Below are 143,108 nucleotides of genomic sequence, written 5' to 3' on the forward strand. Positions count from 1 at the left end.
ATGCCTCTGACACGTTTCTGGCATGTCGTTGGCATGTTTCTGGCATGTCTCTGGCATGTCTCTGGCATGTCTTTGGCATGTTTCTGGCATGTCTCTGGCAAGACTTCTAGTATGTTTCGCTCGTACGTCTCTCATTTGCTGGGTCTTCAGAAGCAGAAATGGCGACTAACCAAGAAACAGGACCGAGTTTTATTTAAACCTATACTTGATCATTGATTGTCTTGTTTCATCTATTTATTCGTTATTTGCCTACAAACCCTTTGTTCACCTACATCGGGAATTGCAGGAAAAGTGAGTTTTTATTGTGTCGGCTGCTTTTGATCTTTCATAGAGATAACTCATTCCAGATGTTTCTATTTCAGACCTTTACTCTACTGACGATGTTAATGACATTGAATGAGAAAAGGAAAATAATGAGAGGGTTCGGGGATCTGCATTGACCGTCTTTCACATCAGCAGAGCGGCACTTATTAATTTAATCAACTCAACCGTCAAACACAACCCGTTCTTAATAAATTCTCGAAACCAACCCAACCCAAGCCAACCTTTCAAGTATTCAATCGAAATTATGTCACCTTGTAGAGTAGGTTCTAGAATCGTCGATGCCACAGACTAAGCTCAAGACAGGAAGTACTCTCTCCCCTGCGATTGTGCAAATATTGACCGCAAGAGGGCGCTGCTTATACCTGTGATGACCACCGATGACGGGCAACATCCTGGTTCATCATCACAAAGTCGACACGGAGATCGTCCGCGCTCACTCCCTGTATCAATTATTTCAACAACAAAGAGCTTACCCCGGGTATCGGCAGGCCCAGAGCGTTATAATCTTCTTAAGCAACGTGGCATTTAGATTGAAAGGGAAAGCCGACTTAAGTGCCTCCATCTGATGGCAAAATGTAATCCTTTAAAAATAATTATGATGATATTCTTGTAGACGTCGCATGCACACATATAGTCAGTCAAGTCTTTGTTGTTGTTGTTGTTGTTGTTGTTGTTATTGTTGTTGTTGTTGCCTTCATTTGAAGAAGACAGTGCGAGTCTGGTCCGGTATGAGTTAAATGACTACAAGATTATAAAAAAATATTAATTTTTATCATCTTCCAGTCATCTTCTGTTCCTTCACATTCTCATTCGTCAGGTCTTCCTTGGAAACGTTCATCAGCGGAAGAGGCGCAGGTGGTGGTTGTCGTACACAGGATAACTAGGATGTCTACAGGATAGCTAGGATAGCACAGACGACATCCTCAGGCACGAGCTCGAGGTCTCTGATTACTGTTAACTCTGATTTCTTTAGGTTTTAGTTTATTTTATAATTCATCCCAGCTCCAAGCAGCTCTAGAAATAAGACTTTGTCCCAGGTAAGAGTAATAATATTATATATATGTAACGGTGCTAGCATTGCCTGTTCGCATACCTGCCAGAGGCAGCTTAAAAATGAACATAAGCTCAAGATAGGACATGAATCGGCTTTTCTCTTGATGAAAATAGATTTTTACCTTCCACAAAGGCGATGTTATTAGTGAATTGTCCTTAGGGATTACAGTTATTAGCTCACAGTGAAACGACTTTTTTCATCGTGAAACGCATCAGAGCTGTTTCTGAATAGTCCAGAATTGGCTTTCCTACTATTTTTTTTATTCCAAGCTGCTTAACGGTATCTCTTGTCTCCATTCTCACCCCTTTAATCTCTCTTTCTCTCTTTCTCTCACTCATGCATGCTCCGAAGTACGCGCGCGCACTCACACACAAACACACTCACATTTTATCATACATACACTTTCTTTTCATCCTATCATAATATTCTCATGTTTTTTGTGTGCGTTTACCTTCCATCCTTTACTGTTCTGCTTTCACCTTCATCACCTCCATTCACGCCGATCCAGGGAAGTTTATTTAAACAGAAAGTCGTTTAACCTTTGCTCTGTCATTCACCCTTATCAGATGTCGCTGGTGGGTAATGTGATTGACGCACTTCCTCTTTCGATTGTGGCGTGGGTATCATTAACAAAATTCTAGAGTTAATTACAGATATATCTTTACAAAGAATTTTTAGTAAATTTTTAAAGAAATAAATATATGCTTTAGGAAAATGCGAGTATTTATCGCCAGATCTCATTAGGTACGTATATAAAAAATACATGAGGTCGGGAGGGGGATAATTGGTGTTTTCCGCCGAACCAGCAACTGTTTATATCACGACAAGATAGCTAGGCCTGTAAACAGATTTCCCATGCACAGAAAGAACTGCCTGAGAGGAGAGCTGAACCCAGGACAGTAAGTAACCCTTCATTGTATTGATGACCGTTGCCCTACCAGACCGTCAAAGCCCATTGGCTTCCGTAATTATAATTATTAATTGTATTTGTTTACCGAGAATGCACAAATTTTAACGGTAATGTCTACCTGTTCCTTAAAGTGTTAATAACCAGGGTTGTCCATGGGACATATTTTTCTATCCCGTCCCATCCCGTCCCATGGCAATTTATGCCTGTCCCATCCCGTCCCATCCCACGGGATGTTTCCCATGGGATTCCCATGGTATTAACAATCCTATGGACAACACTGAAAACCACTTTTCGGCTTTTGTTCTATAATTCCTGCTACTTCACATACAATAGATGATTCAGAGGAAAGATTTAAATTCTTGATGAATGAAATAACAGTAAATTTATTTTGCAATATCAAGTATCGACTACCATGGGAAATACAAATGTGTGCTGTCCCATCCCATCCCATCCCATCCCATGGGACGTTTCCCATGGGATTCCCATGGGATTCCCATTCCTATGGACAACACTGTTAATAACCTTGTCAAAGATATATATTTTTGAATTTATGACTAAGGCAACTGGTTATTTTATGGACGTCATGTACAATTTTACAAAACATTGTCACATATTTGGTGTCGTGTCCGCTTTAGAAAGTCTGTTTAACAGAAACAACTGCCCACGCTGGTTAGCCCTCACCTTGCCTGTTCCTCCAACAGTTACCCACAATGCTCGTGTACCCTAACCTTGCTGCCAGCGTGTCCTGCTCTACAAACTCGGTGTCAGAGAAATTGTTGCTGAGTGGACAGCATCCAAACCCAGTGCTGCTGATAACCAACCTCACAACAGCAGCAACGCTGCAGCACCGTTGCAGCCACGCAGCCTCGTTCTCGCCGTGCGAGCGTGTGCCAGCCCCCAATCTTGGCGGCGCGTTCAAATTATCGGTCCTGCACAGCATCCTGTTGCCTCCCCTTGCGTGTGACGACACCAGTCCTCGCGTGCACGGCGGCGCGCTCAAAACGGGCGCGTGCAGCATGCGCGCGTGCACACACACACACGGAGAGCGGGATAGCAATAAAACCTTCCCCTCCTCTCTCCCTCCCACTACCAGCCCCACCTCCCTACACTTGCTCACGTCGGAGGCACAGAACAGCGAGCCAGTTACTTCCCCTGCACAATCTCCGTTCGTCAGCGCGCGCCAGCACGCGACATGAAAAGAGAAGAGAGTGTCACAGCCCGCAGAGCACAAGCAGCGTAGCGCCTGCCGTTAACCACCGTTGCGTCGCGTCGGAACTGCTGCTGTTGCTGCGGGTGTTGCTGGCATGGTTTCTGCTACGGCAGCGGCAAGGGCCGCGTCCACGACGGCGACGACTCCGTGAGGCAGCACGTCACGCGTCACGCGCGGACGCCTGTTGACTGCGACTGTTATTGTTGTTGCTGCTGCTGGTGGTGGCGGTGGTTGAGGAGACAGAAGCTAGCAGCGTCCCGCTTGCACTGCAGCATACTTCAGGCTGCAGCTCGCCGCGCTGGAGACAAGAGAGAGTAGGAAAGAAAGGGAAAGAGAGAGAGAGGGAAGACAAGTGGCTGGCGTCCAAGGGGGCAACCGGAAGTCGGTGCGTGCTTGCGTCACTGACGACCGCCCTCACGTCGCTGGCGTCGCGCCGTCAGATCTTTTCCCACCCCTTCCCCTACCATCCTCCTCACCCCACCCCAGGTTTCCAGAGCGCCATCATCCTCCAGCACCGACCCCACCACGGCCACCATCACCGCCACCAACGCTGTTGCATGCGAGCCGCGCTACAAGCTGCTTGGCTGGGCCTGAAGAATTCGTGTTCACGTGTGTGTTTGTGTGTACTCGCCGAGAACTGCGAAGGCCTCTCCTGAAGTGCGGCGCCACTTGTAGAAACATTAGTGCCGGAGCGAGTCACGCGCTCCTGACTGCATGGCACGACGAGATTCTTCCTCCCTCGACAACTACACTTCCCGGTTTGTTGTTGTGCTCAGTTCTTCACCTTAAAAAAAAAAGACAACAGAAAGAAAAGCAGGAGAGGGAGAGAGAAGGAGAGACAGCACAAGGGGAGATTACAAGAGTGGAAAAACCAAGGTGCTGGTCCTAGGATGGAGGGAGGATATAGTGCGGGGCACGACGTTTGAGATCGCGTAAGTACACAACTTTTTTTTATTTATTTTTTTTTTTTTTTTGTCGTTAGCTTTGTTGGGACTGTGTGCTGACTACAGAGACAAGAACAGTCGCACGAGGCCGCGTGCTGATGGCGTTGCGGAAGCAGATCACGGGAGGGGCGTTGTCGTCTCGAGAGGCTTGTACGGGCGCGGGCATCGATCTCTCGCCCAGCTTTTGTCAAGCATGGCCGCCGTTCCCTTGTTGTGTGGCTGTGGGAACTGGTGATACCGACTGCAGTTCCAACATCAAGAAGAGAAAAGAAGAAGAAGTAAATGAAGAAAAAGATCTGGAGAAGGAAGAAAGAAAAATGTCGGGAGGGTCCTAAATGCTGTGGACTCGTCGTTGAGAACAGAGCTCGATGTCCTCTGACCATCCATTTCTGACCAACATTCGGTGACATTGGGGGGGATGGATGGTCAGAACGGATTTCAGGCGGGGAGGGTCAGTGTTCCACTGCAATGACTTCTGTTTTTGGGTAGATGATGTAATTGTCCTCTCGGGAGGTAAGCGAGAAGTGATCCGGTTGGGTTTGTGTTGGTATGTCTTTATACTGTAAACATTCCATACATACACAATTCTGAATATAAAAATGTCCGTGGGGTTATGAAGGTGGACAGTACAGCAAAGTAGGTTATTAGGTCAGTTCCTGGACGTTTGGAGGTTGTTTTGACACAACACCCAGTGGTAGAGCACGTGACACACATCGCTACAATGATGGCGGATAAGCCGACTCTCTGCTCGTCAACACGTTCGCTGCAGCTCGCTCGTCATCATCCATCATCTCCCGAAGAGAACAGCACTTCAGTAGCGGCCATTCTGAAACACCCATAAGCTGCAGTACTTGCAGGAGAGGGAGGCGAGGGAAGAGGAGGAGGGGTACGAGACAGGGTAGGAGGGGTGTGGATGGGATGCTGAAGATGAGGAAGGTGGTCGCAGATCGCACGGTGTACATACGCAACAGCTGTTGGCGCCGTGCTCAAGGCCTCGCAGGTGAATGTTGTTTTTCACTCGTCTTGAAGGAAGGCACCTCCAGTTACAAAATAAATTCAAGATGTTGGGGATAAAAATATTCTTCGGCAACACATTTAGAATAGTTAATTTTTAAAAAATATTTACAGCTTAAAAAAATGGCGACCAAAATGACAATAATAATCAAACTCAATGTATCTTCCCGACATCCTCTTTCACAATGGTAGAATGATAAAAGTATGGTGGAATATAAATAAACATAATCTACAAAATTCTGTATTAAATATCCCCCGGGCTATGAAGTCCTTGCAGAAAGCCCCTCTGACAGGATCTCTTCCTGAAAGTGGTAATCGTAGTGTGAGATGTTGAACAACATGAGTAACTCCGTACATGAAAGAAGAAATGAAGGAACGAGCTAAAAACATTCTACTAATGCTAAGAAAAGATTTGGTTGCTAAATCCATTGTGACGTCAGATCATTGACCTCCTGGAGATACGGAAAGTTCACCGGAGAATTGATGGCAGAAAATCTTTTTTCTCTGGAACCGGAACCCTTTTACCCGTTAGCAACATAAAAGGAAGCAGTTTTGAATATTTTTTCCGGTGTCCCTACGGGGGGAAAGCCTCCGTGCTCCCAGTCCCTCTGGAAGAACCTCCCCTCAACTTTAAAGCAGAGCCTGACATTACCAACCAGTCGGGTGGACGGTGCGTGGCGTTGTATTTCGTCCTTTCGTCCATCAACCGACGCACCCGGAACTCACCGGAGATGTGTTCTGATCTCACCACGCCATGATGAAATGTGAATCCACCAGAGATGTATTCTGATCTCACTACACGGCGACTTGATGGCGAATCCATGAGAGATGTATTCTGCGGTTAGTCACTCCTCTCCTCCTCCTCCTTCTCTCCATTCCCCATCCCTGCCCTGGATGTTGCGATTCGCCTGCACGTGCAGTCGGAAGCAGAAAGTAAACTCCCGAAGTCGTCTGCAACTGCCGGCAGGAGAGAATTATTGAAGACCTGGGAGGAAGAAGCCTGACGCGGTCGGCTAATGAGGGGGAGATAATTAAACCCGTCGGAAAATTTGCTGAAAGGAGCCGAAGTGGCTGTGGCTGCCGAGCTGCGGGGAGCGAGGGAGTGTGGGTAAATCCATAACTTTCTAGGCCATCACAACCTGGACACGCGTGTGATGGAGGGGGAGGAGAGGGGAAGAACTGGGGAGAGGGTCACATGCATCATCAGAGTGTAGCTGTGAGTAGGTTGTGTTGAAATGCGGGCTCACCATAAGTATGAGGGTGAGGTGGGAATGTACTCTCGTCGGCTTTGTTGTAAGAATGAAGGAATGTTGAGATCAGCGTGCTGGGATTTGTAACAGAAATGTGGACATGACAGCTGTAGAAGCGCGCATACACACACAAGCAAGCATAGTGAGAGAGATGGACACACACATACACACAAGCCAGTATAATGAGAGAGATGGACACACACACTCACACACAAGCAAGAATAATGAGAGATATGGACACACACACACAAGCAAGCATAGTGAGAGAGATGGACACACCCACACACACACAAGGTCCTGGTGGCCACCCGCCATCATTTGACAATCATATTGTCAGCACCTTCCAAACCACGTGGTTCTGGGTGAAGCTGGTCATCATACTATGAATGTGTGAACAATTATAAATTACTTAGTCATGACCACAATGGTATATATATCTTTACCTACTGTCTCGTGCACAAACGAAGCAGTGACATGCTAGTCAGAGGACGCACCGTCCACGTCACCATAGGATACCGCGGAGGCTCTCATTTCTCACCTGTCGAAGCCCGCGGTTCTAATTAGTTCCAGGCGCCGTCGATGCTGTAAAATTCGTGCAACAAGAACGAGACGGGAAGGGGAGACTTCTTTCCGACCTCGATTTCCTCACCTTGATTCTCAGGTAAACGTCAACCATAAAAGATTTTCAAGTCTACAGTTCTTTTGCCATCTACAGTACAGTAAAGATTCTCCATCAGCTACAAAAGTTATGAGATTCTGTGAAGAAGTTTTGTAACTCGTACAGAGTTTAAAATTCTGGTGCAATGTTCCTGTAAAGGACTCAAATGTTCCTTTGACCAGTACGACCATCCTTGTTGGTCACCTCGACCTCCAGTATACAGGTTAAGTTATTCGGTGCAAAGGTTCTTGAGCCTGGGGAACAGGTAGACTTAGCAAACCCCTGACACAGAGAAAAGTCTGTGGACGCCAGAAGTAGTCTGTGGGCTCAGAAGACAGGTAAATATTTTAGCGCGAAGGAAAGTAGTTCTTTCTGATCCTGGATTAGAATTCTTCCACCCCGACACAGAATAAATATTTCACTCCCAAAGACGTCCCTCAAGACCCTGGGAGTTAGCCATTTGACAGTGATGGAAAGTATTCCCTGAGCACGGTGAGCTGTAAACATTTGACTGAGCAGAAGAGTTGTCTTTGGTGGCCACGGCGCACAGATTAAGCTTGACACTGACGGAGAGTAGCCTCCCGTGGTTTGCAGCAGACGTAAACATTTGACTGCTAAGAGGCGTTATCCTTCTTTCAAGTAAACATCATTCTGTCCCACCATGTTTATTAATTTTTTTCCATTCACCCGCGAGTATATTGTACACTACTTTTTGAGAAACTGGTTAAATATACTGAGTAAAAACAGATTTGTAAGGCAAGACAAATGTTCAATCGGTCTGTCAGGCAATTAATCTGGAAATTAATAAATTTTGAAGAGAGAAACGTGTGGGAAGGGGGAAAAAGAGGAAAGAAAGAGAATGTAAAAATAACAAACAGATATCTAAACAAAAGTTGCATCTTCAAAGTCTGTCGCTCCTTCTCCATCGTCCATTGTAAGTCATATCTCACATGCAGTAAGCTAAAACAAAATATTAATTTATTTTTTAAACGTGCTTAGTAGTTGAACCTAGTCCTCTAATGAGTATACCAGAAAGCTTTCACAAGTAAATACTCAATGAGATTTATTTTAGGAAATCGGGAATATTTCTGAACTCGTTAGACACATGATAATTTTAAAACACTATAACCTTTAAATTAAAAACATTAATTAAAGAAACGGAACCTGTCCTGTAGTGGTGCGATGTAATACTATTAGTCTCCGACAAATATTCTTACTCTCAGATTTTTCATGGACATATTCCACGTTTACAGGAGATGCTGTGCACTAGAAGCAAGTGGGAGAAAGTTGCAAAAGCTGGGATGGAGAGAGGGAGGTAGGGTGTCTGGGTATTGTGTTTACACTCGTGTGAGAGGGGAGTAGTGGCAAAATGTGTCGAGGCAAGACCATTGTGAGTTTGAGGCCAGGGGTAGGCTCGGTGGCAATTTTCTGGCAGAAATTGGGCCAGCGCTGGCTGTCGTTGACTCATTCGTAATCGTAAATATTTTCTGTTCTCCTCGCCATGTCGTACACAGTGTAAATGTCAGAGTGGCAAAGGTTATGGATCTCCCATGTGCTGTGCATTGCCATTTAACATGAAACACGATCGTCAGACCAGATGACTTTTCGTGTGTACATCCGACATCTATCCCGCTCCTGATGGCTTTGTCGGTAGCTGGGGGTAGGTCTTACAGAGGTTTGTACCTCCGAGCAACTGTGGCTGTCTCACTGTCATTTTGTCTGATTTGTTTTGCAAGTATATAGCTTTAGATGCCTTTACTGTCTCTTTAAATTATCCTGAGCTCTTAGGCTTTGCTCGTTGCCATCAGTGGTGACCGGCTTGATGATACTAAATTTTCTCCATGCTGTCGCGTCTCTGCGAAAAAAGAGCGAAAAAATGTGTTTTAAAGGCCTGCTATCGTGCAAGACAATGTTTTACAAACGACTGGGTAGCCTTTACTGCTGTTTTATAGAACGTGCGCAAAGATTTTTTTTTTTAAAGGCAAAATACTGCAAAAATCGCCTTCACCCAAGATCGTGACGTCACGAATGAGCATTGAAAATCCTTATCATTGTATTGGCTAACACGTTGTGACGTAACTGTACATCTGTGACGTCAGAGATTGTGGTTTCTTCTTGAGCATGGTGACGTCAGCTCGGCGGAGTCATTTCCACAACTGTGCGCTCTGGTCGCCATTTAATGTGGCAGACAAAAGCAGCCATGAACGAGGATTTCCACCCGTGATGGCTAACGTGTTGAGGACAGGTCGGGTAGGGGTGGACTCATCATAACTAATGTCAGAGCAGAACTTAAATCTCCTTGTATAATACGGGTACATTTGCGAGCATGGTACAGTCATTAACATAAACTCGGGTGCGCTGCTAACGACGAGAAAGGGAGTTAACTTACTAGGATAACTCTGCCATTACATATGTAATAACAGTAAGCAGGCTTTACTGCCTTTCCTGTCTGCTGCTCATTACGAGAGGAGATTATTCCGTGAAGATGTTACGATGTTGATGCTGGTTTGTGAAGAAGAGGTATGGACACACACACATACAGACAAACACGCGCAGGCGCGCACACACACAAACGCACGGGCAATTGTTTTATTAATGTTGACTGAGAAACCAATGCAGGATGACTTTGGCAACGAAACTAACCCCGACCCTGCCTCTGAAGGTCTCCGAGGATTGGTCCGATGCCATTCGTCTTGCCAGAATCATCTGTAGCAAGGAGTGACAGAATGCCATGCAGTGTTACAAAGGAACGAATGCCAAACTTTTAATTAACATACAGATGGCGTGTCATTCCTAGTCACACAGTCTTAGTGGTGGAAATACCAACCAACTCTGTGTATGGGGGGGTCGGGGTTGATGGTCACTCTACTGATGTGATATACATACCGCACAGTTCATTCATTTATTCGTTGGTCTGTTAGGGTGGCTTTAAGCGAAGAAGGTTATCGTGGTTTCCAGGTGAAGACGCTGGACATGGATGGAACCTGTACTCAGAAGCAGGCGCACACCCAAGACACGAACCTCAGAACCAAAACCCGTGAAATTCAGTCAGCAGAAGCTGGCGAACTCAATTTTCCGCCTCACAGGATGTCGTCCATTGATGATGAATGATGTGTACTAAAGAAGAAAATACCTAAATACTATTCCTCGGTAATAGTCAGACTAACACTTACACATGTCAGATCAAAGACATTGCAGATTCTCCGATACTCTTCCTGCTTTTAAATCACATGCCCTCGATGTTTTTATCGCTGTATGATGCAACACAGCCAATACTCTCTTTCTCTCTCTCACACACACAGTGCCAGTGATACCATTAGGCAATGCCAGAACGCAGGCTCACCTATATGTTGTCATGGTAACCATTCCGCACCCCGCATGTTTCTGTCAAGTCAAAGGGAAAGAGAGTGAAAGAGAAAGATCCGATGGTCCAGGGAGACGACCACAATCTTTTCGCATCAAGCCATTACGAGACGATCCTGGGTCAGATCCTATTAACGGGCCTTCCAGCAGTACACTGCGCCTTCTGTCACGTGACCATGTCAGATGACCGCTAGGAGATTGATCCGAGCCCACCTGCACGACACGTACAAGCTTATTTATTTACTTATTATAAATAAGGACTTTACCTTAGGAGTGACTTGCACTGTGTATGAGGGAAAGGGGGAAGGAAAAAAAAACCTGTAGTTGCTGGAGAGGACCTCTGACGGCCATCCCAGTCAACAAGTGTCACGTGCAAAGTGTCCATAGACTGGCTCCGACACAAGATATTACGACCCGCACTGCGCCAGCGCGGCTACCCGCGAGACAGGTCCGACAATCGCTTCCTTCTCCCTCCTCCCTTCCCCCTCTGTCCTCCCGATGGCCGAGAGGTGACGTACTTGGGATGACAGGATAATGGCGGCAAGAAGAGGCAGAACAGCGAGACCGCCATCGACGTGACCGCCAACACTCGTCTGGCCCCTTAAACGCGGCAACATCTACCACCACCACCACTACCACGACCACTACGACCATCACCACCGCCACCACCACCACCACCACCAGCACCACCACCGCCACCACAACCACCACAACCCATCCCTCCCCTCACGGGAAGACTTGAGGATGAAGGGGTCTGGCCGGACCGCCCAGCATCTGACTGCAGCATGCAAATGCAATGCAAAGGAGGGGCACGGCCATCTAGGAAAGAGTTTTCTTTTAAAGATGCAGGACGAATCAATTTTATTTCTCTTGAGAAAAGAAGAATCGACTTTACTGTGCTGGCGCAAACAACCGTTATGCTATGTCTGTGTGAAGTAATCAACTCATGAGGTCGTTTGTACCCTTAACAGTTCACCTGCTCAACAGTAGATGACATATATATATATACAGATATATGTGGACAGATGCGGACTGCATTTTTCAACTAGTTTGTTTTGTTATGATGCACCACTTGCCTGAGCTTGTAATCAGCACTTGTGTTTTTATTTCGTGATAAACACACTTTCCCACGTTCTAATTACCCGTTGGTGATCATGAAAAGGTCATCTGCCATTTGTTGTCGTCACGTTGTCAAGCTGAAAATTGTTCTGTTGTTTACTGGCACACAATCTACCACAGGTGTCACATGCCTCCCCTCCACCCTCGAAAAAAGTAAGTCAGCCGCCATGTTGACAGACAGGACCAGCCATAGAGGGTGGGAAAACCACAAAACATGAGTGAAAATCTGGAAGTTATGGATGCATTGTGGGAGCAGCGTCTTAGTAAGTGAACGAATAACCACAGAACCACAGGATTCAGATTAAGCTAAGACAAACAAAAGTTATCTTGCCTTTATTTTCAGCTGAGCAGACCTCAGCGACCCTCCCCCGCCCCACAAACCACCACCCACTAACACGATGGATGCTGTTAAGTGTAATGCCTGACCTCTGAACTCTTACAGTACTACCGCTATCAGGCTCAACCAGGCGGCCATTAAATGGTGTGTACACGTATACAACTGTCCCTGTGGGCATAATTATGTTGCAAGCAGGGAATTGCACTTTAAGGGATGCCAGCGGACTCCCTAAACCATCCTTGTGTAGATGATTCCTAACTGAGCAACGAGTTCTTTTAATTTTTTCAAAATGAGTTGAAAGGTATCTGATGGGACACGAACCACAGACGGAAGCCACGTCGACACGTTACAGAGGGAATCGCTTTATTTCAACGGACGAATGCTTGTTGACGGAAATTGAGCCGTCAGGTGTTGTCGTACACCTGGCAGTAATCTGCCATTCCGATTTTACACGAAACATGATACACATGGAGATCAGTCTAAGCCCTCGCCCTCCATCAGAGACTTGTAGCTACAAGCAAAGCGCGTTCAATCAGTTAGGACACCGTTAACACCTTTACAGTCTACTACATTCAGTTGAAACAAAAATCATATACCAGGCGGCTACAGACAGGCTGACGTTTAGAAGGTTGAACCTGATGGCAAGTGTTACTTCCCTTGATTTTCGTAACTGTAATGTAGAAGGGAAACAACTCCAGGACAGCAAGCAAACAGAAAGACTTCCAGCACCGAGACAGAACTGGAGCTGCTTTCCAATTTAATAAAATTAACTCTTTAGTCGCCGAGACACGACTAACACGACGAAGTCACAGAAGCAAAACGAGAAGAAAGTCTGCAAATAGCGAATGAAAAACTACAATGCCAAAATGGGCCTGAAAGTGGAAGGAAAATGAAAATTGGTTTAAAGAAATCGAAAAAAAAGATATATTAACAGCAATGTGCTCGAAGAGAAAGGGATGATACAGACGGTGAACGAGAACCGCCAATACTTGAGAATGGTTGTTGTCTGACTGATGAGTGATTTACTTACTGCTGTAATGAAACAAATTCTATGACATATGGACGGACTATTTTTTCCCCATCCCCTTTGTTTCTGCTACTAGTCAGACAAATAATACCATACAGTCGTGTCCTACAGTTTGAAACAGCTCCCAGGTATTCACAGGCTATAGAGCAGGGCTATAAACCTGCTTTTATCTTTTTACTTGTTTACTTTTCATATTCTTGTATGTCAGATTAGGACAATGTACACACAATGTCCTCTAGTGTCTCTTAGATAAGAAAGTTGGACTTTCAAATGAATGTAATATTTGTAGTACAAAGACATCTTGACAGTTCCCCTCATACACACCTTGTTTAAGGCTGTGATCTGTCACTTCCAACTGCTCCTGGCGGTGGTTTTAGGGTTAGGGTATGTTAAATCTCGAAACTTCTGTCAATTTTCTGTGTTTGTTTGACAGTGATATGGCATCTCACAGTGCACCATTTTATTATAAATATAATTTTTCTATACGACAACAGCCAAGTGTTCAAAAGCAGTTTTTACCCTCAAATCCTTGCTGAACCCTATGTTTATTCCTCCCTCTTGAATTAGTGGACAGGGATTAAAAAAGTCTGTTGTTCGGAGGAAGATGAATTCAAAATTAGGGATCCGGTGAGCAAGCGGGAGATGGGCGACTGTCAAATTCTTCGTTCCGAAAGACATTTATACAAGAGGAATTCTTCCAAGAGAGCTTATTATTGTACACCATATCCTGGAGAAATCGACGGTTATCGTGTTAAGCAGGATACCTGCAGGGAGGTGAATCGTTTTCAGCAAGACATTGATTGGCAACTGAAAACTTTTCTTGTTTGGCCGCCATAAATCTCTGCATTGTAGCAGGATCGCGCGGTGTAAAAATATTTGTGCCAAAATGTCTCCGGAATAGAAATTTGTCGGTGCGATGGACATCTTCAACATAGGAGATCGTCGTTGTGCCAGGCCTGGCTAATGTACAAGAAAAAAAAAAACAACACACACACACAAAAAACAAAAACAAACAAAAAAACAACCAAAAATGCTGTATCAACAAGCATGCGCACTTGAGACCATTCTGTTCTTTCGCGCATGCGCACAAGCAAAAAACAAATAAAAAACAAAAGAAAAATGCTGCGTGGCGCAGAAGGCAAATGCAACAAAACATTTCAAAGTATTTCATTCAGTAAGAGCCAGTAAGAAAGTAGACTAAAGGTATGTGAGGAACCAGCAAGATGCTGATGACATTGATGCGGGTGCAGCTATAAAAAGATCAGACATCACGTGACTTACAATGAATGCTTACCAATTACGCAAGCACAAGAGTTTTTGGGGATTTTTTTTTTTTGCTCAACCCACTCCAGCTTCCGGCGCCTCGGTTAATTTGCACGTGGCTTATCTTCGTGGATAATTTGCATTGTGGATGGTGTCAAGCCGGGAAGGGAGCAGACCAGACTACAATATCAGCTTTGGCTTCATTTCGCCAGGACTTGGTCCACCATCCGCTGCCTGCCTCTCTTATCTGTGAAATACTTGTGTGCTCAGTGGTTACAGCAGCTGTTCAGCCGTGACAGGCAACATTGTTGACTGCCATTACACGTGGAGTCGGACAACATCGCTTTGTTTGTGTGGGAAGGTCACCAATCGCATATTTTCAGTTTGAATATGAAGGCTTGGGGAGTCTGTACTCATGCGATTTCTAACATTTTTCTATTTCCAAGAGCCAATTGCTTTGTACATTGAATTCACTTTGTATTCACTTTTTTAAAGGCAGTATATAACTTTACATTAATCCTAGTTCACAAACTTCTGTGAGTCGCCATGAGTCAGAATGTTGGTGTCGTATACCGGAATTCAATAGATTTGTTTTAAAATACTGATAACATCGAAAAAACAATGAAGTACAATAGAAATAAAAATATCACCAGGTCAAAGGCTAGACTTTGTTCCAATCTGGAATTTGATTATTTTGCTCTGACACAGGGACTATTGTCGTGAGGAAGAGGTACGATACCCCGGGGTTAGTCTGAAAATATAAATGAACTCATTGCTGCTGCCGATCTTGTCCTTGTTGTTGTTGTTGATGTTGTTGTTGTTGTTGTTGATGATGATGATGATGATGATGATGATGCCATTTTCGTCGTTGGCTTACCTGGTGGTAATAACAAAGGCAGAAATAACTCTTAGAAGGAAAACGGAAGTTTTCTTCAATATTGTTGCTATTGAAGTGTTCGAGTCAATGATAAAATTTGAACCTACATCAGGTCCGACTCTGAAATTCAAGACCTGGAGATAACTGCCTGTTCCTTGTATCTACATTAGTTTAATTAAAAAAAACTCTGCTCTGTTTGTCGTGTAATATTCGGTGCCGATACCACACATCACCCCTCAGGAAGGTCCTGTGTACACTTTCTTAATGAGACATCGACTGCACATGCGCGAGAATGCTTTATAACATCATCGGAACTATTTTTTCCTCCAAACCCGTCAGATAAACCCCGCTCATTAATTTCTTCTCACCTAATCGTCACCTGTCCATCACCAGGATGTTGTGGCTATAAGGATGTCAGCGATGATGAGCCTATAGATGACCGACTTTTTTTCCCAAGATATCTTCATGCGCGTGCTATCATTTCCTGCGAGAGGCTGGAACTACACAGCAGTAATTTGGTCGGATGCTGTGAGATCGAAAGTACCAAAGTAAGGGTATGTATGGCTTCGTCACCAGCCTGACGAGGATGTGACATTTTCAGGTCAGGCCTGATGGCGGAGTGTTTGCGGCCATAACAGTGTGTTGCTACAGGCAGATATCAATAGCTAGTTATTCTCTGCGATGCTGCTTCCTCTCTTGTGATGTCATGTTTGTTTTCTTTTTTTTTTTTTTTCTCTCTCTCCTTTCTTTTCTCGTTCTTGCTGTCATGTTTAGAGGCCGTGAGGAAAAATGGCTTTCTTCCGCAGCGCACGTCTCAGCATCTTCACGTGCAAGCTCACATATTCCTATAATTATACACTCGCACACAATGAGATAGACACACACACACACACACATGTTCACACACACACATACACAGTTTTTACACACACTACATACAGACGGGTGTGCCTGAAAACAGATGAACGAGAGAATGAATGAAGAAGGGATGAGGGGAAAGGAAAGCAGGAAGAAAGAAAGAAACAAAAAGGTGAAGAAATTTGAGAACCACGTGAGAATATTTTTGTCGGGAATCGAAGCCGGGTACCTGCTGGAGTGTTCGCGTCTTTGCTCTAGCATTCGATTGCCTCAGGTGTTGAGTTTACCTTCCAGAGAGTTCGACTTCTTGAGTATCATAATCATCTTCTTCCCTCTCACCCTTTGCCGTGATGTAGTTCCAGCATCGTGTATCTTTTATCTCACAAACATACTTTTTTTAATACAGTATGAAGGACATTTTTTAACAAATATTGGACTAATGTTTGACACAGTGTGGCACATTTATATAACCATCATACACACACTTTTTTAAAAGTACGTCCAGTTTTTTCTGGTTAAACCATTGCCTCAATCACCACAAAGAAAGATCTGTGTGTGTGGTGTGTAATTATGTGTGTTTGTTATTACTGTTTTCGTATTTTCCTAAAAGGAAACAATGAGTCAAGCAAGCTTTGTGAAGTGTGTATGTGTGTTTTATTTATTAATCTTGTATTACCAAACTCTTAAAACGACTATTTGCATGACCTTCCATCACCAAAGACAGATGGAAGGACTGAGGTGGATGTTCTCGTTGGTCTCGTTAGTCTCGTGCGACATGCTGCGTTGTGCTGTGCTGCACGTTTCGTTGGCGACTCCACCACGCAGCTCGTACACACACCACATCAATAACTTCCATAAAAGAAAAAAAAAAAACATCAGCAGATCGACATCGCCAGTCCTGAAATGCCAGCTTTGTTTCGGGAAGAAAACGCGCACGCCGGATCTCTCACGTGAGCGAACAAAGCGCCATCTATGGCGACAAATCGAAGGCCCCTCCCTCTCCACCAAGCGTGGAGGGCTCCCCTCTTCTTCCCAACACCATCCTCCCTCTAGTCAGTCATCTCCTCCAGGCGCTGCATCCACAGTGATGACTGGGCGTGTTCAGGGTCGTAGACACCCCGGGTGTTTCAGTTTCGTCGCACGGAAAATCCTGTATCAATCCGCGGAAACGTATAAATCCGGGTTTTTTTTTCTCTCTGAAGGGCTTTGTGCATCGAGAAGCGCAAACCTTTATCTTCTGTATTGAAGACCGTTCTTAACGGTTGGTCAAACGTTTGTCCATATTGAAAACGATCTTAACTAGGTGCCTCATGCATTCTGGATGATATTTGTGAAAGCGAATAGAAAAATTGATGATTGTTTGTCTGGCTCTGCTTTCTTCCACACTGTCACTTCCGCTTCTTTCACCAACACGCACAGCTTCCAGACTCAAATTATCAGTGGCTTTTCAAGGCATTGAATCTTTGGTCAAAATGCTAAGTTCAAAAGTAATTGCCACTACAGTCAGACTTTGGTCAACATGCTAAGTCCAAACATAATCTTCAGTCCAGTGAGCACTTTGACACTTTACCCGGTTGTCAAAAACGATCTTTACAAAACCTCATCACTAATGAAAACGTTCCAAGCTGATTCTCCAGATGGCTTGACCCTGCAAGACTCCGCTCGTCTTCTCTCACCACAGGAAGGAGAAGCAGACTATTGATCACGTGGTAACAGGACTCGTCTTACCTTCACTAGGACGTGTAAAGACAACCTTTCCGGTAGACTACAGCAAATGAGAGAAGGAAAAAGATTGAAAGAGTGGGTGGATAAGATTGTACGGTTACATCAAAGGTTAACGGGGATGATGACGATGATGATGATGATTCAAAGTATCCTGTTCTTCATCACTGTCTTGAAATAACAAAGTTTCAAAGGTCATCTCTGTACCTATTTTCTGACCGCACTTTACCAAATGTCTTGGTATGAGTTTTGCACGTTTCATCCACAATAAAAAAAACCTGCGTGTTCTTTTTTATTTATTTATTTTTTATTCGCCATGCACTCTTTGCTGCATGTCCCTGTGCTCGCCAAGAAACGGTCTGAAGTAACTCTTCCACGACATGCCTGCCACCTCTCATTATTTATAACTTTGTGCTTCTGTTATTTGTTATTGTTCCAGTGCATGTATCTGTTATCTAACTTCCCGCTGAAAAATTTCCCTTGGGGAGAAAATGTAACAGAAGCTTACTCATCCCCTCTGTCCTGCAATCAAATCAAGTTGGGTATTGCCTTCCAAAAAACTATTTCTTCATGCATTGCGGCACTAGGTCTTGTCTATCAAGTGCTTCAAGATCAGATTTTATTCGATTCTGCGTCCTCCAGAGGCTGATGATAGAACCTTGCCATTATGTTTGGTGCAAAAATTCATACAAACTGCTTATTCTCATACACAAAATTTATCAGACACATTACACGAGATGTTTTTTTACGGAATTTACAGAAATGTGAAACAGATGTCTTGAGTTGTAACATCATGTTGTCTAATTAACATATGTTACCAGTTCTCCTTGGCTGAGCCTTTATAACGTGAGCGTATCTATGTACTATGCTGACGTCAGCGTTGAGCTATTCCTGTCATGGTGATGTTTGTAGGGGTGTATCTCGAGAACGGAAGGGTGGGTGGAAATGACATCTTTCACTCAGCTCTACCTCATCGTTAAGAAAACCAAATTGCATCCTGCTACTACTTTAGCGACTGAGAGATGCGATGCTAGAGATGGAGGTTAAAATCTATAAGCTCCCTGCTATACACGGTGAAGTCATCTCTCGTAGAGTCGTTGAACTTTAACGAAGGAATTACCTCCCTTCCCTTTGGACCGCAACTTATGGAAATCTTCCCTTTGTTATAGCCTGGAACGGAGATGGCATTTTTATTATCAAAAACTGGAAGTTTCCATCGATTGAGGTCAGTTTTCTTGTGTACAGCCTCAGCTGAGGCGAGTGAAACAAGAACACGATGTGTGTTTTCGATTTTAATATTTTCATCTTATTTTCTCTTTGTTATTTAAAGCAGGTAATACCGAGGTGTGTCAGAGAATCGATTGAAATCATAAACCGTTTTTTTTTTTAATTTACGAGACTCTTGTAAAGCTGAGAACAATATGAGAGCTTGCAGGCGCCATGGTTCATATTCCACCTCATCGTGTCACGGAGAGCCGAAAGGCAGAAACCCATTCGTTGTCTTGGCAACACGAAAAGCTCAGATGAGTTTTGCTGGAACCAGGCTGCACAGACTGAGCGCCGATGTCAGCAGCGACCCTCACGGAAGTCGTCGTAATGGCGGACTACCTGCCATCCGGTGACGTCACGGTTGCTCACGAAGCCCTTGTCACGTGAGTAGAGGTTATGGTCCTAAAATATAAACAGATTAGTGTCTTGTACCTGTTCACCTTCCTGCTATAGCACGAAGTCACCACTAGACTGAATTTTTTTCCCCATCATCATCATCATCATCATCATCATCATCATCAGTACCCGCCAGCCAACGAGCGACACATTGGGTACCTGGCCTCAGGACACGAGCTGGTGCAGGAGTGACGTCAGACACATGGCTATTTCCCCCACCCCGACCCTCCCCATCATCCTTTGCGGCGGCTGAGGTCTGGACGGTATGCAAGCAGACGGGCCTGGCAATAGCTCTGCCGCATCGATAACAATATTCTCTGTCCCAGCAACACAGCTGACGGCGTAGATATAATAGCAATGTTCCTGGAGTGCCTGCTCCATCAACGCAGCTGAAGGCATAGATATGAGCCTCTCGCTCCTACCTCCTACCCCACAACTCCAGCACCATCCACCCCACACCACACACCCCCTCCAACAAGCGAGGGATGTATTGAACACCATCAGCGACAGCCCGACAAAGTAAACGTGTCGGAAGTTAGGATGAGGCGGCGGATAAATGTGAGTGTTCGATGACAAAAAGTAGGACTGGCATCATTTATGTCTCCAGACAGGAAAAGATGGGAGGACACCGGCTGTTGTGTAACGAGCGTGTAATTTGGTTCACACACCTTTCTTGTTCATTAGCTTATAAGCTGGGTTTGCAACACTCCTTATTTCTTCATCTTTCAAAACAGAAATACGAGGTTGCCGAGTTTCTTTATCGAAATGCTGATTGGATGGCGCGAGGACGAGAGACGATCTGACGAGGACCGAGAGGAGGCAGCCAATAAGATTCTCCATCGTGATTTGTTTCCTAAAGAAATAATCATATAAGTATTGTCCACAATATTAGAGAAGTAATCTATCAGTCGATTAATCAGTCAATCGTAGTTTGAAGACACGAACTTGCACGAAATAAATAAACATCGCGCAGTCTTTTGTTACACTTTCACTGGAACTATCTGATGACAGTCCAAGGATGGTCATGAAGGACCCAGCCAAGAGGAATGATTGCATGATTCTGTGGTAGCTCGGGGACCTGCAGTAAACAAAGTGCACGACCTTTGCTGATCTTCAGAGAGCATCCTGTGCACTCGCTGTGATTTGTTGTCAGAAGTAATGGCTTATGAAACGGATGCCACCTAAGCCAGATGGACCCCCGAGCTCGTAAACTTTGCGACCTGTAGTTTGTTGGGAGACAACCAGCAGGTTATAACCAAGATTGAATAGAAATGTAAAGGTTGAAAATAGAAACAAACCAGAGTTATCTCCATCATAAACCCATCTTCCCTTCTGATACAGATGATCTCATCCGCAGTTAGACAATCTGCTTTTGTTCGCTAAGGACAGACGACGATGATGACTTGGATGTGAATAAAGAACAGTTAGAAAGGTAAATAAAAATACATTCGTTTCTTTAAGAACGGAAGCAGCAACAACTACAACTTAGCGAAAACAAAACTTGCTGATCTCATCAGAAACACAAAAATTAAAAACTTTCCAATCCAGAAACAGAAACCGAAATATTTGAAACTAGTTGCTGTGGTTTTTGTTGGTAAATAATAAAAGGTGAAAACATGTAAGTAAAAGCTGTAAAAACAAAATAGCCTCTTCCACTAATGTTAATATTTTAATAATAAATAAATAGATAATAAACAAAGAAATAAGTATAAGGAATTTCGTTCATATTTTATGATGTTGGCGTGCTAGTTGTTTCACGTAGATACGTCACTGACAGTTTAAACGGTTTTTTATGGAGGTTTAGGGCTTTCTTAACATCTTTCAGCCCAGCTTCAAGTCAATAAAATTTGCATATCACAAACACATCATTAAGGTCTTAAAGTCCTAAGCTCAGAATTTCTACAGAACTAGGAAATGGAGAAGAAGAAGCAAGTCCCTGGCTGGTGTGTCGCATCCTGTCTGCCAGTCTCTTTGTACAGTCGGGTGGACGTGGAGGGTCGTTGAGGATTTCTCAAGCCAACCAACAATTTGTCCGTTCATGTGTATGTCTGTCTAACGGTTGATTAGTTGATTACAAAGTGCGTCCACCTCGCGGTGATTTTTTCTCGACAGGAAGGAGGTAATGAAGATGGCTGCGGGAAACACGTGATTACCCTGATTAAACCTCCGGCCAGTGTAGCCGGGTGTCACATCCAGAGCGCATGCTCCTAGTCATCCTAGGGTGGTCGGTCTGTCGATGACAAGAGTGAACTTTAAAATATCGAGGTGAGACACACACACGCAGACAAAAGATCCATGTGACCTTTGACCCGAGAATTCTCGTTATTACTGTAGCTAATCAAAACACCGGAACTGGAAAGTTTAAACAAGCAGACGTCAGTGTGTTCGTGTGTGTGTACGTCAGTGCTTGCCGGCGCATTACGTGGCCATTACATGATATGTTCGTGTTGATGATTTTGGTCGTCCAATTTATATATTTATATGTAGATTGAGGAGTTCATTGATCATTAATACTTTGTATTAACATAATATTTGGAAAATAGATATACACGTGTGTGTGTGTGTGAGACAACGAGAGTATTTTCCAATGTATTTTAGTTCCGGTCACCGTGACCAAGGCTGCATTTCTGTCCAATGAAAAATGAGAATAGATTTTCTGTCATGTCATGGCATGTCGTCAATAGAGTCCTATCTACAGGATAAGAAAAGAGATAATTTCAACTGCGTTTACAAACCATCAATATGCGTGCTATACCGGGGTTTATTGTTATTTTTCTTGCAAAGTTTTTTTAGAACTTTTATTCCTTCAACTCTCAGTCAAGATATTTTGCTAAACCCGTTTCGTCGTCAAAAAACAAACACTCGCTTTACCAAGCCCTCATCACAGAATCGTATTATCGTCAAAACGTTCATCATCTTGGACTCCGGGAGTAAACATTACATCGTGTGACAAAAATAGATGTTGACAAATGCCAGACCACACTTTGCCCAGGGTGCATCCTGAGGTCAGAGAATGTTAGGGCACTTTTCTCGATGTCGTTATTCTCATCGTGCATCGTGTATCGACGACCTCCGGAAATGCCCGAGCATCACACTGGTGGGACATGTTGCTGGCGTTGTCGTCGTCGTCGTCGCTGCGTGAAAGTAGTCAGGTCGATTTCCTGCAGGAATCTTTGGCAAACCCTTGCACTTTGTCAAAAGGGCAGAAGAGTTGTTGTAGATGAAATCACTAAAAGGAGTGAATTGTGTGTCTGAGATAAACTGGAGGATACAAGTTTCTCAGATTTCGTCGATGTGTTTACTTCCGTTGGATAAAGGAGATCGTCTTGACGACAGTGTTTGTCTATCATTAGATGTATCTATATTTATCTCGTTCACACGCACATACACATCTGTATTCACTCCACACCTATCTCCCCTAACCACACTTAACCCTTCAGACCTACATAGATATACACAAATATACATATAGATACATAGACACGCGCCCCCACGAAAGCACACACACACACACACTATCTTTTTGTTGTTGTTTTCTGGAGGTAAATTGTTTGGAAGCAGCAAGAAATACGCAGTTGTGAAGAGCAAACAAACAAGCACCAGGTATGAGAATGTCCTGGTCATGGTTCACCGAATTTCCGTCAGAATTCCTTGCCAACAATCGAAAACAAAAACATGCTTTCAGAAAACTCAATTGGAATGACAGTCCACAAATAGAACAAAGAAAAACAAATTTTCTTCTCTTACCAAACAGAACTTCTCCTGCTTTTATTTATCAAAATGTTGACATCCGCAGACTGCGCTTTACAGGAAACGGAGACTTAAAGATGTCTCCAAACCGCAGAAGCAAGTGGTTAATAAATTACGGGGTTCCAGACAAAAACAATAAGGATCAGATCCAGCCAAGGGTAAATAAACTGATGAATCTGGAGATGAATAAATATTGCATGAACCTATCTGAAAATCAATGGATGGGTCAGCCTTGTGTTGAGGACACTGGTGTGGCGGCAGCCGACCACTGGAAGAATCCTGCAGAGTAACAATGGCGGGTAGGTTGTGTTGTAGTCTTACAAGCGAGATGGACATGTATGTATATATAAGTTTGTACAATTACTGGTGAGTGGATCGCCTATTGCTTGTAGAAGACATTTTCTCTTCAAAATAAATCTGGTTTGCATTCGGTGTCTGTCGACACAAGGCTGGTTTCGATGTGACCAGTCGCAGCTATCTGGAGTTTTGACGGGTGCGTGGGTTGTTATGATAAGGTTGCTGTTATTCAGTTGTGGGTATGTTGGAGATAGGTCCTCATACCTCCAGCTGAGTTTTTTTGTAAAACAAGTTTACAATTTCCTTCAAAAGTTTGTCATCTGCGTTGCTGTTTGCACTCTTAATCAACACCTACTGTTAAGTCATATAACGATGACCTATGACCTTGTTTGCTTTTCAGAGAGGCAGTGACTGCGTGGCTGGTCCATCCGCACAAGCAAAAGTTGACAGGATGTTGTTGAAACGTCACTTCCGGTCGCTGCTGCCCCTCCAGTGCCACCTATGGTGTGGGGTGCAGTGCGTGGTACTGCTGCTGATGCTGGTTGACATGGCAACGGCAGCTCAGATGTGCACCAAGTCAGTGCCGTAAGTACCCGTGGAACCTCATTTTAATCAGCGAGTATATAGGTTGGTATAATTAATAACTGCCGCATCAACCAATCAGTGAACGACACGTCATCGAAAACGTACACACAGAAGGCTGTCAGAAAAAAAAAAAAATTTAAAATTGAAGAAAACGGCAGATCACATCGTTTTCTTCAATTTTAAAAAGAATTGTAAGTAACTGTAAGTACCAATGTAAGAGTGGGGAGAAGAGACAGTTACATAATTAAGTCACCACACTGTCATTAACCTCAATGGCCTGTTACTGCAACCTGTTGCCAGCCAAGCAGCCGTTGGCCGTTGCTTGACGAGGGTTTGAGATTACCGAGCAAATTGAGTCTGTGATTTACGCCTCACTTCACCTCCTCACCACTCTAACTACTGCTTCTCCTACCAACTTCTGTTTTTGCCTTTTCCCTTTTTTTTTCGGTGGCTCCATTGTGTCTGATTTACCCTGATGAGTGTCTGCGCTGGAGAAAAAAAAAATCGTCAATCTCCAGAGAAAAAAATTCTTTTTTTAGTCATCGGTTTCTACCGAAGTCTTGAAGCCAAGACTACTCCTGCTTCCATTCAGTTTTCCATTTTCCATCCAGAATTAAACTTTTCAGCTTTACGTCGAGTATTTAACTTTTTATCTCTTCACATTTCGTGCTTCATTCTTCTTTCTCTTTTTTATTCTTCCTTCTCTTCAGTGTTCTAGCATACATTTTTTTTAGTCAGTACCGCAATGTTCATCTTGTTTAGTATTCAATTGTTTATTACTATCATCAACGTTTCATTTTCGTGTTTAATATTCAGCTGACTAATTTTCCTAGTCAATACACTATTGTTCATGGTCTATGTCTTGTTTAGTATCTATTGTTTTTCTAGTTTATACTTATTGGTCTTCCTTACAATATTCTGCTCCCTTATTTTCCTAGTCACCAATTATAATAATACAAGCATTTTTTAGTGTATTTCCATGCCAGCAGCTAGTTTATCGTGCTTTGACATAAGCAATCATCTTAACAATATTTCTGTCTCACACAAACACACAACCCTTCCATCCATTCTTTATTCAGTCTGTTTCTCCCTTCCATTCTACATTTCTCCTGATATTATATGTACTCATTTGAAGTCTGTGGACCACTTATTGTTGATTATACAATTATTGATAAAATCCATCTAGAAGCATTTTCCGCTTGATGCACAGCTTGGTGCAAAGTTCAACTCTCACATTGTGTTTTGTGTTTGCCTGACTCATGACTTTATGTCTGAATTACATACAACTTTACGACTATAGTTTGCATGGGACTTTATGTCTATAGTAATGTTTGACTGTATATCCATTAGTTGTGCATGACTTTACTGATATAGTCACGCACGACTTTATGTCTGTAGTTATTTAGAAGTTTATACTTATCATACTTGTGTCGATGGTTACGTATGACTATACTACTCCAAGGATTTATGTGTAATAGACCTTTATTATTTTTATTTACATCGGGGATCTTTAAAGGTAACCCTGAAGCCTCTCAGAAGAGACAGACGTGTTTGTATTTCAGTACACACAGGTCGACAAGAGCGGTTGAACGGTTCTCACCTCACTTGTCAGTGCTCTGCTCCAATCAGGTCAGGTCAGGTCAGGTCAGGTCAGTCCCATGCTCCAATCACCAAATGAAGTTTATGGGGTATCAACAGTCACTTGGTATAATCCTAAAGCAGGTCTTAACAAAGCTTGTTGTTTTACTGATTGCGATAAATTAAGAAAGATGAGCAGCTGAGAGCAGACCTGACTGTTAAACAATTAAGATGTTTACCACAGGCACGGAAGAGCCAGTCAACCAAATCTTAATTCATTATTTCTACAATTAAGTGAAGGGCTTCTGGCAGCATCTGAGACTGTTGACACTAAACTTGACATTATGGCTCTGGTGTGGACCGTTCAGCGGGTTTTATGGCGCCATCGTGAGCAGATTTCAGTTTCTAACACAAGAGTCTCTCACGCTAGAGAGGGCGTGCCAGGGGGCGTAACCGCGGTAAAGGGCTGTGCGGTAAAAGGAGACTTAGGGAGGGTCAGGGGGGCATCGGAGAATGAGAAACTCGTGTCAACGAAGCTCCATTGGTTCATTTTAATAAGTGGAGGCATCAGGTTAAAGCTGAAGATAATTGTTTAATTAAATTGATAATTGGCTAATTAAGGTTCACGCACAGTAGTTATGGGCTGTGGTTGAAAACAGTTTAGAGCACGTATCATTATTAAGTTTTCTTTGGGTTATATAACAGTGTCTTATATTTACTTTTATTCAAGCTCTCTGTACACGTATTCAAACTTTATATGAGGGAATTATTTGGTTAAGCTGCTAATTGTGTATAATTCAATTTCTTCATTCTCTTCTTATCTCCCCATCCCTGCAAGGGATGAATGAATTAAAATGTCTGCTGTCTGACTGGCGACTGTTTATTTTTTCTCTCACCTCTCTCTGTCTGTACATGTGTACAAGTATGATTGTGTGTGTGTATGCCACTCATATGTTCGTGAACGCGTGTTTGTACGTCTGTAGGAGGGTGCAGAGAGCAAAAGTGTGTTTATGCGTGTGAGCGCGTGTCTCTGTGGGTAAAAGAATATGCATATGGTTGTGTGTGCGTGTGCGTGCGTGTGCAAGTGTGTGACTGCTATTAAGAGTATTCAAAGCCAATCAAGGTTGTTCTTGCCGGTGCACGATGCTATCGTGCGGAACACGTGGCTTTCATGGCGAGCAGCGCGCCGCCACGCAGAAAACACGGGCGACAATCGATGGAGTTTGACGACCGTTGCGTAGCAGAGGGTAGTGCTTGGTCCACCCGAGCGAAAGAAATAGTGCCGAGTAAAAAAAAAAAAAAAGGTGTTTCCTGCAGCTTGCGTGATTCTGTTAAACAAACATGTGCGGCCGTTATGGTGAGCGAAACAGGTGAGATAGTCCGAAGATTGAGCGAAAAAAGCGATGTAAAAAAAAAAAAAAAAAAAAACAGAGATGAAAGAGCGATGTAGAGTTAGATATATGTTAGCCATAAAAACCGTTCTTTATCTAGATAAATATGGCGAATGTTTGATCGGGTTTGGTAACGTTTTTATACCTTGCTAACCTTGGTTTGAGTTTGTTCGGCTAGGAAGTGTTCGTTACGGAAAACTGTTCATTCCTTTTTCTTTTTATTTTATTATCCGTGGACGTGTAGTTTCATTATATTTCCCCCCGGGCCACCATCCCCTATCTTCGTCATCAAACAAACCTACTGTGTCTCTCCCACTCGCTTGTTTGCAATAAAAGTGATTAAAAAGCCGTAGTTATCTACATCTTAGTCTCACGTCGATGAAGTCCACACCTGGCACCTACCCGCCGACAGGTAAGCAGCCCGGGGGACATCAGGGCGATTGTCATCGGTTACAATAACACACAGGGTGCCTTGACCTCTCTCAGACGTGGGGGTCATGCAGGCAGCAGCTGCACCGGCAGCAGGAGGGTGTGAATGGCAGGTATCCTTAGCAACAACGACATGAAGAGAACGAGAGCGAGTTGATGTGTTAGTACGTCACGGCATCACGTGCACGCACGTGCTAGCGTCCCTGGTAGTCTAAACTTGAAACATATCGGTTCTTGTGCAACGGTCGGTGTGCGCGTGTGTAGAATTTATGTGTGTTTGCACGTGTTCGCATGTGTGTATACGTGTATATGCGTGCATGTTGCTTATATCACATTGTAGATTTTTATGTAATATTCTTGCATGTGTGGCGTTCATTTACCTATTTATCTAGTGGTCTGACAAGGGTTAGAGTGACAGGTACCTCTGTGTGCGAAGATTAAGTGATGTGTGTTTATACTTGTACGGGTACTACATATACAGATATGTTCTGTACTCGTTAGAACATGACAGAAGGAGGAACACAACCAGAGTTCGTCGGGTTCCTTCACATGATACAACAAAGTTTATATTTTGTCTTCACCTGTGTGTTGTATGCTGGGTGGAGAGCAGACAAGTCTTCCTGTCTGTAGTCTACCCAGGGTGTGCTGGTACCAGTTGCTTGCGTATGTTTCGAGTAAAGGCAACATCTGTCTTTGAGCGGCACACAGAGTGTTATCACATTTCTGATGTGTGTACCCACGAGTGTGATTTATGACCGTTGCTGTAGCGAGTGTTCGTTGGTGTGTGTACCCAGGGTGCAGAGAGACAAAGAAAGCCGCAAGGTGCACGTGCTACGACGTGTGCCCGCCACGTGCTCCAACTGGGAGAAGGCGTGGTCGTGGATTACCAAAAAAGACTGCGGCACCAAGTACAGGTGAGAGTTCTTTCCATTATCGCCGACTGTATCATTCTAGTCATTTACAGACATGTGAAAACTCGTCTTTTGATCCTTCTGTCTTTTCTTTCTTTTATTTTTCCTTTTAGTTTTGAACTTTTTTTTACTATTATTGAGACTTACAGAACCTTTGTTTTCCTGTAAGACAAGACAGTGGAATTTTGCTGACTGATGAACACAGCATCCCCCTGTGACAGGTTGTTTACTCGTCTTTGTTTTAGAGGTTAAAACATTTTTTTAAGTTCAAAAGGTTTCCCGATCCTTCAGCCTCATATTTTCTTTGGCTTTTTGTGTAATCTACTTTTCAAAGTGCAACGTGTAATTACATCTGTCATCCTGGGAGCATCATCTGAGGGAATAATAATTGTCTTAATGATTGAGCTCAGTCATCTGTACTTTCCCTTGTTGTGAGTTCGTTCAGGTCAACTGCACTTAGCAATGAGCAAAACTCTCCCGATTCGAATTTATCATGGTTCAAAATTTGCTTGTAAATCATACTTTAACTTCTCGTGGACTAGGAGAGTGAAGCATGGTGCACTAAAAGTTGGCCTTACATGTGTAGACAATGAAATTGTCGGGGACGGAGGAGAGGACGGAACTGAGCGATGATCTGGTGTGGACATGTTATACAAGTGGCTGGGATGTTGGTTGGTGTATTAACAAGCTGATGCAGCCATGAAATCTTTGTAATGCTTAGGAGTTGCCAACCAGTCGGCATTTAAGTCACATAAAATAACATTTTCTAGGTATTATTGACTGTACAAAAGCTCTCCCCAACTAACTCCCAAAAGACAACAGTTGGGTGAGCGTTGCGACAAACCGAAAAGCAAGAGTTTACAGTTTATACCACAACGGAGTTTTGAATGTGACCAGAGTTTTGTCCTCTGTGATAGTGAGAACCCGGGATACGAACCTCACTCTCAGCGAGTTACTGTGCAGCCTGGTTTCAAATACCGTTATGACGTCATACTGGTGCGACTCCGCCATCAGTAAACGGATCTGTCTTAATAAAGTCCGTGCATTAATATCCATAACACGAAGAGTTTGTTGTCTAGATGGACCAGAGTTTCTTGCTACATTACCATAATAATAAGAAAATTATAAATTGTAAAGAGAATACCTGGAGATAGCGGGATCATGTTCTCAGGATGTAATTGTGGGAAGAAATAATTCCAACCTGCACTCGGTACCCAAGTGGCAGAGGATACTTACCCACGCTACTCCAGTGTCTGATCCCTTGATGAGGTTAATTAAGGAAGGAAAGCCAGTGCGGGAGGGGGGGGGGAGGGAGTTGGTGTTTTACGCCGATCCAGCAACTACGACTGCATCACGGCAAAGCAGCTAGTCTTGTAAACACATGCCGCATGCAGAGAAAGAACAGCGTGCCCGAGACGAGATTTGAACCCAGGACAGCCAATCCTGTCTTGATGACAGGTGCTAACCGTGGCGCAGGGGAGGAGATGGGAACTGTCTTTACAAACAGCTGGCCCCGAGAAAAGTAAACCTCTAACACCTCGTTCCCCACAAAAACCGAAAGATTAGTGTCTACCTGTTTACAGGTAAGTAACAAGAGATGGCTGCTGCAAAGCAGAATCCCAGCAGACGGCAAACCCTCTGCCTTTGCAGAATTAGTGTGAAAAACAAAACAAAACAGAATTCCTAGCTAACGGAGGATAAGATCAAAGTCTTCCTCTAGTCACCCCCGATCGAAAAAACAAAACTAAAAAAAAAAAAACCACACACACACACAAACAAACCCAACTATTTAAATGCTGAAAATGATCAATCTTAGAGTTTATTAGTGAAAGTAACAGTTAACCTATGTAGCTGTGGACGAGTTGAACGAGGCATCAAATACTTTCTCTCTCTCTCACTCTCACCCACACACAAGGCCCAAAGCCCTGAATGTACGTCTAAACAGTAATTTACATCACGGGTTAAGATCCCAGAGGCAGTCGATGATCTGATCGATGAGATACACGAGCAGCCAGCAGCTCACTGACACCTGTTACACCTGAGCCACGCATATGAACCTACCTGAGCGGTGAGCGGGGTGGCGTGGGGTGGAGTAGGGAATCTTGCCCCCTTGAACACACATTGAAAAATGATCCTCCTCTGCCTTCCTGAAGTTAAACAGGCAGGCTTCGAATTTTTCGTGCACGTGCCTTTTCCCTGGGTAAATAATTTTTTTCTCTGGTGTCGTGTTTCACCTGACTCTGATGACGGAGTTGCGCAAGGTGTGGCGTTGCACCTTTCATGCGCAAGGATCTCGAACAATCGGGATGTTGGGGAGTCGATGTTCGCAGTGTTCAAACCTGTCTGACATTGTTTTCCAGGCAAAATGTCTGTTATTTCGTTCTTTCATGAGGTTAAAAATGAGTAGTGCAGAAAGTTTAACTGTTGGCCATTTCATGAAGCTCGTGATGAACTCGTGGTTTCCTTTGCTGAGGGAAGTTGATATTTATTGAATTATTTTCCCTTCCGTACTCTGATTTTTATTTCTTATTTTTGTTGTTGGTCTCGAGATTTTTTTTATATTATTTTTTATTTTTTAATCCTTAGTTTTACAAATGTTGCATTGAAGGTAACTGCGAGGCGCACGCTAAGTGTGGTTGGGGGAAGAGTCACCGCCCACGCTGGTTGCAGATGACTGTGAAAGTTGTTCACGTACATTGATTGCCCCTACTGGGACTCCCCCTAACATCTGTAATCCATTTTGAGCTGTAAGAGTTTTCTGCGAGCTGTTGATGTGATGCTTTGTTATCACGCTTTCCCACTGCAGACAGAGTTCTCTCCTCTTCCCTCACCTTTCCGCACGTATTTTTTCGAAAAGTCACGTGGTCTACGTTACCTGTAGCGCACGTGTCACGCCCAGAATCTCGTACACCTTTGAGAATGGCAGAGATGGAAGGGTGTGTGTGTGGGGGGTGGATGGGCGGGTGGGATACGGGTAAAAGGGGAGATAAGCCGTACAAGCTAGCAAAATAACATTTTCCTCTTCTTTCGTTGGATAACGAGTACCACATGCCGAGGGAGCATCAGTGTAGGTTGTAATGGGGTACACGACTGGTTAAGACTCCGGGTGGAATCGTGCCTGTCTTGCAAGCTCTCCCTGCTGAGTGTTTGAGAGTGAAATGTCAGAGTTTATATTCTGTTTGGTAATCAGATGTATCTGTATTGTGTAACCCCTCGTGAATACTAGGTCTGTATTCTGTGTTTGTGCGGTAGTTTTGGGTAAAACAGCGACACTTTGCCTTTACTAACCTCTTTTATTGTCCATTATTGTTTACGACTAAGGACTAAGGCGGTAAAATATAATTAAACAATCATGTTCTTTTTTGTGGAGAGCGTCTTCCTACAAACACATAAATAATTCTCCAAGTTTATTTTTAATACATTACATCTTATAAAATTTTTACAGAAAAAAACACAATTCTGCAAAAAAAAAAAAAAAAAAAACAAACAAAAAACAAAACAAAACAAAACAAAACAAAAAAAAAACCAATAAAAACAAAAACAAAACCAAAAAAAGAACAAAAACAAAACAAACAAACAAACAAAAAACCAACAAAACAAAACCTACTGTTTGTGCAATCGAAAACCAAGAGATAGGGAAGTATAGAAAGAAAGGTGGAGGAGGAGGGACATCAGTTGGTGTTTCATGTCAAACATTCAGCAAAGGCTTCACCACTGAGATGTAGTCGGTCTGTAAAAAGAGAGAGAGGTAGGGGATAGAAAAAAAAGTGTGAGAGAAAGAGTGTGAACAAGGTCTGGCTCTAGCCGAACAAATATCGAGGTTTTTCTTCGTTCTACTGGAGACATTGCTTCCTCTCCTTAGGAAAGTTAACTTCGGGACGACACCTCCGGTCATTGCCGGCGATTCGTGGACAAACTTTGCGGAAGACTTTATAGATGTTGATACAAGACGGGGCAGACAGGGCCTGCTGCCATTACTGTATGATGGATCAACACTGCCAGGGACGGGGCCGTCGTGTTGTACAAGTGATTGACAATGCTGCCAGCAAAAATGGACACATGCCTCTAAGACTTCGCAGACGGACAGACTAACAGACAGACACAGAAGCTGACTGACAGACAGACCGTGAAAGACGATGGAAGAGAGGGTTGTATCAACAAGCCGGTGCAGCCACAAAGAGGTTGCATGTAGCAGCAATTGATCGGAGCTGCGGGAGGAACAAGAGATGCGGAAGCTGCTGCTTGGCTGCCTCACCTTCTCCTCGCTCCGACCCTCCACAACCTGCACGTGCTGCTGTCGCCAGTCTTTTGCTGGACATTGTGCACAGAGGTCGTGCAAACACAGCCACTGACAGGAGACACACAGGAGACAAAAGACAGGAGATAACAGTCAAGCGACCAAACCAATGGAGAAAATCAAGAGATAACAACCAGAAACACACACACATATACATATGAGAAAAAATAGACCATAGTCACAGGACCAGAAACCTAACTAGTCTCGGGTTCATCAGTGACACAGGAATCGTTTATTTTAATTTACCAAATCCATTGAAGAAGGCTGCTTCTGCACTCGGTGTGATGGTTCAAACGATCCTATTAATTTCCTTTCATCTTTCGTGTTAAAAGAAAAAAGGCGGTGAAACCCGTTATTACCTCTGTAGACAAGAGCGTGAGATTTTACACTTCCTCGTTCAAAGCCTAGCACTGTATTTATTGTTTGTTTATTTCTCATTATTATCTTAACATTTATCTACACTTTTCTTTGATGTCAACTTTTTTACACCCACAGAGTACGGCTGCACTTGTCAATACTGGCTAAAACATAACTTTTTATCCTCTCTTGACACCCGCAGCCAGTTAGTTCGAATGATTGACTGTCAGACGAAAAAATATCAACAGCTCGTTGTTCCCTCCCAAACATGGCTCAAGATCTGTCTTCCAACTGGATTTCAATGCGGGGTTGTTTCTAGTTGAGAAGAAAAGTGGACTCGACAGTCACTGATCTCGAGTACAGAGATGGGAGCGAGGTGCTCTTTAAATGGCGGCGCTGCAGACCTCTCGTGCTGCGAAGAAAGCGACCGTTGCTCGTGTAACTGGACCGTTTGAGCTCGCGGCACGGAGGAGATGTGGAGGCAGCAGACTAACACCACGAGCCTCATTGATTCCGACACGTCTGACGGTGTGAGACATCCGTGTGCTGTCGGTGGGACTGGCGGCCATGATGGCGCCGGCGTCTGTGGGCGAGATGACCGCGTGCAGCGGGACACCCACTGAGCTGGCGGGGAACCCCTGTATCGTGGGATGCTGATCCCGTTACCTCGGCTGGCGAGCGCTGCATCGGTCGTGCAAGGATGCAGTTCAGTTCTCCACATCTAGTTCATTCAAATGCCGGTACACGTACATGCTATGCGCTAAAGAACGCGCGTGCACACGCGCACGCATCTAAGATTCTCTTGGTCACTTACACCCATGTACAGACGCGCACATAACGCATTCTTACTTCTGCATATATCTCTTATTTGCACTCTCTCTCTCTCTCACACACACACATGCACGACTATTCAAAAAAAAAAAAATTAAACGAAAGTACAGATGCAAGATGGATCATGCAGATTTGGGAAGAAGATGGAAAATATACATGGTTCATATACAGGATAGAAAAAAAAAACACACACAAACCCACCCCACCCCACACACACTCCTACACACTCTCCATCCTTTTCCACTGTTTCCAAGTCACACAGAACAATTTCTTCTTGGAAGAATAATCCGCAAACGATTCCGGTGTCCATGAAACTGTTTGACCCTCCGCTTGTTTCTGAACATAGGATGGTGGTCAAAGGTCAGAACAGGCAGCTGCTAACAGAAATTACACAGAGACAGCTAGAGAGAGGAGGGGGACAGACAGGCGGTAAACCAGAGAAAGCGAGAGAAACACATAAGTTCCTCACTCGGTTACTCCGGGTTGGACAGGGTAAGGGAAGCTGGTGGTGGAGGTACGAGGTGAGAGAGGGGGAGAGAGGGTGAGAGAGGGGGAGAGAGGGGGAGAGCCCCCGTCAGTTGTGTCTGTCGATAATTGTAGTCGCAGACCGCCTCTCGCAGCCGATCGCCGGGGGGATAGTAATTGATTTGTTGGCAAACACATTCTGTAACGGCCCCGTTTTATTCACCGCAAAATTCTCCGTCGTCTTTACGAGGCTTTGTTGCAGGCTGGCGAGGCTAAAAGAGACGAGAAAGGCCCTCCTAATAAGATGGGTATTTGCACTTATTCCAGGGTCCATTTCAATTCCTTCTAGGTTTGTTCTTTCACTCTCTCTCTCTCGTATTCCACAGGGTTGTTTTTTTTTAAAAAAAAAATTGGCTTCTTCTGTCTTTCCCTGGTCTCTTCTTCTTGGCTGCGTGCATCCATTCTTTGGTTTTATCTTCCTTAATTTGGATTCAGTCCTCTTGCAGCGAATGTGAAGAACAAGTCCCACATCTTTGACCTCACATTGTTTACTGCTTGTGAAAATCTTTCTAGAAAGCAGGACTGGTGTTCTTTAAGGAAAATTTCAACAGAATTTTTATGGTGGTAGCTGCAAACTGGAGATGAGATTATATTCTGCAATAGACAGATAGTGAAGTGAGACTGGCTTTGTCCAGACCTGTATAAAAATGAAAAACACGAAGCAGGATATGACATTTCTCGAAGCTCACAAACCTTAACGACACCACAGCTGCCAGATGAATTTCGCAGACTGAGCAAACATGAAGTGAGAGGATGGCAAAGACTACACCATACCTTCGCCATGCTTGAACTTGCAGAAACAGAATGGAACTTACAGGAGGAACGGATTTTTTGAAGGAGAAAAGAGGTGACTAGATCAGGCAGCATATGTGATTCGATATTCCAGACCGAGAAAAAATGGAATTTTCAGAAAAATGATTGGCCTGACAAGCTGTTGATGAAAGCAACCCAAACACAGGCAAAGAATATGCACCTAAACCAGAAAGATGCTATTTTCAAGCGTTTATAAGGTCTCTAACAGCCTCTACTGACGAGAGATGAGGTGAGTTCCCGCACAGTCAGGCAAAAATTGTTCTGATTTTTTTTTAGAGATACATACCATGAAAAAACTCTGGAAAAATTTAGCTTTAAAAAAACTAGAAACACGATGCCATTCAAACTACAAAAAAGAGGATCATTGATGTAACGAACCAAATATTGCTCGAAGGCATGGAGTCCAAAAAAAAAACTAAATGGTGTGAGATTTGTAGATAGCAATAAGAAGACATTTAGACAAACGATAACTAAGCTCGGAGTTTACAAGATTTTTAAATGTTCTTTTCTTTTCCGCACGGCGTGTGGCTGCGCAATAATTTATGGCAAGGCGGACGTGGCTGGAAAAGATGTGAAGAGGACTGTGTTACACATTAGTATGTGTATGCAGCCTGATGGTTCCTTCTTCATCAGCCATAAACTGTTCTCCAGTTTCTTTGTTTTTGTTTTTTGTTTGTTTTTCTGTGTGGGTTTTTTTTTTTTTTTTTTTTTTTTGCGGTTATCTTAGTATCTAGGTATGAGGGTTGTTTTTATATATTGTCTTGCAGAACACCTCATTAACAAATATGTAATTTCAAACAACAAATGTGTTTTGTCATCACAAAATTTTGGCATTTACAAAAAAAAATAAAAAAAATATCCATGTTATTTCCTTTACTAATTGTTGTCCCGTTAACTGATATATATATATCTCAGCTATTTGCTCAAGATAAGATTTTCTGCGTGATAAACCCGCGCTAACCCTTTCCCGCTGGTGAAAATGGCGAATGTGTCCAGAAGCTGGACTGCTATCGCTTAGCAGGCAACTAATATAAAATAAAAAATAAAATAATATTGGGAAAATATAAAATATTAGAGCTTAGTTCATGTCCCACTCGTTCTTCCCTGACTCCGTCCAATATTTCCGGCTGAGGTTATTTTTAGACAATAGAAGATAATGAGGACAGAGTTGAGGGGGGGGGGACAGGAGGACACCAGTGAGAGGGGGAGGAAGGTATGTTTACTATTATGTTTATTATCCTGCACGTCTTCTGTTGCAGACTGGATTTAGTGGACCTACCATCCCACGATGTCATTACCTATAAACTGGCCAAGGTGTGTTGTGATGGAGACACCCAGTGTAAAGAAAGTGAGTCTCTAGCTCGCTACTTTCTTCACTTTTAGCTTAAATGTCAAGTGGAATACATTTTTTTCTGACTCAGTGCCAGACACTATTTCCCAGGCTGTAGCTAAAAATTCCTTTCCCGTTCCTAAGATGCACGCATACAAACAACAGCATCGGACATTGTACATTTATGACGTCAAGTGTTTAGCCGAGGGCACAGAAAGTACTGTATGTTAATTAAGTTATCTGTGTGAAAGAGTTTGACGAGCATGTCGAGAATGGAAGGGATTTTGAGAAAACGGATATTGTACTGAGATTTATTCAGTGATTAGAACAAAATATCTAACCTACCAGACCTTTGAAGTACAAAAACCATCGGGTTAATAAGCAATCTTTTTTTTTCTTCTGGTAGCTGTAGTGGTGGTAGTGGCAAAGTTTCATCTTCTATTTTAACACAATAACATGAACTAATGCCTACCGACGCGAAGCCTGTATCCTTTAGAATCGTGTCTACAAGGGGAAACCACTCTAAGGTCACGTGATTTCTCTTGCAGCGACTCCAGAGCCGGGTGCCAACGTGACTGACGACAAATTTCTGGCCATCGTCCTGGGCTCCACGGCAGCCGCCCTCTTCCTGCTCATCCTCGTCATCGGCGTCAGCCTCTGTCACCGGAAGAGGCAGTGAGTGACTTCCCTTCCTCGCCATACTTTTATTGCACAGCATATGTTTGAAAAAATTAAATCGAGATGCTGCGAATTCCTGTTTGACTCGATTTCAGCGGAACAGAAGACCAAATCATTCCATCTGGAAATACGTTTATTGTTTAGAAAATCGTTATTTCCACGAGACTTGAACGTTAATTCACGAGATTATGTTTCAGTTTTCTTAGATTACAGCAAGTACAACTGAGCATGTCTGCTTAAAACTATTCAACAGTTAAGCTAGTCAACCACAAATAGGGTTCAAGTTAAAGTTAAACACAAGACAAAGCTGAGTGTCCTAACTTGTTTTTCTTTTCTTAAAGGTGCACCTTGCTATGTGAGGAGCAGAGGCATGTCTACGCCAGTGCAGAGGGTAAGGGTGTCTACTCCTCCCTTCCCTTATGCTCTCTCTCTCTCTCCTTCTTTCGTTTATCTGTTTACACACACACACGCTAGCGCGCACACGTCCTTTACTGTTTTCCCGTTACTTAATCCTCCCCAGCCAGACCTGTTTGCTTTTTTAAATGTCCTTTCGATTCAATTTAACCCATGTTGGAGTAAAGACATTATTTCCACATCACCCATTCTTTACAAGTGCATCGATCAATTCGTACTACTTCCCTTTTCTCTCCCCGTCTCCTTCCCCTCCCCCTGTTCCTCGCCCTACCAACACCACTACCCCTCCCACACCTCTACACACACTATGTTCCGCTCTGCGCATGCCCGAACAATTTAATGGAAGAATTAAAGAAAGCTGCTAGGCTTGCGGCGACGATAATTCGATCAAACCGAACGATTGCTGTGACCTTCCGCTCGTTGGGGGGACAGTGAATACTTACAGCTCGGCGGCCCGGAGGAACTCGATGTTGAGACACAAGACCCGCCTGAAGACGTCGACTGGACAGAGCAACAACGGAGCAAAATTTACAAACAAAATAAATAAAGGAATGGTTTTGAGTGCAGTGCATGACGTGGAGGAGACTGACCTTTGTGAAAGGTCAGGTCGCTATGGGGGTGACCCCAAGGTTGCGAATATCGTGGGAGCTCGACAAATCGTGAAGGACAATAAAAATACTTTCCTTCCCCTCTCTTGATGTACTCCTGTCCCCCAAAATCTGTGCTCAATATGATTTTCTATTGAAAAATAACACACAAAAAAAACAAACAAAACAAAACAAAACAAAACAAAAACCCGCAAATATTGGAATCAGGGAAGAACGAACAGGAATTCCCAGCCTTGGGACTAGTGTCGTCCGCCGTGGGTCCATCATCGCCCAACTGTTACATGTTGGTGTGACGTTTTGACATCTGATGGAGACACCGGATCCTCTGTGGCAGATGCTGGAGGGCGGATGGCCTGACTCTGGGAACCTTGCAGTCGTGTTGCAGTCACGATGGTACAGGCACCGGGGGATTGTTTGTCAGAAATCCTCCTCTGGGGACTGTTTTGTGTCAAACAAGCTTTCTATTCTCGATCTCTGACATCTTGTTTTTCTGCGTGCAAACATACTTCTGTCTTGTTCCATTATCCCCTCCCCTGTGTTAATTTAATAGAAACATTGCACCTTTTTATCTCCCTTTATTCCAAGAGACAAGCAATGTTTTTTTAAATGGAACAAAAAACAAATTGAGTGATGAAATAACGGAAAAAAATGTGGAAAAAACTAAATAAAGAAAGAAGGACAAAAAGACAGAAAAGAAGAAACAAAAAAGTTAACACCTAGAAATTGATTAAAACGCCGAGGAGGGGCAAAGAATCCCTGTGGCGGATGGCACGCAGGTCAAGGCGCGGGTCGCCTGATGAACCTTCATACCTTGCCAGCTCCCTCCATGTGGTGTCGCCAGGGAGGCAAACCTTAACGAACTCACGTAAGCATGGCGTGTCGTTTTCTGAAATGAACCAATCGAATTCGATAAAGAGAAACGCCTCGCTGATGCTCTCCAGCACCTCGTGTTGCTGTTCTCCTCTTGCCAACCTTGCCAACCTTGCCTTGCCAGCAGCACGCCGTCTGTGTGCTTGTTTCTTAGCTCAGCAACTCCTTTATCTCTTTTTTCTTTTTTTTTTCCTCTTGCTAGACAAGTTAATTAAGTCTGGGCATTAAGAAAAGATGGGAACGACAGTTGCGAATTAAGCAGTTATTAATAGTAATGTGAATATAGTGCAGACTTTGTAGATATCACTGCGCTGTCACTGATAAGTAGCTGTATCTACCAAGCTCCAAGACTTTCAGACCATTGAACAGATTTTCCCCAGAAAGGTCTTTTGTTCATTAGTAGAAAAAAAGATAAATAGCTTGATGGAAAGATAAATCCGTCTGTGTGTGGGCGTGGGACGGAGGAGAGTGTTCGTTGGGGTGTGTGTGCGTGTGTGGGTGGAGGTATGTAGGCGCAGGGATGTGGTGAGAGAAAAAAGTAAACAAGTGATGAATGGTCTGGATAAAAGGACAGACAGAGAGAGACAAAGATTAAAGGCACCGCCCAACCAACATCACCCCCTGCCTACCCAGAAAACAACATGTTGACTGAAATGTAGAGAGAAACCTCATGGAGACAAGAACCTGGGGAAACAATGGCAACACACGCCACTCGTACATGCTGCCAAGGTTCATGGCTTCGATCCTGGCCACCGTTCGATCGCTGCATTGGGTGGGAATCATTCACATCAAGGATGGAGTTTCGACATCGTCTTTCATCATCGCTCACTGTCATTGTCTACATCGCCATCTTCTGGTCTTCATCTCGCCGACGAATTGATCGCGTGTCTCTATCGCAGGCTTCGAAAATGTTTGCGCTCGTGCAGGGGGAGACAATGCAGGACAAAAATCGTGGAGGAGGCAATAGATGATCAAATTATTTGTGCCCGGTTTTGAAACAAAGCCTGCCATCGGTGCTTACATATTTTATTAAACACACGCCTACAGTGGCGTGTCCATTATTTCGATCCGTCCTTTCCAGGTTTTGAAAGAACCAAAGGACATTTTTGTATCGGAGATAAAAACGAGACGAAAGGAACTTCCGGCGTTCAAAAATCCGGCGGTTGCCACGTGATCAGGACGCTCGGTCGCTGTGCACAATGCGATCACTGGTCCGTAGTCGAGTCGCAAAGTTGTCCTGAAAGACCTCTTGTCGCACGGTCATCATCTGATAACAAAAATGATTTCATTCCTTCCCTCACCACCAACTCCCGATCCCACCCACCCCCACACATATCCTTGTTATTCATGTGATTAATCAGTTTTGGTATCGCGATTGCTTAGCGACTATCTGCATCGTCGTGACACCTGGACTCGACTGGCATCCGTCAGTGCGCATGCGTGTTGTTTAACCGGAAGAGCTGCCGGAGCTTTGTGTTAACGACTATTTTGGTCTTGAATTTGTATACTCATGGATGATGTGTGTTGTTGTGTGTTGAGGTCACGACCCTAGTAGTATTTGCTTACTACATGACTATGACTCTTGAGTAGCCATCCTGGTGTTCATGGCGCTGACGATGTTATCGCCTTGTGTTGCAGAAGCTGATGACTGCTCAGAAGGCGAGGACCACAAGACCTGCCATCCGTCCGATGATGAGACGGAGAACAAGGTGATCGAGTCGGAGTACGCAGAAATCAACGACGCCAGCCTGCCCAGGTACACCGACATCTTCAAAGAGCCGGCGGAAGTGGAAGGGCCCTTCACCCGAGCCTCCGCACCGCCCCTCCCCTCCTACGAGGTCGGACGCGAGCGTCACGTGCACTTCGAAACGCACGAACGAACTAGCGCGCCGCGCGAACTACGACAGAGCTCCGCAGCCGCCGCCGCGCCGCGCGCCGCTTCCAGCCCCGTGGACCCTGACCCCCCAGCAGCAGCAGCGCCGCCAGCGGAAAGCGGCAAAGGGGAGACCACTGTCAAGGACTCGTCCTACTACAACGTGGCCAAGCAGAAGGCGGTGAAGGCGATGGTGCGGGAGGAGGCCAGCTTGGACCGCCAGGCGATGCTGGACGAGCGGGTGATTGTGTTGAACGGACCTCCCGCAGGTTCCTCCGCCGCCTGCACGTGTGGTGCTGCTGCTGCGGCTGCAGCTGCTGCAGGTGGTAGCGGTGGAAGAGCAGCTGCCAGCCGCGGTTCGGTGGCGAGAGAAAGCCAGACTAACTGCACGTACGAACGGTTGGAGGAGAAAGCAGACGTGGACAGACACGAGTACCAACGCTTGAACACCAGCGCCGTTCGCGGCGGTCCGCAGGCGTCACCGGCCGCCTGCAGCTTCCACACCCCCACTATCTCCCCCTTCCCCATCCCCAGCGAAGACGAAGAGGAGGAGAGCGAGGAGGGGGAGGACGGGGTCAAGGTTCTCAGCACCAGTGGCGCCGCCATTCACCTGGCGGCCAACGGCCACGTGGAGGCGGCCACGACATGCTGACGACGAGCGACGTATCCGCGCGGTACCTACGTCTCTACAGTGCAGCTTGCAGGTGAACAGCGATCACGACTGCCGCTCGTGCATCTTCTATCTTGAGCGAGAAAACAATTTGTGGGACGGAGGGTGTGGTGGTTGTAACATGACAAAGACGAGAAGGGTTAGAGGTCAATAAGCATGCATCAGTAAGGTCATAAGGTCAAGGGAGCAGAAATTGTGTCTAAGGGCTTTGTCGGTGGACAACGACTCTAAGCAATGGAGTCATTGTGTGTTTGTGTTTGTGCATGCGTGCTAATGTGTGTGTGTTTGGGGTCAAGAGTACTCGACCAGACGTGCAGAACTCTGTGAAAGAAAACTTTTTAAAGTGACGCAATAATGGATTAACACCCTCGAGTCTCCTTTCACCTATCCCCGTGACTGACGGTCTACCTGTCGGGGTTGTTACCTCCATCTGTGTCAGGTACATTGTTTTCTTGGTCCATGGGTCCTTATTTTTGGCTACGAGCAATCTACCCAAGACTCAGCCTGAAGTATATTTGATGCAGACACAGCACAGAGACTATTTTAACGTGACTTAACCCCTCCTAACCTTTCCCTTGAAGGTAGAGTGTCAATGCAAGACGTCAACTGGATGCGGGATGCAGCTGCTCGATGGAGGCAAAACAAAGCGGTTGATACAGCCAGCCAAGACGATCACCCGCCGGTCTCGTTGAACGTTTGCAACACGTCCAAGTCGACCACCCGTCGCTTCTCGTGTTTGTCAGACACGTCAGCAGTGTGTTGATGCATTTCACGAAGTTTCTGCTCATAATGGCTACAAGTCAGGTCACCTGCTCACTCCGAGAACGTGGTTGCAGGCAGCCAAGGCGATCGTCCACCTGGTTCACCGTTTCTGCCGGCAACAATGGTCAAGCATCCTCCAAAAAGTCTGTGGTGAAGATTGTCTTTGCAATTTCTGCCTGAATGTGATTCACGTGGTCTTCACATAAAAAATTGGCGAGATGTGAAAAACGAGGACACTGAACATGTCATCAGCCTTCAGAGCTGACCAAAATTTGTGATAAACACATACCAGGAGACTTTTTCACCTGGATGTCTGGCTGCAGACCTCGGACTCTCGATTGTCTGATGACATTTTTGATTTCTGGTTTACTCTGTCTCGCACCAAGGCGATAGTTATCGTGTTGACTGATCTCGAAGAGGAACACCTCCCAACACCTCAGTGGGGAAAGGTTGCTTCACGCTTTGTCTGCAGCGTCCCACGATGACGTCAAGCAGGCTCAATAACAGCCTCGTGCACCTGACCTTTGGCCTCTTACTCTGACCTTTGGCTGCTGCATTTGCGCACGCTGTGATGCTCGGCCGATGTTTACATCTGACAGGAATCCTCGCAAAGCTTATCACCGTCGTTAAATAACGGGCTGACAAACACCACGTCACGCGAGTGACGTGAGCTGGCAAATTGTCACGTGACACGCTATCGCAACATGGCGTGTTTATGCAGTAGGCAGGACAAAAACACAGCATCCGATTGTACGCATCGTGCCAGTGATTTTGAATTTTTTGAGGGATTTCTTTTTTTCACTCCCATGTATCACGGACGATTAATTAATTATCCGTGAGTGAGTCTTAAAAATGTCGTGAACTGCTGTGTGAAAATTATTTAAGATATGTGTAAATGTTTGTGTGTTTGACTGTTTGACAGACGTGCAGGAGAAATGTAGGGTACAAAATGGTTCATGAAAGGATGTCAGGAATTTTTAATAGTATTCTTTGGTTCAGACGTCAACGATTCTTTAGGTTCCTTTATTTTTTTTTTCTTCTTTTCTTTTTTTTTTTGCGAGAACCGCGACACTGTTGCCAGGCCTTTTATTCTGACTTCCAAAGATCAGAGTGTCCACATGATTCACACCTGCACCACCGAGCTATACGATAATTGACTTCCATAAACAATCGCTGACAAAAGTTTTGCTTCCTTATTTTAACCTGTTGCCTTTTTGTCCAAAATGTCTCTCACGACCTAGGAACAAATTTTGGTGGGAGGAGGGGGTTGTTGTGGGATAAGGAATTGAGAGGGAGTGCACGGCAGATAGAGAGAGAGAAAGAGAGTGTGGGATAAGGAATTGAGAGGGAGTGCACGGCAGATAGAGAGAGAGAAAGAGAGATACGGCAGGCAGGAAAGTAACTAGAGAACTACACACCTGTAAACCATTATTCATCCCTTCATGGATCTCCCTCAAACACTCCCCCTCACTGCCCCTCCCAACACACAAATGCACAAAAAGAGACAAAAAAAGTTGGAACGATGGAAATGAACAAAGGATAGAAAAATCAAGCAGATAGGGCGGAAAGAGAGGGAAAAAAAAATGATGAGACTGTAGAAAAATTGCGAAATAAGATTGGTGGAGGAGGAAGGGTGAGATGGAGGAGGAGGGGGAGGGCGGAATTTTGATCTCTGCGATCATGTTGCCATCAAGCAAAAGCTAGCACAAGTCTGATACAGTCGGCAGAACCTAATTCTCAGACCTCGACAAATTCTCGGACTTCAAAAGTGTTAACGACGTCCATCGATTGACAATGGAGAGAAAGGAAGTTCTCTCCCTTTGTAATTCTCTTCTCCGTGGAATGTCAGGATTGTCTTCCCTTCCCCTCCCTATCCCGGCATCCACCTCTCTTTCTGAAATAATCAATCCACAATAAATATTTTTTTAAATTTTTAACCGTGAGAATGACCTCTGCCCCCAACCTCACCCGACCCCCATGACCCTTACATCGTCAATAAGCTTACATCGTCCCTTACATCGTCAACACGGCACTAGAGTTATTTCGCCTTAAAGCACTGGACGTTTATTTCCTCACCTGCCCTGCGGTTACCTGCGACACAAGAGCACTATACCTTGAGTGGTTTCGATCACCTGCCCTCAACACCGAGCACGTAATGAAAGGGAGAGAAAGCAAAGATATCATGTGGACGTGCCTACAGACCCTCTGCTGCCTGGATTCGCGTCTAGAAATACTGAATTAATTCGGCTTTACCTTTCCTTTGTAGATGTGTTTAATATTTGATTTTATTTTGTTCTCATGTTAATGGCAATAGATCATAAGACTAATCAACTTTAATGGTGAGAAATGTTTTTTCCCAGAGTCTACAGTACCTCAAGAAAGAAATGTTGCTAAGAAGAGTGGCTCATCTGTTTGCACACGTGTTCACCTCAGTTCGCGCCACGTTTCTGCTGGTCCTACAGTAATAAATGAGAGTAATAAACCCAGGAGCAGTAGTCTTACTCTCGAGTTTGCCTTACCTCAATATTCTCAGTATTTTTTTAGCTTCACAAAACGGAGATATCTAGATACCCGCCCTCCTCACCCAACGGCGCTAATTTTCAGTTTCAGGGTACTTCTGTGCTAATCCTAGTTACCTCAGCTTCATGACTACAGCATCATGGCGAGTTCTTCTTCGAGGGACGAGGGACCTCGATTTAATTACAAATGGAGTAACTAACTTGAAAAGATGATCTGCACACCTCCTACCCATCTGTAAGAAAGGTCAAAACCATTTGCATCTCAGTCGATGCTGAGGAAGCGGACCCAGCTGTGCAGCAAGTCGTTAGGGGCGCTACACCCGGGGTGGTTACCGCCAAACAGTCAATGTTAACTGCTAGTATTTTATGTTCATGCAGCTAACGATCAGTGATGTGCCGTGCACACCATTCTCCCCCGCCACCCTGATTTATCTTTATTTCTTCCTCCCTCTTCTGTTCCCTGCATCGTTCAGATCAGGTTTGCCTTCTCTCTCTCTTTTCCAGGCGTACAAACGCTGGGGTGGTTACACCACAGTGCCACCCGACCTTCGATCCTCGTACGCACCACCCGTTCCTCACCTTTCCAAGTCGCGTTTCCTCACCCACCAGTCCGTCCCCACCCCAGCCCCACCAGACCTCGCGCGCACGGAAATTCAATTCGCCCTCATCCAAATGGTTGGCATTAAGGGACGCTCTGCAGCAGACAGGACGGCGAACAATGGCGCAGCTGCAGTCATCAGATAGACTTCGACCCGTGTCGGTGAGGCTTAAACAGAAAATTGTCCCAGCGATCGATCTGCAGCGCTGGCTTATATACCTACTAACATCATCACCAGCGCCTGGGTGGTTAGCTCACCAGCTTCCCCCTTCACTCCATCTCTCACAAGTTTCACGATCAGTTTCGGTGATGCCAGGTCGACACACGACAATTTTTTTATTTTATTATTTTTTTTTTCCTGTGAGAGAAAAGATAGGATGCGAACCTACACAATATTCTCCAGCACGACTTTGCATCCTATCCTCCATCTTCCTTAATCCCCATTCCCACACCTTCCCCATCCCCATCCGGTTGCCTCATTGCTAGCTTCTTGAAGTGCGAACTATGATCTATACGCTCTCTGCCATGACGAGGCCTCGCCGCCACCGGGTACAAAGACTGAAATCGATCTCCACCCGTAATATGTGATGGCGGAGACAGAGTCACGTGGTGGGGTAGAGGATGGAGAGGGTGGGAAGGAGATGGTTTGAAGCCAGAAACATGCTGGCTGCTTGCTGAAACGCTAGATGGTCACCCCACAGAGGAACTCTCCTTATTATTATTATTCTTAGTTGTAGTTGCTGCTGCTGTATCCATTATTGCTTGGGAGGCTGGACCATCACGGTGTTCTACTCTAATGCGACATTGCTGCGAGCTTGGTTACCACGGTTACGAGACAAGAACAAAAGTTACAACACCTTGGCCTTTCTCCTCCGTTTCATTCATTCAACCAAACCCCTTTTTCACCAAACCAAGCTTCCGATTTAACCCTTTCCCTCCACTCCCATCAGTTTGAGCTTCCAATGCGTGATTTTAGAAGAAACTGTATCTGTTTGCACTCAGACCAAACTCGTTCCCGTTGTCATGACGATTATAGTTCTCTCGAGGGTGGGTGAGAATAGAGGAAAGATGACACCGGCATGATGATATGGACCACACGTGTGGAGGTGTCAAAACCCTCCACTGTCCCCCGCCACATGGGAATCTTATCTGTCGCACAGAAAATATGGAGTAATGCACTTCTCATTTGTTTATTTGTTTTAGAGATGCATTGAAGGATAATAATTTTTTTATCTTCGTGGTGCTGGTCATTTTGTACAAGCCTCTCTCCCATTTGTCTGTCTACCTGATTCAGTGTGTATGTAAGTTGATACATTTACGAGCACCTTTATCAACCCACGTGTTTACGCACGTGCGAGTGCACGCACTCACATTGCTATCGGTCTGGAGACCTTAAAAAAAAAAAATAATAATAATCGTCTGGAACGTGGTGCGTTTCAATCACAAATGATCACGTTGATCATCAGCAATTTCGGATTCTTTAATATCCTGACATTATTATGCCTTAGTTTGCGATTTACGTTTTTATTATAAGTTTGTTATCGTCGCTGGCCACAGCATCTTCCAATATGAACAAGTGATGCAAGGAGGTACCTGCGCGGGATCTTACTAGCAGCACTCTCCGCCGTCAGAAGGCGTCCATTTTGACCTACTTGGCGTCCATTTTGACCTACTTGCGTGACCTGTTCCTGGGCAGGTGTTTGACCCTGTAGACTCGCTGCTACTGGAATACAGAGGACGGCACCGCGCTCGGGAGGTTCGGTCTCGCGTTACCTGTGATGTAAACAACTGTTTTATTCCTCTCACCTGCTGTAAAAAGACTTTGAAGTCGATGCTTCCTATGAATGCCTGGTTGGCCTGAAAGACTGGTTGAATGAATGACGAGATGGTTGAGTTGTCTGGTTGGAGAGACACACATCACCTCTAAGGGACAATAGATATTTTATACACCTCTTGAGGCCATGCAAAATATTTGGGATGAGAAGTAGCCAATGCACGCTCGTTGTTATAGAATATATTTTTCATTTGTTGGATTTTAATGAAACACAAGAGAAGCAGACGAGAAGGAGGCAGAGGCCAGAAGTGGACGTGGGACGGAGGGTCAACTTCCTGTGTTGTTGTCTCCGTGGGTTTCGCACTGCACCAGAAAATTATTTGTGAGAGTGAAATCTGTAATTATCAACTCTGTACGGCGTGTTGTCATGGTTCGCTATACGTTTGGTGTGTAGGTTTACGTGTGATTTACGTCCTTAAGACGGAAGCCAGTCTCGACGACTGTGAAAATGTGGAAGCCGAGACAAGACACTAAAAGCCGGAAATTTTAATTCAACGCTGTTTTGTTTTTGTTTTGTTTGTTTGTTTGTTTTTTTTTTTCCTTCCCCGTAGCTCTCCAAAATAAATATCACCATAGCGACGTTTAATTAATCTCTTACCAGATCGTCGTTTAATTGCAGTGCAGCACAGCTGCTTTAAGTAAGGTTGTTTTTGTCTATTATTATTTTTGCACAAACGTGGAATGTTTGCAGAAAAGATTGCAGGTGAACTGCCTGGCGAATACGAGCGTGGGCAGGCAGACATGTAGGTGGGCAGAGTTAAGGAGGGTGATGATGGAGGAAGAGCGAGAGAAAGAGAGAAAAAAAAAATAGGAGTGGGAGGAGGTGGAAAATGAAAGAGGAAAATGAGACAAAGGAGCTTTGAGCTAACCCTACCAGAGAGACCGGTGGAAGCGAACTGTGACAAACAACGAAACATTTGGAGCAGCGGACGGCGCCGGTGTCTCGACCACCCGGAGACCTCGTAATGGAACTGGGAGGGCGGTCACTGATACTGTGAGATGGCGACCACAGAGTCCGTCCTGTGCTCTGTCTGTCTTGTGCTGACCGTTATATTTCGAGAGAGGGAGGGACACAGAGAGAGTGGGAGTAGTTGCTGACGTCACCCAAGATTTTCTCCCCTTTCCTCCCGCCCAACCACGTGTCCTGAAGTGCGGCAAAGTGATCAAAGGTGGCACTGACTCCATTGATAGTTGAAGGAAGATAGGAGTGACGAAATGCTGGGGATTGTCTTTAAAGAAAAAAACCAGGTGAAAATGCCAACTAAAGTCCAGACTTAATTCCCTTTTCAATTTGCTCTAGGCTGCCCAAAATGGCGGCGCTGTCACCAGTGTCACATGACGTCAGCGGGGGGAAGAAGGGTCTAGCCATTCATTTGCTAACGATATTGTATTCGTGAAAGTAATCCTTCACGACTAAAAGGCCGGATCCTGCCAGCAGACACTCGAGGTAAGCCCCTTGACGGCGCTCGTTTCTCCACTGACTCTCTAGGCTGTCAGTCACAGTCGTAATCCTAACTCCCAACACCACCCGCTCCCTGTATTCTACCACAAGTGGGTAAGGCTAGACATGGTAAGTGAAGATGGAGTTGACAGTGGCTTCCAGATAATTCATTGTGGGCTTGTAGCTCGGAGTCTAGAACCTCTGGCAAAGTCTGCTGCCAAAGGACAATCTGATTATCGGGGTCTACTACAGAGAGATTAAAGAGGAAGAAAACCAAGAATGATTTGAACATGAAGGCAATGGATGTTTCTCCGACGAAGGCTAGCTTTCTCTCGTGTTCTGTTTTGTTTTCATTCAGTTTTCCTTTCTCTCTCTCTCTCCCTCACCGAGTGAATGAGTTTCATGGTACTGACGCATGAAATATATACATATCTTAACTACAGACCATGCATGTTGTTGGACGATGATGAAATCTTTATCTGATAATAGTTTTCATGGCAATTACAATGGTGGAGGTTTTATCTTAAGCTATGGAGGTGAAGATGTACCTAAGGGGGAGGGGTTTGAGAGCACTATAGGGGTCAAAGGTTAGGTGGTGGCGATGTACAGTATAATAGCGCATTTTTTTCCTTTTGTAATGACGAGTAAAGTGTGGGTGTAGAGTGACGTATTGTGCCGTTGACAATATGAGTGATATATAAATATATATACTGACCGTTATATTGCCTTGTCGTTGCTGCTTCAGTAAAACATCTTGGAAACACGATGATTATTTTTTGTGACGTTTGATGTGCGTGTGTAAAAGAGAGAAGGAAAAAACAAAACTATGTGTTTGGGTGCATCTGTCGCGGATGCGAATGTGAGAGAAATAATCGGTCAATTCGAATTTTCGAAAGTGGTGCTCGTCTGGAAAAGTTTGAAAACTGGGGTTTCAATCACCTTGCCGGGTCTCTGCTACAAAACTGCATTGAGGGCGGATCATTATGTCTGTGTGTGAGATGTGTGCGTGTATAAGTGTGAGAGAAATTATTTAAGTTCGTTTGTGTCAATGAGATTTTGTGTTTGTGTTTGTGTGTGTGTGTGTGTGTGTCAGCGATGTTTCTTGTTACTTCTCAATGCAAGCTCAGCTTCCAGCAAAGACGAAGGACTGAACGGGTTTAGACGCCGCAAATCTTGGAAGGAGGTGGGGGCTGTCTGAAAGTCCCATTACCTCGACCGAAAGACAGGGAACACGATCATGTCTGCACCATTGTTGACCGAGGCATGATCTGCCGCCAATATCGGGATCTGCAATGACCAGAGTCAATCAATCACCCCGGGCCACTCCTTGCAGTGAAAGGTCGAAGGTTTGGGAAGAGGCTCAATGGGTTTTTTTATTTGGGGAGGGGTGTACAGCGGGACAAGTATGGAGGGTGGTGGTGGTTGGGGAAGAGGAGGCACCTGATGCTCATCGATATTTTTAAATTCAGTAGTCGGAAATACAATAAAATATAATGAAGTTAAATACAATGAAACGAATGTCACAAAAGAGTATACTCGGGTGATAGCTCTCAAAGCGATAGGGGGCAACAAGTCATCAACAAATAACATTTTTGCTGGCAGAGAAAGGGTGATAAGTTTGCGTGCAACATAAGCTTTTGTGAGCAGGTGACATTTTTTTTTTTTTTTTTTTTTTTTTTAGCTATTGCTATCATTTATGCCAAATGGGACCCAAATATTGCGGAAGCTCGTTAGAACAAATGTTAAAAAAAAAATTAAGAAAATAGTCTCAAGATAATGTAAACTGTGAAAATTATCACCCTTTTCCGCTGCCAAGGAGTGCACAGAGAAAGGTTATTATCACTCACACTGCGGCGAATCTTGAAAGCCAATAGACAAACAAGAGAAAATGGAGTGTGCGGTGAAGAAGTGTTTAACCAACCAACACGCGTCTGTTCATAAACGCTGCTTTGGCTAGTAATCAAGAATCGTCTGACAGCAGTTCCAGACATCAAAGGACAGTAAGCCCGTGTACCCCACCTCGAACACGACTGTAAATACAAGACTAAGATCACACAGACACAGCTGTGACCGGTAGGATATAACTATGACTATAAAGACAACACGTGACAATTATTACTGTAATGACTATTTTTTTTTTCAAGTAACAGTCATTTAAGAGTATGTCTATCTGCCAAGCATGTCGTCCAAAACAATCTCTTATCAGTTTTTGTTCCACACAGAGTTATCTGAAGTATATCACACACTTGTGTTTTTATCTTCTTTTATCTAAAACTGCTCCTACTACCCTTCAACACAATTTTTTTTACAAAGTCACGTGACCTTTTTTTATACCTTGAGAGTGAAACAACATTCATTATGACATGAATGTGAGATTGCATTTATTATGAAGTGCGAGTGAAACACCGTTCATTTATAATCTTTAAGTAACGGCAAAAATTATTATTATGGTTATTATTCAAAATTGATTGATCGAGCGCATTTCCTCGTAAAAGCGAGCTCAGTGCACCGTGCGCAAAAAGACTCTAAACGATCCGATAGTTGACGATGCAACAAAGAAACACAAGCAGCAGCAAATGACAGCAATGAACGACGACGTGTATAGATGAAGATGAGGAAATGAGGAGTGCACTGGATATTTTAATGACAGGTCGACTTTGAAAGCTTGAAACGTAGAAAAAACTCGATGAGAAAAGAGTTGAGAATGGCAGGCACAAATGATTTTGAGCACATGGCTGTCATTACTGAAGCACAGCTGTCCTCTTGGAGGAAAAGATTGTGTTAGTACATCGACGAGATTAGACAAAGGCATAAGCTTGGACAAAGCTGTTGTTAGAAATATATATGTATATTTGACAATTGGGAAACCAGACTCATTATATGCAAGCACCACAACAACTACGCCACCACCACAACAACTACACCACAACAACAACTACACCACCACAACAACAACTACACCACCACAACAACAACTACACCACCACAACAACTACACCACCACCACCACCACAACTTGAGGTACATACAGATGAGTCAGCAACGACTGCCGTGAGAAAAGAAGAGACTGGTGTTGTAGCGCCCTCCCAGACGGCCACTTGGCCGCCCAGTCCGGTGCCCAGGGCCCCTCCCGTATCGACCTCTGGCAGCGCTGAAATGTGTGCTTTAGCAGCGCAAACCATGAACCAGAGAAACAATCTATCAGACACACCGATATAAGACGCCGCTCTTTCCAGCAAAGCCTCCAGACAGGAGAATGAAAAACAGATTCTGCGGGACATCAAATAGGCACTGCTCAGAGTCTTGCCTTCCAGACAACTCTGGGTCTGAAATGGATTTCCCTCCCCTGTGCGAGTAACGAGGGGGGCGAGGACTACTGCCCAAAAGCGGGCTTGTTAGCTGGAAGAAACTTGGCACCTCGTGTTTCTTGGACAGTCGAAAGGTTTTGGGCGAGAAACGTCTCGCAGAAATGTAAGTCTGAGGGTTTATTGGCATAAGACAACCTTTAAAGATAACTGAAAATAAACACGTGATATGTAGGATACTCGCAGGGTCCAGCTTGATACCTCCGGCTCTTTCAGCTGTGATGATTTCGATCTATCGCTTCATTTGAGGCAAACTTATTCATGCGCAGCGTCAGATAAGCAAAATAGTAAAAACACTTCCTCTCTTCCACTTATACATATCTATATATACAAACATACATATAATTTTCATTTAAAAAAAATTATACACCACATAGTACGTCTCACTATCAGGTGCCATGTGAACAGTCGCTTGACGCCGACTGTAGGGCATGACAGTGAACAAACTGCTCATAAAATATCGCCGTTCTAGATGACTGCTCCGCATCATTCCTCTGATTAACGCTTAAATTTCCACGTGGCTGATTTCAGCCTGTCCTGTCCGGAGAAGAATTCGCATACCGCAAGCATTTAACCTTTATTCGGAACCCTACAACATTAGCAGGATTTCATACTACAGGTTTACATACCCATATACAAAAATAGTAGCGCCAATAAAGTGAAAAATGCTCATCCACGCAATTCAAACTGACCTAAATCGACAACTGCTACAAATTCTAAGCGATCTTTTATCTGAGCAAAATCTTGCAGTGCCTCCGATGAACATCATTACAAAATACGACCGTTTACAGGGCTACACGAGTTCGGCGCCTTTAGCCACGCTTTATCCCCTTCCCCTATTATTATTTCCCGCACTCACACAGCCTTCGCCCGGTAAAATGAAGCCAACTTTCATTGGTGAAGATGCTTTCGACGAAGACTTTTTGGCACCAGAATTCGTCCTCGGTCAAAAACCAACAAAATGATGATGATGATGATGATGATGATGATGATGATGATGATGATGATGATGATGATGAGTTTTTATAGCGCGCAAGTATCCGCATCACAAAGATGCGCTCAATGCCACAACAAAACCACCACAAAAAAACTCGTGTTGAGTTAATTACTGCAAAACACGTGACAGCAAAGTGCTGTTTCGCAGATTCATGTGGCGGACAGCTCACTTCGTGCGTAACAACGTCTGCATTGCACGCACGCACCCATCCGAAATATATTTTCTTAATATACGTCACTGCAGGGCAGAGGCTGTCATGGCAGGTAACAGGACGAAAGTTTTAATCTCGCCTCCCACTCTCTCTCTCAGTGTCGTGGGAAGATGCTCGGTTTTTGGGGTTGGGTTCACATTCTTGTCTACATTATCTTTTCCGAGGTGGCGGCTGCCCCCCTTCCTATGCCCGCGTAAATACACAATAGCAGATAAAACAGCAAACAGTTTAAATTACATCAGGTTTTCCTACTGCAATGCCCGATGTGTCTGAGGCTTTTTTTAAGCTCCCATTAATGCCATATATTAATAACAACAATCGTCTACAATCAGTGATGCCCAACCTTTTTTGGCCTGCGGGCCATATCCATTTCGGACAGCCGTGTCGCGGGCCATATCCATTTCGGACAGCTGTGCCGCGGGCCACTTCACCGCAAAAATACAAAAAGGAAAAAAAAATAGAGCAGATACCATTTTTTATTAGAAACAAGTTGTACTTACCTTTAATTATGTAGTAATTAGTGGGATATTTGAAGTTGTTTTCCAAACCAACTTCTGAATGTCCGGCCTCATAGTAGAGACACCAAGTCGGAGCACTGAATCGAAATGTTTGTCCATCGAAAAAAAGATTGGCAAACGCCCCTACGTGGGGATAAATACTTCTTCTTTCCTTTTTTTTCGATTTTTTAAGGTCTTTTATTACTAACATGCCGATTTCCTGCACTGTGGGCAGAAGTTTCGCGGGCCGGATATGGCCCGCGGGCCGTAGGTTGTGCATCCCTGGTCTAAGTTATATAGGGACTTTCTCCAACATCAATCGGATACAAAACAAAATCGTGGAGTTTAAATGGAAATCTCACATTGCAAACAAACAAAAGGTAAACACACAAACACACACAAAAGCAACCAAATTTGTTTGAAAAAGCTATCAGACTTTTTTTATTTTTGCTTTCACGAGAGAACGAACAATAAAGGAGCAGACGATTTCCTTAGGGTGTCGTACTAAGGGAGGTAACAGACTACACAACGTTGGTCTACCGGACACTGGGTTAGTTCCCTTAGTACATATTCTTGCCTCTTTCACTCTTATTTAATACATCAACGATGTTCAGTTTCACCAGCCACTTCTGAATAATATACTTTGAATCAAAATTTCAACTCTGCAAACATCAATGATCTGCAAAATGTCATTTATAAAGTCTAAGAAATTACATGATGCGCTGTACAAAAACAGTCACGTAAAAATGATGATAAATGCTCACCTGATTATGTCATGAGAAAAACACCCGATTATATGATTGAGGTCGGAAAACACCTTACGTTTGGGAAAAACTCTCTCACACACGCACGCACATACACTGTGTAGACTAATCACTCACTACTACAAAGCCCTGTGCACACCCTAGATTAACTGCATCTTTTTCAACTCTCAACGCTGTGCAACACGTTCTTGCTCTTGGAGCCCAGCGACATTTGTCCTACATGATCATGGTTGTCTCCACTTGCTTCCTCCTGACGTCAGCCACGTGTTGCATGAAGCGCCGCAGCCTGTCCGGATCCAGCTCGTTGGACCACAGGCCGTTACGCTTGAAGTGGGAGCCCACCACAACAGCGTGCGCTGCCCGGAACTGGTCGTAGTTGTCCGTTGTGACCCCTGACCCCACCAACACAGGCAGGTCCACGGCATCCAGAACCGCTGTGAGACAGATGACCACGCGCAGTTCACGCCACAACTCTCTTTCAAGGATGATCTGACCTAAGTTGGCGCGTCGCTGGGATAGGGGGTTGTAGAGTTGGGGTACAAAGGACAAATACCAGTCGTAACTCGCCATCTCCCCACCCCGTTGCTTCGCCAACCCCGCCTCTCGTCCCACTTTGTGGCAGAAACGATTTTTCCTAGTTAACCCTAGTTACGGATCACATACCCTCTTCATGTCCAAATACACTGTATGCAGGAATGATGGAGAGATAGGATAACAAGTCTGACTGCTGTACTATCTTATAATGCTATCAACTTACAGCGGTGACATCCGTGTTACAGTGTAACAGATGAGATATTGTACCTTCAGCACAAACGACGAGAGATATAATGCTCCCGGATTTACACGATCGCTCACGAATGCAGCATGAAAGCACGCCACACACACACTCACACACACGCGCATATATTATACCTCTCATCTCTTTAGTACTGGCGGCCTGGCCTGTGGCAGAACCTGTGACAATGACGCCATCAGACAGGAAGAACTGAGCAGCTTTCGCAGTCTCCGCGATATCCACATCCGCAGTGATGGCATGAGCACTGGCAGAGATAAGAACACGACGTGATATGAGCACTGACAGAGACAGACAAGTCTTGCTGACAAGAGCAATGCCATTTATAAGAACAATGGGTGATAGTTGAACAATCTCATCACTGAAGCTGAATGTTGGCAGGAGGGCCTTGTCATTTTCCAGTCAAACCTCGTTCAAATCTCTATGTTATATGCTGACGGCGGTGCCAAAAAAGAGCAAGATAGCTGAACCCTAATATCTGAATGATGATGACTGAATCTGTAAGACTGATAGTGTGTGCTCACGAGACTATATGTATATCGGTGCCTTTAGCCCACCTTCGTTGGTGAGAAAAGGCGCTAAGTAACATTATCATTATTACTTTCCCTGCCCCCTATCTAGCACTATGAGCTCTAGCAAAGAAAAAAAAATCTAGTGATGTTAGTGGCAAACTTCTAAACATCAAGCATTACCCAGTGACCCTAACGCAAAGACCTGGAAGAGTCTTGAAGTGAAGTACGACCTACATGTTTCATGTTAACCGTTGCATCCCGTTTGCGCAGGCCACAAGGTGCTGTGAACTAGACGACATTGTGATGCAAAGTGCACTGTACACTGCTAACCACACTCGTCTGTCACGTGACTTGAGTGTTCACCTGTGCTTCTTCTTGATGTCGGTCAGCACCAGCACGTCCTCGGCGCCGATCTGCCGTCGGTAGCGCAGCAGCTCGCCCGCGCATGCGCTCATCAGTCCCTCATCAGCAACATGCGAAAACACGAAGCCCTCAGCCCGCACGAACTGCAGCCCTGCACGCACATGTAATGGCTTCCACATCTAATCTGTGGCTTACAGCTGGTGCCAGAACAAGATAAAAGACACAGCTTTCTTTCATCGCACTACACGTTTCCTAGGGGAAAAAAAAAAAAAGAAAGGAGAGGTCGGACAAAAAGACAAAGATAGCGAGATAAAGACATGGAGAGACAGCGACAATCTCATCTTGAGTTTCATCGTTCGGTCATCAGAAAGGTGTCTTTGACCAGTCACCGCTATTACAAATATCTAATTGCATCTGCGTCTTATTAAGTAGCGATGTGGATGGTGGTTAGAGCGCCTGTCACCATGACACTGAGAATCGGGTGTCGAGGGTTCGTATCTAGGCTCCAACATAACTGTCTCTGGATAGGACACCTCCTCACAGGGCTGACCGTCGGTGGTTTTCTCTGGGTTTCCTCCATTCTATGTGTGTGCGTACGTGCGTGCGAGGATGTAAAGGCTTTGAACCTGGTGTCACGGCTATACAAATGGTCACAGTTAATGTTATTAATGGCAAAATTGTATGTTGAATACACGAATGAACAAAGAAAGAAAAAGATATACTATAACAAACAGAAAAAAAAAACTTTTAACTTTTGTCATAAAAATCAAAATGACACACACACGAAACACTCTTTGTAAATGTATTCCTACCTGCCGCCAGAGCGACAGCTAGTGCCTGCCTGTTAGCGCCCGCCAGAACCTGCACGCCCACAGGCTTGGGAGCAAAAACCTTCCGCACCTCCGAGCAGACGACACTCATGGCTGCCGTGACTTCCGGTCCGACTGCGTTTGTATGCAGATATGGGATGTCGTGCATGTTCTCCACTAGAACGGCATCCTGCAAATGCAGTCCATTAAGACTTTCTCCATTACTTTCCCATACTTCGCTCCAAGAAATTTTCTGGTCTATTTTTTTTATACATCCATGAAAAGTTAAGATATTTAGGGGGAGAAAAGATGTCGAGGTGTTTGGGGTGATAAATGAAATAAAGAAGGAAAAAGTGGTTATTTTTATATGCATCAAATCAGAAATAGAATATGCTTGTTCAAAGAAAGTCCTTGAGTGTTAATGTATGTGTCTGGGCTCTTATGCATGGTCTTGTGTGCTAACCCTGAGATAGTGTGCCTGCCACTGAAGTCACAGAGCGTGCTGCCTGCCCTTCGTGCGCGGCAAACCCATACATTCATGTTGTGTCTTCGCGTCGATAAATACGATGTACGAACCGCTGCTTGATTTTTACTGTAGAGGTGACAAAGGTCAAAACAGCTAGGTCGGGTGCGACACCCCGAAAAGACTGATGCACACGCACTCCCTTTATCTCGGTACACGCCTATGGGAAGCACTGCACCTGAGGTAGGAAGCGGAACACCCGGATGATAATGGATTATTATTTTTTATTTTTTTTATTTTTTAGACTTCACTAACGCTCTGGTATACTAGACCTCTCCGCTCTGAACAATTTACTACCTGAATTCATAAACCGTTCAAAATATGAACAGATAAAATAAAGAAACAACAACACGCAGAACAGGGTTTACCTACCAGTCTTTGTATCTAGAGGCAGATGTGATGCAGTTAAGGGCAAGAACACATTCAGCTTGTACAGAACAGTATCAGAATACTGATAAGATTGGCAGACAAGATACAGCAAGACAAACACAATAGACACTGGGAACTGACAACGAATATGGGCAACGTGGTGAATTCTTCAGCGCTTAAGACAACAAATGCCTCGCATGATTCGCTCTAATCACTAAACACTCGTGTCCTACAGCTGAGCCCAACGTCACCATCCTTCCCATCGGTCAAACGAAGATAATAAATATACCTCGCCTGGACCGTCCACCACCAGCCCGCGACCTTGAATAGCGATGACCCACATGCCTGCGACCCCTAAAACAGCTGCAAAATATTTATAAATTTCAACCCACTTGATAACATAGGACTGACGGTTCTAACTTTAGAGATAACAGCTTTGTTGTCTTCCACAATGAAAACAAGCGAGATGGGGGAGTGTCCAGAAGAGAAGGAAACTGATGTAGTCATCTTCGATAATACATGGCGGGCCGTGCTACAAGCTGTGAACTTCACATGCTGAAGTACTTCCAAACCACGTTTAGAGAGTTACATCTGTGGACGCCGCAGAGAAATCGTGCATGCACCCGATTGTAGCTGACATTGAACTTCTTCATACCATGCATGTGTATAGGTGGACTGCTGTCTGTCTGCCAAGAACAGCTTAGCCTCTTGCGAAGTTCTCCGCTGGTAGGCTCATCGAGGCAAAACAAAGAATGTGACTAAACCGGAAGCTTTGCAGTAGCATGCCTCGTTTTAGTAGTTAATCTGAAATGTGAATAAACCGGAAGCTTTATAGTAGCACTAGCATGCCTCGGTTTAGTAGTTAACTGGGAAAAAAAGTGTCTGCCAGCAGTCCAGTGATATAAGTTCATGAATGACTTATTTGGTCTCCTGTTAAAGACGGGACAGCAAAACTCGGTTTTGTACACTGGTCCTGTTGAAGCGACTGCTTAAAAACTAAAAGGGCTTGGCGGGGGGGGGGGGGGGGGGTAGCAAGGGAGGGAATAGAGACACAACCTCACAGAAGGCTGCCCATAAGATAAAATAAGGCGGTCTATAACCCCCTACCACCCAATCCCCACTGACCAAAGAGTCACAGGACAACCTTTGCCATTTTCCTCCCACCTTACTGAAATGGCCGCAAGAAGAAAGTAGTTTCAATTAACCACCCACCTAACTTCGCGTCGGTAATTCTGATTTCAGTATCCATGCTGTCCTACAAACTAAGTTCTACGATCTACACATGCAAGTGAAACTCGCCGACAGTGAACTTTCTTGACTGAATTAGGTCTCCTATGCTGGGGTGTACGCAATCCTTGTCGAGGGCGGCGTGGGCGTGCAAAAGTTAATCGTGGCGGACAGCGGTAGAACTATGTATGAACTATGTATGAGTGTACCAGGTGAAGCGGAACTCTGCAGGGTGCTCAGCTTTCGGGGGCGAAAGGCCATGTGGTTTGAGCTGCGAGGGAGTGGTTTCAAAAAGAAGTTAAAGTTGAATGTGGCGGTAACCAGCTGGTCCTTTCATAGGGTAGGGTATGATGAGATGGAGGAAAGATTTAAGTAGATTGTCAGAGATATGTTTGTTGATCTATTTATGTAAATTGATGTGTGCGGTAGTTTTTGTTATGTTTTGTATTTGCATTGTTTGATTAAAAAAAAAAGAAAAAGAAAAGAAAAGATCTAAAGCAAAAAAAGAAAAAAAAGAATGTGGCGGTAATTATTTTTTTTATCCTCACGCGCAAACTTACAGAATGTCACTACGACTGTATTGCTTGTGATTATAACATTTAAATGTTTTGACTACTTTGAATTAACTAACTGTTAAGCTAACCGCTATCAGAGTGCATATAATTATGTATCTATACTCTGTCTTCAGTTTGTTTGTTGCTGACTCGGAGTAAAACACCAGTGCTCTGTGCGTGCGCGCTTCCTTTGGTCTGGCCCACCCAGTGCTGACAGCATGCCAGGCGTAGGGGTATCACCCTGCCAACGCCGGTACCCTTACTAGTGCAAAATAAGAATATAAACGCTTCTGTAACAAGGGCCTGTGATCAGCGCTGGGTTAAAATTGTAGATTTTATATTATCTGTTGGGTATCTGATTAAGCCATCTCTTTACAGCAAGGGAGCACTACCTCGACGGACTCCTCTACTCGCTTCCCTGAGCTATCACACCTCAACACTTCCACATAGGTTGCAGATTCGCATTTCTCTATTGTCCTAATTTTTAAGTACACAAGTCCTCACTGTTTCTTAATTTTCAACTTGTTTCTACTGTTTAATATAGTTGGGGGTTCTTCCTTGACGAGAACTGAGCTCCGATCGAAGCTCTGACTTTATGTATCACCTAACACAATTAATTAATTTTAATTAACTAGTTTATTTGAGTTGCCATAGTAACATACCACCCCAGCCTCCTTGTACAGCTGGGCTTCTTGGCAAGCTTGTTGAATAATGGACTGCATGCTGTGCTCACAACGAGGGGTACCTGTAAGAAAGGTGTTCACTTCCTTAAGTGTTTGCTTAACATGACCAAGGATTACATTGTACCACAGACGTACACCTTCTTGGTAGCTGATAACAAAATGAGAAACTAATTAGTCAATAAAGAAGTTTTCATCCTGGAAAAATCTTTACTTTTCCTATTGATTTAATATGGGTCTGAAAAATACTAGCAAACAAATTTTATTAGTATAGGTGTCACATTCCTTGAAGTGCTGGACTATCAAGGTATCTGATGACTATACAAGACCCTATTAAAATGCATCTAGCTGAAACAAGCCTAAAAAGATTGCATTAAATGATGAATGCTTAAACTGGCTTTTTTTTAGTTTTAGTTCAGATGCTTTATCCCCTATCCCAGACTTGCCATCTCCCACCACCACATCTCTGTCTCCTTTTTACTCTTCTCTTTAGTATAGTGTTAGGAAGCACTGCTGTAAAATTCTACCACCTTTATGATGTCTTGTGGTCCACAGAGGCCAATATATAGATGTGAAACACAAATCTTAGACTTACTGATGGTTATCACTTGAATAGGACACTGATTTTTTTGTGTTAGAAGTGCATTGTGGAGTGCAAAATAAATGTTTCTAGATTTGTCTAGTTTTTGTAGTTATTGAAAGTTTACACAATGATGCTGTGACCACGAACTTCAACTACTCTCAATGTATCTGCCTCTAAATAAAAATTTACTGGAGACCCTGTTGTTCTCCAAATTACCTCTAAATTTACTCTGAGGGAGAATTGCTGCATTACCTTTGTTCCAATACATCTAAAACAAACAAAAATTATCCCAATTCATAAATCAGGTGATCCAGGTGACCCTACAAATTATCACACAGTCTCAATTCTATCACCACTCTCAAAACCCTTAGAAAAACACATCCATAAGCACCTACAGGAGCACCCTAATACAGCATGAGCTTCTCCACACAAACCAGTTGGGATTTAGGCCCACACAGTGCTACTATCAATAGTGGAACAATTCATACTAACATCTACAATTATTTTTCTGCTACCTTACTTGTTGACTTTCCTAAAACTTTTGATATTATAGATCATAATCTGCTCAACAGAAGACTAAAATTATTTAAGCTAATTATTGGAAACACCTCCTTTCTTGTTAATCAAACTCAGCGTCTCTGTTTTGTACATATTCACCTTCCACTTTCTTTTGATATCATGCCTAGTTTATTATTACTTATTTTCTTAGTAATCAGTTAACTACTTAGCTTATTCTTCCCCCATTAAGAATGAGGGCTGGATGAAAAAAAAGCATGTTTTGCTTACTCTACCACCCTCGTTAATAAAAGATTTTCATTCTTACAGGGTTATTATTTTGTCTACGGCAAACAGGGATAAAATATGGATCAGTCGTGATCACTTGTCTGTCCTATTAAACTGATTAGGTGGTCTTGCCTATGCCCATACCAAAGTCTCTACTCTGCTCTGTGATAAGGAAGCCTCTGTCTATGACAAAAGAGAAACTTGACCAATGTACCTCTTTGGTGTTTGCCAGCAATGTCATGACAAGTTGTTCTCTAGTCATATTTACTGTAAAAGATCCTAAGGACCAGGGTCTAAATCTCTTCTTAGACATTCATACTTGTCTTTGGACGTTCACATGGCTGACTGTGTCTCAAGTCTATGTAAGCAGAAGACAGGGAAGTTCTTAATCATTGTGGTGAATGAAGTTTGAAGAAGGCTGCAGGCCAGTGACTGAAGAACTCTATCTACCCACCAAGCATTGACAGGAAGATAATAAAGATGGAAAGGTTAAAAAAGGGTGTGGGTGGGGAAAAGGGCTGAGCTCTGCTTTCCACATACCAAATGTGTGCCAGAAACAGTTCACTGCCCATATGTTCAGTAGGTTTTGGAACCTTTACCTTTAGCATAAGTTTTTAAGATTTACTTCTTCCTTTGGTAAAGTGGGAGATTACAGTGAAGCTTTATTGCAAAAAGTGTGTGGTCTGGAGATGATACTGAAAAAAGGAAAATAATTTATGTGCTAAAAATCTGGATTTGTGTGCTTCTGAAAGGAAGCATTGCACCTGAAGTAAACTGCAAAGTTTGACTGCTTTTAACTTTAAGCAAAAAAGGATGCTGATTTTTTTGTAATATATCACAAGTGCATTGTAGAGTGTAGAATGTTTCTAAACTTTGATACTGCGCAGTATACATATTCTGACTCGGGAAATAATGAAGATTTGTTTGATGAAGTTTTTCCCAACCCCTTTCCTCACCCCAGTACTAAAAACAGTCTCGTTAGGATGTCTGCTCATCTCGTATTCTAAAACTTTGAAACTATTAAAAATATGAAAGCAAAATATACTACAACTCTGCTAAGGCATTTATAGTGAGCTATTAAAATGTGATTTGGAAGTTTCGGTTCTAGTTGGAGTTCTCCCTGCATGCCCTCTTTTAATTTAGCTGAGTCAGTGCTGAAGGCGATACATAACATAGTAAGTTAGTGCAACCCTGTAATTGACACTGTAGCCAGATTGCTTTTGGGGAATAGGATCACCAACTTCACAAATTACAGTTTCAAATTTTGTTGAATAAAATATATTTCTTTTAATGAAATACTCGCATGAGATGCAGTTTCTAATTTTGAATTTGATGTCATGGGAACCTTTTCCCAATGCTGGAAGTAATATAAGTAACTTAACCTTTGCACTATTAATGGGTTAGGAAAAGGGAACTAGCAAGCTAGGCTTAAATGATAAATGCTGACTTTATAAAATACGTCTGCTTATTGAGCTGCAAAGGAATGGCTTACTTACATTAGATACTCAAACAAAGAGTGGGGAAAGTTCATGAAGGCCAGTGTTACTACATTTTTCACAAAGCAAACAAAACTGACCTCACTTCTTTGACTTAGTTGAAACCAGCTGACAGAAAAATGGGATCAGTGATGCTGGCATATTGTACGCAGTTTTGCTGATTGGCCAGCATAACCATGATTTACAGATAGCTAGAAGCATAGAAACCTTGCAGTCTGCAATAATGCATAGCTTAAAATATACTTGAATGATGTTGCGAAACAACTTTGCATTTCACCATCTTCTTACTTTGAGGCAAACTAAAAGGGATCGGCAGTAAAAAGAAACAAACCGCACCATCTGCATATGCAGACATGATACTTTCTCTGCGTTTACTCAGGAGCAGGTGATGTCAAGGGACCTTTTGATGAGAACAAGCAGCTGCTTAGACTTGTTGACTTCTAATGCAATGCTACAAAAATATCATTACTTGATCTTTATGTACATCCAAAGATTTGAAGTCTTTAGCAACCAAGTTTTTCTCACATGTAGTTTCTTCAGATTAAGCTTAGACTGTCGTTCATGTAGTATATATCACACTTTTATTCTCTAACTTAAGGTTTTCATAATTAGATGACACTGTGCTTGAAATTATGGAACAAGAAGTGCCAAACCATTTATTCCTGAAGATCATATTATAAAATATTACGTATACCAAACATCATGATGCCACTGATCTTACTAAAAAGAGGAAATGCCAGTAACTACTGTTTTCCAATTAACAACAGTCATATTAGGATGCTTACCCCTACAACCATTGTTAATATTGCATGTCATCCGGAGAATGAAAAAAAAAGGTGAATTATTTTATTTCATATGACTGCATGAAGAGCAAAGATAAGGTAGAAACACCTACATCAATTAAGCTGTATAGTTTGAGAGCTCAGAGCAATTTCACCCCTCCTGATGTGTTTTGTCATTGCCTATTATATTTGTTCATAATCATTTCTGTTTGCAAAGTAGGGTATGTAGCATTTTAAATTAAGCTCCATGACATCATTTGTGAGCAATGAACAGCACAAAGTAACTGCTCCATCGACTATAACCCTTGTGTCCAACGTATGCCTTGAATTATTTAAAGCGCTTTCCCGCCTCCAATGCACACACACACCTTTGCCGTCTATCGATCGGCTTTCTTTTTGCGTTGTAAGAAGTATGTGCTGCCGATGAATGACATCTTTGAAACCAGCTACGGAAAGTGACAGCTAAACTCAACGTTTGTATGCTCTATTAATACTCGTCACATGCTTGTAATCTAATAAACATGACTTCACGTACCTGTGTAAGCACAAAGTTGTATTACATCTTATACACATCCATGGTGTAAGTTTATGAACTATAGAGATGGGCCTGAAAATCAATAGCTGAAGAAACTACATAAACTGTAGCCTTTAGAAGATATACAAACATGACGTCGAAAAAACATATATTTATGTAGTTCAAATTTACCTGGTAGCGCTCGAAGGTGAATCATACCAATCACAGATCCACTTTTGTGTTTAAATAATTTCACGAAACGTTCTATACTAGCAGACGCCATACTGATGGCCTTTAGCAACCTTTGACCTGTGCCAAAGGGGCGTAAACTAAGGGAACCAATGAGAATACACCGTGTCAACGGTCATGCGCACACAAGCAGTCATGAAAGCTTGATCTTTCGCTTGTATCTGATGTGCATGTTTCTATATTTGCATTTTACTTGAATTATTTGATACCGCGTACAAATATAACATGCTCTGTTAGCTGTAGTCGTTCCTGAACTTTATATCAAGACCAAACTTGCCCATACAATTTAAACTTTTCATTGATAACATCTAAAACATACTGTGTGGAAAGCCAATGTTTACGTTTGGTTTCATCCACGTGTGTCTGAACAAAAGAAGTATGATGCTGAAAATCACAAATGATACCAGCTAAAAACACACTAGGATTAAAGTATGCTGCTAAAAGGTTACATTTACGTTAAATTTTTGTGTTTTTCTCAAGATAATTCGTGTTTCGCGCCGCGACATTTCGGAAGTGCATTATAAGCATATACCAAAGGGAGCAACAACAAAGATATGCAATTTTTAATCACATTTTACTTTCTAATGAATAATTTATGACATTTGTATATATGCCTTAGAAGAACAAAAACATGAGCCTTGGAAATGAATAAGATCAGTTAATTTTTTTTGTTCAAGAACGAGAAACCGGGGCAGGTATAACTCGCCCTGCTTTGAAGCTCACGCGGCAGTTGGCGGGAGAGGCTAGACCATAGAGGATCGCAGCCACAACCGCGTTGACTTCTCCTGACCAAATACTTTCTGAAATCGGGATATGAAATACATAGAGTGAAGATTTCATATCTTTGAGAGGTCATTATTTCATCTAAGTAGCATTTGCTTTACATTGTTTTCATATCCTGCTGATATATGTGACGGTAGATGCAGCAAAAGAAACTCGCATTGATGCAGCATTGCTTTGTGATCTCGGCATCTGCTTGAAATAGAAAAGAGTAATTTGTAATATTCATTGACACGATGGTGCATATAAATTGTCAGCATTGTAAAGTAACTGTTTAAAAGTGTCTAATTTATTTTATAAATCTTTCCGGTTAAAAAAAAATCCTCGTGAAATCACGTTCCAATTCTAACCAGTCAACCATGGATAGGGGCCATGATGGATTTTAAGTCGTCGTCTTTATTTTGCAGCAACAGGTCAGCCAGCGAGCATAATGCTCAGAAGAAGGTAAGATAAGATGCTAATTTCTTCCTTTTCAACTTTTGTGCATGCATATTTGAAAAAATGTGCACGTTTTTTTCATGGAATTTCCGAGTTCATTAACTTGAAGTAAACCCAGTGTTTGACTTTGCAGTTCCCGGCTTCAGTCAAAAGCTGCCGCTAGACGATCTCATAATGTCGATGAACCGCACCCAAAACGGAAAAGAATGGAAGAGGTACTTTTTTCCCCAATATTTTAATGACTTTTCTGTTCTGAAGTTTTCTTTACAAATGTGGCATATTTATTTCTTTGTTGCAAAAGTCGCGGGAGTTACAGTCGTTCAAGCTCAAAATGTCTGGGCTACTCTATAGGTTAAATTTGTTAATTTTTGCAGGTCGAGCACAGAGAAAAGAGGATAATTTGTTGGAGGCAGCAGTTTAGAATACAGGTATGCTGCCTTTTAATAGTGTTGTGCAATAATTGTTCGCGAATCGATGCATCTTCGCGCCACGAAGGCAGCTCGTGCTCGTTGAGCTAAAATTTCTGGGTTCTGGCTATTTATGTTACATTTTTATAAATATTACCCGTGTAACACTTTATTAGCATACGGTTCGCCCTTCTGGTGATATATTTGGGTGTTAAATCGCTCGATATATATTTTTCCATATTTTTTTAAAGTTCTCATTCATTCCTCTTGAGCGGACTCCATTTTGTAAATGCAAATGCCTTGCTCACGTTTCCACCAATCGGGTGGCTGTCGTTTGTGCTATGGACTCCGCATAGCTTCATCTGGAAAAGTCCTCTGTTCACTGCAATATTTGGACGTTTCTTAAATTATTCAATAATAAAAAATAGTAGTAAAAAGAGAAATATTTAATTTTGCATTGAGTAACTGGTGCTCATAAGGTTGAAACAGAATTGTAAAATAATTTTATTTAAATATTAGTGTTGGGTTTTTTTTGTAAGATGAAGGATTTTTAAGAGAAATGTTGAAATGAATAGCCTTTTTAAATTTTTTTAATGCAAAGAATTTCCAGTAACGTTACAGTGAAATTAAATAGTAGCAATAGCATCTTATCACAGATATATGTCTCTGGACTGCTAGCTAACACATTTTTCCCCGTCTTTAACTTCTGAACTGAGGCCAAAGAAAAGATTAGCTTCCAGTGTTGCTATTACAGTCAACCTTCCGTAAGTTGAAATTCTCCTCAACTCAAATTTTAAAAATTTATTGGATGGTTTCCCATTAAAGCAATGCATGTTCAGCTTCTGTAGCTTGAACCGGCCTAGCCAAAAACTTCCACAACTCATTTTAAGCCGGTCAGCATCACCATGGTGAAAATATTTCAAAAGTGTACAACATACTACTCTGCTATAGACCCTGCACTCCCATATTCTACTTTCTGTATAGGAAACTTCTGCAGTAAGCACGATTCTGTCTCCGCAGGATGTGTGAATATCTTTAAAAGAATGATATAAAATAAACGTCTGTTTAAAATTAAACAGGGTCCTTACATTACCTTACGTAGAAAATTTTCACCATAAGGCGTATGCCAGGCGGTCGTTACAATTCCTCACACATGTCCTTACATTTTCTTTGTAACCCTTAGAAGTCCTTATATTGATAAAATATTACCACAGATTTATTTTTCATGCCTCTTATAAATCCACAAATTTATTTTTGAAGTTAACAGACGATTCTTTGCCTCACCACTGTTTTGAGCACACGACTGCCGAGTCTCGTTTGCAATTAGTATTTTACTTAGCTTCGTGAGATTTTAGTCTTTTGTTGCTTTTTTTTTTTTTTTTTTTTTCAGCCTTTTCGGGCTTCACCACTCCTTACTCTTTGACATATTATTTCTTGCGTTGACTTTTTGAAAAAGAATGTTATGGTTATATCGCTCGGGAGGTTTTGTCCCCTAAACTTGATAAGTTAAGATTACCCTTTTGTTATGCTAAGGTTACCTTTTTTGCCGTGAAAATTCTTTGCTTTCTTTGCTCAGGTCCTTCCGATTGGCAGCAGTTTATACATTTTTAAGGAGGATAGGACTATCAGATTTAAGAAATTTTGTGTCCCGATAATTGTTTTCTTTTGGTTTGTTGGTGGCCTTTGTGGGCTTCACCACTCCTTTTTACACTTTACCCACTCTTTTATATATTGTTTACTTGTGTTTACTTTATAAAGAATGTTATGGTTATATCACTCGGGAGGTTTTGTCCCTAAACTTAAGATTACTTTTTGTTGGCATCATATAGCCCTAGTTGCTGGCACAGCGTTAAACACAAACCTGCCTTTATGTTGATTTTTTTGGGTTTCTTAATTTTATTTTTAGAACCAGTTTATGCCAATATCCCACAACTCAGCCATTACATCTTCGTGCCTTGTACCTGCTGGAACTTCTGATCTTTCCTGCTGTGAGACACTTTCTGTTGCTGATCGCACTAGTGGGGCATTCACAAGGGGAATACTCCAATCCAAGACATCTGAATCTGACCAAGATGGGGATGTTTCCCTTGATGAAGAGGAAATTACAGAGATTCAGACAACACCTCCTAGGCAACATACCATTTATCGATTCCAGGTAGATATGTGTTACAAGGTTGAAGAAATGGTACTTAGGTACTTTTTATGTAATCTGTGGGCCGTCTTATGTAATTTGTAAAGTGCCTTTCCCCACATTTATTTAGAAGTTCAGTGCACTGCACATAAGATAAAATCAACAGATAACAAGAAACATAATTTTCATTAGACAGATGATAGCATAGCAGATATGAACCAGATGCGTGGATGGAGAGCTAATGAGGGAGTGGAATAGTTTACAGTAGATATGGGAATAACTATGCAAGATGTTTGCTGAAAAATAGGTTTAGAAGGCTGTGTATGAAGGCTTCAGACAAAAGACAGTTTTTAGAGAAAGGGGCGTAGAATTCCTGGCACTGAAGTCTGAAAAGGAAAGGGATTGCCTGCTGAATTTCTCCCATTTTTGTTGGCTGTATAGGGTGACAGTTGGATTTCAAAGATGATATATTGCTGAATGCTTTGAAAGGCTTGCAAATTCTTGTTTTGTAGGATTTTGGCTCTAGCCAGGGAATGAAATGAGAATTTTATTTTGGACTTGCAGAACCATTTCTTGACGCCCGACTCGCCCGAAAGTTTGGGGAGGAGGGAGGTAAATCCAATGCCTATGCTGGACTGGGCAGACCAAGATATCTTGTGGACCGAAATGCTGAAAAAGGAGGATAAGTACCAACATAGTCCTCACATTATGGAAAACCACAGTAAACTACAACCAGGCATGAGGGCCGTTCTGATGGAGTGGCTTATGGAGGTTAGAAATTTTTTTATTATTATTATTATTTTTAATTCTCTTGTTTTCAGCCTTTTCGCCAACCCAAAATTTCATCCTTGTTTTTCAAACACTTGTTGTCAGATGTCTGAAACAAAAGTTTATATGAGCATTATTTCATTTGTGAATAAGGTGTGTCAGCTGCACACCCTTCAGAAGGAAACATACTACTTGGCAGTTGACTACATTGATCGCTATCTGATGAAGACAGAAGATATTCAGCCATCAGAACTTCAACTAATTGGAATCACAGCTCTTTTCTTAGCATCTAAAGTAGAGGTGAGCATTTTTCATTTGCTGTAAGATATAATTACTGTAGCTCTTTTTCAAGCATTCGATAAAAGTAATATAAAAATACAACATGTCATAAATGAGTGTGTATGGATGATTTTTAATGTTTTTCCTATACGGTTCTCTGTCGCCAGGAAATCTACCCTCCCAAGATGTCTGAGTATGCATTTTTAACAGCAGAGGCATGCACTGAGGAAGATATGAAACAGTGTGAGGTTATCATGCTTAAGGTGAGACATCTTTTGCTGATTATTAATTTATTTTTTTTGAAACGGCGATAGGTTCCTGAAAAGAAGCACCAAGAATGATGCAAATTAAAAGTAACTGTGAACTTGCTTTTTTTTTTTTTTCTTTTTCTTTTCTTTTTTTTTTTTTTTTTTGATAAGGTGAACCCACTTTATTTCTGATGAATAACAACCAGATAATTTTCTTCTGATGGTCTACAAGTTTTGCCCCTGTGTTAACTAGTTTATTGACAATTTTCCTGTACTATCCAGGCATTGAATTGGGACTTGGTACCTGTGACTGTCAACACTTGGCTAACATTGTACCTACAGTTAATGAAAATTCATGAACGTCAGGGCGAGAGGATGAAGACCATACCTCAGAATATCAGCCATCCTTGCTATTCTGTGAATTACTATTTACATGTCGGCCGGGTAAGTCTGTTTCACTTAACATAAACAGTCTGAAATGAATGATCTGTTTAAGTTAAATTTATTATGGCATAAGACAGCTTTTTGTAAACCACACACATAAAAGCTTTCGTCCTCAGCAAAATGGCTGAAATTTGTTGCTTTATTTTGTTGCTTAAGAGACTTCCCTTGTCTGAGCAAAACCATTTTAAAAACTGCCTACAATGTGGCTTTCAATCTTACTAATCAAAGGTTTGGGTTGTAGAAAGGACCTTAGGTTTCATTCATAAAATTCTTAAGGGTGAAAAGCCCTTGGTATCAAAACTATAAATGATGCTGGTATCCTGTTTCAGTTACTGGATCTCAGCATGCTGGATATTGGATGCCTCGCATATAAATATAGCATTTTGGCTGCTTCTGCATTGTATCATGTCACTGCTCGTCTTGATACAGTGCTGACCATCACAGGTGAGCATCATTTAATTGTAACTTCATGAAAATTATGGTGTTTGTTGGCATACCAAGATGTATAATGCATGTTTTAAGTTTAATGATGCTTTAACTCTGATTTTGTTTGACAGGTGTGGACAAGCATGACCTTCATCAGTGTGTTGAGTGGATGACACCATTTGCCACTGTGCTTCAGACAGCTGAGCCTCTAGTCTTGCAGTCATTTCCAGATGTGAAGCTTGGTGATGCCCATCAAATTCAGTGCCACGCCGTTAAGCTGAGGATGCTGGTCAGTAGCACAGAAATAGCTAGCAATATATTAACACCTGTGAGCTTTGTTTACTAATAATGCATGAGATGTCACATGTACCTTTGACACATCACAGTGAAATAGGGGAAGCATCAGTTCGTGTGTTGTGTATAAGAGGGGCATTCAGTACAGCATGAATAATCTGACAATATTAACAATAGTGAAACATAGAACTACTAAAGCACCTCATGTAGCTGTAACAAAGGTAAAGAAGTGGCTTGTGGAAATGCAGTTTTGAGGTGACACAGTACAATTTGAAAATATTATAGTTTGATACTTTGATATATATATATATTGATAATGCATAAGGTTCGTGTATGTTTTTATTTAAAAGTATGTTTTGTTGCTAAATTTAAATCATTTCTCACACCTTTCCCTCACATGGCAGGAGCGGTCCGGTGGCGCAACGGTTAGCGCTGTTAGCGCCTGTCACCAATACAGTGAAGGTTGGCTGCCCTGAGTTCATTTCTCGTCTCAGGCACGCTGATCTTTCTCTGCACGTGGCATCTGTTTACAGGGCTGGCTGCTTGCCGTAATATAGCCTTAGCTGCTGACACGGCGTAAAACACCAATTACCCCCCCCCCCTTTCACATGGCTTTTGTTTAAGCCTTGGTTATGCAACAGCCTGATCCAATTGGTTCATATCACTAGCAGTGAGCACTTGCATCTAAATGGCCAAAATTAGTTCCTTGTCAGTCGTGATTCCAGAGTTTTATGAGTGAAAAAAAAAAGAAATGGTGGGAGTAAATGTTTTCAAAATAAAAATGCAGCAAGGTAGAATTTTTGTTGGGAAGTATCACATAGCCAGATAACATCGACTAATGTACAGGTAACTAGTGTTCCATACATTTAAAATATATATATACAACTGAAAATATCTGTTATCTGTTCTCAGCACTCAACCAGCCTTTTCATAACAAGTTGTGGTCGAGTGCCAAATATCACTGTCTTTCACTCCAAAATTCAGTCTTTGATAGGCAGATTTATAAGGTGCATGAGCACACCAAATATAAGTTTTTCACTTAGTTGAGACATATGCATAGGAGAGGGAGTGCAGACACCTATCTAAACCTATGGATTACACATGGACTAGTTTAGTCTTTTAAGCTGTGAAAAATCTTTTCAAGAGTGGCGAAGAGAGCATTACATCTTTTCAGTCTCATGGGGGAGGAATAAAGGGGTTAGTCCATCGGTCTCATCCTTCTCTCTTTTTTTTCTTTTTTTTTTTTTTTTTTTTTTTGTGTCTCATCTTCATACTTTATATTTCAGGATGATGTTTTGGCAATCAGAGAGCGCAGTCCTGCTGGCGATTCAGCAATATCGCTTACTCCACCAGCCAGTAACAAGAAAAACACCTATACAGATGACTCGGGTAACAGGCAAAGATGATTGTTTCTCTAGCAATAAAATGGAAAACTTTACCTCTCCAGGATATCAAGCTCTTGGCTTCAAAAGAGTCATCCACTCAAAAATAAGCAGTAAATAGCTAACAACTGGTCTAGTAAATATTTACACACATATTTCAAGTACTGTGGTTAAAGGACTGTCAATTTAGCCAGCACTACAAATGGTTTGGAAGGAGTAGCTAAGGAGCCTGTGAGACACTGCACTGTCATTCTGCGCAACAGGTGATGTTTGTTTCAACTCTTGTCAGATTTAATGCTACTTTCATCGCCTAACTAGAAAAACTTGTAACACTTGACAGACATGTTCAGACAATTCAGAGGGTCACTTGACCATATACATGTAATCTCATTTTTGATGCTTGTATTTTGATTGCTGTCCTCAGATCGTTTTGTCCATAAATTGCAACTTTTTATGATTAGTCTAGATGTCTTGGTGTTGTGTCTTCAAGTTTAGGATGGTGGGCTAAAAGGTATATATTGTGTGCAGTGCCTTCTTTCTGAAAATTCTGTTGTCCATCAACAAACTGCATTTTTATGCAAAACACGGAAAGCAGCTGTAAAATTTTTTGAGCAGTATATCCTTTACGTGAATGCCTAGCACTTTTTAAAAAAGTGATGTTCCTGCGGCAGCTGGAATCTGTAATTGTAAGGTGAATTCTGATAATAATTTTAACTTACTGTTTATATACCTTAATTCAGGTGCTTTCATTGACAATTTCGCGTACTGTATACAACTGAGCAACTGTGTTGTGTGGAAGAGATGAACATCTGGCAAAAAAAGAAAGCAATTAATGAAATGAGGCACATTTTATTTTTTATTTGTGTGGTGTTACTAACTTGTGTATCTAGTTCCAATACTGTGTATTATTTGTACAGGCGACATTTTTGCTCATTGCCAAGAAAGTTCCCAAAAAAGTCTTTGTTTGTTTTAATCTTTTGTAACATACAACTTAATGTGAGAGGGGAGAATTTTTTGAGTGGTGCTGGCGAAAGTCATGTATATGTCAATAACAAATGGTGGTATGGAGAACATTTGCTTTAAGTATAGGGCACCTGCAGTGTTTGTGTGATCTGTGCTATGGTTTCTTGCCTAATGTTCACATAATGGTGATAACGTTTGGATTTCTTTTCTATCTTGTTTTTTCCTGGTCTATTTGCCTCCTACAACTGGATTTGTGGTGGGTAGTATTTTACTTGATTTTTTGTTTTGTTTTTTTTTTTTAATGTCATGGCCCAGACCACTGCCTCTTTTACATGTGTTTTCCCTTCAATTTAATGGCTTGGTTTGCTTCAGCATGCTGATGCAAGCCTGGATAAGATGGATTGTTTTTTTTTTGCCCTGGAAGTCACACACAGGGTCTGTAGCTTCTAGTCCTTTTCCTTTCTAGGGAAATTTTTTGTTCTAGCTCCAGTTTATTTTTAGTTTCTGATCCGAACCTGTACAGAGAAAAATTGAGTTTTTGTGAATTTGATTGTTTAATTGTGCAGTCTGTGTGTTGCTGTGTTTACTAGAAGTTTGCAGAGGATAATACAATCCAACTAAATTCAAATACTGTAAAAATCAAATACTTGGTAAAAGTTAGTCCCACAACGAAACTGTTGGTTCTGGACAATTTCAAGTGCATCCCCTTTCCACACATACTCCTAGAATCATTTGAGGTAAGCGCTTATAATGGCTTTTTTTTTTTCTCTTTTTTTGATGGGTAATAATGGATCTTTACACTAAATGACCAATAAAAGTTTGGAAATTATTTCCTTTTTTAAAAAGTGATTAGATTTAAAAGCTTTCTGCAGCTATAGTTTCTGTAAAGCTGGATGATCAAGTTGGCAAAGAAAGAAATTTCTGATGAGAAATACTATTGGAAATGATGTTGCTTTAAGTGACAGCTTAATATGCCTTTCAGTAAAAATGTTTTGCAACATCAAACAGCTTGAATGCTGTGAGGCAGATGTGCCAACTTAAACACAAAGACATTTGTCAAATATTTGCAAGGGAAAGACAGGAGCACTTTTGGCCAGATGCAAAATCAGACAGTATTTAATGTGGGACAATATTTTGCCACGGTCATATGTTGAGCGTCTTTTATGTAAGGAGACAGAAATTTTCTAATTCGTGTCATTCCTGACTTCACAAACTTGCCATTGTCGGCAGCCAACTCTGTGACCAAGACATTTCGACAAGAATTCCTAGACTGCTGTGCCAGAGAAATTCACTTATGGAAGTGTTTTTGCTTCTTTATCATCCCTACAATTATTAACATGTAATTTGCTTCAGAAATGGGTCAACTTCTCTGGCTACAACCTATGTGGATATCAAAGACATCACAAGTGTTTTTTAGTCCACTTCATATTACTTGGGTAACAACTCTAGCTTAATTTCTTTAAGGCCATTTAAAAACTTTCCACACTTGAAATCAATGATTATTGACAGGCCCCGAACATTTTAAGAGTTCTTTTGTTGGATTCAGTGATGTCATGCTGGAGGTGACAGTTGTTTTCCTTGCCCAAAGTATGATTAATATTTTAGTCCTTAAGCATTTCTTAAAAATTGGAATGGGTTGCGTGCTTTGTCAATTTGCTGACTTTTACTTAACCGGTGTTTTCATTCATTTGAATCTAGACCATTGATAATTTTTTTTTAAATTCAGATTTTTATTTTTTGCTCCTTTTCTTCAAATTGGCTTTGCATTTGTTTTCAGTTTTTCCTTTAGTGTCTGATAATAAATTTTTTCTTTCTTTTTTCTTTTTTTATATATATATATAAGCCAGACATGCAATTTACACTGACATATTTGTAAGTAGACACCAGATCAAGGCCCGTGTTTCAGCATTCCTGTACTTTGTGAAAATTCAGTGTTCACCTTTCTCAAGATTTTGTTTGCTGACTGACATTCGTGATTCATTTGTTGTTTGTATAGGCAGAATGCTGCCTTTTTATCAGTCATAATCTATCCTTGAGACCCATGATAACCAACTAGATAATGCTCTGGTGAGTATAAAATCTCATCATTTGTGTGGTTTCATTATTTAAAATTAATTTATTTGTGTACTTTAACTGGTTGCTGGTAATAGTCACAGCTCCATCTGTACGAGAAAAAGGTGAATAATTTATCAAACAGCTACAGTTAAGAGAAATTATTAGTGTGCAATTACTTGCAATGATAATGTTTTTTTTGTGCATACTAATTTGAGCGTATTGTATTAAGACAGCAATATGTAAATATATGTGCTTCTGTGTTCTGGCATTTAGCTTATCTACAATGTTAATATTTTTATCAATTCCACATGAGGTGTTTCAGAGTATCTGCTGTGTAGCCAATGCATTTTGTGCTAGGAAGACTTGTACCATTTTTATTTCGAACACATTGCATTGTGCCTTAATGGCCATTATGTGTTTGGGTATCTGCTTTGTCTTGTTATTCCAGATTGTGTTCAACTTCAACCTCTGCCATGCCTTTGTGTACCAGACTGCATTTAACATGTATGGTACATTAATGTCTGATATTTCTGGCTGGTGTTCCTATTGTCATGTTTGTATTTAAAAGCCAAGTGCAGCTTTTCTATGAAACTGCTTATCCACTTGGGGGAAAAAAAACTGTAATGAATGCTTGTGAGAAATTTGTGTATGACTACTAATACATTTGTCTAATGAACTAATGAAATCAAAAAGGTCATCAATTATGCAGTTGAATGTCAAATTGTTTTAAGAACTCTTTTACGCATTTCAAGACTTGATTAGGGTTGAGTTTGTTTCTGCTGCCAGAGATGATTGAATGAAATACACCAGGTGTGCATGTGTTTCATTAACATTGAATTGGGGATGGTTTTCCTTTGCACCATTCTTAAAATTTCTGTGTTGGGTGCACATTTTTCCTTTGTGGTTCAGTTGTACTGATATTACAGTGACTTTTCTTTTTGGATTGGATGGCCTGATTGCCATAAACTATTTTGAAGGGAAATAATGGCTGGATTAAATAAATTTACTGGGTCTTTCAGCTTCAGCATCTTTCAGAGGTCTGGTTTTTTTTGGTTTTTGTGTTGTTTTTTTAAAAACCAGAAAATCCCATCTTGATAAACTTTATCATGCTATCTTTGCTAATGGTGTTCTTTTTTTGCAGTGTACATATAATTGCATAAAAGCTGAAGTATGAATGTATTTATGATCGAAGTCCATAAACGTATCACTTTTCATGAATGCAAGGGCATCACTGACATCTCAAAGACATAAAGGCATCATTTTTTTAAAAATTAAAGTAATACATTGTCATGTCTCAAGCATCTGGAAGTAGATGCAGGATGTTAAAGGTTTCATAGTGTGCTTCTAGATTTCTTTGAATTGTTCTCTAATAGTAATACCAGCAAAAGCACAGAACACTTTTGTAAGTGCCTTTATTATAGGAAAGAGTAGTTGGGCTGTATATATGCATTTTTGTAAAAACCATTTGAGGTTAAGTGCCAGCTTGAATCAAATGTCAACCTGCTTGGCAGCTAACTTGAAAAGCCAGCATAAAACTTGCAAGAAAGATGAGTCTGCATTTTTGCGTATGGTTTGTTTAAAGGTAATCTTTATTCCATCATTTTGCATTGGTGTACTAGAAGATAAATTGTGAATACTTGTTGGACAGATGGTATTTGTGTACATTATCAATTCACACTTTCTTAGTATGCTTTCAGACCTCATTATTGTCAAACTGTGATCTTTACCTGTAAAGAAATTGTTGCTTACACTCCCAACATCTTTGCTTTGAGGACCATATTAAACTCTCCAAAATATTCTGAATGCGGCATGTATTTCTAGTACCAAGCCATGATGAGCCGTTGTTAGACATGCATAACTATCAACATTTAGTCATAGATAATGACGTTTCAATCATCTTTCCATAGCCAGAATTATACAGTTATCACAACATGTCTTGAATAAAAGAATGCTATTTTATTTGGTGTGTTACTTATTTGAATGTGTAATAACATGGTTCTGGGTTCAGTTTTTTCCAGCTTTCGTTTGCCAAAGAAACATTTGCAAATTGTATCCGTTGATTGTACAAACTTTTAACATGCACTTCAATCCTCACACTAGTCCCCCACCTTCCTGAAAAGTGAGGTCTCACTCCACACGACTTGAAAAGGTATGGGGATGAAAGAGATCACCTGTGTAGTGATGTAGTGAGGTGATTTCATAAGTCTTCAGCGCATGCGCACTCGTCAGTGGTTAAAGCTGAAGCAGGGATTCAGTCTGATAGTCTCTCACTTGGCTTTTTCCCAACATACAAATGGATGGCCGTAAATGATTGTGGAACGAATACTTACAAAAGACACGGAAAGCTGCAGAGTGATATTTCGCCTACTGCATTGATATTTACGGCATGCTTAATCATCAGCAAAAAAAAATATAGATATATATATAAATAAATAAACAGTCAAACTAAACCTCGATTACACCCCAAACTTAGGTACGACCCAAAGTTTCAATAGTGGAACAGGTTATCGTTGCCTGATATTTCAGCGCTGGGTGAAGTCGTGGGTAGGACAGGTGCAGCAGGTATCCCTTGCCTAAGGTGCAATATTCTTAGCACTGGGTCTGGCGACACTAGTAACAACAACGAACTGTTTCTGAAAATAATAATTGGATTAGAAACGTCCAGCTGAAACCCACTTCCATGACATGCAGCTCGCAGATGTTCTGTAAAAGAAAAGAAGACTTATCAACATAAATCTTATTGTCATTTCGTTGGATTTTTCAATTTTGCTTTCTCATAAAAAGAACATCCGTTGTACTCAGAATAAATGCAATAAATTATTTGTTTTTAGACTTTTCTGATCCCTGTTTTAAAAATGTACCCATTCTTCCTTCCCCTGAGTGACATTTTGATGAACTTTAGAGGGTACTTAAAAAAAAAAATAGTGAAATTATATTAGTTGTGCTACAACTGATTCTTGTCATGCTGATTCCATTTACATTATTTACATGCTGTAGTTAGAGGCAGAAATCAAACAGAAAGGAGATGACTGACCCGTTGTCAGGACATCGTGACACCTGGTCGAAGCAATAAGAAGACAGAAGGTTGAAGTACAAGTTGCCAATGGTTTTAGCTATGCTGTCAGTTGAGCGCTTCAAGCAAGCCTTAAACTCGACATCACAATGGCAATGGAGTCTGGAACCACAGGCATATGTGTTAAAAATGTTAGAAGAATATTTTAAATAATTCAGTAAGGATAGCGATGTTTCTTCCCTTTTAAAGTATCGAAGTTCTATAAGAATCACGTCACTTAAATAAGTAGTAATTGATTATAAATATGTGCTATAAATCTGTTTGCGAGAACCCGTTGCCCACCTGGTGAAAGGAGACCAATTAAACAGACGACTAGTTGAGTCGTACGAGAGACCTGCTATGTAAGGAGTGCAAAGGTCATGGTTTCTGCAACAGGAATCGGTGTCGGGGTATTTCCCCAGCTTTGTCGTGTTTCCCTTGGCGGTGTTGCCAGCACCACACCATACTGTATCTGCACAACATGACATCATTTGCACCAACCTGAGTTCTCACTTCTCACCTGTGTAAATGAAATTATTTAGTACCGTTCTGATCTTAATTGCTGCTGATAATGTTTCCCTTAATATTTCTGTTACTTGATATGAGTAAGATTTTGAGATTAACATATTTTTCTGTTTTGACGAAGTCGTTTTTAGAGAACATCTATTGTGTTTCTATTTCATCCTTCAATGATGATCGTGTTATTGTCGCTTGACTGAAAGACGATTGTCCAGAAACAAACAGTGAGCTGTGATAGTTCCTAATAATCGCTGACGTATTTGCCTAAAATTGAGCAGAATAAAAGAAATAAATCAGAGAAAATCTTAAAAATAAGAAATAAAAAGCAAAGACAGCAAGAAATTCCACTTACCTGGATACACAATACTCCTTTTTAAAACATGATGTCCATACACCCGGCCTTGAAGTGACCCTGTCGGGTCATGACACTGCCTGATCACATCAATAAATTCGTCTTTGGAGCAACTCAACGCTGACACGACTTGTGCCACCCTGCCGTTTGTCTTCGATTCCGTCAGTTTGCTAAAATTTGGGGAAAAAATTTTCAAATGAATACCGAAGTTATCAATAAAGAAAAGAAGAGGAACACGGTATAAACAGGATAAGATGATTTTTTTTCTATGAGATAAAATATAAGTATACCACGGGAAAAAATCGTACCTGTCATCATCAATTAGGAGACACACGTAAGATCCCGATCCATCATCTTTTATGATCAGTGACAGTTTCCTCTCGTCGCTAAGAAAAATAAGTTTTCGCCCAGTGAGCTGCGAGAGGGTCCCGCTGCATGAAACGGGGTGGACCGAATCACTGGAGTATTGCTGGTCATGTGACCTGCACTCTCGATAATGCAGAATGTACCCCATTAGGATGACAAGCTGGCAGAGTGGTATGTCCATTGCTGGTGAACCGGTGAACCAGTAACCTAGATCACGATACAGAGACATCACTACTCCACATTTATTTACCTTTACAGATAATAGTTTATTTGAGCTTATAATATAAATATATTATTATTTACATGACTATCGTTTTTTATGGTAAGAGAAGATACAGAGATGGAATTCAGCTGACATTTATCGATGTCATTATATTAGACGATAATCTAAGCTGGTGACACTGTCCTACACAATGTCTACAACATGTCTAGGCTAGTCGACAGCAAAGGATTCAGGAGAGGACGATGAGGGAGAGGGAGGTGGTTCAAACCTGTGGCGCTACTGAGAGAAACCCTCAACACAGGCGTCTAGAGGTCCTCGCCCTAAAAATCAGATCTGTGAAAAAATATGGAGAGAGATTGAATTTAGCAGCTACAGCTGAACACTATTCCTTATTTACAGTGATGTACAAATTATAAATCAGGGGTTACATACTAGATGGAGAACTCCGCATCCTACTGACAAAGTTTCTTTTTCTCGTTACAAGATGCCTTTTCTCAAGTTTCGCCAGCAGCCAGTCAGCGGGACATCAACTATCAAATGTCTCCTTTTATGTGCAAATCAGGTTTATTTCGTGGCTATAACATTTATTTCGGAGCCCCTCGCTCCTGGGCATTATGTGAATAGTGTCAGCGAAAGTAAAATTTCCGTCGGCGGGGAACTTCTGATCGCCCAACGGCCTGTGTACTCATTAATATAATCAGAAACGTAGAGACGTTCAGTGATGGGTAACACTGGTTCCAAGTGATTGTCTGTTTTGGATATACTGTTAACATGCAGTATTTACAAAGGGAAAAAATAAGCAGTTAACATTTATTATTAATAATGTTAATAGATCGTTAGGCTGAATGGAAGGAGAAATTTGTCGTCATTATTATTTTTTTCTATTATTAGGGTTAGGCCCGGGTTACTCTAACCCAGAGTAATTTTTCGTTTAGAGCTATAGTAGTAAATTCTTACCAGGAAAAACAAGTTTGAAAGCGATGTTAATAATGCAAATATTTTTATTCACAATATGTTCCAGACTTTTGTCCCTTTAAGTGAATGCTTTTATTATAGAAAGATTTGTTTTAAAGATGTTTTTATTTTGGTCAGATTTTTGTATCATATGACACTTTATGGGATTGTGTGTAATGTGTTGAGGACTTGCGTCTTACTGATTAAGATACTGATTAGGTAGGATACCGGGTACTGAGGACACTTTGTAGAGATGAACCCTGATTAATTATGCAAAGTAACTTGAACGGCTTGAATGGGACGAGGTTAATAAACAAACATAATTAACTATTTAGCACAAAGTAGCACAAAGTTTGCACTGGTAGGGGTGGAGGAGGTTTACTGACTCGGTGATTCTTGATGGATATCGACATTCATTTTATATTTTGCATCTTTCAAAAGGGGAGGTAAACGCTGATGAGAAAAAAAGTCTTTTGTTTTGCGATTCTTTCCCCTGGACTAATTCTATGTTTCTTCCAAAATATATTGAAAATAGGTTTGGTTCTGCGAGAATCGACTATTTTGGCTGTATCTGTATTTGACAAGTAGATAGCAAATGATAGAAAGAGTGCAAACTATATATTTGTTATGCCGTGTGTAATGTAAATAGATTTTATTGTCATAATCACTGCGAGAGCGGGAGAGATGTACACAAGTTGGGTGTCTACATCCCTCGTACCACTACACAGTGGCTCATTACAAAACAATAATTATGTGCAGATAAAGTAAAAATAAATCTTTTGTTTTTCTTAGTAATAGTGACAGACCATTTTTCTTCCAGAATGTTGGATTTCCAATATTACATGTACATTTATATTTTCACGCGTTGTTCGACTGAGGATTGTATTAGTAAAACCGTGGGATTGACATGTGAAATTTTATCACAGCAGCTCAAAAATTAGTTATATTTGCTGCACTGATTAGCTGTACAGAAAATGTTCAAGTAGGATAAGCTTGGTGAAACAGAAAGCCAAGTTAACGGTGCATGCATGCCTGCAGTTTTGTATTTAGTTGTGTGTGTGTACAGAACTACATCTAGAGACAGACTGTCAGAAAGAAACATAAATTCAGATATTCGACTGGAACACATACACATGCAAATCTAATCTCAAAACAGTGAAAAGACTATAAGCTGTCACTTTTTTCAGATTCTTTACTCTTTTCTCTGTGTTTGAAGTTGAATTAATTGAAACAATCAAAAGTTCCGAGTTTAAAGAAAAAGTGACTACGAGTAGCACTTTGGGTCTTTAGAAACTTGGGGAGAAACTTTTAATGTGAGGAGAAATCCGGACTGTCTCTCGTCATCAGCAGTTATATGAAGATTGGACTGACTGCAACCTGCGAAAGAACTCAAATATATTAAATGAATTTTCAATATTAACTTCACTGCTAGTGTAAAATAAAATCAAAAATTATTAAAGCGGATTAAAATTTTTACCTAATGACTAAAAAACGTGTCAAGTCTTAAATCTCAATTTTGCAGTTGTATATTTTGGCTAAGGGCATAAGCTAAATATTTTCTACAAAAACGAGGACAGGTAAAAGGCTCGAGTCTCTAGCTTTTGTATACAACAGTAAGTCGACTTCTATTAGCTTTTTGTAGGAGTCAAAGTTTAGTGTGAAATAAAACTACACATTTCTACGCAGATAATTTTTTCTCCTTTAAACAGCTTTTCTATAGAAAAATGCAATATTTGAAAGCAAACCAAGCTCCTTTAAAAAAATGCATAAAAAGATGATCAACTTTGTTAAAAGTCAACGTCATCCTCCTCCTAAATGCTTTTGAGCAAAGTAGCTGAATGATTGCGGGTTTTTTTTTTCTTCATTGTAACATCTGTATCTAAACACATTTGTTTTTATTTTCTTTGCTGATTTATTAGTAACCAGTAATCATTAGACATTCTTAAGCTAGCTCTAGATAAACGTTTTAAGCAAAACCTATAAATAATTCTTTATTATTTGTGTGCATATGTGTTCGCTTGTGTGTGTGTGTGTAGCATATGCTTTTCACTCACGCGATGTGTTCATGGGATTGTTTATCAAGAGAGTGTCAACTATGAGTGTAAACTGTAAACTATCATCATTATTTACGTTATACGGAATATAAAGCGCTCTGACATACCTCAGTTTTACTTTCTTATCCAAAGCCATTAAATACAAACCTGTTTAGCACAGCTTCAGTCCTTCGCTTAGCCTGTCACGAATGTTAGTAGGACTGCTCGACACCTTTTTACAGTGGTCTGACCCAGGGCTCCCGATGCTATGAGCTTCTCCATATGTTTTTCTGCCAAAGCTGCTGCTTTGCCTTCGATTGGAACTGATGGAGCGGAATCCTTCACTTCATTTACAACTTCTTTCAGACCGGCCCGTGCTTTCTGAACCAGGTAGCGACACACTGAAGTCGCACCTCCAACCAAATATTTTCCTGCTTTAGTGAAGTTTTGCATTCTTAACGCAACACCCTCTGCGTCTTCAACTGCTTCGGCGAAATGTCCGGCTCCGTCCTCAACACCTCCTGCAGCAGATTCCGCCGCCTCACCGAGGTTCTGAAGGGCTTCTTCCAGGCTGTCAGAAGTAACCGCTTGACCAACATTTTCGACAGATCCCCCGAAACCACCTACAACTGATTCACCTGCTTTACCAAGATTTTTGACTCCTGACTCTACGCCACCTACAACATCTTTAGCTCCATCAACAAGATCATTGCCCACTGACTCTACGCCACCTACAACAGCTTTACTAACATCATTGGCCACTGACTCTACGTCACCTGCAACATCATTAGCTGCATTACCGACCGCGTCGGCTGTTGACGTAGCAGCCTGACCGACTGCAGAACCAGCATCTTCAACAGCTGAACTAACAACTTCAAATACATCACCAAACAAACGTTTCTCTACATGATGCGGACCAGTCTGCTTCGCCAACAAAAGCCTCACTACTGGATCTGCAAATGATTGACGGTTACATGTTTAGCCGTACAATACATAGATAGATAAATAGATAGATAGATAGATATAGATAGATTTTCTTCTTATTCTATTACTGATCTGCCACAGCTAGGACAGACATAGGAAAGGTGAACTCAAAACAGCGAGGTACCCGTGTGAGAAGGTGCTCTGTTCTGTCCACTCCTTCACGTTAGTCAACCAACATTTCTTCAACCACCTTCAACGTGTTATTCAAGGACTGTAGCATCGTTGACGGCAGCGAGAAGACGATTCTGGGGACTCATTGGACAGGTGACTATTCTGCAAGCGAAGTCGTTTATTTGTTGCTCTCTATAGGAGGTCCGGAAGAGCCTCTTAAAGAACGTCAATCCAAACGCCTTGGCTCCGTCCCTCCGATTCCATGAGCAGGTCCATCTCTGGCAGCTGTACAGCTGATAATTCAACGAGAGACTTGTAAAGCCTGAATTTGGTCCGGAAGCTTACATTTTGCCTTTCCCAAATTTTGTTGAGCCTGGACATCGCCGCTGTTGTTGATGTCCTCCTGAGACGTTTGTTTGAAATGGTGGCGCCCAGGTATCTGAAGGCCCCCACCTCGTACTGCTGTACCCTGTTTATCCCGATGTCCTCTATGCTACATCTGGTTGGTGTTTACAATGACTGAACCCTGTCCGTGCTCATCCACATCCCGTATTCATTGGCGGTCAATTTGGCAGTGAAGCTCAGTGATGGTCATGAAGTGTGACCAAGAATGATATCCCCAGGTAGATGTTAAGCAGCACTATTGCCAGAAGTCATACCTTACCACCCACTATAGTAGAAAATAGCTTACCCTGTCATACAGCGCCATGATGATGAACAAGGTCTTCTTCTCCGTTGAATGTCAGCAGCACGTTCCATAGCCCCTAGTTCTATACTCCATTATTCAAGTCTATAAATTTATGGTAGAGACCCTTGCCATGCAGCAAGTGCTTTCTAGTGAGAACTAAGCTGTTGAAACTTTGTTCAGCAGATCTCTTGCGGGCCTCCTGCTCCTCTGCCGAAGGTGTGAGACAGTTCTGTGTCATCTTCGACTAGCCTTACCTGGATGACTAATCAGGCTTATAGTTCGATGGTTCTGGGACTTCCTCAGGTTTACTTTCTTCAGTAGAGGCATGAGCAGAAACTGCTAACAGTCTTGTGGCTACTGCTTGGTTGAACAGACCGTCCAACAGAGAGTGCTCTTTATTTCCCCACCTTTATATCTCTCCTTGTATTTCTATCTTCGTGTGTGTGAAGGAGAAGGTTGAGGTGGACAAAGGCTTTTAGGGTCTGTGCGCATTAAAGTGTCGAAGTGCATTGGCATCGAAGTGTATCGGTAACTTATTGGTCAATATGTTAACAACTTTCTTATGTCTTGGATGTTTACCCTTCACACACACACACACAAACACACACACACACAACTTCGTCAAAACCAGTCAAACGTTCGCAACATCTGGAGGGTTAACAGTGAACTTAAGAATCGTCTTACATCCGCTAGATACTCACAGTCGTGCAGCTGTTCTTTGGTAACATCGGGGTTAGGGGCGGCAGACACAACTGCGCAAGCGCAAAGGATATAAAATATCTTCATGGTGAAATCTGCAATAAAAGACACAATCACAACATAAACATTTTGTCTGAAAGCGACTTTTGTTACCATAGATATAACCAGTTTATTTTTGTTTTTCTTTCAATCGATAAAAGAAGAAAACAATTGTTTCCGAAGCACGATGTGTAATCACAAGTGAGAAAAGTGCATGGTACATTTCTATGATTTAGTAGGCAATCTTCGACTTAATCAAGGTGCTAGTGGTGGTAAGACAGTTTTTACCTGTTCTGGTGACAGGTGTTCGATTGTCGTGTCCAGTCCGGACCTCGAGAAGAGAAGAAAATACAAATGGACTAGTAGGCCTTTTATACATCTTTGCCGCTGTCACTTCATGTAATTGCTTCTATTATAGGTATTTTTATAATTACAGCAGACTCTCACCTTTGGGTGAGACTATTGTATTACATCACGCTTCGTTTTAATGTCAGTTGTTAGGAACTCTGATAATGAACATCCTTGATTCAGTAACTGATATAATGATATAATTATATTTAGATATAAGTCGCAATGGTGGACGATATATGGAGAATGTCGGCAAGTACAGACGTGTACTAGTAGTGAGAACGACCTCTGATTAAAGTAAGTAAACTGAGACAACTGCCGCCAGCCCCTCCACGTGTATGAAACCGAGTACCAACGACAGCTGGTGTATGGATGCGTCCATTGGTGTTGTCCCTGACTGATGAGGCAAGAGTAGCTTGAAGGACTTAATTAGGAAATAAACAAACTGAACTGTCCTTTTAGCACAAAGTAGTTTTATTCGATCTGTACTAGTAGTCCTGGGGATGGAGGGACGGTAATAGACCGAGGTGTCAGCTGACAGAAATCCTCTCTGGACGATGGTCTTTACTGAACGACAGCTTTTTGAGAAACAGTCTACCATCTTATGAAAAATGTGCTTGTCAGCTCTTCGTCTGTCGACAGGGTATAAAAATATTATTGGGTGCATGAGTTCACCCTTCATGACTGAGTTTAGGATTCATGTACACGTACATTGAGAGAGACTACAAATGTCGTTGGAAATGAATAAATAATTCCTGCAATCAGCAACGGTATCGTTTTCCATACAGGTGAGAGTTTGTATCTTCGATGTAAGAGTCCGTTTCTTTAAGGGTGAGGGGGTTAATTATAATTATTAATTGCTGACTTTGTGCTGTGAAGTCTGAAGACTTAGTGCTGTGAAAGGAATTGCTTGATCTTGATATTGATAGGCGTACAATCCATTATTAATGTGCTTTGTGATGTTATGTTTGAGTCCGTTTTTTTAAGGGTGAGGGGAGTTAATTATAATTATTAATTGCTGACTTTGTGCTGTGAAGTCTGAAGACTAGGTGCTGTTAAAGGAATTGCTTGATCTTGATATTGATAGGCGTACAATCCATTATTTATGATATTTGTTATGTTATTTTTATGTATTTGTGAATACAGACCTGCCATATTAGGCAAAAGTTGTAAATTAATTGTCTGTGTATCTGTATTTGACAAAGATAGATAGTAAATGTGATTAGGATAATAGATAAAGTGTGAAAAGCTCTGTATTTTATTTCATACCGCGTGTGATGTATTTTTATTGTCTCAGTCACTGAGGGAGAGATGTACACAAGCTGAGTGTCTGCATCCGTCGCACCACTCAACAGCGACTCATTACTAAGTAAGAATTCTGCGCAGATAAAGTCACAGATAAATCTGTTTTCTTTTATTTAAAGTAATATTGACAGACCTTATTTTATTCCAGAATTGTGGATTTTCAACATTACGTGTATATATACATTTATATTTTTACGGTTGTTCGACTACGGAATGTATTGGTAAAACCGTGGGATTGACAGGTGAATTTTATCACAGCAGCTCAAACTTTTGTTATATTTGTTGCACTGATTAGAAAATGTTGAAGTAGGACAGTTTGGTGAAACGGAAAGCCAAGTTAGTTGTGCATACCTGCCTGCAGTTTTGTATATATGTGTGTGTGTGTGATTGTGCGTGTGTGTGTGTGTGTGTGCAGAACTACATCTAGAGACAGAGAAAAAGTAACATCAATTCAGTCATTCGGACTGGAACACATACACATGCAAATACACAACACATACACATCTCAAAACGGTGAAAAGAATAAAAGCCGTCATTGTTTTCAGATTCTTTATTCTTTTCTTTGTTTTTGAACTTGAATTAATTGAAACATTCAGAAGTTCTGGGCTTAAAGAAAAAGTGACTACGAGTAGCACTTTGGGTCTTTAGAAACTTGGGAAGAAACTTTTAATGTGAGGAGAAATCCGGACTGTCTCTTGACATCAGCAGTTATATGAAGATTGGACTGACTGCAACCTGCGAAAGAACTCAAATATATTAAATTCAGGTCTTCTGCTTACGCAAAAAATTGCGTACAGTAGGCATTAAAAGTTCGGAGGACCCCTTCAATTTTCGTCAATGGGGTCCCAGGGGACCCCTTCAAATTTGGGCGAAGAACAGATACAAAATTGGGTAAGTGTAGTGTCTGACATCGTCTGACACATTGTTGTCGTCTGCTACAAGGTGAGAGTTACTTCCCTTGCACTGAGTTGTTTGTGGTTTTTTTTTTCCTTACTGAGAAGAGTTCTGTTTCTAAGATGCTGACAGCGTGGTCAAAATCATCGTCTCAGAAACGGAAAGAAAGTGAGCACCGAAAGTAAAGTGAGCATAAGCTCATCACAGATGCTTGCACAGACTTCATGGCACAGAAATCTCTCCGTTTCTGACAAGACATTACAGTGCTTTGTGTGCCTGAAAGGCAGTTGAACAAAAAAACTATGTTGATGTAACCAACACGGCTACATTGATTTGTTGTGTTGTTGTTTTTTTTCATAGTGTAAAGGGACCCCTAAGAGTTAGCCTTGGACCCCATAGAAATCTGACGAAGGGGTCCCTGGGACCCCAAAGAATTTAACCTTAGCAGAAGCTCTGATTAAATGAATTTTCAATATTAACTTCACTGCTAATGTAAAATAAAATCAAAAAGTATTAAAGCAGATTAAATTTTTGTACCTTAAGACTAAAAAACGTGTCAAGTCTTAAATCTCAGTTTTGCATTTGTATATTTTGGCTGAGGGCATAAGCTAAATATTTTCTACAAAAACGAGGACAAGTGAAAGGCTCGAGCCTCTGGCTTCTGTATAGTCGACCTCTTGTAGGAGTTAATGTTTAGTGTGAGATGACACTACACATTTCTACGCAGATAATTTTTTCTCCTTTAAACAGCTTTTCTATAGAAAAAATGCAATATTTGCAATCAAAACAAGCTTCTTTTTTTAAAAACAAAATGCTTACAAGATAATAAACTTTGTTAAAACTCAATCCTCCTCCTAAATGTTTTTGAGCAAAGTAGCTAAATGATTATGTTTCCCTGCTGCTAACATCTGCATCTAAACAAGTTTGCTTTTCTTTGATTTGCTGATTATTAGTAACCAGTAATCATTGGACATTTTAAGCTCAAGTAGATAAACCTTTTCTAGTAGAACTTAAGAATAATTATTTCTTGCTAGCAAGTTCTTTTGTGTGTGTGTGTGTGACGCATGCTTTGCACTCGCTAGCTGTGTTTATGGGATTGTTTAACAAGAATGTGTAAACTATCATCATTATTCACATTGTATGAAATATGAAACGCTTCTCATTCAAACCTGTTTATGGCGGCCTCAGTGTTTTTCTTAGATTCCAATGAATGCCAGTATGGCTTCCTTACACTTCTCTTCACTGATCTGCTGTGTGGCTCCCGATGCTTGCAGCAGCTCCTGGTATTGTTGTGCCACAGCTGCTACTTGGCCAACGACTGGAACTGACTGAACGGCATCCTTTAGTCCGTTTTCAACACCTTGCTCAGCGGCCTCTACTCCCTGAACCAGGTAGTGACACACTGCTTTAACGCCTCCAACCAAATCTGTTGTTGCCTTAGCTAAACTTTCGGCTCCCGACACAACACCTTCTGCAACGTCTGCAACTGCTCCGCCGACATGTTCGACTCCGCCCACAACACCTCCTACAGCAGATTCCGCCGCTTCACCGAGGTTCTGAAGGGCTTCTGCCAGGCTGCCAGAAGTAACCGCTTGACCAATATGTTCGATTGCTCCCCCTAGACCACCTACAACTGATTCAGCTGCTTGACCAAGATTTTTGGCGGCTGACGCTAGGCCACCTACAACACCTTCAGCTCCATCAGCAAGATCATTGGCCACTAACTCGACGCCACCTACAGCAGCTTCACCTGCCTTACCAAGATTGTCAACCGCCGCCTCTACGCCAACTACAACATCATCAGCTACATGTTCGACCACAGAACCAACAGCTCCGACGGCGTCCCCGACTGCAGAACCAACACCACCGACGGTGTTTTCAACTACAGAACCAACAGCTCCAACGGCGTCTCCGACTGCAGAACCAACACCACCGACGGTGTTTTCAACTACAGAACCAACAGCTCCAACGGCGTCTCCGACTGCAGAGCCAACACCACCGACGGTGTTTTCAACTACAGAACCAACAGCTCCGACGGCGTCTCCGACTGCAGAACCAACACCACTGACGGTGTTTTCGAATGCAGAACCAACGTCTCCAACAAATGAACTAACAAAGTCGAATACACTACCAAAAAACAGACGTTTCTCCACATCATGCGCTCCAGTCTGCTTCTCCACCAAAATCCTCACTTTTGGATCTGCAAATAATGGACGGTTACATGTTCAGACGTACAACACATAGAAAGTGATAGATATATACATTCTTATTCTCCTACTGAACTGCCACATGAGGTAACAGTCGTAGGAGAGACTTAGCTAAGGCTAACTCAAAACAGCGAGGTACCCGTGTGAGAAGTTCCTCCAGTCTGTCCACTCCTTCACGTTAGTCAACCAACATTTCTTCAACCACCTTCAACGTGTACTTCAAGGACTGTAGCATCGTTGACGGCAGTGAGGAGAGGCTTCTGGGGACTGAAGGCCCCCACCTCGTCTACTGTACTCTGTTTATCCGGATGTCCTCTATGCTACATCTGGTGGTGTTGACAATGACTAAACCCTGTCCGTGCTCATCCACATCCCATATTCACTGGCGGTGAGTTTGTCAGTGATGCTCAGTGATGGTCATGAAGTGTGACCAAGAATGATTTCCCCAGGTAGATGTTAAGCAGCACTAGTTCAGTGGTTCTGGGACTTCCTCACGTTTACTTTCTTCAGGAGAGGCATGAGCAGAAACTTGCTTACATTCTTGTGACTACTGTTTGGTTTAACAGACCGTCCTACAAAGAGTGATTAAAGAGTTTTTTACCCATCTTTATATCTTTATATTACACTCACAACAGAGCTTCGGCAAACTCGTTCGCAAACGTTTGGAGGGTTAAAAGTGGACTTAAGAATCGTCTTACATCCCGGTAGATACTCACAGTCGTGCTGTTCTTTGGTAACACCGGGGTTAGGGGCGGCAGACACAACTGCGCAAGCGCAAAGGATGTAAAATATCTTCATGGTGAAATCTGCAATAAAAGACACAATCACGACATAGACATTTTATCTGAAAGCGACTCTATATTCCCCAATTTCGTTTTTCATTCAGTCAATGGAGAGATCGAGAAGGCTACTTTGTACTCTGTCCTCACCGAGTGATAGTTGCTTTGTTCAAATTCCCTCTAGCATCGTGGTCGACAATTTTTATTTTCCTAACCTTCTAGCATATTGGCTATTTGACTTTTTTTTTCCTTTAACATGCTGGCCCTGGCACGCCTCCTTCATACTTTTTCAAACAAGTAGAAGCTTGGCCACCGCACATCATGATACCGCAGGACTCCTTGGGTAGAAATCAAGAAAAGAACGAAGACCTCTTTCAAATTCCATCAAGTTTCATAACTTTAAAGCTTTTTTTTCCAGTAAAACTCTCTTACTAGTGCTTTGTTTTGCCTTCTGATAATCGTTTTCCTTTTTTACCTTTTCTGAGAAAACAATTGTTTCCGAAGAACGATATGCAAATTACAAGTAAGAAAAGTACTTGGTACATTTCTATGATTTAGTAGGCAATCATCGACTTACTAAAATGCGTTGTCAATATTCTTAATACCAGCATAAAGCATTTCTGGAAGAACAAAAGGTACAACTATACGACAGAAAGACAAGTAAAAGAAAGACTGCTGGCTGACTGACCTGCAGGATGGTAAGACAGACAGTTTCTACCTGGCGTCAGGTGACGGTGAGTCTGGCAAACATCAGGAGACCATACTTTAAATAGGTGACCGTTCCCAGTAGCAGCAAATCAGAATAAAGCCAGCTGCCTACAAGCAGCATCAAGGAAGGAAAACATTCGGAAAGTTTGTACAAACACGAAGAGACAACAAAGATGGCATTAGCTTGTCTCATATTTCTTTTAATTCTTACAGAAAGAACGAATTTTGCAATATTTTATACTGACAGAAAGTTAAGGGCCAGTTGCAGGTTGTTGGTGCAAAATATAAATTAATTTGTAGAGCTCTTTTTTAAGAGGAGTGTGTGATGAAATATTCTGCAAAAAGGTCCCACTGGCTGAGGGGAATCAGTTCTGTCACTCGATTGATGAGTTGAGACGACTTGTAGTACTCATTTCATTTACTGACTATAAGCCCAGGCAGGGAGGGTGTCCCATATGTTATCCATAACATCAAGTAAGACAGTTAAAACACAATAAAAATCTCATATGTACAACAAACTGTGACAATGGGGCAAAAGACTGCTAAGATAAACACTGATACTAAAAGAATATACAAACAGAAATTTCTTAGACAGTGGTAGTGAAATTCGAATAAATTTGCTTAAACACATTTGGATGATGCACAAAATAAGCAGGAAGCATATTCCGCGAAACAGTCACTAAAGAAAGGGCACACAAAAGTTAATGAAATTCATCACCTACTCATTTACACAGATTACACAACAGATATGTTCTGAAATATCTAGGGATATCTCTATAACTTAACTCATTGCTTACCGGGGCGGTTTTTAGAGGGCAACTCCCCCCGCCCGCACGGAAATTCACCAATTTCAAAAGATCATAAAAAATTAACTGTAAGAGATAAAAAAATTAAAACTAATAATACGAGATCGAACAGTGTGAAACAAAACTGTTTACATCTGAATCCTGCATGAACAGTAACTTATTAGGTAATCCAAAGCAAATTAAGTAGGTGTAATTGAATTTTTTTTTAAATTCACACAGGGTTGCACAGGATATATCATGCTAGCATAAATTACACTTCCAGGAATCACACTTTGATAACCGAATATAAACTTGAAATGAATAAACATTGTTCTTGTCAAAAAATAGGCATCAGTTGTCAGGGTGTTCCGGTTTTTTTTTTCAGAAAAAGTGTCTGGCCATTCCTCAAGCCACTGTAGTGAGAGTGGTTCACTGTAGTGAGAGTGGTTCACTGTAGTGAGAGTGGTTCACTGAAGACGAGAAGACGAGAGTGTTGACTATGTGGCAGCAAACAGCGGCCATACACAGTATGGTTCACGTAGGACTCATCACTGTGTGATTTCAATTTGTTGACAAAAAGAAATTCTTTTCGCACTTTATTATTAAATGATGAAATTCAATTTACAACATGAACAATCAGACATAATGCGGTAACTTTCTGTTATTTTTGATTTGGTCCTGAACTTTTTGTGAGTAGTATGCATGTTTTAAATCTTGTCCTCGTCTACAAACATTCGGACGGTACATACTAATCCTAAGTAATCTGTTTTGAGTCACCCTGACCTGTTTCCATATCTCTCTCAGATCCATAAACCCTATTAGACTTATTGTGAGTATAAACATGAACAGTCAAAATATTCTCCACGTGCAACGATTGTACTGATAGTGTCTGATATCATGATTTAGAGGCTGGAACTCACACTGCAATAAGCCTCTGTATTATAACTAAATAAAAACAACAGTTTGTTTGACAGGTGGCTTAGCTTGGGAATGGAGATATATCTAGTGGGTTTTATAGTGTATTATGATTAGCAGCATCACTTGTTTATCAGCCATTCTGTAGCGACTGGCGGGTTTTAATAACAGTAAGTGAATAAAAATAACCTACAGAATAAATAAATGAAAATCTGATGCAAAGACCTCGTGTCAGAATGTCACCTGCACTCTACAGTGCCTTTCAGACGAGGAACATAAATAAATCAAAACACAAACAACAATTAAAATTTTAAAAATAATATAATTTGAAATCCAAAAAAAAAAAATAACACAAAACAAGTCCAAAGTTCCCAACCCCACAGTTCGAACACACGTTTCTTCCAATGTCTCAAAAATATTCAATCTTCTTGCCGACAGTACAAAGTCTCACTTGAACAGCACGAAGTTTTCACTTGTAACATACACAAATATATCCACGTGAAAAAGTAACACAAAGTTTCCACTTCTTGAAGTTATTTTCAACTCAGCGCTGGTCAGGTACCCCAGGCGGATAAGGCGAGTAGACGAAGAACAATTAACCAAAAGTGAAATAAAAACACAAAGAAAACCTGGAGAAAACAAAACAAAACAAAACCAATCTTTAGATAAGTAGAAAATTCAACTCTCAACTATTTTAAACCATTTTCATGAAATATAACACAAATATATCCACTCATCAGAAATACACACTCACTGAAAAATCAACAAAGAAACACACTCACCTCAACAGGTTCAATGTTAAAAAGGATTTAAAGATACAAATCTTGTCAGGATTTTTTCAGCCCAGTCAGGACTACACCACAAGTCGTTCAAGACTTGTTTACAATAGAAAAACCCGTCCGCTCCGGACGCACTGACAATACCGAGGAGACTGTCCTCACCGCTCCCGTCAAGGAAAAAAAAAAAACAGTCACACCACACACATCCAAAATACTACTACACTCTTTCCTTTGTTCTTCCAACAAAACAACCTATCAACACCAAACTTAATTAAACACAGATCAGCCGGCTATCCCTGTATGGCGCGGCCCGCCTCAGGCTGTTGACACTCCCAACCTCCCTCTTTCCAATTTCCTATCCCCTTCCTCGCTAAAAAAAAAAAAAATAAAAAAAATAAATAAAAATAGCACAGCAAGTTTGTGACACAGAACATTCTATATATGTTCGCAGGGATGGAATTACCGGTTTCTCTGGGTACTCTGGTGCCCTTCTCCACCATCTCCCCTTTATAGTGCAAAAGCACCCAAGTTTGAAGCAACCAACAGCGTTACGTAAGGTCCAGTACCAACGATAACGTTTGTGATTTTAATTAAAAGCTTCGATCTGGTGAATAGAAGGGATTAGCAATAATCGTCTCTGTAATGAAAAGGTAAGTAGTTCTAGTTTAGATAAGTAGATGCTTAAATTCACTTCTTTAAGATCCAGAAGATACTTAGATGACTTGCGGATGAAGATAACTACGTACTAGCATATCCATCTCTATAAAAGCACTATGCTTGTTCGTATGAACTGCATACTTGGTATTTTTATGTTACACCAAACCCACAAATTAGACTAAAGCAGTCGAAACTGTAAATAGATGTCACACGTAAAAAAAAATATATTGTGCCGGGGATGGGATCTGAACCCAGACACGTTACACTTACTGATCTAGTGACAAGGTCTTGACCGTTCTCTCCATCGACCAGCCGATACAAGAGAAGAAAGTACTGTTCGTCGTTATTGCCGGCTTAATTTCTATCATCGTCTTCAGCAAGTCACACACTGGGTCCTCATGACTGACATCTCCAGTTATCTCTTTGTGGTCAAGACTAAAGTTAAATTAAGAAATGTCAGACCACCAGTGTGAACTTTGAGAAACAAAATGTGCCAGTCAACGGTATACTGCCTGCATACACTAAAAACGTTGCCAGTTATATTTCAAAGGATTATCATCGTTATCTGACATTCTCCATGGTCTGCTGATCAGGAGTGAGAGAAGTAAAGTTATGTTACAAAGTAATTGGAGTGAAACATGCGCAACTGAGTAGTGTGTAGTCACTGAGTAGTTGAGTATTGTGTACAAGTGGTTGAGTATTGTGAACAAGTAGTCAGAAATATATTCATGGATAACATCGTGTAGTAACTAAATACTATATCTGTGCAGCGTTGTCGTACTTTTAAACCGAAAACAGGGTTTCATACAACGTACATCTATTACACTTTTAAACAGGCGTTGAAAGGGCTGCCACGTGTCGGTGAACGAAGAGAAAACAAAATGGGAGTTGTAAATATAATCGTTGGAAACTAGACGTACTTTTAATATTTGTCTCGTCTTGTGAAGTTTGATTCTGATCATCACACTGAAATTTCTCTCTACAAAACTATTATTGTCATACTGAAGATGGATATCGAAGATAGCTCCGCAAAAACAAATAATTTTATTTTAGTTAGCTCCAGCGTTTGTAAGATCCGCAAAATAAACAACCAGCATCAAGAACGTGAAGAACGTCACTGCTTACATATATATATATAAGCAGATATGTGTATGTGGGGGGTTTACATATATATACATAAGCAGATATGAGACTGTGTGTAGGAGAATTATATATATAAATGAAAAATGAGTGAGTAGCTGTTAGTATCAGGAGTTATTATAATATATGCGCAGATATGAGTATGTGCATGCATGAAGACGTAAAGAATGAACCAGGTAGTGCTACATTACACAAAATATTTCTTCAAGAATTCTTAAAGTAAAAGGTTATAAAATCAAATGCCCACAAATACAAGCACTGGTTCAAAATGCCAAATGCTGTGCTTGTCTGTCCATGATAAGAACAGTTTGAACACTATTGCCAATGCTAGTTATAAGGTCATTGGTGTCAAGCAAAGGAATTTGGGTTTTTGTTGCAATTAGTAAATTGTCAGGAAATTGGCATTTACTAAATATCTGAACTTGTCACTGCAGGAGAACTTGTTTTATTGATTTCAGGCAAACCTTATGCTATGCTAAAAATGCAGAAGGAAAAAATATATATACCCAAACATAAAATATTTTTTTTCCATTTCAACAGCTAAATAGTAAGTGAAAGGTGAGCGTGCAAAGGGTATGGTTGTAGATGTAGGAAACTAGGAATTTTTTTCATCAAGCCATGCATTCTTTTACGATGTACCACTTTGTTTTGTAATTAAGCATTTGCTTTGTAACTTAGCAGATTTAATTACCTCTAGTATTAAAAATGCTTGTCATTTGTCAATGACATTATATTTTGTGTGTTCGAATCACCATATTCATTAAATGGATAAAGCAGTTTTCAACATATACTACAATCTTGCCCTCTCCTTATGCCACTCTGTATGTTTAGCATGTGTGTAGACACTATAAATGCAATGAACTCTTACATCCTGAGGAGCTAGATGTGTGTGTACTAAATAGTCACTTGCTTTCAATCATAATGCATCCTCTAGGTTATCAGTTTAATGATGTAAAGAATTTGATACAACTTTTGACTGAACAAAGCTATATTTGTAAATATTTACATTTCCAGACTCTTCATTTGTTCTTGCATTCAAGGCACTTCAATGTGCAAACTCCAGGCATTCACTTTTTTCTTGATGACTCTCCATAAAATCTCATTTTTTTTAGGTTGAATCACAGTAACACCTGTCCACAAGGCTGGGCATCAGGGTTTTTTTTTTTTTTTTTTTGGGGGGGGGTATCGAACTCTGTTTTCCTTATTCCCTCTCTCCCCCCCTTAAAAAATTACAATGCAAAACATTTTAGAGACATTTTGACATATACAATGATGAACTATTATTTTATATGTGTGACTCTATTCAGGAAAAAATGATAAGAGAATTTCACCTTTAGAAGTGAATGCAGTAAGTATATAATTCCTTAAATGAGATTATTTCTAGCATTCTAAAAAAGAGTGTAAAATACATTTCAGACATTGCACGTTCTCAAAGCATTGAATGTATTTTAATTCCTTTTATACTCTTATTTTCTTACAGCACATTACAATACAGTCACTTAAATACAAGTGCACAATTAACTTATCTATAACGATAACATTCTTCCATTCTCTTACTTTTTGTCTCTCTCCTGCACAGAGGTTTATTGCATCTCTCTCGCTCTCCGTCTCACACAGGCATGCAAACAAATCTATACTTTCACTCTTGCTCCTCATTCATATACTAGCTTGTGGACAGCAGATAAGAAAACAGTCATTGTATTCAACAACACATCAGGTTCATCCTACAGGAATAAGAGATTACAGAAAATACACTACATGCTGGCATTTTCAATAATATAGAATAGAGATGTGAATATGAGAAGGAAAATGCAGATTTTCTGAGATCAGATTTACTAGGATAGGTTTGTGTTATGAGGTAAAGAAGATGCTCCACAGCCTATATTCCAGTGTGCAGATTTTAGACTAGGTTTCTTTCCTGTGCAACTTCACCCCCTCTTCCCTTTTTTTAAACGTCTATTGTATAGTTTGTGGTGGTTTTTTTTAATTATTAATTATTTCTGTACTTTTTTTCCCAAAACATGTACAACACTGGCAATGATACACAATTTATTTAGTCCATAAAACTACTGAAGGCCTTCATGTTGTCTTTAAGCGTTTATTATATAAAGAAAGCGCTTTAAAGGAATATATGTAAACCCTGCTCAAAACTGCTTTTCTAACATATTAAAGACTAAAATATAAGACTATACACAGCTAGATTATATGATTTCTCTCGGCAATCAATAGGTTTTCGTGAAAGGCTTGACAGAAAATTTATCATACTAGAGAACAAAAACATCCCAAAGCAAAACACCATAAAACAAAAAACAAAAAAATCCCAAAATGAAATTCATGAGTTTTGATCACCCCAGTTGTCAATCGAAACGCACTGTTCGTATCCTCTTCGCTGCTGAAGCTTCGTATCGGAACTCTCTAATGTAACCTACTTGTCGTTTATCATTGTGTCGGTTGCTTTGAGCCCTCATTTATTTTATCAGTTTCAGGCCTTGAGTTATTTTGCATGTCACAATTAACTTTATGCAGCCCATCGTAGTGTTTAAAAGTTGTTGAATTAGCCCCAGAACAAGTTTCATAGCTTCTAAAGATTGAAGCGAAGGGTTTTTACTTAGCGCTGTCGGCCCAGCTCGCTGACGTCACGCTTCCGAAGGCTCCCGAAGTTTTTCCCTTCATTGCGACCTTCGCGAAAAATAAATCAGCGACCGAGCGCCGCCGTTATCTCCCTCCTATGTTGATTCCTATTCACATACAACTCCGTGACAGCTTATGCATTCGTCATTTTTTTTTTTTTTATCGATTACCTATAAGTCCAGAAATCAGGCTAATGTGTGTATATTTATAATTTAAGCTATTTTTTTCGTTTATTATTTAATGTATATTTATTTATCATCGTGCTGTTGAACTCTACTATTATTATATTTCGCGCTCGCTTCTTTATAAAGGGGAAGTAACGTTGCTGCTATAAACTTTATTCAGCCGTGTGCTTCCTTCCCCTGAGTGACATGTTGATGAACCACGAACTTGTATCCACTGGACAGCTGGCGGACGATTTTTTTTTTTCCACTTAACTGCTAGAAGGAGGCTCCATACCAGTAAGCTTCCGGTTTATTCACATTTCAGATTAACTACTAAGACGAGGCATTAAACGACATAGCTTCCGGTTTATTCACATTCTTTTTTGCAGGTCGCCGAGACTAACAGCGGATCACTTCTCCAGAGGCCAAGAGTGAGTCTCGGCGTACAGACATCAGTCCATAAATAAACGTCCATGGTTGAACTTTAGAGAGAACTTGAAAAAAAAAAGTGAAATTATATTAGTTGATTCTTGACATGCTGATTCCATTTACATTATGTGACCGTTGTCATGACATAACCGATCACAATTTTAATTTTTTAAAAAATCTTTTGTTTAGGAAAATATTTGTTAAATAAAGATTCAATTCAATTTTGTGTTGGTATCAATGAATACATTCTTTTGCTTTAAATATGTTTTCACAACTCATAAATTCTAAAATGTAATTTTGAGCTCGTTGGTGAGTTGATGGGAGGGTGGGTTAGGTTAGTTGGATGGACAGACGGCAGGACGGAAGGCTGGACGGACTGAGTGTTCGAATTCGTTCTTCTGTTCAGGGCAGGAAATAATATTCTGCTTGCACGTTCAAAGGTAGTTGGTCTATGTTGGGTGCATTGGTTTGTTGTGTTTTTATTGCTCACGTGTGGTCTCGCGCGTGATATCTTTTTCCGCCTTTTTAGTAAATGTTTAAAAGAGGGCATCTATATGTTCACTCTCAGCCTCGAGTTTTTGTTTAATGGTTTCTTTTCACCCCGGGGAGAGTGACAATTAAGTTACTGAATGTATTAACTGAACGCGTCAGCGAATCAAACAACGCCTGGGACACTGCAAAAACAAATACTTTTTTACAAAAAAATTTAAATGTGCAAGAAAAAATGCACGCTAATTCCTAAAAATGTTTGCATAATTAATTGAAGTTTTATTTCTTTTTCTTTTAAACTGTAATTCCTACGTCTTTTCTATCCATTATATTTTACGTTTCATATTTTGCATATTTCAAGAGGGGAGGTAAACGCTAATGACAGAAAAGTATTTTGTATTGCGATTCTTTCCCCTGGACTAATTCTATGTTCGTTCGAAAACAATCTTGAAAATAGGTTTTGCTCTGCGAGAATCGACTATTTTAGCTGTATCTGTATTTGACAGATAGATAGTAAAGGAGATTAGGCTAATAGAAAGTGTACAAACTTTATATTTTTTATGCCGTGTGTAATGTAAATAGATTTTATTGTCAAAGTCACTGCGAGAGCGGGAGAGATGTACACAAGTTGGGTGTCTACATCCCTCGTACCCCTACACAGTGACTCATTACAAAGCAAGAATTATGCTCAGATAAAGTAAAAAAAAAATCTTTTTTTTTTCTTAGTAATATTTACAGACCATTTTTCATTCCAGAATGTTGGATTTCCAATATTACGTGTACATTTATATTTTCACGCGTTGTTCGACTGAGGATTTTATTAGTAAAACCGTGGGATTGACAGGTGAAATGTTATCACAGCAGCTCAAACATTAGTTCTATTTGCTGCACTGATTAACTGTACAGAAAATATTCAAGTCGGATAGTTTGGTGAAACGGAAAGCAAAGTTAGCGATGCATGCCTGCCTGCAGTTTTGTATTTAGGTGTGTGTGTGGAGAGAGAGAGAGAACTACATCTAGAGACAGACTGACAGAAAGTAACATAAATTCAGATATTCGGACTGGAACACATACACATGCAACTGTAATCTCAAAACGGTGAAAAGACAAAAAACCGTCATTGTTTTCAGATCCTTTATTCTTTTCTTTGCGTTTGAAGTTGAATTAATTGAAACATTCAGAAGTTCTGAGTTTAAAGAAAAGTGACTACGAGTAGCACTTTGGGTCTTTAGAAACTTTGGGAGAAACTTTTCATGTGAGAAGAAATCCGGACTGTCTCTCGACATCAGCAGTTATGAAGATTGGACTGATTGCAACCTGCGAGAGAACTCAAATATATTAAATGAATTTTCAATATTAACTTCACTGCTAATGTAAAATAAAATCAAAAATTATTAAATCATATTAAATTTTTATACCTAAAGACTAAAAACCGTGTCAAGTCTTAAATCTCAATTTTTGTATTTGTATCTTTTGGCTAAGGGCATAAGCTAGATATTTTCTACAAAAACGAGGTGAGGTGAAAGGCTCGAGCCTCTGGCTTTTGTATACTAAGTCGACTTCGTGTAGGAGTTAATGTTTAGTGTGAGATAACACTACACATTTCTAAACAGATAATTTGTTTCTCTTTTAAACAGTTTTTTTCTATAGAAAATATTGCAGTATTTGCAAGCAAACAAAGCTCCTTTTTTAAAAAAAAATGCATAAAAAGATAATCAACTTTGTTAAAAGTCAACGCCATCGTCCTGCTAAATATTTTTGAGCAAAGTACCTTCATGGTTATGTTTCCCTGCTGTTAACATCTGCATCTAAACAAGTTTGTTTTCATTTTTATTTGCTGATTTATTAGTAGCCAGTAATCACTGGACATTTTTAAGCTAGCTGTAGATAACATTTTCACATGGAACTTATTAATAATTCTTTCTTATTTGGTTGCACTATGTACTCTCTGTATGCATGCTAGCAAGTTCACGCGTGTGTGTGTGTCGCATGCTTTGCCCTCGTGCACTGTGTTTATGGAATTGTTTAACAAGAGTGTGTAAACTTTCATCATTATTCACATTAATTGTAAGAAATATGAAACGCTTCTCATTCAAAGACATTAAATTCAAACCTGTTTATGGCGGCCTCAGTGTTTTTCTTAGACTCCTAGGAATGTAGATATGGCTCCCTGACACCCTTCCTCACTGATCTGCTGTGTGGCTCCTGAGGCTTGCAACAGCTCCTGGTATTGTTGTGCCACAGCTGCTACTTGGCCAACGACTGGAACTGACTGAACGGCGTCCTTTAGTCCGTTTTCAACACCTTGCTCAGCGGCCTGTGCTCCCTGAACCAGGTAGTGACACACTGCAGTAATGCCTCCAGCCAAATCTTTTGCTGCCTTAGCTAAACTTTCGGCTCCCGACACAACACCTTCTACAACGTCTACAACTGCTCCGCCGACATGTTCGACTCCACCCACAACACCTCCTGCAACAGATTCCGCGGCTGCACCGAGGTGCTGAAGGGCTTCTTCCAGGCTGCCAGAGGTAACCGCTTCACCAATATTTTCGATTGCTCCCTCGAAACCACCCACAACTGATTCAGCTGCTTGACCAAGATCATTGGCGGCTGACTCTACGCCACCTACAACATCTTCAGCTGCATCAGCAATATCATTGGCCGCTGACTCGACGCCATCTACAGCAGCACCAGCTGCCTTACCAAGATCATCAACAGCCGCCTCTACGCCATCTACAACATCATCAGCTGCCTTACCAAGATCTTTGACCACTGACTCTGCGCCACCTGCAACAGCATCAGCTGCATTTTCGACCACAGAACCGACAGCATTGATGGTGTTTCCGACTGCAGAACCAACGTCTCCAACAAGTGAACCAACAGCGCCAAATACGTCATCAAAAAGCAGACGTTTCTCCAGATGATGCGCTCCAGTCTGCTTCGCCAAGAAAGCCCTCACTTCTGGATCTGCAAATGATTAACGGTTACATGTTCAGCCGTACAACACATAGAAGGTAATAGGATAGATAGATAGATTCTTCTTCTCCTCCTGAACTGCCATCTGAGGTAACAGACGCAGGATAGACATATCAAAGGTGAACACAAAACAGCGAGGTACCCGTGTGAGAAGTTCCTCCCGTCTGTCCACTCCTTCACGTTAGTCAACCAACATTTCTTCGGTCACCTTTAACGTGTACTTCAAGGACTGTAGCATCGTTGACGGCAGCGAGGAGAGGCTTCTGGGACTCATTTCACAGGTAACTAGTCTGCAAGCAAATCCGTTTATTTTTTGATCCCTATAAGAGGTCAGGAAGAGCCTCTTAAAGAACATCAATCCAAACGCCTGGGCTCCGTCCCTCCGATTCCGTGAGCAGGTCCATGTCTTGCAGCCGTACAGCTGATGGTTCAACGAGAGACTTGTAAAGCCTGAATATGGTGCGGAAGCTGACACTTTGCCTTTCCCAACTTTTGTTGAGCTTGGACATCGCCGCTGTTGTTGATGTCCTCCTGAGACGTTTGTTTGAAATGGTGGCGCCCAGCTATCTGAAGGTCCCCACCTCCTACTGCTGTACCCTGTTTATCCGGATGTCCTCTATGCTACATCTGGTGATGTTTACAATGACTAAACCCTGTCCGTGCTCATCCACATCCCGTATGTACTGGCGGTGAGTTTGTTTGTGAAACTCAGTCACTCACTGTTGGTGTTCGCCATCAAGTGGTGTGATGGTCATGAAGTATGATCAAGAAGGATTTCCCCAGGTAGATGTTAAGCAGCACTAGTGCCAGAAGTCATACCTTACCACCCACTGTCGTAGAAAAGAGCTCACTACTAAATTGGTGGAAGGTACTCAGCTCCTGGAACTGTCATACAGCGCCATGATGATGTACAAAGTCGTCTTCTCCGTTGAATGTCAGCAGCACGTTCCATAGCCCCTAGTGCTATACTCCATTATTAAAGTCTGTAAATGTATGGTAGAGATCCTTGCCATGCAGCAAGTACTTTCCAGTGAGAACTAAGCTGTTTAAAATTTTTTCAGCAGATCTTTTGCGGGCCTGGAATCCCGCCTGCTCCTCTGCCGACAGTTCTGGGTCGGCTTCGACATAGCCTTTCCTGGATTACTGATCAGGGTTATAGTTGGATGGTTCTGTGACTTCCTCGCTTTTACATACTTCAAGAGAGGCACGACCAGAAAGTGTGTACATTCTTGTGACTTATGTTTGGTTTAACAGACCGTCCTACAAAGAGTGGTATTTATTTACCAACCTTTATATCTTTATATCACACACACCACATTTTCGCCCAAATCGTTCGCAACATTTGGAGGGTCAACAGTGGAATAAGAATCGTCTTACATCCGCTAGATACTCACAGTCGTGCAGCTGTTCTTTGGTAACACCGGGGTTAGGGGCGGCAGACACAACTGTGCAAGCGCAAAGGATATAAAATATCTTCATGGTGAAATCTGCAATAAAAGAAACAATCACAACATAAACATTTTATCTGAAAGCGACTCTATATTCCCCAATATCGTTTTTCCTTCAGTCAACGGAGAGATCGAGAAGGCTACTTTGTACTCTGTCCTCACCGAGTGATAGTGGCGTTGGTCAAATTCCCTCTAGCATCGTGGTCTACAATTTTTATTCTCATAACATTCTAACATATTGGCCAATTTTATTTTATTTTTTTTTTGTCCTTAATATGCTGACCCTGGCAAGTCTCCGTCATACTCTTTCCAAACCCGTGTAATCCTGGCCACTGGACATCATGATACCGCAGGACTCCTTGGGTAGAAGAAAGGAACGAAGACCTCTTTCAAATTCCATCAAAACTTTTTTTCCAGTAAATTTCTCTTACTAGTGCTTTATTTTGACTTCTGATAATCGTTCTCCTTTTTCTTTTCTTTTTTGATAAAACAATTGTTTCCGAAGATCAATGTGCAATCACAAGTGAAAAAGTACTTGGTATATTTCTATGATTTTTCTATGATTTTAATCGTCAACTTACTAACATGCGTTGTCTACATTCTTAATACCAGCATAAAACGTTTCTGAAGAACTGTTTTCGAACAAAAGGTAGAACTATACGACAGAAAGACAAGTAAAAGAAAGACTGCTGGCTGACTGACCTGCCGGGTGCTAAGACAGACAGTTTGTACCTGGCGCCAGGTGACAGTGAGTGTAGCAAACTTCAGGAGATCATACTAAATAGGTCTACCGTTCCCAGTAGCAGCAAATCAGAATAAAGCCAGCTGCCTACAAGCAGCATCAAGAAAGGAAAACATTTGGAAAGTTTGTACAAACACGATGAAACAACAGCAATGGCATTAGCTTGTCTCATATTTCTTTTAATTCTTACAGAAAGAATTGATGTAGCCATATTTAATACTCACAGAAAGTTAAGGACCAGTTGCAGGTTGTTGGTGCGAAATATAAATTAATCCCTAGAGCTCTTTTCAAAAGGAATATGGGATGAAATATCCCGCTAAAAAAAGGTCCCACTCGCTGAGTGAATCTGTTCTGTCATTCAATTGATGATATAAACGAGTTTAGACGACTTGTAGTACTCATTACATTTAATGACTTTAAGCCCAGGCAGGGGGGCATTTTTATCCATAACATCAAGTAAGACATACATCTCACAATAAAAATCTCATATGTACAACAAACTGTGACAATGTGGCACAAAACATAGATAAGCAAATAATACTAAACGAATATACAGAAAGAAATTAATTAAACAGTGATAGTGCAATTCGAATAAATTTGCTTAGATATATTTGAATGATAGACAAAATATGCAGGAAGCATATTTTGCAAAAACAATCACCAAAGAAAGATCACATAAACATATAAGGAAATTCGTCATCTACAGCTTCACAACAGATTAAACAACAGATATGTTCTCAAGAACTGTAGTGAGAGTGGTTCACTGTAGACGAGAAAGATGTGTTGACTTTGTGGCAGCAAACGGCGGCCATACACAGTATGATGCTCGGAGGATTCATCTTACTGTGTGATTTGAATTTGTTGACAAAAAGAAATTCTTTTCACACTTTTTTTATATCAAACAATCAGACATGATGCAGTAACTTTCTGTTATTTTTGATTAGGTCCTGAACTTTTTAAGAATAGTATTTAAATATTATTGTTCCCGTCTACAAACATACGGAGGGTTCATGCTAATCCTAAGTGATCTGCTTTGACTCACCTTGACCTGTTTGCACATCTCTCTCTGACACACTAACCCTATTAGACTTACTGTGAGTATAAACATGAACAGTCAACTTAAAATATTCTCCACGTGTAACGATTGTACTGATAGTGTCTGATAAGCTTTAAAAGCTGGAATTCCCACAACTATAAGCCTCTGGATGTAACTTATATAACTAAATATAAACAACAGATTGTTTGACAGGTGGCTTAGCTTGGGAATGGAGATGTATCTAGTGGATTTTATGGTGTATTATGATTAGCAGCATCACTTGTTTATCAGCCATTCTGTAGCGACTGGCGGGTTTTGATAACAGTAAGTGAATAAAAATAACCTACAGAATAAATAAATAAATGAAAATCTGATGCAAAGACCTCGTCTCAGAACACTCTGTACATGTTGGCAGGGATGGAATTACGGGTTTCTCTGGGTACTCTGGTGCCCCTCTCCCCCATCTCCCCCATACAGTGCAAAAGCATCGCAAGTTTGAGCACTTTAATACGAAATCAACCAACAACCTGAAGTAAGGTCCAGTACCAACAATAACGTTTGTGATTTAAATTAAAAGCCTCGATTTGTGGTGAATAGAAGGGCTTAGCAATTATCGTCTCTGTAATGAAGAGGTAAGTAGTTCTAGTTTAGATAAGTAGATGCTTGAATTTACGTCTTTAAGATCAAGAGGATACTTAGATGACTTGCTGATGAAGATAACTACGTACTTGTATATCCATCTCTCCAAAAGCGCTATGTTTGCTGGTATGAACTTCATACATGGTATTCTTTTACACGAAACCCACAAATTAGACTAAAGCAGTCGGCCCTGTAAATAGCTGTCACACGCAAAGAAAATATATTGTGCCAGGGATGGGATCTGAACCCAGACACATTACAGTTACTGATCTGGTGACAAGGTTTTGACCGTTCTCTCCAACGACCAGCTGATACAAGAGAAGAAAGTAGTGTTCGTCGTTATTGCGTCTTAATTTCTATCTTCAGCAAGTCACACACTGGGTCCTCATGTCAGCTCATCTCTCAACGGCTCCAGCTCTCTCTTTGTGGTCCCCTGAAGATTTCTCGCGTTCAAGCAGACTACGACCTTCTCCAGCAGTTGGTCCTGACCAGTTGGCATCAAAGTGATCTTAAATAAATAGGGATAATTTTCAGGAGGGTGGAAGGAAAAAGAGGGGTGTTTGCTAGTCGGATACGTGGTTTTGAGGGGCTTAGTGTAACTGAAAATCATGTTTTGAAAACATTGTAAGGGCTACGGTCAAGACTAAAGTTAAATTAAGAAATGTCAGACCACCAGTGTGAACTTTGCGAAACAAAATGTGTCAGTCAACGGTATACTGCCTGCATACACTAAAAACATTGCCAGTTATATTTTAAAGGATTATCATCGTTATCTGACGTTTTCCATGGTCTGCTGATCAGGAGTGAGAGAACTAAAGTTATGTTACAAAGTAATTGGAGTAAAATATGCTCAACTGAGTAGTGTGTACTCACTGAGCAGTTGAGTATTGTGTACAAGTGGTTGAGTATTGTGTACAAGTGGTTGAGTATTGTGTACAAGTGGTTGAGTGTTGTGTACAAGTGGTTGAGTCTTGTGTACAAGTGGTTGAGTATTTCGAACGAGTGGTCTTATGTCGTGAAGGTTGATTCTGATTATCACACTGACATTTCTCCCTACAAAACTATTATTGTCATACTGAAGATGGATATCGAAGATAGCTCCGCAAAAACAAATAATTTTATTCTAGTTTCCTCCAGCGCTTGTAAGATCCACAAAATAAACAACCATATCACTGTAGTGTAGTGGTTACGAACAGCGCCGTCAGTATGACATGCGAGGTGTTCCAAACTCAGGAATTTGAGTGTGTGTGTGTGTGTTAGTGTTTTAGTTGGGATGTTTTCGTTCTCTAGTATGATCAATTTTCTGGCAAGCCTTTCACGAAAACCTCTTGATTGCCGAGAGAAATCATATAATCAAGCACCATATTTGTTTGACATGATCGATTGTGTTAAAATCTAGGTCAAATAATTTTTTATGTATTTGGTTTTTGTTTTGTTTTTTGTTTATTGTTTCCCTAATATAAACAATTCTATGTCAACCATTTCATGAAGACCCTGCTTATATGTGTTTATATAGCGATCTTAGAGGTGTGTGTGTGTGTGTTGGGAGGGGGATTACTCTTTTAAAGAGGGAACTAACTTTCTATCATCAAAGAGACGAAGACGAAGGCATGCAGAATATACTGGTCATGCTGCTCTGTTTTACAAAAATTTTTCTCTGCCCTCTACAATCGAATGTGAGCTGAAGAATCTCTTTTCTTCCAATTAAGGACAGACATAGGGACTGGGAGCAGCACTGCCACGGAGAGCTGGTACAGATGGCACAGTGTCAACTAATGCATATCAAGACAGTTTGTGTGGGGAACGGGGGATTATACAGGGCGTCCAAAAAGTTTTGCCCGATTTTATGTTGACATTGTGTACAAAGAGAAACTACGAACCATTCCTGACATTTGCCGAGTTATTACCGAAAAATTTACCACAATCGATGTGGAACTATGCCAAAAGGTTTGTCGCAGTGTTGCATCACGATTGGTTTCTTGTATCGAACACAACAGAGAACATTTTGAACCATTCCGTTAGTATTTGTCATTGTTGCATCCTTGTTTCTTTCTTATTGATCATTGTTGCATCTTTGGTTCATTCATAGTTATTATTGTGCTCGTAGTTCTCATTCATCATACAGTAAAATTTATTGAAAACATACATTCGTTTATCTTATAAAATCGGAAGAAAATTTTAGGACACCCTGTATATATATAGGCAAATATAAATATGTGTGTGTTGGGGGTATTAGAAAAAAATATACATTATAAGCAGATGTTTGTGTGTGTATGTAGTGGGGTTTACATATATATATAAGCACATATGTGTATGTAGTGGGGTTTACATATATATATATACATATGAAGATATGAGACTGTGTGTAGGAGAATTATATATATAAATGCACATATGAGTGAGTAGCTATTAGTATCAGGGGGTATTATAATATATATGTGCCGATATGAGTATGTGCATGGATGAAGACGTAACGAAAGAACCAGGTAGTGCTACATTACACAAAATATTTCTCAAAGAATTCTTAAAGTAAAAAGTTATAAAATCAAATGCCCACAAATACAAGCACTGGTTAAAAATGCCAAATGCTGTGCTTGTCTGTCCATGATAAGAACAGTTTGAACACTATTGCCAATGCTAGTTATAAGGTCATTGGTGTCAAGCAAAGGAATTTGGGTTTTTGTTGCAATTAGTAAATTGTCAGGAAATTGGCATTTACTAAATATCTGAACTTGTCACTGCAGGAGAACTTGTTTTATTGATTTCAGGCAAACCTTGTGCTATGCTAAAAATACAGAAGGAAAATATATATACCCAAACATAAAATATTTTTTTTCCATTTCAACAGCTAAATAGTTAGTGAAAGGTGTGTGTGCAGAGGGTATGGTTCTAGAGGTAGGAAACTAGGAATTTTTTTTTCTATCAAGCTATGCCTTCTTTTACGATGTACCACTTTGTTTTGTAATTAAGCATTTGCTTTGTAACTTAGCAGATTTAATTACCTCTAGTATTAAAAATGCTTGTCATTTGTCAATGACATTATATTTTGTGTGTTCGAATCACCATATTCAGTAAATGGATAGAGGAGTTTTCAACATATACTACAATCTTGCCCTCTCCTTATGCCACTCTGTATGTTTAGCATGTGTAGACACTATAAATGCAATGAACTCTAACATCGGGAGAGCTAGATGTGTGTGTACTAAATAGTCACTTGCTTTCAATCAATAATGCATCCCTAGGTTATCAGTTTAATGATGTAAAGAATTTAATACAACTTTTGACTGAACAAAGCTATATTTGTAAATATTTACATTTCCAGACTCTTCATTTTGTTCTTGCATTCAAGGCACTTCAATGTGCAAACTCCAGGCATTCACTTTTTTCTTGATGACTCTCCATAAAATCTCTCTTTTTTTTTAGGTTGAATCACAGTAACACCTGTCCACAAGGCTGGGCATCAGGGTATTTTTTTTTTTTTGGGGGGGGGGTGGTATCGAACTCTATCTGTTTTCCTTGTTCCCTCTCTCCCCTACTTAAAAAAAATTACAATGCAAAACATTTTAGAGACATTTTGACATATACAATGATGAACTATTATTTTATACGTGTGACTCTTTTCAGGAAAAAATGATAAGAGAATTTCACCTTTAGTATAGGTCTCTGTAGAAGTGAATGCAGTAAGTACATAATTCCTGAAATGAGATTATTTATAGCATTCTAAAAAAGAGTGTAAAATACTTTTCAGACATTGCACATTCTCAAAGCATTGAATGTATTTTAATTCCTTTTATACTCTTATTTTCTTACAGCACATTAAAATACAGTCACTTAAATACAAGTGCACAATTAACTTATCTATAACGATAACATTCTTCCATTCTCTTACTTTTTGTCTCTCTCCTGCACTCAGATGTTTTCTTGCATCTCTCTCACTCTCCGTCTCACACAGGCATGCAAACAAACCTCCACTTTCACTCCTGCTCCTCATTCATATACTAGCTTGTGAATAACAGATAAGAAAACAATCATTGTATTCAACAACACATCAGGTTCGCGAAAAATAAATCAGTGACAGGGTGCCGCCGTTATCTCCCTCCTATGTTGATTCCTATTCACATACACCTCCGTGACAGCTTATGCATTCGTCTTTTTTTATCGATTACCAATAAGTACAGCAATCAGGCTAATGTGTGATATTTATAATTTAAGCTATTTTTTCGTGTATTATTTAACTTATAGTTATTTATCATCGTGCTGTTGAACTCTATTATTATTATTATATTTCGCGCTCGCTTCTGTATAAAGGGGAAGTAACGTTGCTGCTATAAACTTTATTCAGCCGTGTGCTTCCTTCCCCTGAGTGACACCACTTAACTGCTGGAAGGAGGCTCCATACCAGTAAACTTCCGGTTTATTCACATTCTTTGTTGCAGGTCGCCGACACTAACAGCGGATCACTTCTCGAGAGGCCAAGAGTGAGTCTCGGCGTACAGACGCGAGTCCATAAATAAACGTCCATGGTTGAACTTTAAAAAAATAGTGAAATTATATTAGTTGTGCTACAACTGATTCTTGACATGCTGATTCCATTTACATTATGTGAACGTTGTCATGACATAGCCGATCACAATTTGAATTTTTAAAAAATCTTTTGTTTAGGAAAATATTTGTTAAATAAAGATTCAATTCAATTTTGTGTTGGTATCAATGAATACATTCTTTTGCTTTAAATATGTTTTCACAACTCATAAATTCTAAAACGTAATTTTGAGTTCGTTGGTGAGTTGATGGGAGGGTGGGTTAGGTTAGTTGGATGGACAGACGGCAGGACGGAAGGCTGGACGGACTGAGTGTTCGAATTCGTTCTTCTGTTCAGGGCAGGAAATAATATTCTGCTTGCACGTTCAAAGGGAGTTGGTTTATGTTGGGTGCATTGGTTTGTTGTGTTTTTATTGCTCACGTGTGGTCTCGCGCGAGATATCTTTTTCCGCCTTTTTAGTAAATGTTTAAAAGAGGGCATCTATATGTTCACTCTCAGCCTCGAGTTTTTTTTAATGGTTTCTTTTCACCCCGGGGAGAGTGACAAGTTACTGAATGTATTAACTGAACGCGTCAGCGAATCAAACAACGCCTGGGACACTGCAAAAACAAATACTTTTTTACGTTCGAAAACAATCTTGAAAATAGGTTTTGTTCTGCGAGAATCGACTATTTTGGCTGTATCTGTATTTGACAGATAGATAGTAAAGGAGATTAGGCTAATAGAAAGTGTACAAACTTTATATTTTTAATGGCGTGTAATGTAAATAGTTTTTATTGTCATAGTCACTGCGAGAGCGGGAGAGATGTACACAAGTTGGGTGTCTACATCCCTCATACCACACAACAGCGACTCATTACAAAGCAAGAATTATGCTCAGATAAAGTAAAAAAAAAAATCTTTTTTTTTTCTTAGTAATATTTACAGACCATTATTCATTCCAGAATGTTGGATTTCCAATATTACGTGTACATTTATATTTTCACGCGTTGTTCGACTGAGGATTGTATTAGTAAAACCGTGGGATTGACAGGTGAAATGTTATCACAGCAGCTCAAAAATTAGTTCTATTTGCTGCAGTGATTAACTGTACAGAAAATATTCAAGTTGGATAGTTTGGTGAAACGGAAAGCAAAGTTAGCGATGCATGCCTGCCTGCAGTTTTGTATTTAGGTGTGTGTGTGGAGAGAGAGAGAGAGCTACATTTAGAGACAGACTGACAGAAAGTAACATCAATTCAGATATTCGGACTGGAACACATACACATGCAACTGTAATCTCAAAACGGTGAAAAGACAAAAAACCGTCATTGTTTTCAGATCCTTTATTCTTTTCTTTGCGTTTGAAGTTGAATTAATTGAAACATTCAGAAGTTCCGAGTTTAAAGAAAAGTGACTACGAGTAGCACTTTGGGTCTTTAGAAACTTGAGGAGAAACTTTTAATGTGAGAAGAAATCCAAACTGTTTTCGACATCAGCAGTTATGAAGATTGGACTGATTGCAACCTGCGAAAGAACTCAAATATATTAAATGAATTTTCAATATTAACTTCACTGCTAATGTAAAATAAAATCAAAAATTGTTAAAGCAGATTAAATTTTTGTACTTAAAGACTAAAAACCATGTCAAGTCTTAAATCTCAATTTTGCATTTGTATATTTTGGCTAAGGGCATAAGCTAGATATTTTCTACAAAAACGAGGTGAGGTGAAAGGCTCGAGCCGCTGGCTTTTGTATACAACATTAAGTCGACCTCTTGTAGGAGTTAATGTTTAGTGTGAGATAACACTACACATTTCTACACAGTAATTGGTTTCTCCCTTAAACACATTTTCTATAAAAAATATTGCAATATTTGCTAGCAAACAAAGCTCCTTTTTTTTAAAAAAATGCATAAAAAGATAATCAACTTTGTTAAAAGTCAACGCCATCCTCCTCAAAAATGTTTTTGAGCAAAGAAGCTGAATAGTTATGTTTCCTTGCTGCTAACACCTGTATCTAAACAAGTTTATTTTCATTTTATTTGCTGATTCCTAGTAACCAGTAATCATTGGACATTTTTGAGCTACCTATAGTTAACCTTGTCAAGTGAAACTTATGAATAATTCTTTCTTATTTGTGTGCAGTACGTACTCTGCATGCTAGCAAGTGCACAAGTTCGCTTGTGTGTGTGTGTTTGTGATAGATGCTTTGCACTCGCAAGCTGTGTTTATGGGATTTTTTAATAAGAGAGTGTGAACTATCATCATTATTCACGTTGTAAGAAATATGAAATTCTTGTCATTCAAAGACATTGAATTCAAACCTGTTGAACACAGCTTCAGTACTTCGCTTAGCCTGCCAAGCCTTCCAGGTATGTTAGTATGACTTCCTCACACTTCTGGGTGCCTCTGAACAGCTCCTTGCCTTCTTGTGCCTCAGCTAGACTATAGGCTAGACGTGACTGAACAGCATCCTTAAATCCATGTTCGAGCTGAGCGGCCTGTGCTCCCTGAACCAGGTAGTTACACATTCCACCAACGCTTCCAAGCAAATCTGCTGCTGCCTCATTAAAACTTTTGGCTCCCGACACATCATCTGCAACGTCTGCAACTGCTCCACCGACATGTTCGACTCCGTCCACAACACCTCCTACAGCAGATTCCGCGGCAGACACAACTGCGCAAGCGCAAAGGATATAAAATATCTTCATGGTGAAATCTGCAATAAAAGCAACAATCACAACATAAACATTTTATCTGAAAGCGACTCTATATTCCCCAATTTCGTTTTTCCTTCAGTCCATGGAGAGACCGAGAAAGCTACTTCATACTCTTCATACCGAGTGATAGTGGGGTTGGTCAAATTCCCTCTAGCATCTTGGTCTACAGTTTTTATTCTCTTAACCTTCTAGCATATTGGCTATTTGACTTTTTTGTCCTTAATATTCTGGCCCTGACACGCTTCAGTCATACTCTTTCCAAACCCGTGGAAGCCTGACCACTGGACATCATGATACCACAGGTCTCCTTGGGTAGAAATCAAGAAAGGAACGAAGACCTCTTTCAAATTCCATCAAAACTTTTTTCCTAGTAAAACTCGTGCTTTGTTTTGACATCTGATAACCGTTTTCCTTTTTTTTCAATTGTTTCCGAAGCACAATGTGCAATCACAAGTGAGAAATGTACATGGTAGATTTCTATGATTTAGTAGGAATCGTCGACTTACTGAAATGCGTTGTTAACTTTCTTAATACGTTTCTGGAAGAACTGTTTTCGAACAAAAGGTACAACTATACGACAGAAAGACAAGTAAAAGAAAGATTGCTGGCTGACTGACCTGCAGGATGGTAAGACAGACAGTTTGTACCTGGCGTCAGGTGACGGTGAGTCTGGCAGGGAGACCATACTTTAAATAGGGTGACCGTTCCCAGTAGCAGCAAATCAGAATAAAGCCAGCTGCCTACAAGCAGCATCAAGGAAGGAAAATATTCGGAAAGTTTGTACAAACACAAAGAGACAACAGAGATGGCATTAGCTTGTCTCACATTTCCTTTAACTCTGATAGAAAGAACGAATGTAGCAATATTTTATACTCACAGAAAGTTAAGGACCAGTGGCAGGTTGTTGGTGCAAAATATAAATTAATGCCTAGAGCTCTTTTTTAAGAGGAGTGTGTGATGAAATATTCGAGAAAAAGGTCGCACTGTCTAGTTCTGTCAGTCAATTGATGATATAAACGAGTTTAGACGACTTGTACTACTCATTGCATTTACTAACTATAAGCCTAGGGGTTGGTCAGTTTTAAGTATAACATCAGGTAAGACAATTATCACATAATAACAATGTCATATGTACAACAAACTGTTACAATATGGCAAAAGATATAGATAAACACATAAGACTAAAGAATATACATGCAGAAATTACTTAAACACTGATAGTGCAATTCGAAGAAATTTCCTTAAATTAATAAATAAAGTTTTAGATTTAATATCCATCAGCTGCTGAAATTCAAATACATTTGGATGATGCACAAAATATACAGGAAGCATATTTTGCAAAACAGTCATCAAAGAAAGAGCGCACAAAAATTAATGAAATTCATCACCTACTCATTTACACAGATTACAGATATGTTCTAAAATATCTAGGGATATCTCTATATTGGGATGAACAGGGAATCTCTATTAGTTTAACCTTAATTTTATTAACTTGGACCTAAGAGCAGGGGACTCATTTATTAAGTAATTCTCACTGAACAGCTCATTTGGTCTGGACTCAAACATTGCAAGAAGACAAGGCTACTCACACTGGATGGTCATCAGCATCTTCTGCCTTCCCTCTGAGCATGTGTGCACCATCCTGTGAGTCCAGCCACCCACTGGCATCAGACATGGTCAGGGTGTTCCAGTTTTTTTTTCCAAAAAAATTGTCTGGCCATTCCTCAAGCTACTGTAGTGAGAGTGGTTCACTGTAGTGAGAGTGGTTCACTGTACACGAGAAAGATGTGTTGACTATGTGGCAGCAAACGGCGGCCATACACAGTATGGTGCTCGGAGGATTCATCTTACTGTGTGATTTGAATTTGTTGACCAAAAAATTTTTTCCACACTTTATTATCAAATGTTTCTATTCAATTAACATCATGAACAATCAGACATGATGCAGTAACTTTCTGTTATTTTTGATTTGGTCCTGAACTTTTTGTGAATAGCATGTATGTTTTAAATATCATTGTCCTCGTCTACAAACATACATACTGTTCATACTAATCCTAAGTGATCTGTTTTGAGTCACCTTGACCTGCTTTCGTCTCTCTCTCTGACCCACAAACCCTATTAGACTTATTGTGAGTATAAACATGAACAGTCAAAATATTCTCCACGTGCAACGATTGTACTGATAGTGTCTGATATCATGATTTAGAGGCTGGAACTCACACAGCAATAAGCCTCTGGGTTCTCTTATAACTAAATGAAAACAACAGTTTGTTTGACAGGTGGCTTAGCTTGGGAATGGAGATGTCTCTAGTGGGTTTTGTAGTATATTATGATTAGTCGCATCACTTGCTTATCAGCCATTCTGTAGCGACTGGCGGGTTTTAATAACAGCAAGTGAATAAAAATAACCTAGAGAATAAATAAATGAATGAAAATCTGATGCAAAGACCTGGTCTCAGAATACTCTATACACGTTCGCAGGGATGGAATTACGGGTTTCTCTGGGTACTCTGGTGCCCTTCTCCACCATCTCCCCCCTACAGTGCAAAAGCACCCAAGTTTGAGCACTTTAATACGAAATCAACCAACAGCCTGAAGTAAGGTCCAGTACCAACAATAACGTTTGTGATTTAAATTAAAAGCCTCGATCTGGGGTGAATAGAATGGTTTAGCAATTATCGTCTCTGTAATGAAGAGGTAAGTAGTTCTAGTTTAGACAAGTAGATGCTTGAATTCACGTCTTTAAGATCCAGAGGATCCTTAGTTGACTTGCGGATGAAGATAACTACGTACTTGCATATCCATCTCTCCAAAAGCGTTATGTTTGCTGGTATGAACTTCATACATGGTATTCTTTTTTACACCGAACGCACAAATTAGACTAAAGTCGGCCCTGTAAATAGCTGTCACACGCAAAGAAAATATATTGTGCCGGGGATGGGATCTGAACCCAGACACGTTACACTTACTGATCTAGTGACAAGGTCTTGACCGTTCTCTCCATCGACCAACCGATACAAGAGAAGAAAGTAGTGTTTGTCGTTATTGCTGTCTTAGTTTCTATCATCGTCTTCAGCAAGTCACACACTGGGTCCTCATGACCGACATTTCCAGCTCTCTCTTTGTGGTCCCCTGCAGTTGTCTCTCCTTCAAGCAGACTACGACCTTCCCCAGCAGGGAAGACCTGACCAGTTGGCAGCAAAGTGATTTTCAAATAGGACCTGTCTGACATTTCCTATCAAATTTACCTTTAAATGTCAGAGTAGTTGAGTATTGTGAACTGATAGTCAGAAAGATTATCATGGATAACATCGTGTAGTAGCTAAATACTACATCTGTTATCATACTTTTAAACTGAAAACAACGTACGTCTATGACACTTTTAAATAGTAGTTGAAGGGGCTGCCAGTTGTCGGTGAACAAAGAGAAAACAAAATGGGAGTTGTAAATATAATCGTTGGAACCTAGATGTACTTTTAATATTTGTCTCGTCTTGTGAAGTTTGATTCTGATCATCACACTGAAATTTCTCTCTACAAAACTATTATTGTCATACTGAAGATGGATATCGAAGATAGCTCCACAAAAACAAATAATTTTATTCTAGTTTCCTCCAGCGCTTGTAAGATCCACAAAATAAACAACAGCATCAAGAAAAGTGCTTTGCATCACGCTTGCTGAACTTTCCCGCAAATCTGCTTTCTTTTCAACCTTTTTCAGATCCCCCAAACAGTGAGGTCATCGGCACAACAAACAAACACTCAAACACAACCGTAAGTCTGAGAGATGCTAGAAAAATTCCTGCAGACACTTTATTCTTGCCTGTCTAGTCTGAAATAGGTTAATGTACAATGATGTCGCTAGTGAACTAGTGCAGTTCCACTCAGAACCGTCCTGGGGACACAAACTGCCAGGACGATGAGTAGGATGGATCAAGAGAGCCTAGGTCTTCAGCTCTGAAACAAAGTTGCTTGCTTGTACAGACATGATCATTACAACATCCTCCTTCCTTAGAAAAAGAGTGAGTACTTTGGTGCGGGCAGGGGAGTGGGTGGAAGGGAAATCATCATCACATCATCATCATCATCATCATCATCATCATCATCATCATCATCATCATCATCATCATCATCATCATCATCATCATCATCATCATCATCAATCCATCCATCCATCCACCATCATCCACCACCACCATCCTCCATCCTCCTTCATCATCCATCCATCCTCATCCTCCTCCTCCTCCTCATCATCATCATGTGAAAAAAAGGAATGTACAAATAGACACAATTTCTAGACACTAATCGATATTAAAGAATAGAGAGAAAATACAAACAATATACTAAAACACGTTCTTATCAAAGTCAACAATAAACAGAGAAGACAGATCCATGACTGTATACCAAACCTCTGATTCTCGCTGTCAGGTAAAAGGTCGAAGCACATGTTTGAAAAGACGTTGAAGTACATGCCGCCGACGATGGCAGCAACGCCCTCTGGTGACCGCCTGAGACAAGACTTGAAGGCGTGGTCGCATTTACAGTGAAACCTGTCGAATAGTGTTGCTGTGTTATAGTCATTTTACTTTCGACCAGAGTTAAAAGTCACTACAATCGAATATCAAAGCAAACTCGAACAAAGAAGGACTTAAAATTTCGTCTCCTCACATGCTGTCCTGCATCAACACATTCAGATCCTTGAAATGACTTTTATTAATGTCTTATTTACTAATAATCAACGACATCTCGTAAGCAACAGCTAGACCCTCCCACGTGTGACAAAAGCTATGACTTTGTAGAGAACAGGGTTATTCCCCAATTACCCCCTGTCCTTGGCAGACAGCATTTCGTAGTCTCAAAACAAGATACGCCCAGTGTGATTAATAGAGGATTCTAAGATAAAAAAAAAACACGTCGTGACAGATATGTTCATCTTTTGTACAACAATGGATTGCCCTGGGGGCAAAAAGCTCGTTAAATATTAGTATTCTGCATTAATTAAACAGTCGTCAGTCGTTGAGCAAGTCTGAAGGAGTACGAGAGAGATGTCACTGTCTCCATTTAAATTTATTTACTTTCCTTTTCAACTTTTGTTATTTTCAGTTGTCTCGTGGGACAAGACGACCATTTAACTATAAGCCTGTTCAGTGTTTTAAAATAAAACATTCTGAACCTCTTTCGTGTGCGTGTGCGCAAACATCAGCACGCACATCTTTGGGGAAGAGGATAGCCGAGTGGTTAGATCTCTGGAGTCCGAACTGAGAGGTGAGTTGGTTCGATACCCGTGTAGCGCAGCAAAATCCCTACTCCCTACCCTCGAGCAGCTGGGGTGGGTGGGAATAGGTACCTGACTTCTTAGAGGGTAAGGGAGGGTAAGGCAGCGAGGGAGAGATTAGCACCATCCTCATGTAAAGCTTGCCCCGAGAAATGTGAGGTCTCTCGCATCTCCCTCCTTAACCCTTTGAAAAGTTTTAGGGACAACTTTCTTTATTTTACCCATAACCCTAAAGGTCAACTTGAACAAGCTGTGACGTGCTCACCTGAAAGAAATCAGAGCTTCGTTATAGAGCCCCGTGACGTTGTCATACGTGGAGGGCTTTATGAAGGGGGAGCAGTGGTCATGTGCCCGGCAGCACGAGTCAGTCTTAGCATAGAAGCCAAGTTTTTTTCTATTTCCCGTTGCAGCATTGCCTGGACCACACCACAACGTTCCTGTTTGGTGATAAAATATGCAAATGGTCTCATTAGAGATATGCATAGATATACGTACGGTCTTACTACTACTTACACATACAAAATAATACAAACATAATTACTGTGTTAATCGCGTGACAGGTGGTACAGCACTAGCCCCTAGTGCTGTAGAGGTGTACAGATAATATTTGCCCTTTTGTGATTAGATACAATTATTATATTGCTAGTGCCAGTAGTGTGAACCATGATTTTATCTTTATTAGTACTGATGCCTCCCTCGCCCCCCATATACACTTATGCTGTCCGACAGTCTGCTGATGAGGTCCGACAGTCTGCTGATGAGGTCCTGCAGCTGACTTGCTGCCTACCATCAGGTGGAGGTCGTCTGCAAAACACAAATTCAACTGAGGTCTCCCGCCGATGGAGACTTCAGAGCAGACAGAAGCACAGTTGAGCAAATCTTCAATAGCCGCATCCTGATCGAAAAGCATCTCCAGACTCGCAGAGGACTCTACCATAAACCGACTTTAAAAAGACTTTCGATCGAGTCTGGCTCGAGAGGCTTTGACATGTGATGCGGAAAATCAGCATCGACGAGGATCTCGTTTGAAGAATAATACTATTTGGCAAAAGCTAATTTACGAACATAATTTAATGAAAGAGGCCCGTAAGGTCGCCTCCCTCTGTGTGGGGGGTAGGGTCGCGTGCGTGCATACATGTGTGTGTTTGTGTGAACAGTGAACACCCAAGCTACTACTCAGCTACATTGTGCGCGTTGAAAGCTTTCTTTGGCAAATAGGACAACATTTACCTGGAAAAATTATGTTAAATGATCGTTTCTGTCGTAAGAGGTGGATTTTATTCTTCATGAAGTCATGACACATGGAAATGACACCGTGGAGGTCGTCAGCTGAACAGACGAGAACCTGTTTGGGCTCGTGTTGCAGGGGTATATCTGCAAGATTTCTGCAAATGAGAGAAATATTCTGGTAAAAAAAAATTCATTAGTGTCCTCTCAAAAACGAAAACAAACCCAGAAAGCAGACGATTTGATTTTAGCTTGATTTCAGGTGATCTTTTTTATTTTTGTTTCGACGAAAGACTTAACGTATGTTAATTGAATGTTCAGAAGATAAAACATCTTTGCCGACGAACAGATGCAGCTACGCCATACGCCAACATCCAGAGGGAGGAAAGATAACAGGGAGAGGACACAGCGACATTCTGACACCATTCTTTCTAGAGTTTAACGTTACAAGACTTTGCCCTGAAAGCAAATTAGCCTCCCTATTCTAAACAATTGTCCGGGATTCGCAAGTCATTAATTGCAGGGGACAGGCCGTTGCACTTGAGAAATAACATAGACATGCAGACGTGCAACCCTAAGCCAGACCTGCTGACTTTTTGTGTATGTGCAAAGTTTACACAGAAAATAGCAAAGTTGAGGCTCGCCTTCACCCGACCTCTTTCGAGAGGATGTGAACCTTCATTAACCGGCATCAAGTGCTGGGACTGAAGGGGAACATGTACTCTTGTGACGTCATTTCAACTGGATGCTGGGAGAGGGACCTGGTTTGTAAATATCTTTGATTGAATACTTAATATTTCAATTCAAGTTTTAGGAGGACGAGTCGAACATGACTGTTTTTAGGAGGGAAACTACAAATCCTTGGGTAAAGTTATTTAAAACGTTTTGTTTGACATTGTCGCAGTTTCACAAATAGACTCGAAAGTTACAGCAAGAGAGAGAGAGAAACTATATGAAAGGAGAGAGAGAGAGAGAAACAGCTTTGTCCTGTTATTTGTCGCTGACACTCTTGCAGTCCTTTAGCACGATAAAACACACTTTAGCGGTTAGTGCTATCCACAATGAACAAAGTAAAGTTTTTGAACTTACCTGTCAGAATATACAAAGCATAGAGAAGAGTTTGAACCGTCTTTGTCCTTTTCCCATGACACGACTCGTTCCTCGTCGGTGACAATAAGTGGGTTGACTTCATCCCAGTAAGAAAGAGGATCCTGGCAAGTGGTTGTCGCCTGCTGTCCGTGAAGCGTCAGGCCGCTACCTCCGTAACCTCCGTACAGCAAACAGAAGAGGAGCACCGCATGGTGGAAGGAGACTCGAACCCTTGCTCGCCTGACGCTGTACACTAGTGGCTCAGACACAGAGTTGAGTGAACTCGACATGCTGACCTTCTTTATTTTCCCCTTCACCAGGCTGGTTCGGCTTCGTGCTCTGCTGATGCGGTTGTAAAAAGAAAAAAGGACCAGCTAGGAGTAAAGCAAACCTATTAGTGTCCAGCACTGTCCTTCAACGGTCTTCACCGGGACGCGGTGTCTTCTTCGTTACAACTCAGGACGTTTTCTTCCTCCTTTTGTGCATACATTGCGTCTGCCCACGCGCAGGTGAGCTAATATAAGTTAATGCTGTCACAGCCAGAGTCAAACGGAGCAGTTTGACATTTGACACGGAACTGAAAAAAAAAAAAAACCAACAACAACACACACAAAGATAGAACAGAATGAAAGAAAAAGACGGAATTCGGGAGGTACTAAACACACACACGCACTGCTTGCCAACTCAAAAATTCTGTTAAAGGTTTTAAATGTTAATTAAATTATATTATTAAATGTGTCAATCAATTATGTTGTTATACTAATTAACAAATAATTAATAACGGATATGTGATTTATAATCTACCATAATCACACTCACTAAGGAGTGGATAAGACAAGTAGGATTCATGGACTGAAGACGGAGAAGGTAAGGATAAACAGCTAGTGCAGGCAACAAAAGACAAACACAGAAGACACAAAGAGGAATCAGGGAACAAAACAATATGGATGGAGAGTGTCATAAATCTGCAGAGAAAGACGAGCAGGCGGACTGGTCAACTAACTATAATCACAACCCTTAAAACCATGTTGAGTGGTGTAAGGAGTAATGCTTGTGTAACGTTTCAGAGCAAGTTTAAAGGTCAACACGAGTTCAATAGTTTTTCTTTTTAAAATAATAATTTTCAAAACATGTGTACATAGTTATACTTAATTTTTCAAGATATGTCTTCAGGCATCGATATTCTCACCTGCCACTAGGAATTCAGAAGATAATTATTCTCCTACACTAAGGAGTTAACGTTGCCTATAAGTAGAATTTGTAACAGGAGTCGAGAGAATCTATGTCCTCGACTCAGATGAAGAAACAACGCTCAGATTATCGTAATTAAGAAGCATTTTTTTTTTTTTTTTGCCCAGTAAATGAAACGGCTGATTTGGAATACAACCCTACACCGAATTCCCTGGACAAACTGGTAAGAAAAATTTGATGGACAGCAGTCAGTTTACGTTGTATTATTATTGATTCTCTATATATTCTCTATATTGATTCCAAGTTGGAGCATTTTAGTTATTTTTTTAATGTATAGCATCGTTTATAAAATATAAACACATTTCAAGTGTATGTGTTTGTCTCAGAGAAACTCCTGTCATTTTTTTTGTTAATTAATTTCCAGCATTGCATTTTTTATTTTATAGTTACCACTGACTACTGATAATGACTTTTTAAATATTAAAATATAACAATAAAAAGGTTTAAAATTTGATTCATATTTTCGATGTAAACATTTATTTCTTCCTCATTTACCTGCATGCAAAAATTTCTATGTAATTCCTCTCACGTGTTCCCTGTTTAAGCTCCTGATACACTCTTTTAACTGTTTTGGAGTACGCACATCAGTCGCGCCCTTCCACTGTCAGTTGTTTCTAACATTGTGGTGGATAAGGATACAACTGATGATGTGTTTGTGAATGTGTACAAGTATCCTGATCTGTTTTCTTTTTAAGATATACCGCTATTTCTTCACTACCTGTTTTCTTGACAAATCCAGGTGTGGTTAAGAGAAAAACATTATTTCTCGTGCTTCTTAATTATAAAATACCACCGAGATATGCTGTATGACACTTTATGCTCTATTTCCAGCGAGTTTCGCTGAACACTCGTATTAGCTTTGAAAGATTTTGATTGTGGGTAGACCGGATATAAGGGAAGAGAGTTCCTTTGTTTTGCATCACAGTAACTTAAACTCCGGGGACCATAATAATATGCATGCACAGAATCAACATAAAGGCAAAATTTCCTCAGTGTCAACCAACAGGCTGGAAGTTAAGGAGTAGTAACGGAATTCAACAGTACTCAGTGGTTTTTATGGACATTGTGTGGTCAAACACCGCAGACCAAAGTGTTGGTGAAATGAGACTAATACAAAAATGAAACACAAGGAGTGTTGTGTAAACATGTTAAGCAAAACAAAAATGATAATAGATAATAAAGTCGATGAGGATTTAAAGTAAGGTTAAGTTTTAGAGAAGAGAAAACAGAACTAGCGACAAGAATTAGATCTGAAATCTATTCAATGGCGGAGAATGGCAACCGTTGATGAAAACTTTGCAACAAACAGAAAATAAGACAATTGCAAGAAGTAAAGCAAAACAAAAACAAAAAAGTTTACGAAAAACAAGAATGCAACATGCAAGTAAAAGAAATGTGTAGGTATGAATCAACGAAGACGTTGAACAAGAAAACAATTAATCAGAGCAAAGGAAGAAAGAAAGGCGACCTGGCCTGTCAGGCGCAGCCTCGTTTCCAATCTCCAACTACAATGATGATGGTAACAACTTTATACAATATTACACAGTAGTCGTAATTAGTGATTGAAAAATACTACTACTACCACATACACTTTAATATTCTCACAATCGCAAGCTCACAGAAAACGATGTTTCTTTGAAAACCTTCCATTGCTACTCTTTTTTTTTTCCTTTCTTTCCTACTTTGAGGTCCGTCTTCCGATACTAGGAAAGTTTGTGACCTTTGCACTCTAGCTTTATATGCCAAGGCGAAAGGAGAACCCAGAAGTTTACGACTGCTTTTATAATCCAAATGAGTCAGGGGACGGAGTAGTTTGCAATGCGTGGCTCTGTTCTGACCTGGAAAAACATAATCTGTCTCCGCCATTTGCTCTTTGCCTGACGTTAATGGCGACATCTGTCATAAGAATTCGTGTGCTTGTCTGCAAACAGTCCCGTCATGACAGCTGAGTTTTGTCATGAGAGCCCATTGCTTCGATCCAACACCAATACGACCAAGCCATTTCGACCAGGATCAAAGCCCAGTCCCTTCTCTGACAACACCAAATCGACCATGTAAGGCCAACTCGACCTCACGCCGAAAGATGAATTGATCACCTGACACAAGTTGCTAATCATGTCAAATATTGCCAACAATATTGCGAACTGTACACGAGCAGGACGAAACATGTTTATGCTACCGCCATGTCATGGCTCCGAAAAAAAAACCAAAAAAACTCTGACAGCCAGTCCATTAATCAAAGTTACAGAAAGTCTGCTCATGAACATACCAGTGTTTTAGCCACTGCACTGCCGGACATCCCGCATAGCCACATCTATTTATCTGTAATGAAAACATCGTCTCTAACCATGATAGCCATTTTCAAGGCTTGTAATGAGGAGGGGATGATTTTCTGCTGATTACATTTGTGATTTAGACGTGTCTAAATGGCTTGAGCATTCGTCCCCGTATTTTATTGAGGAAGCGAAACACGACCCCATCTCCATATTACCGACAATTTCGTAATAGTCTCATTGACTTCAAAGCTCTTTGACAAAGCAACGCAATAATTATAAATTTTACTGCTTTTAATTACGAGCTAACAGCTGTTTTAAGAAAAAGATACTTGCAAAAAAATTCAACTTGCAACTACAATTATCCTTCTTAGAGAGGTCTTTATCACTGTAACGAAGCAATTACCGAAGCATAACGCACTTTATCGTCTCGACAAGGGCAAGTCCGGCGTGTTTTCTTGAATTTAAGGCAAGTAGTTGCACGAGCATCGTTATCTTACAAAATGTGCCATTCCAGTCAAAATGTCTACGGGATGGTATCTACCAAAAGGAAAATAGTTTTTGTGCATCCATTAAGTTAGAAAAGAGAACACAGCTTAGTGCAAGACTTATCTCCGCATGTTTTAATGACAGTTTAACTGTAGAGAGGTGTAACATGTATCACTTAAACTGCTAAGGATGCCAACACTGAAAGTCTGGCCTGCTACCAAGCTCTCCACTTTTGTGACATGTACACACAATTCGACATTTCCGATTACTTTAGCTATAGTCATTTGAAAAAAAATGCTCCCAGATAGCCCTTACTTGCTCTGAACCTCCTCAAAAGTGAGTACACGTGTGTGTGTGTGTAAGGAAGACCGGGCAATGGCAGTACCGTAGCGCCCACACAGATCAAGACAATAAATAAGAAAGCGTTATCATTTTTTTTATCATTACCATTTTTTTTTTTAATTTATTCAAAATTCCGCAATTTACCAGTAAAAGGTTTAGTTATAGCAGTCAGTACACCTCCTGTTGTAATGGAATATGGTTTAATATTTTTATGGTTATGGTCTTAATGGAATATGGTTTCATTTATTGCTTCTTTTTTTAAAGTATTGTATATAAGGATAAAACAAAGAAATATGAAGTTTTATACTTTTTATTGCAATGTTTTCTATTTACACTGAAAATGTACAATTTAGTGAGATTCAAATATTACTTCTCCTTTCCTTGGACCTTGCAAAGTGGAATGACATTCAATGCAAATAAATAAATGAGTTCCCACTCTCAGAAGACCTGCCGACAAATGCATGTTTACCTCCTGCAATTTGCCAGTTCTCCTTAACTTTTCCAAGTAGGTCTCCAGCTTATGAAAGCAACAGTCTGGGGTTACAGTTCACTTAATAAATTAAACAACTGCACTTCATACAGATATTTTGATCTGGAATGTTATTTATTCGATCTTCTGTGCACAGTTAACCATTAACCCTTCAATCTGCTACTTATTACTTTTATTGACTAGCTGGAAGGTATGCAGGTATCATCAAGCCCTCCGACACTTCCAATGTTTTTTGTGTACGCATGAAAACACACACACACCCTCTCACACTCATTTAATTGCTGTTAAATATAAGTATATAACTTGTAGACACTATTGTGATTATACGGGTACTGAAGTATTTCAGACTTTATGAACTGTACTACAGTATTAACAACTGCCTTGAAAACAACAAAGGCAAATTTCTACTTTTGGTTAGCATAATCTGCGTCTAATGTAGACCAAAAAAAAATGGCCATTTACAATTCACAACCATGTTGACTGTAGATTATTAAAAGTTTTTGCTGTATCCATAGACTTTCTTATGCTACACAAGCAATCCAAATCAGAATTATTGGGGCTTTGGACATAAAGGCCTGGCCCTTTTGGACTGAAGCTCTTTATCCAGAATGCAAAGTTGTTTCAGGAAGCCATCATTGGGAAAAATTTCTCGTCTTGCTCGTACCATCTTCACTGCATCTGCCAAGCGCAAATTGTGGTACAGCATCAGGTAAGCAATAACAACAGTGGCAGACCGGCTGACACCCTGCTGACAGTGTACATAAACCACACCTGAAAAACGCAGGAAACAAAAGGTTAATTAAGAGGACAGAAGGTTCCTGATAGCTTTATGTCTTAGAAGTTACATTATTAAGCTTTTGATTTTCGGAATATATAGGACATAAGAACAATTTTTTTGGGTATTATTGTTTAGAATTTCAGCTCATCTCTCCATTTTGTTTGCCCTTACTAACACATGAGTACTGTCTCTCTACACCCTTGGTAATAATAACAGAACTCATTCTATTTGTTCAATGCAATGCATTACTACTTCCACAAATCTTTACAGATATTTCTTTTTTAAAAATTACTAATGAAAACAATCATTCTGTCTGCTAAGGCTACAAAATATAATCCCCCAAATCCCAAATGGTGGCAAAATTTAGGTAGCAAAAGCTGTCCTGCTAAATAATCTTCAAGAGATGGTGCCGACTATGAAAATTATCTCCCTTTTCCCAACAGCGAGAGCTAACGCTTTATAAATGAACAGAGATTACACATGCACTTTTAAACAAATTTCTGCTGGTGAAGTAAACAAACACACATATCAGGAGGAGAGAAAAACGTGGCAATACTGTAAACAAGAACAATACAGAAAAGATTAAACAGCAGGTGAATATCCTCACCACCATGCTCCAGTGCTTTATGTATGAAATCTGCTGCTGGTTGTAAATAAGGTAACATATTAAAGCTGGGAATATCCACAGCAGGTATTCCATGGAATGATATTCCTTCCTTTTTGTAAAAAGCAGAATCTGTGTTGGTTTGACTGATTTTGTTTCCTTTGCAACAATTTACAACATGAGTCACTCCCAAGGACTTAAGATATGGTATGTTGAGTGCCACAGACCTGTCAGGAAAACAAATGTATTGGTCAAAACTACTCCTCTAAATTAACTAACAATTACTCAAATCTTCTATGATGATTTTTCATCTGTCCAGCTTTTTGCAACTGGAAAAACTATTTGTAATATATATCCATATATACATAAAATATATTTCCACCTGTATGCAAGGATTTTATGTGTACATGTACATACATTACTGACACAACATATAAATATCTGAATTCTTTAAGAATAGTTCATCCTAATATAACAGTGCAAAAATGGATCTGTTATAGTTCCCCAAAATAAATCAACACCACAGCATGTCTGCAAATCAAAAAAAATAATGAAATGGAAGATATAAGATTGAAAATATGCTCATTTAGGTGATAATCGATCATTTTAAAAATGTCACCCTTTTCCTGTCCTAATGATACTTTACGAAACAATGCATTTCTATTTGCAAGAACAGAAAGTTTGTTTAAATTGAATGAATTTCGTTCCTTTTCATGCTGGTCAAGGACTAGTATGAAAGTTTGAATGCTACATTTTAAAAAAAGCGAGACCACTTTCAAGTTAAACACCTTCTATTCTATATGTTCTGCTCACACTTAAAAATGATATAATAGTCGTCAAAAAGTTTAAAAGATCTTCCTGCACTTACCACTTCGAGGTCTTAATGTCAGTTTTGTAGAAAATCTCAGTCTTATATAATTTTCAGCACTTTCTTAAAAGGCTAAATATATTAATCTTTACTCGCTTTTTAACAAATCTTAATAATAATTAATGTAATAAAACATTTTCAATGCAAGGGATGACAGTATTTTCTTCTTTAGATCAAACAATGTTTAGTTTCTTTTATGCTACTAATCTTTGACCATTATGAAATTCTGCATCCATTTATTGCAAAGTTAAGCACCGTTCATCTTTGTTTTCCTCTGATTTTACAGACATCTTTAAAATGTTTTTCTGCACTAATGACCCTGAGTACTTGGACATGTCCACAATATCTGTAACTTGATCTAATGCACCTTTGTCAGCATTTTCTTACAAAACTAAATAGTAAACTCTGCTTTCTAATAAAGTTTATGGCCATACAAAAGTTTATTTGCAATTAGACTTTGAAGACTTCCACCTCTAGTGCTGCAGTAATTATGTGACCAAAGGTTCATTCACAATAAAATTAAAAATATACTCACGCTTGACCCAAGTAGATTCGTTCATACACCAAGTCAAATGTGTTCTTTGGCATGGCAGGAACATTAAAGTAATTATAGCCCCGAAATCTGGGAACTCCATGCTTGGAATTATCGGTTTTGTTCAAAAATGTCTTCAAATCATTAAATAGCTTCAGATCGATATCTGACGAGTGAGGCATGTTTCTGTTGTCCTTAAAATATGATGGCTCCTGCAAGATCAGAACATTATACATTTAGCAATAAATGCTGATATGACAATGACTTGAAACAATAACTAACTTTAATATCTTTTTATGTCTTTAGATGTCCCATTCTACCTCTTATTGCAAAACTGTCACAGGTGTGGGTGATACATTCCATTAAGTCATTAGCTATATTATAAAAAAAGAACAAACTAATGCAATTAAATTAAAGATCATTTTTTACCATGCACCACTGAATCAGAATTTCTTGTTGGGCTTAAATCATGTGAGGCTATTTATAACCAGTGGGAGTTTTATGATTATAAACAGCAAACAGTGGTATACCAAGAAAAATGTGGTCAATATTGACCGTTATTATAGAATGATAATGGTGAATTTGAATGAACTTTAATGCTTAATTAGAGATATTGTTAAGTATCAATAATGAAAGAGTCATTTGGAGAAACATTGTTATGACTTAGTTTACCAGTGAGCAGGCCAAATGATCCTAATAATTGATTAGTATAGTATGGGTGAAATGACAATAAGGCACTCTTGAAAGCCACATTAGATAAGCATCTTTTATTGGTTAAACTCAACTAAATCTTTGACAATCTACTACTAGTATGAATATAACTGATATTACATATCTTGTTTTAGAAGATAATAATACAAAAACCTATTACATGTGTCTATTATCAGACTAGGAATTCTCTAAAACTGAAGCTACCATTTCCATTCCAGGTGTATACTTAAAAGTCAAAGACAAGCAAGATCAAGTATTGTTTCAGATGCTAAAAATCGCTTGTGGAGGATGCTATATTAAGACCTGTTGATCTGCAATAAGACAGAGCAAGATCCCAAGTGGTGTAACCTTTGGCATATTTCCAAGCAAGCTTAGTTTATAAAACAGACTTGGATATGGCTTCATTTTGACATGAATAAACAGATACAATACACCGCTAAAGTAATTAGAGTTTAGTCCTAAAGAAGGAAAGAATATTGGGGGAAAATATAAATCTGTAAATGCTGGAGTAGTGTCTTTAAGCCTTACTGCAGTAAAAGTAACACCAACGTCAAAAAAACCTGACTTACAGTGGAACAGAAAGTTTTCCCTACAGCAACACTGCCTGCCACACCCATTGCAAATAAAACTGTTGTGGAACAAAATGAATCACCCTCTTCTTTTGTTAGCGTATAATCACGTCAAAACTATTCTATTAATTACTCTTATGTTAGGTACTGTCCAATTTATACATCTAATTGAGCATAAATAATAATTCAAACTTAGCACTATCATTTCGAATGTTAAAAAGTCAATATTACATTTTTTTAACATGTAATTTTGTTATTGCGTATACAAAATATGAGCCACGGGTAACTGGGGACTTTCATGAAATGAGCACATCATTGAAACTTCAACCAACACTTCGATCTGCGAAGATACTGACGATATTATACCGATTCTCCTTATCAGTGTTGTTGACACACAAGTGTAAACATCAGAAGCAAACCTTAGCAAATACTTTTCTTTTTAACCTGCATTGTTTTCCTAGACAAAGGTAAATCAGCTGAAAATTTTTACCTTCGTCCTACATAAAGTCCCACGAAACGATGGCGAATTGCTGTTAGCACTAGCGTAACTGGAAAATAATGCTCTCAGATCGTGAAAGTACACATGGAGAACTTTCTGGACAGAGCAACTGTTCCAGTGGACGACGATCGACTGTTTTCGAGAAAGTTGTCGACGTTATAGGGTAGAGCACTCTGGCTGTGATGGCTCAGTCTGTAGTTGCGTCCCTTTGATCGTTTCTCTGCCACAAGCTTTCTCCTGCCAGTCCTCAGTTTTCTGTGGTCAGTCGTGTTCACTTTCTTTACTTTGTTTCTTACTACCTTCCTTGATTTTTAGTTTGTTTGACTATATGGGAATACCAATTAATGGTACAGATCGATCATAACAATTTGAATTAATTTAACTTTATTCCGACATACAGTCATCTTGTCTTTTTGGCTTTTCCTCCCCACCGCTGTCTTAATTGCTTGTGTGATGAGTTGATTGCAGGTGGATTGGTTATTGGTTATACTGGAAATGTATGATGGTCTAGCTGGTGCTGGTGTGTGAAGAACACAAAAGCATTTTACCACATCTGTTGTTCGGGGGAGCTATAGTTCATAGCGATGCGAGCCATTTGTGGGACAAAGCTGTAAGATGTGATATCAGTTATTCCTAATCAATCGAGTTTCAAGCTACACTGCGCAAGTGCTTTGACAAACAACTGATACCAATGAAGGGGTGAACTCTGTATGTGTATATATATATATGTTTGTCTAGGGGGGGGGGGGACACTGTCACAGACTCACAGATGAGTTGTATTACGATAATGACACCGGGGAAAAGAAAGTCGAGACTTGAGAAAACAAGACCGTCGTTGCAATTATATTCCTGTACGTCAGTATAAGACTAGAAAAAGGAAGTTAGGCATAATAATACACTGTTTGATACCTCTTGGAAACTATGGTTATTTATCTTTTAATTATGCGACAGAAATGAGGCAGAACATCGAATAAAACGTCTTACCAAACTGACTCACTCTTAACAAGTTCTTGAAGAACTTGGCGCAGAGCGTCAGATACGTCAACGCGTCAGACGAGCCTTGTGTGCTAAGTCAGCGCTAGCGTTCTCAAAATGTTCTCACGCAGGATCAGTGTTAGCATACGAGGAGAGGATAGAACTTGCAGGACCCTGGGCGTCATCATCAGGAAAACTGAGATGCTCTTGGAGGCTATTTGCAAGCTTAGCAGGGGAGCACTTCCAGGCCGCATCACGTACGACATCCGACCAGGGGCCCAAAATTTCTACCGGTGGCTCCTGCAACTGCCCTCCGATATCGTCTGCTGATGAGTTGGCAGTTCGGGTTCACGTCTCTGGCAAACCATCGGTAGCGACTGGGGAGTTCGTATGTCCAGTGCAGCCGGCATGGCGCCGCCTAAACTCTAGCGTGTTCTCGTCAATTAGCCTCGTGTTCCTGTCAGTAGGTGGAATATTACAGGCTCCCTCGCGTCTTCCTTATGACGAGCTGTCGACTATTTAGGCTAAAGGTCAAGCCAATAAACAGAAAAGCTGCAAAAGAATAAGACGACGATGACGATGACGATGCTTTGCGGGACGTTTTTTATTTTTATTTTTCGGGAAGAGGCTTTTCTTTTTTGTATAGCTTCTTTTGTTTCGTTTGTTGCAGTTGTTGTCATTTTGTCTTATTCTGCTTTTAAATTTTTTTTGAAAATTCCCTAATGTAATCTAATTTGAAATATTTTACAAAATCTTATTCTCTCTCTCTCTCTCACTCACTCACATAAGAAATCCCGTTATTGTAATTGTGTATTTTTATTATATATACAGAAAAAGGCCCTTCTCCAAGAAGTAAGGCTTACCAACATATGCCCTTTACCCTTTTTTTCGGTCAGGCTTCCAACCACGTACATGTGGTTGCATTGATCTACAGGTACACAAGCACCGGCGATGAAGTATTTTTTTATTGTCGATTATGACGAACAACATTCGATATCCAGCCACCTTACAGTTAGGTCAAAGTTATTGTAAAGGTTGCGAGAAGGTCGGCACAGAGAGATGGCGGAGGAGGCTGGAAACTGGGCGAGCAGACGTGTCGCATGCGTCCCGTCTTCATTTGTCGAAGGTGGAATGTAGTTCCAGGTCTAGAATGCACAGCTTGGCGAACGAAGCCGGGATTCGGGTAGATTTCCCGAGACGAGTGCACCAGGCGAGCCGCGTCCAGCAGGCGCATTTTCTGGCACAGCATCAGGTATCCCAGCACCACGGTAGATGAGCGACTGACGCCCATGAAGCAGTGCACGAACACCACACCTGGTAATAGGTAAGGAGTTGTGATGTAAGCAGGTGACAGACGAGTCTCCTATCCCTCCTTCCCCCACTTCACCATCCATCCTCAACTACACCTGTATTCAGTTTCACTGAGACATAGCTTTATTAACAAATGGCTCAGTAATCAACGTATAAACTGACTGCAGCACAAGTCTATCGTTGGGAGTAGTACAGTGTTGACAAAATATGTTAATGCACACAAATCGGATGCAAATCTTCATGCAAGGCTACGATATACTAAAAAAGAAAATAAATACAGAAATTTGTAAGTTTGAAATGAACAGACATGGAAATAACAAAGTAAATTATAGATCTGTCTACGCTTTTACATTTTTAGGAATTATTTTTTATCAATTCATTTCTTGATGGATACGAAGAAATTGATGTAATACACAAAAACACTTCACTCATACGATTTCCTTGTGTAAAGATTCAATAGAGGACATAGAGCTTCAATAAAAGTAAAAATAAGTCATAGAAAAAGGAAAACAATAATGATACTAAGATGACAATGACATTAATAATACTTGTACTGCTTAAACCAGCAACATTTCTTATCAAATGTATTACCTTTTTTTTTTATAAATTGGAAAAGTTTTCTGAGCATATACTTTTTTGTGAAGCAGAATAGATTATTAAAGTTAACTGTTTTAGGATGTTTAAAATAAAATCTAGGAACGAATATTTTTCTTTTACTCAGTAATCACGTACTAGAATGTAATGACATTCATCTCCAATATTACAGGCTTTATTTTAGCACAGTGTCATTGTAATCTTGGTATATTGCTAAAGTCGTTCAGTCTGAACTGAAAGAATATTATTGAAGGTTAAAGCTTATAATATGTTACAGAGTCCTTGTAAGATAAAAGAGTAATATATTTTTCCACAGGAGAAATTAAAACCAGTTTGGGGAAGATTTTGAAATTCTCATGTTCTCCAAACTCACAACAACATTTTAAGCTGTCCTGTAAATCTTAAACTGCAATAACATAATCTGAATAGATTCCCATATTTACATGCAATTTGTGAGTAAATCAAAAAGCAGCGCCAGAAAACACCTTCACCAAGTCTCTTTAAGGTGGATGTGTTTGTTCTAGCTCTTTAGTTCTGCTTGGCTTAGTATTCTCAGACAAAATATTTACTGCGCATGCAATATAAGACTGATTAAGTGATCATGCATATTTTGGTCTCCTCCAAGCTAGATACTGGTGTATCAGAGAATATAAGGGATGAGAATATAAGTACTTCTATCTGCTCTCGTTCTTCCTGTCATTTGTGTGTGTGTGCGCGCGCGCGTTCGTCCGTGTTATATTTATATGTTCGTCGCCCACCCAAACACCCCTACTTTCTGTGACAATGACAGGATAGGGGAAGAAATGAGGAAGGTGGATAGAGTGAAGTCCTCACCTTTCCCACCGACACGATAAAAAAGCTAAACCAATCTGGATGTAAGTATGATTGTACAACCCTAAACGCTATTTGAGGAAGATTAGGAACGACACTCTAAATGTCTATAGACATATATGTAATAGTCGGGCCACATTACCTCCTGATCCGATGCCTTTGTGCATGAAGTCGGCAGCAGGGAGCAAGTAAGGCTTAATGTTGATGTGGGGCATGTCTTCGAGGTCTATTCCGTGGAACTGAATTCCTACGTTATTGTAGAAATCCGGTGGAATTCTACACTGCCCGTAGTTGGTACCGTAGCAACAGTTGACCACGTGAGTGACCCTCAGCGACTGCAGGATGTCAAGATTGGACGCCACAGACCTGTACAACGAACAACGTGTGGCTTATGAAGACAAGACATGCCATAAACAAGCGAAACGAAAGTAAATGGTTTGTTCCTTCCATTCTTCCTTCCCCCAACTCTCTGCGTCTGTGCATCTCACTTCTTTTAGATATGTGTATGTGTGCGGGTGTGAGTGAGAATAAGTGGTCAGTTTGTTTCTGTACTGCGATGATGCAATAAAACAAATATTATGAAGACCTACTTTTCGCCCATAATAAGCCTTGGAAACACCTCATCATACAGCCTTGTTGCTTGACCTGGCGTCATATAACTGCCGTGTAATGCTTTAGATGACGAAAGGGGATCAAGATCATTGAAGACCATATCTAATTTGTGCATTAGTTCTTGCAGTTGCTTTTCTGACATATTTTCATCTCTTTTGATGGATCCTTAGAGATGTGAGTCACATTATGTTGATCTTTCGAAAATAAAGAGGAGATAACGCGTGCACACACATGCGCACACACCCATCCACACACACCCCCCACATACTCAAAGAAACAAAGACACGTTGTATCGTTTCAAAACAAGAAAAAAAACAGAAAATTCAATGACCATATGATGATAAAAGATATGGAAATAAAACATGCAAATAATATTTCTGAAAGCAAGATACTCCTCTTTGCGGCAAAACGAAAGACATGGTCGAAAAATTGTCGTACCACATTCCAGTAGGCCTAAAAAAGTTTAAAAACCCACAAAAAACAAGAAAAGCATTCAGATATGAGAAATAGTATAAACAACATGGAGAATAAGTAGGAGATAGCAGATTAGTGGGGCTGGTACTCACCAATATTTTATTACTAACATAGATGACTTAGATCCAGTCAAGAGTCTCTCGAAATGCTATATTTTGCTTGTTTGGTTGGTTTTTTTTTTTTTTATTTTGTTGAACAAACAGCTTCGTGATTCACACCTTATAACATCAGTATGAACTTAGAACTAGGATGAAGAAAAGAAATCATACTTTTAAAGAAGAGTCAAAAAATCTACACTGAAAATGTCGTAACCGACGTTCGCTAAAGTCGTGAAAACTTGCCAAAAATTTATCTGTCGAAAGCAGAAATCTACCAACCTGTTTCTACAGACGCAGAGAAAGCTTCACATTTCTGCGTTATCTCGATGACACTTAAGTTAGCGCGGTTTATCAAACAGACAAGAAGCCATGACGGAGAAGATCTAAATCAGTTCCCTATGGAGGGGAGACTAATGGATAACTCCCGCTCTGACACGCGAGTGATGTCCCTTGCTTGACAACATGGAGCCCGAGTACAAGAAAGAGTTGCCATCGTGCCAAGGCATCGTCTGCTGCATTAGCTGGAGTTGGCATACAAATGACAGAAAATTACGTTTAGAAAAACAATTTAAGGAGTCTCCACACGCTCATCCAACCAGCCTTTAAAAATCGGTTAAAGGAATGTTTTTATTTGGTTTGGAGAGCATGATGTTTGTAAAGCATTACTCTATTTTTGTATGTGTGGAAGGAGACGGAGGATATTTCAAGTTTTGTAGAGGTAAACCTTTTTTTCGCTTTATTGTGTATAAGTAAGAGTTGAGGTAATGTTTTCTTCAGCTTTGCAGTGTTTTTAATCATAATCCGTTAGTATTATTAAAGCGAAGAATCTAGTGACAGTAAATAAAGACAAAGCGACTTAAACTATTACCATTACCAAGAGCATCAAAAGCGCCGTCTTTGAACTCTAAAACACTGATCAGAGTAATGATGGTGAGCTTCTTATGCTATCCTTCAAAGCATCCACCTTGTAATTGGATCGGACAATACATTCAATCCAAATTATTTGATTTCATTTAAAGAACTGGACCGTTGTCATTCTCTCTGTATTGTTCTGTATACGAGCGTGACATCAAAATACCGTATAGCTTATCATTTTCAATCACCCTCTCAATCTCTTTAATCATCATCATCATCATCATCATCATCATCTGACACGCATCATCATCATCATCATCAGTGGTTTCAGAAGCACAGGTAATAGCAAAAGCACTAGCTGTAGTAACAGTATCAGTTGCAGGAAAGTTGTTTTGTGTGTATACATATATATCGTACAGTCAGATGTTTGGTTATATGGATGCTATAGTTTTTTTTATATGGAGCGGTTTTTTTTTATTATAGTTTATGGAAAAATGAACAAAGTAAAATCTGTATAGACGACTGAACAAACAAAAGTAGCAAAAATCCTGCAAACCACGACATGTATCATGGATGGCAGCATACACATAGACCACCGTAAAATAAAATATTAGAACAAAAAAACAAATGAATTAAAAAAAAAACATTAACGACAATGTTCTCAGATTTAGAATTCATCGTCTAAAGGGAACTTAAAGCTTTCATTTAATACTTCTCGACAAAATAAAAAAAAAATAATCTCATTGTCTCTTTGATTTACGGGAATTGACTCTTTAGAAAGGCTTTGAATGGAAAAGTCTCTTCTAATGCTTCTAAACGGATCAAAAGCAGACGCTGTGAGACGAGGAAGAGCGGCTTCAGGTCTCGGTTGAGAAAGGCTGAGTAGAAGAGCTGACACGCGCATCGAAGTCAACAGCAAACTTTTCATTGTCCGGATCAGTTTAAGTACAGATGATGATGATGACGATGATGATGATGATGATCGATTTCAGGGCTCTTGGTGGGTTTTCTGACAGAATGCACTAGTTAGTGTCGTAGAAATAAGAAACTAATAACACTTGATAATGGAGAGGGAATGAAAGCTCGCGAGAGAGAGACTTGCAGTGGGAACAGGAGAGAAGTCACAGAGAGAGAGAGGTGAATCGTAATGGTTGCAGCTTAGTTTCCGAGTCTCCAGAGCAATACAAAGAGTCTTGCAGGCACCCAAGGGCAGGTGGCAGGTGTGTCTGACCTACTCATAACACTGCAAGCACCATCAAGCTTCCACCTTGAATCTGGAGTAACTGATGAAGCTTGTTTTAGGTCCAGTGCCGTTGAGTGAAGGAGTGGCTGGCTGAAGGGGAAACTCAGGAAATGGCGGTTGTGTCTAGGGATATGAAAAGCCTAGCGCTTGACACCAATATTTAAATGACTCCCCACTAAAATATTTGCAGAAGTATTCCGACGGAAGCTATGGAATGAGAATATGAGCTAATTGTATGAAGAGGCAAGAATCAGATAGCAGTGGGCAGACCATCCCTGAATGAGGGGCAAGAGTATACCGCTGAAGGAGTGGGGCTTAAAATTGAAGCAAACATGAAGGAGGGAATTGAAAAGGAGACTGAAATAAAGGAATGATGTATGAAGGTAGTGAGAGGTTGTTAACATGTAAAGTATATTGCTGTGAGCCGGGAAAGTAGCAGTCCTCATTTGGTAGTGAGAAATTGATGGTGGATGCATTTTCCCTAACCTCGTTTTAAAATTGTGCACGAAGCGACTTCCGGCCGCAGGGGTCAAACACTCGTTTGTTACCTCTTCAGTGAGAATTATACGGGTGTCGGGTGTCGGGTGTCGGGTCTCATCTCCAAGACAGACGCACGTCTCTCTGGCTGCGGCATCTCCTTACCAGGCTGTCCGGTTACCTTCCCCTAGGCCACCATTATCCCTTTCCTGTCATTGCGAAATCGCCTCTAGAGATAAGTACTTTTCCTTTCCTTTCGAACAACCACGGGAGAACGAACCTTTTCATACAAGTTATCGGTTCTTAATTACACAAGACTACATACAGATCAGCAAAAATAATGAACACGAAGGATAGAGAGAGGGAGAGGAAAAGAGCAAACGTGGAACGAAAAAAGAAAAAAATACAGGGAGAGCGGAATACGAAATAAATTTTCTGTTAAATACTCGTTCAGGAGGGAAAAGTAATTCTTTGCATGATGACAATTTGAGCAGAGTGACCAAGCAGTAGACATATAAGAAGACAAATGATTCTTTGATTCAGGGTATTAGCACAGCAGGAGAGCTAGAGCTTGCCAGCACATGCCATAGAGTGTAAGTAAACTGATCAGCAAGTCTGGCAGCAACTATTGGAGAAACGTCGTTAGAGGCCACAGAGCTACAGCCCGCGTTGTTCACCAAATGATATCATTCAGCTTCGTTTCCTGCCTATGTTCCTCTGGGACCACTGGTCATTCTGCAAGCTCGCTGCCAACAAATTAGTTCTGAGGGTCAGCCAGTCGGTCAAGGGTCACAGAATTTGGCCAGGCAACTGGTGCCACAGGTCATCGCGTCTGGTATCTGTTTCCTGGGGCACAGGTTGAAGGTCGGTTTGTGTACCAACGGGGATCTCTAGGAAAAAGGCGACACACACACACAGAGCTCGCTATCGTACGTACTTACAGATAAAGAGAGGGAAAGGCGAGTAAGGTAAATTTTAACACTTGTTCAGGAAAGAACAGTTAAATCAACTTTCTTTCTGAACGCTTTAGGCTTCACTCAGCGCCCAGACCTTCAAGCAAATGTTTGACATTTGGCAGCAGCACTTTTCAAGGTGATCGAAGAGCATTTGCATTTCAGTTCCAATAGTTTCCTCTGTCTTCAGGCAGCGCTGGTCACAACGCACCGCCAGCAGCAGCAGCAGCTACACTCATCTATCTACACCCTGCAGCACAGCCAGCGGCGTGCCTTCAGCGAGCTGTTCGACAAGTTTGCTTCCTCAGCTCTCACCTTCTCGCCCTTTAACAAATTAAAGTTAATTTCGAGGCGCAGTCTACTTAGCACAGCAATACTTGATGACAGGAAGACTTCAAGAGGCTGTGGCTTAATGTAGGTATTGACGAGAAAGGTGAGTACCTCCGGCATTTTGACCACACTGTAGCGACGGTGGTGAACCCTAATTACGCAGCAACGGTCGGAGATCATCTGATCATATCACAGAGGTTCTCAGAGGGCTGGATAAGTATTGAGCGAAGGTAAAGCGAACCTAACGGTACCTAAATGAAGTCTCTACCGGTAAACTGCCTCACTAGCTGCTACAAGACCAACAAGTCCTTAGAAATGCAACCAGACTCAGACCTCGGGAGTCGGAGATGGGCTGACTTGCATTTGGTCTCAACAGTTTTCTCTTTCAAATGGTCACTAGGTCTGTAGACAATGGATCATAAAATCAAACCACATCAGATGTTGAGGTCAGGAGAGAGGACAGTTATTTCTCAGCGTTTCCTTACTTTCTGAAAATAACAACTGGTTATTTTTGATACTAATAATATTTCATAGCCTTTGGGGCTCCATGCTGTAGTTTCTAAAATGTATCAGCTTTTCATTGCATTCAGCACACTTTCGCAATCGATCACAAAATCTCTAATAACAAAAAACATTTGTCAATAAGAAGCTATATTCTTGAGGATGAAATCATTAACGTGCTTTTTAGTTTCGTCAATGACAATACTCCCGCAGTTTCCAGACTGTCTGAGAATCTCAGCCATCATGTTTCCCTTCTTATTAATGTGGACTAATGTGGAGGGGACTAGGGGTATGTTAGTGGAGGACACAACAGTTCAAAGTGGACCGTGACTTTAGAGTAGAACACTAAGGATAGAGAAGGACTCGATGGACGAATAAAAGTCAATGGAGACAGGAGTCAGCCATCTGTAATGAAAAGCATCAATAACGTTTTTTTTTTAATAAAAGTGAGTTTAGAAGACACAGGGTTGGTAAATATTAGTAAAAGCCAACATTAGACAGCAAAAACACACACAGTTCGTTAAGGGGGACGTTTTAAAATATATTTGATGATTCCATTATTTTCTTCTCTAAGTGAATACGAGAGTCCGTTTTGTTTACCTTAATCATAACCAGTCTGTAATAACTCTGGAATAGAATGAGCCTTTTTAATTCCGTGTGTTTAATCAGTCGCAGATCAAATAAGCTTACTGTTTTAGCTTTAATTCCTGAAACTTTAACGATTTTCCGTAATTACTACAAGAAAACAAGAAGGGCAAGCAGGTATGGAGTGGGTTTCTTTTAGGAATTTGATTAATTACAGGCACTGTTCAAACAGTAAATATAGTTCATTCTTTTGTTTTATAAAGTGAACCATCACGTGCGCGCGCGCACACACACACACAGGCGCTGTCATTGCATGAACCTGAATTATTATCAGTCAAAACATTTTCAGTTAATTCATATTCCAGCAAAAGTTTTTTTTAATATTTCTCCCCCGCCCTCCAGCCATGTGTTGCAATTTCACCTTCGACTCTTTTGATACTAGTTTGTGTTTTTTTCCATCCTTCCCCATTCTTTCACTTTCCATTCGTCTTGCTGGATTCATTACCACGGTGCACAAAACCATTTCGGCAGAAATACAAAATCTCCTTGAAATAGTAGCTTTTTTTTCTAATCCGGCTCATACAATTTCCCGAAAATCTCGATTTTCATCTGCCTCAAAACTTTAAAAAAAAAAAATATAGCTGGTGGAGATTATGATACATTGTGTAACTGCACTAATATTGCCTGGGAGGGAGGAAAGAGAAGAGAGAAGAAAAGAATGAGAGAGGATTATTACCTCTTGGTCTGTCAGTCATTCTTGATGACAATAACATTCCAGACAGCAGATAGGCGATCTTGAGATTTACAGTAAGACGATGGGACTTAAAGATGTCCCTTCATGCACCAAATGTGTGACGAATACGACGAAGATGATGATAAGGAGGAGGAGGAGGGGGGAAAAAGGAAACGAAACTTCAGCTAAGTAAACCTGTGAGTATAGGACAGAGAGCACGCACGTGTGTTATTACATGCAAATGGAGGATTGGGCGATTGGGCATCTGAAAAACGCCACACACCAACACACAATTTTTATTCCATACACACATATTGCCATTCTCTGTCTTTCTGTCTTTCTTTCTCTTACTTTCGTCACGCTCTTAGTTCACATTTTTCATATCAGAAACACTCATAATTAAATTGATCTTAAAAAAAAAAGATGGTCATCATTTCAACGACGCGTGGCTGAAAGCTAGTTTCCACAGATAACAATTCTCTGATTTTTTTTCCAAGGTTTTACCTTATTCACAGTTATCTAAGGCCTATTTTATTTTCAGTTTGAGGTCCTAATATCTGCTGGAGAAATCCTGATATTTATCTACCCGTGTACATACTGCGGCCCTAGCCTTTGTACTCACACGCATCGATTGTACACGAGAGACCTGCGCCATGTGATGTACTTAAATACAAAATACAATACAAAAACTCCACAAGACTGTTGGAAACTGTGTCGATGAGTGCAAGTTTTATCACGTGATAAATGATTCAGACGAACTTGTCTGTTGGTACGCACTGGGACTGGGTAAGTTCAATATTGATGTAATGAAACACGATCAAACAGCGCATGCCACTAATTGATGTTTGAATAATATTAGTGACTATTGTAATTTTTTAATTAATCACGTCTTCAGGTTGAGACTGAACACGAGAGTCATGGAGCAGAAAAAAGTACGCTTACATGTACAGGATCGTAACCCACTCCCCGGTAGGCTGCAATACCAAGATTTATGAGTCAAGATTCTTTTATTAGTCTGTCACACTAAGAGGTATTGAGATATTCTATATATATATATCTAAAACATATTCCTATTTTATGTCTTACTCACAAACACACAAACACAAATCAGAATGACACACTTTTCCCTTCTCGGTCTAAAATATATTAACAACTAATTTCCTGTATCACTCATTCTTTCCTTCTTGTGAATATTTAGTATATATATATATCTGCGTATGTAACAATAGGTAAACTTTTGTCATGTGATGTTTCTGCCCTTTTCATTCTTAACTAATCCACAGATGCATACATATACTTATATCCTCATATATGTATAATCTTTCTCTCTCACACACACATAAACACACACACACATTCTATTAATTCTTCTAGGTCGCCGTCCTGAGTAATAACTTGAAAATCAAGCTAGTCTAGTGAGGGTCTTTTTATTTCTTGAAGTTAACAATGAATGAATAAGTTATAAGCATTATGATTGTGAGAGTAATAATGGGATAAATTTATTTAAGCTGATTAGCTACCCAGTCTCACACTAAACTATAACATGGAACACGGAACCGTCAAA

At 40.8% G+C, this 143,108-nt stretch overlaps 9 protein-coding genes across 13 annotated transcripts; 2 read left to right on the plus strand and 7 right to left on the minus strand.

The window, feature by feature from the left end:
- Positions 1 to 3,201: 3,201 nt before the first annotated feature.
- LOC112576814 lies at positions 3,202 to 49,722 on the plus strand. Its single transcript, XM_025259567.1, has 7 exons — positions 3,202 to 4,430; positions 24,043 to 24,227; positions 28,420 to 28,539; positions 36,619 to 36,707; positions 37,238 to 37,364; positions 37,709 to 37,758; positions 40,898 to 49,722. Exons 2-7 carry the CDS (start codon positions 24,094 to 24,096, stop codon positions 41,782 to 41,784), a joined length of 1,407 nt encoding a protein of 468 aa, XP_025115352.1. The 5' UTR covers positions 3,202 to 4,430; positions 24,043 to 24,093; the 3' UTR covers positions 41,785 to 49,722.
- A 4,717-nt stretch (positions 49,723 to 54,439) lies between these two features.
- On the minus strand, positions 54,440 to 65,109 carry LOC112577051 (uncharacterized protein F13E9.13, mitochondrial-like). Its single transcript, XM_025259960.1, has 6 exons — positions 64,971 to 65,109; positions 60,603 to 60,685; positions 57,271 to 57,457; positions 56,459 to 56,609; positions 55,703 to 55,830; positions 54,440 to 55,224 (listed from the first exon to the last, which is right to left on the minus strand). Exons 1-6 carry the CDS (start codon positions 65,059 to 65,061, stop codon positions 55,007 to 55,009), a joined length of 858 nt encoding a protein of 285 aa, XP_025115745.1. The 5' UTR covers positions 65,062 to 65,109; the 3' UTR covers positions 54,440 to 55,006.
- A 633-nt stretch (positions 65,110 to 65,742) lies between these two features.
- LOC112577049 (G1/S-specific cyclin-E2-like) lies at positions 65,743 to 77,601 on the plus strand. Of its 4 annotated transcripts, XM_025259956.1 has the most exons (12): positions 65,743 to 65,878; positions 66,215 to 66,251; positions 66,379 to 66,460; positions 66,620 to 66,673; positions 68,559 to 68,807; positions 69,348 to 69,554; positions 69,705 to 69,851; positions 69,998 to 70,093; positions 70,361 to 70,522; positions 70,852 to 70,966; positions 71,080 to 71,237; positions 72,529 to 77,601. In XM_025259956.1, exons 2-12 carry the CDS (start codon positions 66,238 to 66,240, stop codon positions 72,646 to 72,648), a joined length of 1,404 nt encoding a protein of 467 aa, XP_025115741.1. In that variant the 5' UTR covers positions 65,743 to 65,878; positions 66,215 to 66,237; the 3' UTR covers positions 72,649 to 77,601. The 4 variants fall into 4 exon arrangements, with proteins under 4 accessions (XP_025115741.1, XP_025115743.1, XP_025115742.1 ...); XM_025259958.1 differs by lacking the exon at positions 66,620 to 66,673; XM_025259957.1 differs by lacking the exon at positions 65,743 to 65,878 and having other exon boundaries at positions 65,949 to 66,251.
- A 137-nt stretch (positions 77,602 to 77,738) lies between these two features.
- Positions 77,739 to 80,673, minus strand: LOC112577052. 2 transcript variants are annotated; one of them, XM_025259961.1, is made up of 6 exons: positions 80,587 to 80,673; positions 79,874 to 80,138; positions 79,566 to 79,735; positions 78,998 to 79,166; positions 78,677 to 78,817; positions 77,739 to 78,345 (listed from the first exon to the last, which is right to left on the minus strand). In XM_025259961.1, the coding sequence occupies exons 1-6, from the start codon at positions 80,603 to 80,605 to the stop codon at positions 78,294 to 78,296; spliced, it is 816 nt and encodes a 271-aa protein (XP_025115746.1). In that variant the 5' UTR covers positions 80,606 to 80,673; the 3' UTR covers positions 77,739 to 78,293. The 2 variants fall into 2 exon arrangements, with proteins under 2 accessions (XP_025115746.1, XP_025115747.1); XM_025259962.1 differs by lacking the exon at positions 80,587 to 80,673 and adding an exon at positions 80,423 to 80,471.
- A 1,609-nt stretch (positions 80,674 to 82,282) lies between these two features.
- LOC112553277 lies at positions 82,283 to 86,174 on the minus strand. Its single transcript, XM_025220384.1, has 4 exons — positions 85,951 to 86,174; positions 85,626 to 85,718; positions 83,310 to 84,094; positions 82,283 to 82,485 (listed from the first exon to the last, which is right to left on the minus strand). Exons 1-3 carry the CDS (start codon positions 86,039 to 86,041, stop codon positions 83,337 to 83,339), a joined length of 942 nt encoding a protein of 313 aa, XP_025076169.1. The 5' UTR covers positions 86,042 to 86,174; the 3' UTR covers positions 82,283 to 82,485; positions 83,310 to 83,336.
- A 1,682-nt stretch (positions 86,175 to 87,856) lies between these two features.
- On the minus strand, positions 87,857 to 91,968 carry LOC112553276 (uncharacterized PE-PGRS family protein PE_PGRS54-like). The gene is made up of 4 exons (XM_025220383.1): positions 91,884 to 91,968; positions 91,133 to 91,222; positions 89,379 to 90,409; positions 87,857 to 88,050 (listed from the first exon to the last, which is right to left on the minus strand). The coding sequence occupies exons 2-3, from the start codon at positions 91,212 to 91,214 to the stop codon at positions 89,406 to 89,408; spliced, it is 1,086 nt and encodes a 361-aa protein (XP_025076168.1). The 5' UTR covers positions 91,215 to 91,222; positions 91,884 to 91,968; the 3' UTR covers positions 87,857 to 88,050; positions 89,379 to 89,405.
- A 9,044-nt stretch (positions 91,969 to 101,012) lies between these two features.
- On the minus strand, positions 101,013 to 114,641 carry LOC112553278. Its single transcript, XM_025220387.1, has 4 exons — positions 114,594 to 114,641; positions 104,263 to 104,355; positions 102,006 to 102,859; positions 101,013 to 101,209 (listed from the first exon to the last, which is right to left on the minus strand). Exons 2-3 carry the CDS (start codon positions 104,345 to 104,347, stop codon positions 102,033 to 102,035), a joined length of 912 nt encoding a protein of 303 aa, XP_025076172.1. The 5' UTR covers positions 104,348 to 104,355; positions 114,594 to 114,641; the 3' UTR covers positions 101,013 to 101,209; positions 102,006 to 102,032.
- Positions 114,642 to 117,761: 3,120 nt separating this feature from the next.
- Positions 117,762 to 124,351, minus strand: LOC112553369. The gene is made up of 6 exons (XM_025220540.1): positions 124,286 to 124,351; positions 121,567 to 122,143; positions 120,481 to 120,635; positions 119,516 to 119,687; positions 118,385 to 118,525; positions 117,762 to 117,932 (listed from the first exon to the last, which is right to left on the minus strand). Exons 2-6 carry the CDS (start codon positions 121,854 to 121,856, stop codon positions 117,860 to 117,862), a joined length of 831 nt encoding a protein of 276 aa, XP_025076325.1. The 5' UTR covers positions 121,857 to 122,143; positions 124,286 to 124,351; the 3' UTR covers positions 117,762 to 117,859.
- Positions 124,352 to 126,215: 1,864 nt separating this feature from the next.
- LOC112577332 lies at positions 126,216 to 136,252 on the minus strand. The gene is made up of 8 exons (XM_025260387.1): positions 136,147 to 136,252; positions 135,274 to 135,562; positions 134,826 to 135,049; positions 132,965 to 133,261; positions 130,964 to 131,130; positions 129,197 to 129,405; positions 127,797 to 128,020; positions 126,216 to 127,182 (listed from the first exon to the last, which is right to left on the minus strand). The coding sequence occupies exons 2-8, from the start codon at positions 135,435 to 135,437 to the stop codon at positions 126,962 to 126,964; spliced, it is 1,506 nt and encodes a 501-aa protein (XP_025116172.1). The 5' UTR covers positions 135,438 to 135,562; positions 136,147 to 136,252; the 3' UTR covers positions 126,216 to 126,961.
- Between the last annotated feature and the right edge of the window lie 6,856 nt (positions 136,253 to 143,108).

The sequence above is a fragment of the Pomacea canaliculata genome, linkage group LG12 (assembly GCF_003073045.1).
Source record: "Pomacea canaliculata isolate SZHN2017 linkage group LG12, ASM307304v1, whole genome shotgun sequence".
NCBI classification, from domain to species: Eukaryota; Metazoa; Mollusca; class Gastropoda; order Architaenioglossa; family Ampullariidae; genus Pomacea; species Pomacea canaliculata.

What these genes read in the sequence shown, in the direction of transcription:
- LOC112553276 (XM_025220383.1), bottom strand. Translation starts at nt 91,214, where the DNA reads ATGAAGATATTTTACATCCTTTGCGCTTGCGCAGTTGTGTCTGCCGCC. An exon ending in TACCAAAGAACAGCACGACT is followed by an intron (nt 90,410 to 91,132) that starts GTGAGTATCTAC and finishes CATTATTTGCAG; the next exon opens with ATCCAAAAGTGAGGATTTTG.
- LOC112577332 (XM_025260387.1), bottom strand. Translation starts at nt 135,437, where the DNA reads ATGTCAGAAAAGCAACTGCAAGAACTAATGCACAAATTAGATATGGTC. An exon ending in CAAAGGCATCGGATCAGGAG is followed by an intron (nt 133,262 to 134,825) that starts GTAATGTGGCCC and finishes ACCTATTACCAG; the next exon opens with GTGTGGTGTTCGTGCACTGC. An exon ending in GGACTTTATGTAGGACGAAG is followed by an intron (nt 129,406 to 130,963) that starts GTAAAAATTTTC and finishes CTGATCTTGCAG; the next exon opens with GAGCCATCATATTTTAAGGA.
- LOC112553369 (XM_025220540.1), bottom strand. Translation starts at nt 121,856, where the DNA reads ATGTCGAGTTCACTCAACTCTGTGTCTGAGCCACTAGTGTACAGCGTC. An exon ending in TGCTTTGTATATTCTGACAG is followed by an intron (nt 120,636 to 121,566) that starts GTAAGTTCAAAA and finishes TCTCATTTGCAG; the next exon opens with AAATCTTGCAGATATACCCC. An exon ending in GAAGCTCTGATTTCTTTCAG is followed by an intron (nt 118,526 to 119,515) that starts GTGAGCACGTCA and finishes ACTATTCGACAG; the next exon opens with GTTTCACTGTAAATGCGACC.
- LOC112577049 (XM_025259956.1), top strand. An exon ending in ACTATTTACATGTCGGCCGG is followed by an intron (nt 70,523 to 70,851) that starts GTAAGTCTGTTT and finishes ATCCTGTTTCAG; the next exon opens with TTACTGGATCTCAGCATGCT. An exon ending in TACAGTGCTGACCATCACAG is followed by an intron (nt 70,967 to 71,079) that starts GTGAGCATCATT and finishes TTTGTTTGACAG; the next exon opens with GTGTGGACAAGCATGACCTT.
- LOC112576814 (XM_025259567.1), top strand. Translation starts at nt 24,094, where the DNA reads ATGTTGTTGAAACGTCACTTCCGGTCGCTGCTGCCCCTCCAGTGCCAC. An exon ending in GACTGCGGCACCAAGTACAG is followed by an intron (nt 28,540 to 36,618) that starts GTGAGAGTTCTT and finishes CTTCTGTTGCAG; the next exon opens with ACTGGATTTAGTGGACCTAC. An exon ending in CTCTGTCACCGGAAGAGGCA is followed by an intron (nt 37,365 to 37,708) that starts GTGAGTGACTTC and finishes CTTTTCTTAAAG; the next exon opens with GTGCACCTTGCTATGTGAGG.
- LOC112553277 (XM_025220384.1), bottom strand. Translation starts at nt 86,041, where the DNA reads ATGTATAAAAGGCCTACTAGTCCATTTGTATTTTCTTCTCTTCTCGAG. An exon ending in AACACCTGTCACCAGAACAG is followed by an intron (nt 85,719 to 85,950) that starts GTAAAAACTGTC and finishes CTTTTATTGCAG; the next exon opens with ATTTCACCATGAAGATATTT. An exon ending in CAAAGAACAGCTGCACGACT is followed by an intron (nt 84,095 to 85,625) that starts GTGAGTATCTAG and finishes AATCATTTGCAG; the next exon opens with ATCCAGTAGTGAGGCTTTTG.
- LOC112553278 (XM_025220387.1), bottom strand. Translation starts at nt 104,347, where the DNA reads ATGAAGATATTTTATATCCTTTGCGCTTGCACAGTTGTGTCTGCCGCC. An exon ending in CAAAGAACAGCTGCACGACT is followed by an intron (nt 102,860 to 104,262) that starts GTGAGTATCTAG and finishes AATCATTTGCAG; the next exon opens with ATCCAGAAGTGAGGGCTTTC.
- LOC112577051 (XM_025259960.1), bottom strand. Translation starts at nt 65,061, where the DNA reads ATGGCGTCTGCTAGTATAGAACGTTTCGTGAAATTATTTAAACACAAA. An exon ending in TCACCTTCGAGCGCTACCAG is followed by an intron (nt 60,686 to 64,970) that starts GTAAATTTGAAC and finishes CCTTTCTTACAG; the next exon opens with GTACCCCTCGTTGTGAGCAC. An exon ending in AGCTGTCGCTCTGGCGGCAG is followed by an intron (nt 56,610 to 57,270) that starts GTAGGAATACAT and finishes ATGTGCGTGCAG; the next exon opens with GGCTGCAGTTCGTGCGGGCT.
- LOC112577052 (XM_025259961.1), bottom strand. An exon ending in CTCCTAATTGATGATGACAG is followed by an intron (nt 79,736 to 79,873) that starts GTACGATTTTTT and finishes CCCAAATTTTAG; the next exon opens with CAAACTGACGGAATCGAAGA. An exon ending in AAGGAGTATTGTGTATCCAG is followed by an intron (nt 79,167 to 79,565) that starts GTAAGTGGAATT and finishes CATGTTGTGCAG; the next exon opens with ATACAGTATGGTGTGGTGCT.